Here is a 144,179-nt window from a genome sequence, read left to right on the forward strand (position 1 = left end):
ATGAAGATCATCTTTGACTGAAGATTAATTAATTTGCTTTATTGTTTGTAATATTGTGCAAAATTGAGGAAATATCCTTTTCTTATGAAAATATTTAAATATCAGGCATAGACAGGGTTCCCACGGTACTTGAAAAACCTTGAAAGTTCTTGAATTTTGTTGAAAAAAATCAGGGCCCTGAAAAGTCCTTGAATTCTGCCATAGGGTACTTGAAAAGTACTTGGTTCTATTGGAATTAAAATAATACTAATCTTTGTCACAAAAATGCAGTAAAAAATAATAAATAAATTCAAACGAAAATTATAGAAATTCTGGTAGTTGCAATTTTTAATGCTTGAAGTGAAAAGAGGTAAAGAAGATACAAAATTTGTCTCCAGATTATTGTTCATCTCTGATGTTTAGAAAGCTGAAATTTCCAGCAAATTTTAGTTTTTGTAGTCATAGTTACTAAATGATAACTAGTGTTTCATCGATTTAAAGATGTGTTCAATGTGTTAACTTCATTATTATATTATGACAGGTTAATATTGTTATCCTTTTTGTTTTTTTAATTTTTATAAGAAGGATCATTAATTTGTTATCATATAAAATCAGATTTTTACATTTAGTTTTTACTGCTAATAAATAAAATTTAGTTCTGGATTTCATGAATTATGAATAAACATCGTGATTCACATTAAACTGATTCTTGATTTATGGATCGGAATTCATATAAAATGTTCTACGAATTGGAATTCAAATGAAAGTGATTAATGAATTATATATCGAATGTTGCTTTAAGATGATTTGCAAATTACTCATTGTGATTCGTATTAAGGTATTTTATAAATCACGCATTATGATTTCAATTAAAGTTATTTCTGAATCATGTAAAGTGATACGTATTTAAGTAATTTCAAAATTGTGGATCACAATTCTCATTCAACTAGTTTACATGGTCTTAGAAGGATTTAAGAATTACAAATCGCGATTCGCATAAGAGATTTAAGAATTAACACTTGCAATTCTCATCAAAATGATTTATGAATCACACATAGTTGTTCTAAATTAAGCAACTTTCGAGTCACAAATTACAATTTCCCTCGTAATGATCACTATTCACATGAAAATTATTAGCTAAACATGCAACAGAATTCACATTAAAGTGATTTATCTCACATCGTGATTTACATCTTGTCAGTTCCTGTGTTTTGCAATACTTGCTATTCATATTGTTCCAATTTAAGAGGCATACACCGCAATTTGATTTCAATTTGTAAATCGCAAATTGTGATACATGATTTGCGCAATCTTCAAGACTTACTTCTCCTTTCTTATAACTTTGATTTACACATAGTATATCTAGATTTGTATAAATGTGATTTTTAAAAATTATGCATGCTCTTAAACTGTTACAAATCATGCTTCACGTTTTATAGATCTATTTTAAAGAAAATAAAGCTTCACAAGTCTTAGTTATTTGTAAAATATTGTTCTACAATAGATTTTATTGTGTTAAAAATACATTACTGATACTCAGAAGTAACAAAATCGATAATGTGTTATTACAATTGAAACAGATGTACTAAATGGATATATTTTGATATTTTATCTAATTTAATTATATTCATTTGCTGTAACCTAAATATGGATTTAGCATATTAAAAAAAAGTATTTATATTTTGATAAACTCTGTATTACATACTTGCTTTATCAATTATTTACTATGCATTATCAAATTTTTCATGAAAAGTTTCACTGTTGCTAATTTTTAAATGCTCGCTAGTATCATTCGCTAATGTCAATTGGAATTTTTTAAAGTGATTTGAAACAGCTGTATAACTATCAACCATTTGCATTAGTAGCTGATGAATTAAATTATTATTAATATTATTAATTTGTCAAATAGGCATTGTGCTTTGAGAATATACAATTTCTGCTTCGACGTAATTATAAAATCTGGTTGACATGTTCTTTAGTATATTAACTGTAATACTGAATGGGTCCTTGAATAATTTGATTTTAGGTCCTTGAAAGTCATTGAAAAGTCCTTGAATTTTTTTTTAGAAAATTGAGTGGGAACCCTGATAGATTTTTGTACACTGTGTGTAGCGTTTTAAAAAAGTGCTTATAGGTGCTTATTTTCGTTTTTTAAAAGCCCTTAAAAGTGCTTTTTCGATTGAGTGTTTTTAAAAAGAGCTTTATTTTCCCTTTTTCAAAATGAGATTTTTCCTTTATTTTGTTGATTTTTGCTTCGAATTGTGCAAAAAGACACAGTTCACATTGTTCTATTCAACGTTTTCATAAAGTGCTTAGAAATATATTGAGTGCTTATTTTTTGTTGAATAACTTTGCTATGTACCATGTTATAGAAATTATTCAGGTACTAAAGCGATCAAATTAAATAACTACCATTGTTCTAATATTAATGTTCATAGTTAACTCTGTAAATTATAAATTATTTATTTTAAAAATTATTTTTCAACTAGTCATGTCTTCAACATCCCAAAAGCACAGGAATTTTGTTTCTGAACCTATGGGTGAAAAAGCTGTAAATGAACTTGCTGGAATTGGTGATGTCATTGGTAAAAGATTAGAAGCAAAAGGTTTTGATAGAGTAAGAAATTTTTGACTGTTGGATTTTAAATTTCTTTAAATGTAAAATCTTATGTATAAATATCTTTTTACTTCCAATTTCTTTGACATAGAATTATTCATTGCTCTTTAAAGATATTGTAGTATTAGTAAGTATTATTTAATTAGAAATTTAAAAAATGTGACTATTCTATAATTATTCATTAAAAAATTAAAACTAAAATGTTTGTATCTATTGTCTTTAACAAATTTAGAATCACATGATCTTTTTAAAAGATAAGATGCCTAACATTCTTTTTAATGTGTATTTAATTCATAATACTGACTAGACCATTTATTTAAAATAATGCTTTGCTAAGGATAAATTAAAGCAAATATCATTGAGAAATGAAAAGTATCTATGTTATTTGAAAAGTATCTATGTTATTTGTAAGTTAAGGAATTTAAAAATAAACAAATAGCATTAGGCAGTTTTAGCATAACTTTTGACTAACATCTTATATAAAATGATTTAAGAAATATTATATTAGTGATTAAAGAGGTTGTATTCAATGTGTGAATTGTGAAATCTGAGGGAACTTATGAGATCAATGGCAAAAATAATATTTACTTTTAATTTTTATTCTTCAGTGACAGCATTCTGGGCTATCACTGAACAATTCATCATGTCTGTTTCAAATTGATCAGCGTGCGTAGCATTTATAAAAAAGTGCTTATTTTCGATTTTCATTTTTTAAAGCGTTTAAAGGTGTTTTTAAGAAGTGCTCAATTTTCCCTTTTTGAAAATGAGATTTTCTTTACCAGATCTATTTTCACCACATATTATGCAAAAGTATGCTTTTCACATTGTTCTATTCAACGTTTTCACAATTCATTCAACCACAATACATTTCGGTTTACCATCTCTCCATATAGTTTGAAAACGCCAATAATTTATCATGTTTGATGAAATACTTGCGAGTCCTCATGTGCAGCTACTGAGTTTGGTTCGGTGAGAATATTTTCAATTTAAGGCTTCATTTTTTCTCCCTCTGAAATTGAAATGAAGAATCTCTATCTTTTTATAGTGGCTAATGTAGTGAAGAAAATGAGTTCTTTGTCAGAAACTAGTTATTTTATCATGATCATGTAAAGTATTTTGCATTTTGTTAATGTATATAGTGCTTAAAAATATTTCTTGAATGCTTGAAAAGTGCTTATTTTTTCTTGAAAGATTTGGCTATGNTCTTTGGGACAAAGTCTGTATTATTGTGATTATCATTTTTTTTAAACAAGTTTCATATTAAGATTATATCTGCACATTGATGTTAATTTCTGACAATTTTGGCTCATTTAAAGAACAAATAGGACATAGAAGGAACTGTAGTCAACGAAAAAAAGTGACATTGATATTGACACACTGCTTATTCTGCATTTAAGAAAATTAATTCTTTTCGATGATAACAGTTAATATTCAGTTTAATATTGAAATATATGAAATCAAAGCATTCTTGGTTTTGCGAAGCAAACCAAGCAAGAATTGCGAAGCAATTCTCCGGGGGTTGGCGAGCGTCAGCGAGCAGGGGGCGGAGCCCTCTAGTATTTAAAATAATGCTTTGCTGAGGATAAATTAAAGCAAATATCATTGAGAAATGAAAAGTATCTATGTTATTTGTAAGTTAAGGAATTTAAAAATAAACAAATAGCATTAGGCAGTTTTAGCATAACTTTTCACTAACATCTTATATAAAATGATTACTTTCCATTAAGAAATATTAGTGATTAAAGAGGTTGTATTCAATGTGTGAATTGTGAAATCTGAGGGAACTTATGAGGTCAATGGCAAAAATAATATTTACTTTTAATTTTTATTCTTCAGAGACAGCATTCTGGGCTGTCACTGAACAATTCATCATGTCTGTTTCAAATTGATCAGGGTGCGTAGCATTTATAAAAAGTGCTTATTTTTGATTTTCGTTTTTTAAAAGCCTTTAAAGGTGTTTTTTCATTGGGTGTTTTTAAGAAGTGCTCAATTTTCCCTTTTTGAAAATGAGATTTTTTTCTTTACCAGATCTATTTTCACCACGTATTATGCAAAAGTATGCTTTTCGCATTGTTCTATTCAACGTTTTCACAATTCATTCAACCGCAATCCATTTCGGTTTACCATCTGCCCATAGCGTTTGTAAACTCCAATAATTTGACATGTTTGATGAAATACTTGCAAGTCCTCATGTGCAGCTACTGAGTTGGGTTCGGTGAGAATATTGCTATCTCGTGTGCATCTCTGCTGCATTTTGCAAGATATTTTCAATTTAAGGCTTCATTTTTTCTCCCTCTGAAATCGAAATGAAGAATCTCTATCTTTTTATAGTGGCTAATGTAATGAAGAAAATGAGTTCTTTGTCAGAAACTAGTTATTTTATCATGATCATGTAAAGTCTTCGAAAATTATTTTGCATTTTGTTAATATATCTCTTAAAATATTTAATAAGTTCTTAAATATTTTTAAAGTACTTAAAAGGTGCTTATTTTTTGTTGAAACATTTGGCGATGCACCCTGTTGATTAGCACACATCTTTTTCTATTCCTTGTATTAATATTTACCTTTTGATAAGACGTAAGACAATTCCAAAAACAAATTAAAAAAAGAGTAAAAGTATTTATTCAGTACATTTTTATTATCAAAAAAACAAAACAAACATGAAAAAGCTTGAACTTCATTGATTTAAAAACATTCATCTGAAGAAAAAAAGCAGTACAAAATAATGTTGTAAAATATTTTTGATTTTAATTACTTCCAACTTCTTAAAATGAGCAATAAAAATAAATATTTTTGAGAATTAACTTAACACTTGGGTGAATTAAATCAATTAAAATTAAAAAAGTTTTAAATTTTAGAAAATCTGTTAATTCCATGTTAAATATTTTAGATTTGTACTTCATAGAATGCTTTAAAAAAAAATTAGAAAAAAGAAAGTAGAGAGAAAGGTAGGTTATGAATGCTTTAAACCTTTGTCTTTCTACCTATTAATATGCGCATCTATAAGTATTTCATCAATTGTTAGACAAAAAAAAATTTCAAAACAAAAAAAGTGCTATATTTGAACAAAGCTTTTATTTTGTTGATTAAACCCTGGCATGGAGTGGAGGAATGAAGTAACTTGATAGACTTTCTCCTTCAGCTATTAATACAATATATATATATATATATTCAGGAACTAAACTAGTCAGTTTAAGTACATAAAATTATTGAATTCCACTATTTAACTAGGTGTTCTTTAGAATAATGATTACTTGATCTTTTAAGTATGAAATGCAGCACTTGAGAATTCTTTGAGCCCATTCTAGCTGCTTTTAGTCAGTTTTGAACCACTTATAGCTGCTTTGCAATGATGTGTGTGTGCGCTTCATTTTGTTACTTTTAGACCAGGGATGGGCAAACTATGGCCCATCGGAAGGCTTTATCCGGGATGCGGATGGAATTTTAACTTGTCAATCTGTGGCGAATATAAACTAGATACATTATACATCCATTATTTTGTCTACTTTGTTTGAAGCTATTTTTGTTCTTTCTTTTTTAACCAAGTGCTGATGATGTTTTTACTTACTTTCTCTATTGTTGGAATTTATGGAAATAGTTGGCATAGGCAGCTTCAATTGGTAAAATGTTGAAAGCAGAAGTTCTTTATCCAACAAGCATTTGTGTTTCTCGAGGATCAGACATATGGTATATTGTGCTGTATTTGTCTACATAACTTGATCTGTATATTGTGCTTATTATTACACTTATTTGGTTATTTTATTTTCAGTATTGTTTCATAAATGGTACTACATAAACTTGAATGGTATTCCATTTTATTCCTTTTAAGCTGCTATTTTATGCAATATGCCAGTTATTTCTGAGAATATTGATCAGGCGCGCTGGAGCGTCAGTGGCACTCACGAAGACAGGTTGAGTCTGTGTGCCACTGACGCTCCATCGCTTCAGGGGGAAAAACGCTCTCTAAATAGGAAAATAATATGTTTCTTCGTTTTTCTGGTTTTCCTTGTAAAATATAAGGAACATTTAAACCATTAAAACCCTGTTTTGTAATCCGGCTTCTGAGGATGGAAATATCATTTTTAGTGGCAGCGAATGTGTTAACTGACCTGTCTATTTATTTTATGAAATATCTAGTTAGTCTATGAAATATCTGAATTATACACTTTAACATTAACATATATTGAAATTTGATTTCATTTTGACTGCATAATTATTAATCTGCTGGAACTATTTTTTTATTTTCTCTTCCTATTTAAAAATTACCTATGTGTCCTGGGAAATGAATCTTTTTTTTCTTTTTTTTTTTTTGATTATTAGCTTGAAGCTGAATCTTTGATATTTCATGTTAAAATGTTAATTCTCTTTTTCTTTAATTTTATTATTTTAAATTGATTTTATTTTTTTTGCTATGATCTTTGTTTTACCTACTTAACAGTTAGGTAGTTTGTTTTTTTAATGTAAGGAAAAAATTAATGATGGCATAAAACATTGTATATATTTTAAAAAAAAATAGCTTTGTAGTTTTTTAATGATATGTTTGTTGATATTTTATTATATTTTTATTAAAAAGTTATTTATTTCATAAAAAACTTGGACAGGTGGTTGTCANTAGAAAATTTAATGTTTAATCAGAATTCTTTGAGTTTTTCTTTATATTCTTAAAAGCTATGTGAGGTGATTAAATGCAATTTAATCTTAATTAATTACAGATTATTTGTATTAAAGATTTCTTTATTTAGTTTTTTTTTTAAATTTTTTAAAGGATGACTGATTTGAAGAAAAGCTATTCCATTTTTTTAATCTATTATTATTAATCTATGATGTTTTATTTGATGATAAATAATAATTTTTAAGGTCCTTAATTTCTACAAAAAAAGTCCTTAATTTTTTTGATAAAAATCCTTAAAAGTGCTTAATTTTTGCTTTGATAAAAGAGTGGGAACCCTGTTGAAGCAGAATCTTTGATATTTCATGTTAAAATGTTAGTTCTCTTTTTCTTTAATTGTATTATTTTAAATTGATTTTATTTTCTTTACTATGATCTTTGTTTTACCTACCTAAAAACAGTTAGTTTGTTTTTTTAATGTAAGGAAAAAATTAATGACGGCATGAAACATTGTATATATTTTTTAAAAAAAATAGCCTTGTAGTTTTTTAATGATATGTTTGTTGATATTCTATTATATTTTTATTAAAAAGTTATTCATTTCATAAAAAACTTGGACAGGTGGTTGTCATGTCTGATTAGGTAATTTAGATTTTTCTAAAAAGTTCCCTTAGTTATTGTCTGTTAATAAATATGTTTTTTTTATTATTTTTCCTATTTATTATATTGTATAATACTGCCTTTATGCATATTTTTGAACATAGTATTGAAACTCATTATTTTTACTTTTTGAAGGCATATATTGTCCTTGGCCAGTTTTTAGTACTGAAGAAACATAAAGAGTTGTTTATTGATTGGATGAAAGACATATCTGGAGCAAATGTTAGGCAGGCATCTGAATGCTATCAATGCCTTTCAGACTGGTGTGATGAATTTTTGTAAAGCAATCATTTCTTTAATTGCTATCTGTTTTGTAAATAGTACTGTACTATTCTGACCTTTTAATAAAATAATTTTTAGGTCTCTATTCGGCTTAAGAATTTTTAAATGCATTTTAGGCTATGTTAATACGCATATTATTCTTGTTTACATGTATTTCTGAGTTAAAAAATATTTCACCTTGTCCTAATCAGTATTTCATCATTTATGTTTATATTCTTATGTACTAAATGTCTCAATTTGGTTATTTTAATGTGAAAAATGAAGTTATGTGAAAGTAAATATTCTATGGAAATAAAAGTGCCACAGATATTTATTTTTTATGGAAATAATGAAATAAATTTTAAAATGATATTAACAAATTGTATAGTATTTTCTATAGTTCTGTTTGATGTGCGTAATAAAATGGTAATTTTATACTTATGTTGTTAAAGCTTGTATATGTATTGAAGATCTGCTATTATAGAGTATATAACATTTAAATAATGGTGAAATATCGGCTGCTTATTTTTCTTAATTTATTTTATCTGCCTCTTTTTATCAACTGTTTAACAACATTTTTTAAATATTAGGTTGTGAAAAATTAGTTTTAAACTGAATGTAAATGTATTGATTACATTTATTCTGACCTTATAATAATAAAGTTTTTTGCCTTTATACAAAGTTTTGTTTCTTAATAGATAATGAAAGATGCAGTTCATAGCCAGGAAACACAATTAAACATGTCAAATATGACTGTGTTGTTTTATACATGTATCTCAAAGATTAAGCATAAGTTTTTAGATTTAAAATTTATTATAAAAAGTTGAAAAATTGTTATAGTCCGATACTTTATAATGATAATTTGTATTTAATTATTTGTAGGACATTGCTAAGAATTTAAAGTGTTTATTCTAATGATTAATACTAAATAAATATTAAAAAAAAGTTTAAAAAATATTTTTTTTATGTATTGATGCTATTTATTATTCAGTCAGTTTTAGTTGAAAAAGTGTTTTTTTTTTTTTAATTAAACTTCTTTACTTATGTCAAAATGTTTCTGAGGGGAAAAAAAGCTGATTTTAAAAATCTCTCTAAATTTTAAAAATGTTACTGTACGTAAAGTTTACTGTCTTTAATTTATCTTCTATGTTCAGAAAGAAGAAGAAAATTATAATTGAGAAAAAACAATTTAGATAATTTCTTTTTCCAGTATTCACATGTCTGATTTTAAGTTGGTTTTATTTTGAAATTGTGAAAAAATAAATCTATTTTCTATTGTCACAATTATTTTAAATAAATATTTACGACTAAATGTAATTATTATGAAAATAACTCCCTTGCATTTTAATAATACATGGCTAAAGAAAATTTATTCCTGTTGGTGCTATAGTAAATTTTTTGGAGATATTTTTTACCAGAACTACTTTAGGTTTATGAAAATTGCATCATCAGAATTTGAATGAAGATTTTCTACCAGCTCTAAAGACTGAAAAATGTATTTAACCATGTTAGAAATTTTTAAGATTTATTCTAAGTTTTTTTACTTATGTAACCAAGTCCTAAAAAATTTCCTTGTTTTTAAATTATTTAGAAATATTAAGATATAAAAAAACTTATAAACAAATGTATAAATATAAAGCTATTTGTTTAAAGTACATGATGTTAGTTTTTGCCTTAACTTGACATAGCCGATTGGCTACCGATTTTTGTGTTATCAAATTCTACATTTAATTGATCTTTTGAAATATAAAGGCCGAAGTTCATTTATGTTTTATAAAATTTAACCCTGAAAAATAAGTTCATATTTTCAAGTTATCAGTAAGAGCCTAATAAAATTGACAAAAAGTCATGTTTGTAAAATTTTTTATACATTATTTACAACACAGATGATACATTTGTACCCTGTTTTTTTCGATTTAACTCCTTTTTTTTTAAAATTTAAATCAAATTTTTAGATTTCTTTATTAGATTTTTCTATTACAGCTGTGACAAAGTATCTTAATAATACTTAATATTATTTAAAAACAATGTAAAGCATTTAGTGTTTCTAATACTTAAGTGGTTAAAATTAGTTTATAATTCTTACGAGCTAGATAATTTCTCAGTAAATAAAGTTAGCATTTTATTCTAACTCAATACCCCATGGATTTGTAAGGACTTGAACCAGATTTGTCAAATGTCTTAAATATAAATTAATTTAGATCAGGAAACTGGTCATTTATTTTTAAATTAATTTTTTTTATTTATAAATTAATTTTTTTTATTTATAAACAAATTTTTGTTATTTATGTGCACTAATTTCGTATTTAATAAGTTTTAAAAATATATGTGTATTTAAACTAATTTTTTAAAAATATTGATATTCATTATAACATAATTATTAAAATATTATGCATGCAGCTAATGAAAAGTTGTGACATTTAAATGTTTTCTTATAACTTTAATACACATTTAGTTTCTTTTTTTTTATCGATCTAACAAACAATATTTACATGCATTACCCACTCATTATTTCTCTGGGTAAAACCAATATCAATGAAATTAGGCTTATAAAGAAATCACAACTTTAATAGTATATTTATAAATTATGCCATATAAACGATATTTTTGATTTAAATCAATGATTTTTTGAAAAGTCAAGTTGCTTAAATTTTGTCAACCTTGTTAAAAATGCTTTCCTCCTTTGGCCTAATGTAAATAAATTAACTGAAAATTTATTAAATGGCAGAAAGAATTTTTAAATATTCTTAAATTTAAGCTCTAAGCATTTCTTTTCGCTACAAAGCATTATAATTATTTCAAGTAGAAGACTGGTTTTTAATTGTTTGTATTTAGCTTATGTTTTCTTTTAATGTCTTCACTGTTTCTAGAAACTCATTTTTTAAAGCGATAGTTTCCATAAAGAGAATACATTTCTCAAAATGTGCATATTTAAGGTCTCTGCTCATGATGTATTAAATAAAATTACTTAAATTATACTGTGTTGTCGGGAAAGCCTAATTGGTAGGGCGCTGGACTCACGTTCGTGAGAACAGGACTTCGAATCCAGCCGGCTGAAGACCCCCCTTTTAGTAAATGATGACTTATGCACGTTGAATCTGTCGGGTCACTAAGTCTACCATGTTCTCATAACAAATCAATATCCCAGGGTACTAAATTGAAGATAGTTCGTTCTCTGATTCATATCAAAATTACGATCTGTGGATGAATGATTTCTCCTGTCCTATAAACGGGTGTGGCAGAAATCGAATTCTCAACCATAGATGGCGCCACTGGGAAACAAGAACAATCTCACCAACTCTGCCTTAATGGCCGAAGACAACAACAACATATTAAACGGTACTTGAATATTATTTCTGATAATTCCTGGATCATTCGTTGATTGCGTCTGAGTTTAGTAACTTAAAGCTGTTTCGTTAATTTAAAAGTTAGCATAACTGTTGTAAAGATTTTTTCCTGTTCTCTCAGAAAACTAATTTTTCTTTAAAACCTTTCGAAAGATCTATGTTGCATTTTTAGGAAGCAAAATTATGATTGGAAAATATAATTTTCAAACTGTTAACAATCTCATTCCTAAATCAACAATTGTTAAGAGCGTCCGTTTACATATCTTTCAAAAGTTTAATTTTTCCAAAAAATACACCAAACATATTGAGATTTATTAACTCTTTGAGGGGCAGGAATTTGTAAAAGAAATAAAGCACCAGAATTGTCACAATTATTTTATTTTATTGTAGAATAATTTGTTTAAATTAATTTTTACGTTATTTTGTTTACTTAATGGCTCACTTTGAAAACCAAAGCCCTTCAAAGAGTTAAATATGCTAAGAATATACGAAGTTTCAACTGACCATTACGAATGATTAGTTTTGAGATATTTGTGTATTGATGAAGTTGTTTTTCGGCATTCGAATGCTCTGTATTCTGTTAAATCACGATTTGTAACATTCCCAATATTTGTGTCCTCTTTATTCTGTGGACATTTTTTTCCTATCTACAAGAACATAAATATTAAAAAGGAAAAAAAAAAAAAATGCGCTGTGAAGTAACTTAAATTAGAAATGAACGATGATTACTGCTTTGTTTTAAGTTATATATTTTATACTGATATGCTGGAAATTTTTTTATATTAGCATATTTTACCTAAATTGCATTTTTTAATATAGATATTAAAAAAAAACAAACTTGGAGGTACAATAGCTGTGAAAAAAATATTTAAGTTTACTTTTCAAGCCATTTTATTGAAATTAATAACGTATTTAAATTCTACACTTCAAAATTTAAAAGCAAAAAGAATTTCGTTGGCCAACAAGATTTAATGTTATATTCTATGCTTTAACAATAAGTATCTATTTGTTCTTTCTAATGTGACTTGCCATATCATATACCAGCAAGTCTGCTCGGTAAAACCAAGCAAATTTAACTCAGAGGGAGCGTTTCTTGTTTTTCAGTGGTGCCATCTATGTCCAAGAATTCGACTTCACTCACATACACATCACAGTCTGTTTATAAGACGGAATTTGTTGCCCGACAGAATTAGCACGCACCAGTGACAATTTACTACACGGGAAGTTTTTGACCGGAGGGGATCGAACTCACAACCTCTTTGACATGGGTTGAGCCCAGTGGCGTGCCAGCCGGGGGGGCAGAAGGGGCAGTCGCCCCCTCTGAAATTTTAGTGAGGGGGCAAACAATATATTTCGCCCCTCCTGAAATTTAAACATTCGAGAAAATAAAATCAAGTAAAATTCCGNACTGACTTTTGTTTTTTTTAACTCGAGAAATTTTCCGGAATTTTGACTTGGGCTCACAATCACCCCTGTGATAAAACAATAGAAACATACAAAAATATTGATTATTACTCAATATTATACAGAAATATAAGCAATACTCCTTAAGTGAGCGGGGCTACCCGACTCTCCCCTACTATTTCTCATAATTAATTTTCAGTAAATAATTAGTATGCAAAATTAAACATCTTGTCTCACATTAAATATTGGTAACTGTAACTGTATTAATTCTAATAAAATGTTCCTTAATGCTTTTTATATTTAATATTTTTCAATATATATATTCTATCTGTTCATGCAGAAAATTTTTTTTTCTTTCTCTCTAAATTTTATAAATGTTACTGTGCATAAAGTTGACAGTCTTTAATTTATCTTCTATGTTCAAAAAGAAGAAGAAAATTATAATTGAGAAAAAGCAATTTAGATAATTTCTTTTTCCAGTATTCACGTGTCTGATTTTAAGTTAGTTTTATTTAGAAATGCTGAAAAAATAAATTCATTTTTCTATTGTCACAATTATTTTAAATAAAGATTTATAACTCCCTTGCATTTTAATAATACATGGCTAAAGAAAATTTATGCCTGTTGTTGGCTATGGTCAATTTTTTTGGAAGTATTTTTTACCTGAACTACTTTAGGCTTATGAAAATTGCATCAGAATTTGAATGATCATTTTCTGCCAGCTCTAAAGACTGAAAAATGTATTTAACCATGTTAGAAATTTTTAAGATTTATTCTAAGTTTTTTTATTATGTAACCAAGTCCTAAAAAAAAATTCCTTGTTTTTAAATTATTTAGAAATATTAAGATATAAACAGATGTATAAATATAAAGCTATTTGAAGTACATGATGTTAGTTTTTGCCTTAAGTTTGACATAGCGGCTACTGATTTTTGTGTTATCAAATTCTACATTTAATTGATCTCTTGAAATAAAAAGGTCGAAGTTCATTTATGTTTTATAAAATTTAATCCTGAAAAATAAGTTCATATTTACAAGTTATCGGTAAGAGTCTAATAAAATTGACAGAAAGTCATGTTTGTATAATTTTTTATACACTATTTACAACACAGGAGAGCACGGATGATACATTTGTACCGTGTTATTTTTTTCGATTTAACTCCTTTTTTTATTTAAATCAAATTTTTAGATTTCTTTATATGTACCTATTAAAGCTGTGACAAAATATCTTAATAATGCTTAATATTATTTGAAAACAATGTAAAGGCTTATAAAGAAATCACAACTTTAATAGTATATTAATAAATTATGCCATATAAACGATATTTTTGATTTAAATCAATGAATTTTTGAAAAGTCAAGTTACTTAAATTTTGTTAACGTTGTTAAAAATACTTTCCTCCTTTGGCTTAATGTAAATAAATTAACTGAAAATTTATTAAAGGAAAGATAGAATTTTTAAATATTCATAAATTTAAGTTATAAGCAATTTTTTTCGCTACAAATCATTATAATTATTTCAAGTAGAAGACTGATTTTTAATTGTTTGTACTATTTAGCTTATGTTTTCTTTTAATGTCTTTAAACTTCTTCACAGTTTCTAGAAACTCATTTTTTAAAGCAATGGTTTTCATAAAGAGAATATATTTTTAAAAGCAGTTAATTCGTCAGCATTTCTGAAAATGTGCATGTTTAAGTTTTCAGGTCTCTGCTACTGCTCATGATGTGTTAAATCAGGGATAGGTAAAAATCGAAAAAGAAAAGTTTGGCGGGCTAAATAAAAATTTCTAAAATAAAGAGACAATATACAAGTTTTAATTTAAATATTTAATGAGATGAATAAAATTACGATTTCATTTTTAAAAGTTACTTATATTGAGGTTGGAAGTTAGTTGTACTTATTTTAGGGTACAAAGTAGACAAGAAAATGGATGTATATTTATATTCGCTATCCGGGGGCCGTAGTTTGCCCATCCCTGTGTTAAATCAAATTATTTAAATTATACTGTGAGGCCGGGAAAGCCTGGTTTGTAGGGCGCTGAACTTACGTTCGTGAGAACAGGACTTCGAATCCAGCCGGCTGAAGACTCCCCTTGTAGTAAATGATGACTTTTGCACGTTAAATCTGTCGGGTCACTAAGCCTGCCATGTTCTCACGAGAAATCAACACCGCTGGGGGTACTGAATTGGAGATTGATCGTTCTCTGGTTCAAATCAAAATTACTATCTGTGGATGAGGAAATTTTCCCGCCCTATAAACGGGCGTGGCAGAAGTCGGAATTCTTAACCATAGATGGCGCCACTGGGAAACAAGAACTATCTCTGCCTTAATGGCCGAAGACAAAATAACATTATATTAAACAGTACTTGAATATTATTTCTGATAATTGCTTGATCATTTGTTGATTGCGTCTGAGTTTAGTAACTTAAAGCTGTTTTGTTAATTTAAAAGTTAGTATAACTGCTGAAAAGATTTTTTCCTGCTCTCTCAGAAAACTAATTTTTCTTTAAAACCTTTCGAAATATATATAATATGTTGCATTTTTAGGAAGCAAAATTATAATTGGAAAATATAATTTTCAAACTGCTAACAATCTCTCATTCCTAAATCAACAATTCCTAAGAGCGTCCGTTTGCATATCTTTCAAAAGTTTAATTTTTCCAAAAAATACACCAAACATATTGAGACTTATTAACTCTTTGAGGGGCAGGAATTTAAAAAAAAAAAAAAAATAAATAAAGCATCAGAATTGTCAAAATTGTTATATTTTAGCTCTTATAGAATAATTTTTTTAAATGAATTTTTACGTTATTTTGTTTACTTTGTGGCTCACTTTGAAAACCAAAGCCCTTCAAAGAGTTAAATATGCTAAGACTATACGAAGTTTCAACTGACTATTACGAATGATTAGTTTTGAAATATTTGTTTATTGATGATAAATTGGCTTTTCGGCAGTCGAATGCGCTGTATTCTGTTGAATGACGATTTGTAACATTCCCAATATTTATTTCCTCTATGTCCTCTTTATCTCGTGGATATTTTTTTTGTCCTATCCACAAGAACATAAATATTAAAAAAGAAAAAAAAATGTTCTATAAAGGAACTTAGATCAGAAATGAACGATGATTACTGCTTTGTTTTACGTTAGATATTTTATCCTGAGATGCTGGAATTTTTTTCATGTTAGCATATTTTACCTGAATTGAATTTTTTCAATTAGATATTTAAAAAAAAAAAAAAAAAACTAAAAACTTGGAGGTACAATTCAATAGAGCTGTGAAAAAAAGATTTAAGTTTACTTTTCAAGCCATTTTGTTGAAATTAATAACGTATTTAAATTCTACACTTCAAAATTTAAAAGAAAAAAGAATTTCGTTGGCAAACAAGATTTAATGTTATATTCTATGCTTTAACAATAAGTATCTATTTGTTCTTTCTAATGTGACTTGCCATATCATATACCAGCAAGTCTGCTCGGTAAAACCAAGCGAATTTAACTCAGAGGGAGAGTTTCTTGTTTTTCACTGGCGCCATCTATGTCCAAGAATTCGACTTCACTCACACGCACATCACAGTCTGTTTATAAGACGGACCATACATCCTTTCATTCATTCACAGATCGTAATTTTACCTGAACTGGTATTGATTTGTTATGGGAATATGGAGGTCTTTGTTGCCCGACAGATTTAGCACGCACTAGTGACAATTTACTACACGGGGAGTTTTTGGCCGGAGGGGATCGAACTCACAACCTCTTGGACATGGGCTCAGCCCCCTACCAACTAGACTTTCCTGGCCCTATAAGTATCAATTTCAGTAACTCAATTTGTGTGCGGCGTCTTTTAAAAGGACCGCTTCTTTTTTTTCTTCCAGGTAATAAATTGTTAGGATTTATTTTGCAGATAAAAAATGGTTTTGCATACCACTATATTTAAATATTATAAAAATTTGTATTAAGATCTGAAGACCCGTGGAACAGCGCTTTCTTATAGATATAAGTGGTAGGGCAGTTTTGAGACAAGCAAAATGAAAATTGTCCTTTGATATCTAATTTTTTTTTTTAAATTGTTAAAGTCTGTTGTAACGATAATTCGAAATAGCAATTGAAGTTGTCATATTTTTAATGTTAAAATACAAATAAAAAATTTAATTGATTTAAAATACATATTTATAGTAGACTGTTTTTATAACAGATGAATTTTACTCAATGAAAGGCCGAAATGTCTACCACAAACCGTAACACGTTTTTGAAAGAAGAAAATCAAATGAAAGCCTGATGTCATTGATAACGGTGAATGTTTATTTTAATAACACATTGTCAAGAAGGGAAATGAGCTGGCATGATAGATGTGTGGTCCACAAAACACGCTTTTCTTTCGAAGTGTTCGGAAGGAGTTCTAAAAATAGCGAACGAAATAGTAGAATGATGTAAACATGCAACTTAGCCAGCTTTCGCCCACATATTATAAAAATAACAGGTTAAAATTTTAATAAGGAAACGATGTTCGTTTTTCACTTTTCTGTATTGATATCAGAAATAAATACAAAGATCTTTTTTTTCCATTTAAAATCCTTTTTATATAATAATATTTACCTAAGCAGCAAAATGGATTTCCCGAAATAAATTTTTGTCGCAATAGCGGAAGGATGATATTTTAAACTCGTTATAAACAAACAATTTTTGTATCGTTAATATATTAGCATTTTAAATGTGACTCGGAAGTTTGTTGTAATAGCGGACTTTTCGTTCTATTGAGCTTTAACTGGATTCGAATTTGTGGGCCATTTTAAGATGTATTTCATCAAGCAAATTCTGCACTCACGCTTTCTAACTTCAGCTTATTTTATGAAAAAATTTATGTGTAGAGTTATTTTTTAAAAAATATTATTGTCCTTTATTATTCTAAAATGCTTTCAATAATATGTTTATTATTATTATTTATTTATTTTTAAACCGACAATCAAGTTTTATATTATTATCCTTCCCCTGCACAAATTTTTAATAACATCCGTTTTTATCGGCCACTGATCACTGAAAATATTTCATAAAGCAAAAATTAAATGTTATTTATGCCCATCGGAAGTGCTTTTTGTTAGATCTTGTATCTTTCACATTTAGATTTATGGGCATAATTTCTATACCAGAAGAGGTCGCATAATTTGTGTTGTCCAAAAGTGAATGCTTATATACGCGGAACTCCTGCATATAGAATGATTTAAAACCCTACAATTCTTATCATTTCCTATTAAAAAGATTATAAAGGAATGTCTCAGTTGTTTTATATGCTTTTTTAGTGTGTCGATGGTCTATAGTTGCGCGATTGTTATTTTTCTTAACATATAAAATTCTTGTCTTGCGTTTAAAAAAATTACGCCGTATGTAGATTACTTCAACACAAACTAAAGTGTGTATTTGAAACAACTTTTAGAATTTTTCGTTCGCTACAGAACTAAAAGCTGTGTTGCATAACTACTGGATTTATTGTGCAGAAATTAATGAACATTCGAAAATGCAAAGATGAAATGTAAGGTAAACTATTTCTTTTCAATAATCATCTCGTTGAATAATTTCTAATACAGTTTGATAAATATTTCAATTGTTAATGCTTTGAAGGAAAAGTTTTTCAATGGGTGAAGGAAAAGTTCCTTTACTGCCTCACATTTATATGGGTGATTCTTTTCAAACATGATAATTCGGACCAAAAAATTTCTTCAAATTTAAAGTCTTCAAAATAATCTAAAATTTTTTTCGTATACTTCTTTAGTTACATTTATTAATATCTTACTGACAGCAGTGTAGTTTATTGACATTTGCTCGAGAAAAAAGAAATAAAATAGAAATTCACCAAATCTTGAATGCCAGGAAAATGACATATTATCTTAGAAGTTTAAAAAACAGTCATTTTAAGTTATTAGTAAGTAACTCAACTTAAGCCTTTATGTTAGATGGACCATAAATTGCATAAATTAATTTTTTTTTATCCACTGTAGGAAGAATCAATTTTTTGTTGCTGATATGCACAGAATAAAATTGTGTATAATAATCAATCATTAAATAAATAAATAACTTTGATTACATCCAACCATATTACAATCATACATAAACTTGGTATTGGGTTAATATTTGCGTTTTCTCCTTACAGTATTATCAGTTAAAAAAAATTTCTGGTAACACTTCAATGTCCTGGAATTCATAAGCCAGGAAAATGACAGCCAGGATAATGATAAATTTGTCATTTTATAGCATATAACTTTACTTTAATTTCATATTTTGGTCTAAGACGTTTACATTCTTCAGAAAACAACATGATTTCTTAAAATAACTTAATAAATCCATGTAGTTTATGTTATTAATGATTTCAAGAAGCCAGGAAAATGACAACACAAAAACCTACTCATCTTGAAAAATTTTTTGAAATAGATTTTGAACCAGAAAATTGGTTCTTTATTCATGCAACAAGACATGTTCATATAGGAGAGTATCTAATCAATCTATTAACATAAGATATTGATTGCTGGTTCTATCTATTTTGGTTATAAACCACTAAAAAAAAAAAGACTTGGACAAACAAATTATTGACAGAATTTTTTTTAAAACGAAGTTTTTGTAAATAATACCCTCTGCGTATATTCAAGAAATGCTTACACCGGTTGAGATAAGAAATTAGATATTGAAAAATTTATGGGAAGTTTTGAAGCTAGTTAATATTGGAAACATTGTTTGTGACATGCTAGGGAAATGATATTTTGAAGTTCAATTAAATTTTTTAACTATACAAAACAGTCAATGCTTAGTGCAAAGTCATTTTAAAATGCTAACAGCAATGCAATTTATTATTTTTTTTTAAAAAAAAGTTATTTTAGTGTTATAGTATTAGATCTTGGAGCAAGGGACAGTGAATTATCATTTTTCGTGAGAATCACCCATATACCAAATCTACCTTAAATTGTGGCTGATTTATGCTTCAGTTAAAAGCATCTGCTTATTGGGAAGAGTGAAGCTCAGTAGATGACCCCATTTTATGAAATTAATTATTATTTTTTTAACTTTCTATTTACCATATAGTAGACAGCAATATGTATTTAATACACATTTGATATAGTCTCTGAAGATTTGACGCATTTTTATCGAAAATTTGCTGCTTTCAGAAACATTAAAATTTCTGTCCTAAAATTTATAGATTCATGTTTTATTTGTTTGTTTTTAGGAGAATGCAGGATAAACACTAGATATATCAAATAGCTCAGAAAAATTAAATTTTAATCTTTCGACTTAGTTTGAGAATTTCAATAATTCGGGAATTATAGACCGATGTCGTTTAAATTTTTTATTTTGCCATTTTATAATTACGTAGTTTTATAAACTACATAAAATGTCAAAATTTCTCAATTTGTGCAACTTACAGTTCAAAAAGTTTTCCACCGCTATTAAATTAAATAATAGAACGTAATAAATGATTATTAAAAATTTATTTTTTATATAGAACAATGTTTGGATAAACAAATTTTACTATTATATTTAAAACGTTTTTTGATACCCATAGAGAATTTGCACTGATTTGCTTTGATATGCATATTCCTTGAGAAATTCAAAATTTAAACTTTTTTTCTCTTGTACAAAAACTAATTTTAATGCGTATTTTACAAAAACTAAAACTGATGCCTATGACAGTATTCTGTAATAGAGGGCAACTTCTTTAATTAATTTTTTTAATAAAACTAATAACTCAGGGAATAGAAAATGGAGAAAAAAAACTTATAAATTTATTTATTTTCAATTATATTTAATACAAATATTACGAGGACATAAATTTTAAAATTTATGAAACCATTGATTACGATATTTAACGCATATGACAAAAAATACTGAAAACTTCGTGACAACATTTTTTAAGGCTTTAATCATGATATATAAGATCTTATAAGTGCGTTTAACATGTAAATATCTATGAGAATTCTTTATTATATGGTTAAGTAATGCTAAAAATTTTAACATCTTGGGGTGTATGTAGCGTAGGTTTTAAAAACTAAATACCAGAAATATATTATTTCTTTTTTCAAAAAAATATTTTTAATGGGAATTTCCCTACTTTTAGGACCAATTTAAGCAGTTTTTTTAGCAATATCTAAGTATAAAGTAATAAATATTAAGATTCTGCTAATGCGTACAGTGCCCGAAAATCTGATAACTTTAATAACGTTTGATCTAATAATTGGATTTCCGCGTACTAAGATATAATTTTAATAGTTTGAATTTTAAATATTCGCTAATTAATTTGTGCAGATAATATTTCAAATTACAAAATCAGATTCAAAAACGTACTTTCTTTGAAAAATAAACATACCCTTTTTTTTGATGAATACGAATTTTCGATACATAGTTTAAAATGATGTAAAAATTTGTATACCTTGCAATTAAAAATCTTTTACATTTTTAAAATAAATAAGAAAAAATGCTTGATAACCTTATTACATATAGTTTAATATAAATTATTTTGCATTTATTTATGCTTTTTGGACATGTACTGTTATACACTACTAGTAATGATTTAGTTTTGAGTAATTAGATTTACATTTTAATATAGTTCCGAATTTTCATTAAATGAAAGAAGTATTTCATTGTATTTTTGTCCTAAATATTAAGATTTAAATTTTTGTCAAAAATTACTTGGTTTATATTCAACAATGCTTTTTTTTAAAAATCAAAAGTATAATCTTTATAATTTTCTTTTCTAGTTGCTCACAAATGTATGAAGAAAATCTATGTTCGATGCAACCCAGAACAATATGTGGACTAAGAAATATTTGGAAATTCATTTTATCCTTTTGCGCCGTTCTTATAATGTTTCAAGTTTTTAAAAATTGTAAAAGTAATTTTGGAGTAAGTGATTTTTGTGAAAAATACAACAAAAATGTATTCAGAGAACCCTATTTCCCTCTTGTTAAAGAATTCAGTGTAAAAAAGTCTAAAAAGTTTGTCAATGAAAATGCTAGAAAAGTTGGTTTTGAATTGAAATTCTATCCTAACATTACTTTGAAGAATTCGGAGAGAAAAGTAATTTTCTTGGCGACAACTTATTTCAACGAGTGGAATCCGTGGCATTATTATTTTCTTCATTTTGGCAATAAAACATTCCAACGATACAAGTGCCCCGTTTATAATTGCTACGTTACTAAAAACAAGTCAGACCTTGAATCTGCAGCAGCTGTACTTTTCCACGTTCGTGATTTGGAAATTTTCAGCATATCGAATCTTCGTAAACCAAACCAAATTTGGATTTTATATTCGATGGAGCCGCCATGGCTGGAAATTAAGGATTTGAGAAGATTCGAAGGAGTTTTCAACTGGACAATGAGCTATCGTAGAGGTTCTGACTTTTTATTATCTTATGGATTTATTGGTAAAAGGCTAAGTCCAGTTTCGAAGAGAATGGTACCGATGGCGTCCAAGCAAAATAAAGCTGTTTGGTTCGCTAGCAACTGCCGAACTGATAGCAACAGGGAAGAATATATCAGGAGACTTCAAATGGTATATCCAGTAGATGTTATTGGAGGATGCGGCTCGGACGCTTGTCGTCCTGCTGAAACAAAAAGATGTTACGCCGCAATAGCGTCTCAATATAAATTTTATTTGTCATTTGAAAATGCAATTTGTCGTGATTATGTAACTGAAAAAGTATTCAATCCTCTCGAATATTATATTGTTCCAGTTACTTTTGGTGGGGCAGATTATTCTAAAATAATTCCAAAGCATTCCTATGTAAATGCTATGCAATTCGAAAGTCCTGAAGACTTAGGTGTTCATCTATGGAATATTTCTAAAAATGACACTGAATATTTGTCGTATTTTGCGTGGAAGAAACATTATAGATCTTATCTCCAACCCTGGATGTGTGATTTATGTGCAAGGTTACACGAGAAACCGCTACCACAAGTGAAATATAATTTGGACGATTGGTGGCATGAAGGGTATTCTTGTTTGCGATGGTCGAATAATGGCTTTGTGCCAATCAAGCATCACGCCTTCCCCGTTTATCATACAAAAAACTTCGCATAAATATAATCTCAAATCGAAAATTAGAGAATAATAAAAGTTCAGTTGTATATTGAATTGAGTTCTTAAAAACAATTGCATAGCCGAATGGATGAAGATTCTAAGTTACATTTTTGTGAATTTAAGTGACTTACCTTTAAAGTTTAAACACAAAGAATCGGAAACAACGGTAACATTTTACCTTATTTCGTCTACGCAAGTTTCCATTAGGCGAAATTCCCAGGATTCATATAAATTGTTCGGGCCCTACCGTTTACATTCCTGGAGTTAAATTTGTTGCCAAAGGGCAAGTTTTCTGAAGATACTCTTCGACTATTTGTTGTTAAGTGCACCTGAAACCTTCTTCCATTCCAAAAGCACTCGGCATGGACAATTTGAAATTAATTTCAAGGAATAAATATGCATCACGATGGCCATGTTTTCAGGACATATTTAGTTTCCAAAAGTAATAGTTAAAACAAAATCAAGGGCTCAGAATACATTTTATAACAATAAAATTTTATAAACCTTTACATTAAAACAATTTTATACAGTTTATAAATAATTATACTCATTGATGTTTTATTGCATAAGTGTATAAATTTCTTATAATTGTACATTTTGATGTTTTATAATGTAAGTTTCTTATAACTATTATATTAGTGTTTATTTATACAAAAAAATTAGTTTTTATGTATAAAAACATGAAGTTGAAACTTTTAGAAATCATTTAAGACTGCTTAAATCTCACCCACCATTTATGTAAAAACACTGTTATATTTTGTACAATTTTATAAATGGTAGTAATCTTTCGCCAAATTAAAACAACTCATAGTAAAAAAAATCGAATGCTACTTCAATTTAACCTCGGCTATCTTCCTCTAAATCAGATATAAACTCTTTTTTAATTTCTTCCAGAACTTCTGGAGATCGCAATACGTGCAATGCTGTAAGAGCCATGGCTTTTCCCATTTGTAGCGTTGGTTCTTGAGCTGTTTCAGCTCCCGCAAACTTTGTATATTCTTTGGTATGATTAACAGCCGTTGCTGGAATTCTGTACAATGGATGTATAGATGGGATTTTATGTGACACATTTCCCATATCAGTAGAACCAACTGGTAGATTGATTGCCTTTTTGTCATCGTTGATATATCCTGCAATGAAGTCAACAAATTGTGTCAGTTTCTAGAAAATAACTAAAGATACAGAGAGGCAAAACATTAGCGGTCAATTTTCATTTGAATCATATCTTACCGGCACAAACAATTCTAATTATGTTTCATAATTGTTTAATTAAAACATTTGCTAAGTTACAAAATAAATAAATGAAATGAAAATAATACATATCAATGTCCTAGAAACTTAGTTAACTAATAATTTTCTGAGATGTAACGTATTTTTGTATTTCTATAATCTATAAACTTAAAGAATCACTTTATCTGTTTAAACCTGAGCATGTATTTGGAGAGTTTTTGAACTCGCTCTCGGAGTAGTTTCTGTAGAATGAACTCATATCCGGCACCTGGGCATAGTGATCTGCCTGGGACACCAACCGTGCAGTTTTTTTTAAATCAAATACTTTCAAAATACAAAACCATGGCAACAAGTCCATTGAAATATATCAAGTACCAATTGCAGAGAGATGTTTTCGTTATATAAATTCTAACACACAAGGTATAAAACATAAGAACTACAGTGTACACTTTAAAATAATTGGTGACTTTTTGGTTCTGAAGTAAAATGACCAGATCCCAACGCAAAGATTGTTTTATAATGGGTATTTCTATCACCATAGTTATAATATTATATTTAGTTAGTTTCTGATACATAATTTTGGAATCATAAAAGTAATAAACATTACCAACACATTTCAAACACTCGTGATACAAATATTTAGTGATGCCACCTATTAGAGTGAAACAAAACTAGCTTATATATTTTTGATACAGAAAAGATATAAAAGGTAAATTGATGCAAAAGATATTGATCTGTATTTACTTTACTAATATTGAATATTTATTATTTACTAATATTGTACTAATATTATTTACTAATATTGTCTTTCTATCAAACTGTTAAGCGGTGGAATTCTAAAATCGAGACATTAAACCTTATCATTGTTTATTCCGATACTGCAAAGATATTAGATACAGTCCAACTTCCGGTGCTTTCGGTAGTTCACTGTAGGTTACAAGGAAAATTCTTTAAGTTCTGCAAATTTAACCCCATAGCCTAAACAAGCTGCAAGTAATATTTGTTTTTAGCAAAATTTAACTGTGAAAAATCAATTATACTTACATTTAAAAAAAAATCAAACTTTTATTTTGGAAGATTAATAAATGAATTGTTAACTCATTATTTTCTTAAACAGGCAATATACATATAATATATTCTACAAGTATTATTTAGTTATGTTTAAAATCTAAGTAACCATAACTTATACCAGAGACATCTTTAATTTTTTACACTTACCTAATCGGTTTAAATAGGAATCAAATAAATTGATCAAAACTTTATTTGTAATCAAATTGTTGTAACAATCTTCCTCCACGAAGCTGAATTCCATTTCGCAGCCAGTTGCACAGGCAGCACTTTTTATACAGTTCTCCACCTTGGTTACCAATGATTTTAACTCACCCATTGTTGAAGCCCGGATAAAAAATTCCATGCTGCTTTCGTCTGGTATGACGTTAGCTGCTGATCCACCCTTTGTAATTATGACTAAATAAAAACAAATACACCTTTATGAAGAGAAAACCAAAAAGAAAAGAATATACCTGTAATAATTTTAAGGAAATACATATTTAAGTAGGGAAGAAAATAGTGCTTTTCTAAATTCTGATTGAGCATTATTTAAGAGGGAAATGATGAATTTAAAGCTATAATCAAAAACTAGTTTATCTTTTTATTAAGATTGAAACGCGTTGAAATTTTCTTCGCATTTCTCATCATTTACATGAAGCCTGACATCAAGCTCGTGACTACGATTCTCTGAGCCATAGTCTAGTCTAGGTTCTTCTAGTCAGGTTGTAATTTAGGCTTGTGATGATTGGCTATGCCTCACGTGGATATTTTTCGCCAATTTGTAAGGTGGAGATAAAATATGAAATAATTGAAAAATGAACAAAAAATGAGAAAAAGGCATTGATTTTGATAATTTCCATCTAAGTGGATAAATGCGACCAAATTGGCGTTTTTAAAAAATTAATAACTTATAAAATATTTAAGCATCTTGTCCGTACTAAGGCCCAGAAAATTCTTCACTGCAGGATGACATATCTAGTTGAAAATTATAGTTTTGCTTCAAATGTAACGCGCTTAAACTGCGGCTTTTTCATTTTCCTTATCGAAAGAGCTTCGTAAAACCATGTTAACTTCAAGAATAGTGTAAATTTGACGACCCTTTTCTTTCCAGGTTTATGACGTATGAAGACTGTTTTCAGACACTTGCCCCCAGTCCTTGTGCAAATGGGATGCTAAGAGCCAACAATCAGTTGCTCAGATGAACTGCTCTTTTAGTTTTTATTGATTTTTAATAATATTTGACAAAGTTTGGAAACATTTTTCTTCTTTAGCGACCCCACCCCTTAATAAGATTTTTTTGTATCAAACGGAGGAGATGGTATACCTGTAATTTTTTTATAGGAATTCTAAAATACATTTTATTTAATTTAGTCATTATGGAACACACTGTATTTCCACGCAAAATATGCTTTTTCTTTCATTGATCGTTAAAAGTCTTTTGACAAAACCATTTGCCACTTATATCAATAAAAAGTAATTTAGATTTTACATAAGCAAAACAGAGATGACAAGAGTTACCGTTGATTCTGCAAGTTGGTTTTATTTGCTGTCTCATCAAGGCAAGATTTTGGTAACAGGATACAGCAGCGTCTAAAGCGTTAACACCTAGCCACGGTACAGCACCAGCGTGTGCCTCTTTACCTTTGAAATGAACAGATCCCTTTGAATGAAATAACATATTCAGTGTCACAGGCTAAACTAATAGACTGAATAGAACATAAGTCGGAAGGAAATATGTATGTGACATAAAAGCATATTTGTTTCACAAATATATTAAAATTATTGTTCATCACAGTTTGGGCAATGTATCTTGAAAATAAGAATGTGATTCTTACTTTAACACTGCTTAAAAAGATAGGACTTAATCGGGTAAGGAACCCAGGATGAACCATCAAAGCGACATCGATACCGTCGAAAGCTCCGAATTCCAACAATTTAATTTTTCCACCTCCACCTTCTTCAGCTGGTGTTCCCAAGACCACCACCTGTAAAACGCAGTTATTTGTTACAACTATAAGTATTATTTTTTAAAATTAAATTTTAAGATGAAAAGAATCATTACCGGTTTTAAATCTGCAATAAAGGTTAATCCAAACAACATTTTTTCCCCTCATTTAATTATCCATTTTTAAAGAAAATACTCTATTTTATTACGAAGTTATAGCACTTTAATTTAAATGTAATAGAATTTATCATAAGATCCAGAAAAATGATGAAATACTCAAATACGTTCAGCAAAATATGTCCAGAAAAATGTACCATAAGACGGACAGAAATACTTATTACGAATAATAAAATTAAAATCAACGACAAGAGATTTGGAATTTTTTGTTTCTACATAAATGCACAATATGAAAAGTTTTCAAAACATTAACATAAGCTCATGCAATACCATATTTATTTAATATTTTTTTATTGGAATTGAGCGAAAAAAATACAACTTTCACAAAGAAGCATTATTTATTCACATTACATAATGATATAATTTTAGAGAAGTAATACTCATTCATACTACATTTTGTTTAATCATACAAAAATAAAGAAAAATATGACAAAAACACTGAATTACAAACAGATTGTCAGAGTGACAACTATACAAATCTGCAGTACAACTAACTATTTCTTTGTAATTTTACAGGAAAAAAAACTTAAAGAAGAACATCGTTATGAATTTAGAGTAAATCCTTAAGCATTGTACTGTCGTTAATGGTTATATTTTTAGAAGTACTACTAATTAAATGATTAGCCTAAGTAGAAAATTTGGAAATTGATATAAAATGTATATTTTGTCTCAAATGCGGGAAATACTAACAAAATTTTTTGAAAAAGTTTGCATAGTACTTAATTTTTAAAATTTAAGTGCTTGATTACATAAAACAAGAGACATTAGACATTACCTGATTAAGAACTTCATTCACTTCAATATGCAAATATGAAATAACAGTTACCTGTTTCAAGCGCTTCAGAAATAGGCGTCCATTTGCAAAACTAGCCAAACATGAATGTAAAGAAACAAAAATGATTTGAAATAGGTTCCTTTTTTTGAAAGCTCTCGAAACATGCCAACTGTTTCTTCAGATTTGTACATTTTTGAAGCGAATGAAGCTTTCAATGGGTAATATCTTACAGCTTCATTTTCTTGGAATTATTTATTTAAGAAACATTAGACTTATCAAAAATGTTATCTTCAAAACCTTCAGTCGAATTTCTTTATTAAAAGTATTTCGGAAATAGCTTAAAAATTCAGCAAATTTGCTTCCAAGCAAGAACTATTTTAAAAATTAATGTTTTGCTATTATAATAAAGAGAAACTTTTATTTACTCTTTACTCAATGCATAAAATTTGACTATTTTAAACGTAATAAATACCAAACATAATCATTTAACCTTTTTTTTCAAAATCACCGAGTTTTTTTTAAAAATATTTAATGTCTTTAAAATCAATTAAAATTGACCTGTATTCATGGAATAACCCCGCGATTTTTGGAAGATTTTTCGAATCTTTGAGAGTTGAGGATTTAAAAATTGGAAATTAAATTTGTGAATGATATTTGTTACGGCTTTTTGGACGAAACTCCAATTTAAGATTAAGTGAATTGTAGCTCAAATTATCGAATTATCAGATTAGTGAATTATAAAATCAAAATTTATCATATTTTATCAATTTCTGTTATACATGTGACGTCGTCATTAAGTTTAACCTTTTTAATCAAAATTCACTTAATGTCGCGGCCATAGCCAATAGTAATAAACAGGTCAACAAAAAACATTTAAATGAGTGTAATATCAACAAAAGACTGCATTTTAAGCCAAGAATATAATAAACGGCTAAAGATATTTACAGTATTTGTTCTGTTTTTAGTTTTATACCACCGGTTACACCCGGGAGGGGCCTCTAAAATTAGTCATAACGCATGCGCGTTTGCTCAGGCTGGAGTTCGCGGAGTCATGAGTAAGTTATATGTGATTGTTCAATTTCATTTAATGCAAAGCGCTAACGTATTTCCAGAAGAAAGTCACGGGCTCTGCTGAATTGGTAAAATGTTTAAATAGCATATTTCTCTTAATTCTGTGTGTTCTGAGAAAGATTTCTTTTAAATTCTGTCTAGGAAAAATTTAATTATTTTAATTTTTAAGGAAATGGTAAGAAGCGGATTTTAACCATGGAGAATCGTTCATTCTATTCAATTACGAAGTCAATGACCTTTCTAATGGGCCGTCCATAGATTATGTCGCGCTTCTAAGGCAGGGAGGGGGCATAATAAAACTGAGAGAGTTTGTGACAAGGGGAAGAGAGGGGATAACAAGCAATATGACAAAACACATGTTTTTTCTTTTTTAATCCGAAGATTTAAAATCGACGGATTAATTATTTTTATGTGTTTTTCACCTAAATGAGTACACATGCACATTGTCTGAATTATTATAAATCCAGTGAGGACTAGTATTAGGGCTCCCAATTTTTTGGAGGTCTCCTAGATACGATAAGTAATTTTTTGTGTGTGTTTTTCCTAAATTGTTCATTAAAATTCCGAGTTAACAAGAATTAAAATAAATACATACTCAAATTTTTTCATATATCTTATTTTATTTGCGTTTATAATTAATTTAAAAGCTTTTTGGTGAATAAAGAGAATGTAAATTTAGTTTGGAGTTACGGCCGGTGGGGCCCTTGACAGTTGTGCCTACAGCCCCCCTATTTTTTCTACATCAGGACTTGCACATGCACTCATTATAAGAGTTATGCTCACAAATGTCATTAAACTACATAATTGTACGTTGTTTTCTAAATTGAAATAAAATCTATAAAATGTGTTTTGTTTCTGAACACTGTAGCTTTACGTAATATAACTTGACATGTGATTTAGGCTAAGAGATGTCAAAATACTAAAAAAAGGGGTGTCATCATTTATGAAAATCCCCTAAGCCTAATATGCTTATGAAAAGCGACAGACTCAGAATGAAAAATGACGGGAAATTATTTGTCGGTAGTTTCAGAACGAAAGTGTTAACTTAATCGCTTCTTTTTACTGTCAAATTATCCAATGATATTAAAATGATTTTAAATCATTACAAATCTTTTTTTGTTTCAAGGTGTAGCTAATATTTTCCCATAACATTTCTTTTTAATACTGGAAGTTTATTTCACTCAACAGAAAATGTATTTTATTTTATAACCATCGTTGAACAGCCAACCCAATTTTTAGATTTACGACAACTCAGGTTCAACTCCATAGCCTTGTAATTTTGAACCCAATCCAGAAGACAAGCGAACTCCTGGATCTAGTATTGGGAGAAATTTGCCTTCGTAGAGGACTTTTTTGATGGAACTAACCCGCATTTGCGTTACATGGAGAAGAAAAACCCCGAAAACCTCCCACGGTTAGCCTGACGGTAAGGGGACTCTAACCCATGACCCGTCTACCACTCAGGATATTTTACTTCAGCACTGTGGTCGGTGCGAGCCGGATGCGGAATTCGTTACGATCAGCCATTGCTGGGATTCGAACCCAGTTCACCTCATTGGATTGCGAACGCTCTATCCCCTGAGCCATCACGGCTCAACAAAAAATACTTTATTTTATTTTATAACCTTCGTTGAACTGCTGACCCAATTTTGGATTTACGACTACTAATGTTCAACTCTGTAGCCTTGTAATTTTGAACCAATCCAGAAGACAAGGAAACTCCTGGATCAGTTCCCCCAGAGGTATGATTTGTTAGGGGAACATGGATGACTTTGTGACTCGACAGATTTAACGTGCATCAGTCACCATTTACTACACGGCGAGACTTCGGCCGGCGATGGCTTCAACATAGGAAGTTTAGACCAGAATTTTAAATTTTTTATCTAGCAATTGGTTTTTGAGATTGAGGCTGGCGGCGAAACTACTCTATCGTCTGATTATGTCATAATTTTTTACAGCAGATATCGCTCAAATATCAAAATCGGAAATAGGTGATTTGCTTATAATACTTCCCCGATAATTTTAAAAACCCTATCTAAAAGTAAAAATTTAGCAGGAAATAACAAACTTCTCTACATGCATTTAATTAGGGTTAAGGCTAATTCAACTGATCACTGTTTTGGATTTCAAGCTTTAAAGACCACATTAGAGTATTTTTGAACTTAGTATAAGAGACTGAAAGTCTAAAACGTCACAAAAAGTATTATTTGTAAAAAGTTGGTGTGAGGGCCTTTTAGTTTATGAAAGTTTATGGTTTAGTTTATGGGATATTTTTTTTAAATTACGCATGTTTTGTTATGATCGCCTTTAATACACATTTTTAGATACTTTGTAAAAAACAAGTATAAAATTAATACTGTTCACTTAGTTACACTCAAACTAGAATTTTTAAGTAAGGAAAAAATTTTTTTTTTAAAATCAAACTACAACAATTTATATTAAAAATAATTCACAGCAAAGGAGATCGGATTTGAAAAATCAAAACATTGCTTCTTTTTTAAGAACACGCTCATTTATTGTTAGGAACCGCCTCGTAAATCCATTATCATATAACGAGTAATTACGGAGCTGATCGACCTCGATAACTATTCGTCAGAATTTGTAATTTTCTCTCATAAATAATGACTTGCTAGAATACTTTTGTCTTGTTTTTAACAAAAGTTCAAAAGCTAAATATTAAGGGCAGTCATTACAAGATACGCTGGACTTACCTTTCCAATTATTGTCTTGTCCTTTTCCATGGCAGCTTTGGTGGCAATGGCAGCTGCTAAGCCTGCTTCGGCAATAAGATTATGTCCACATGCATGACCTATTTCTGGTAAGGCGTCATATTCCAACAAAAAGGCTACAGTTACTCCAGTGTCTGAAAGAGTTAGAATGGGAACATGATTAGATATGTTTTCGTATATGCATGAATATTAGATATTTTTTTTTAAATTTTAAAATCGTCGTTGAATAGACACCCAATTTTGAGTTTACGACTGCCAATATTTAATTCTGTAGCCTTGTAATTTTAAACCCAACCATGAAGACAAGAAAATTCCTGGATCATTTAGAATTGATAAGTAATTAAAAGATATTCTATGGTACCCTCAATTGAATTCCGTTTTTTAAACCAGCTGTTCCCAAACAGAGATACACTGAATTTTAGGGCTTCGTGAAAGGATTACAAGGGTTCCGAGTGTTAGGATTTTTTTGAACTTGTAATAATAATATTTATATCCACTGAATAATCTATTATTTATTATGCATTTTTCATTGAGCTTTTTCTTTCAAAATGAAATAACTAAATTCGAGAATAATAAATTATGTTTCTGTCATAAATATTTTCAATGTTTACTTATTGAAATCTGTAATTCAGTTTATTTGATTCATTTTCAGCATATGCAAACACCAAGAAAAATTCTCAATATTGAATATTTCATTTTCTTCTTTTTAAATATTTTTCAAATAATAATAATTGCTTTATTTTATAACTGTAGTGGAAGAGCCAACCCAATTTTCAGTTGAAGACTATAGTTCGTTCACCAGGAGTTGGCACTTGGCTTCACCTCCTCAGAGGAAGAGTTCATTTTAGCGCGGGAGTAAGAGGAGAAACGTCTCCGCTCTTGAAACTGAGACAACACTTAACGCGTGCCAAACGCTAACAGTGAATTGTTTTTCAGTCACTTACTTCGCTTTATCATCTGCTAATATACCTTTCGTTACTCTGGCTAATTAAATATATTGCAGCAAAATGTCTCAAAGGACAAACTATTCACTCAAAAGAGAGAAATATCGTCAAATTTATGAAATATTTAATGTTAAAAAAATTTGCATAAAGATAGCGAAATAAATATCTTTGTCATACGGTCGCCAATTAGCAATCTTTTTCAGGATTGATCACATCCATCTACCAAAAATAGCGAAATAGTATCGTCGGATACTACGTGATGAAGGCGGAGCCAAGTGCTAACTCCAGGTGAACGAACTTTACCAATGTTCAATTCCATAGCCTTGTAATTTTGAACCCAATCCAGAAGACAAGGAAACCCCTAGAACAAGTATTGGGAGAAATTAGACTTCGAGGAGGAGTATTTGATAAAATTAACCCGATTTGCGTTTCATGGAGCGGAAAACCACGGACACTTCCCATGACTTGCCTATTCTAATCCATGATACGAGTACATCTACCAGTGAAGANTGAAAAATGATTCTCCCTGCCTTACTGCAATATGAGTCATTAATTCTCGGTCAAGTAGACCAAACATCTTATCCGAAATAATTAACTCGCATAATGTTTTAAAATCGCTAACCTTGCGTAATTGGCAATAGTATTCGAATGCTGCACTCAATCGTGAAGCAAACTGAAGATAACTTTCATGAGGCATTTTTTGCATTTTATTAAAATTGTTAATACATTCTCGAGCTGTTGGTTGAAATTCCTTCAACACGATTTCTTTAAGTTTATCGTAATCTGCTAATTCTTGTTCACTTATATTAATCATTAAATTTTTCGCTTTTTCACCTAACAAATTTAGCAGTATTTCGGATTTTAATTCTTCGGGCACATTTTTCGTTTTAAACGCTTTCTCGAGAGATTGGAAAAACAAATTAAATGCTTCAGGTTTAGAGAGAACGGATATGGTAAGGGTTTTTATACTTTTTATTAAATCTTCGAGACGGTGCGGCTGCTCTAGCTCGCTAATAGTTTCCGATTTCGAAAAATTGTGCGATTCTTTTACCGCGCATTAGATAATTCAATTTCTTTCTCTAACTGAGCGAGTTTAATTTTTTCTAACTCTAGTTTCGTTTGGTTATCCTTCTCTAACTGAGCTAATTTAGTTTTTTCTAACTCATAATTATTTTTCTTTTCCTCAAGAATATTATCAATCAAACTCTGAACGAATTCACTATCGTTTTTATAAATCTCACTATTTTCAATTAGCTTCTTCATATCAATAACTCTTGCCCCTTCTTCAACTTTTAAACTTAACTCGCCTGCGAGCGACTTTTAATTTGTCTTTCTTTAGTTTATTAAGGGACATTTTTTAAACACACTAAAATAACTCAATGTAAATAGACAAACTGAATAACTCAAAGTAAATTTTGCACAGTGAATGGAACAAGGGAAATTGCTCTTACCTCAGAATTTCGGCTTCTTTTTTATTGTCACTCACTAAATATTTCACTCAAAGATAATATAAATTCCATTGTTAAATAACACGAGCATCGTACACACAGTTTCGTTTCGCTATTCACTGTAAATGATTTCCACAAATCACTAATTCGCCTCCGGTGAGACTGGACCACATGTTTGTGATCACTCTAATCGATAGCTCAAAATGTATTTTTCGTAAATAACAACACTGGTTTGCACTGGACTGTAGAACACTTTATTTTTAAAGACTCACGGACTACGTCCGCCATTCATGAAGTTCTCAAGGTATAAAAAAGTCTCTCTCAAAGGGGTGGCGCGGCAGTCGCACATGCGCGAACAAAGACTTAAAAATCAATTAAAATTACCCTGTATTCACATAATTACCCCACGATTTTCGGAAATAAGGTATCTTTGAGGGATGGGGGAAACGAAGATTTTTCGAATCTTTGGGAGTTGAGGATTTAAAAATTGGAAATTAAATGCTTGACTGATATTTGTTACGGCTTATTGGACGAAACTGCAATTCTAGATTAAGTGAATTATCTCTCGAATTATTAGATTAGTGAATTATAAAATCAAAATTTATCATATTTTATCAATTTCTGTTAAGTATACATGCGACGTCGTCATTAAGTTTAACCTTTTTTATTAAAACTCGCTTAATGTCGCTGCCATGACCAATAATAATGAACACGTCAAAAAAAAGAACATTTATATGAGAGTAATATCAACAAAAGACTGCATTTTAAGCCGAAAATATAACAATCGGCTTAAGATTTACAATATTTGTTTTGTTTTTAGTTCTCTACCACCGGTTGCACCTGGCAGCGGCATCTAAAATTTGTTTTAACGCATGCGCATTTGCTCAGGCTGGAGTTTCGAGGAGCTACGAGTTATACGTGATTGTTCTATTTAATGCAAAGCGTTCACGTGTTTCCAGAAGCAAGTCACAGGCTCTGTTGAATTGGTAAAATGTTTAAATAACATATTTCTCTTAATTCTGTGTGTTCTGAGAAAGATTTCTTTTAAATTCTGTCTAGGAAAAATTTAATTATTTTAATTTTTAAGGAAATGGTAAGAAGCGGATTTTAACCATGGAGAATCGTTCATTCTATTCAATTACGAAGTCAATGACCTTTCTAATGGGCCGTCCATAGATTATGTCGTGCTTCTAAGGCAGGGCGGGGGGCATGATAAATTTGAGAGAGTTTGTGACAAGGGGAAGGGAGAGGATAACAAGCAGTGTGATAAAACACGTGTTTTGTTTTTTTTTTTTTTTCAAATCGGTCGGAAGATTTAAAATCAGCGGAAAAATTATTTTTATATTGTTTTTACATAAATAAGTACACATGCACATTGCCTGAATTATCATAAATACCGAGAGTCCTAGGACTAGGGCCCCTGCATTTTTGGGGTCTCATAAATACGATAAATAATTTTGTGTATGTCTTTTTCATTAAAAATTGCCGGTTAAAATTTCGAGTTAACAATAATTGAAATAAATATATGCTCAAATATTTTCATAAATCTTATTTTATTTATGTTTATAAATAATTTAAAAGCCTTTTGTAAATAAACAGAATGTAAATTTAGTTTAGGGTTTATGACCAGTGGAGCCTTTTGACAATTGTTCCGACAGCCCCCTTTTTTTCTACATCAGGCCTTGCACTTGCAATCATTGTTAGGGTTAAGCTCACAAATGTCATTAAACTACATAATTATAAATTTTTTTTAATTGAAATAAAATCTATAACATGTATTTTGTTTCTGAACACTGCGGTTTTATGTAATATAGCTCGACATGTGACAGAGGGAAAGAGGTGTCAAAATACTAAAAAAAAGGGATGTCATCATTTATGAACATCCCCTCCCCTAAGCCGATGAAAAGCGACTGAATTAGAATTAAAAAATGATGGCTAACTATTTGGCGGTTGTTTCTGAACCTAAGTGGCAAGGTAATCGCTTCTTTTTATTGTCAAACTATCCAATGATATTAAAATGGCTTTAAATAATTAAAAGTTTTTTTTGCTTCAAGGTGTAGCCGATATTTTTCCCATAATATTTCTTTTTAATATTGAACGTTTATTTCACTTAACAGAAAATGTATTTTATTTTGTAACCGTCGTTGAACAGCCGACCCAATTTTTGGGTTTACGACTACTAATATTCAACTCCATAGCCTTGTAATTTTGAATCCAATCCAGAAGACAAGGAAACTCCTGTATCAAGTATTGGGAGAAATTTGCCTTCGTAGAGGACTTTTTGATGAAACTAACTCGCATTTGCGTTACATGGAGAAGAAAACTACGAAATCCTCCCACGGTTAACCTGACGGCAAGGGGACTCTAACATACGACCCGTCTGCCACTCAGGATATTTTAAGTCAGCACTGTGGTCGGTGCAGAATTCGTTTCTACCAGCCATTGCTGGGGATTCGAACCCGGTTCACCTCATTGGAAGGCGAATGCTCTATCCCCTGAGCCATCACGGCTCGGCAGAAAATATTTTATAACTTTCGTTGAACTGCTGGCCCAATTTTGGATTTACGACTACTAATGTTCAACTCAGCAGCCTTGTAATTTTGAGCCAATTCAGAAGACAAGGAAACTTCTCGATCAGTTCCCCCAGAAGTATAATTTGTTATGAAAACATGGAGGACTTTGTGATTCGACAGATTTAACGTGCATTAGTCACCATTTAATACACTGGGAGTCTTCGGGTGGCGATGGCTTCAACATAGAAAGTTGAAACCAGAATTTTAAAATTCTAATCTAGCAATTGGTTTTTGAGATTGAGGCTGGCCGTGAAACTACCCTATCGTCTGATTATGTCATACTTTTTTACAGCAGATATCGCTCAATTATGAAAATCAGAAATAGGTGATTTGATTATAATACTTTCCCGATAATTTAAAAAAAACCTACCTAATAGTGAATGTTTAGCAGGAAATAAAAAAACAATCTTCTCTCTATGCATTTAATTAGGGTTAAGACTATAAAAACTTCAACTAATCACTGTTTTGGATTTCGAGCTTTAAAGACCGCATTAGAATATTTTTGAACTTAGTGTAAGAGGCTAAAAGTCTAAAACGTCACAAAAAGTATCATTGTAAAAAGTTGGTGTGAGGGCCTTTTAGTTTATCAGAGTTTATGGTTTAGTTTATGAGATATTTTTTAAAATTATACATGTTTTGTCATGATCGCCTTCAATATACATTTTTAGATACTTTGTAAAAAAAAAGTATAAAATTAATACTGTTCACTTAGTCACACTCATACTAGAATTTTTAAGTAAGGAAATTTTCTTTTTATCAAATTATAATGATTTATATTAAAAATCTTTCACAGCAAAGGAGATCGGATTTGAAAAAATCAAAACCTTGCTTCTTTTTTAAGAACGCGTTCGTCTATTGTTAGGAACCGCCTCCTAAATCCATTATCTTATAACGAGTAATTACAGAGCTAATTGACCTCGATAATTATTCGTCCGAATTTGTTATTTCTCCCCATAAATAATAATTTGCGAGAATAATTTTGTCAGTTTTTAACAAAAGCTCAGAAGCTTAATATTAAGGGCAGTCATTGCAGGACACCCTGGATTTACCTTCCCAATGATTGTCTTGTCCTTTTCCATGGCAGCTTTGGAAGCAATGGCAGCTGCTAAGCCTGCTTCGGCGATAAGATTATGTCCACATGCATGACCTATTTCTGGTAAGGCGTCATATTCCAATAAAAAGGCTACAGTTACTCCAGTGCCTGAAAGAGTTAGAATATGAACATGATTAGATATGCTTTCGTATATACATGTATACTAGATATTTGTTTCTATTTTATAATCGTTGTTGTACAGCCGACCTAATTTTGAGTTTACGACTGCCAATATTTAATTCTGTTGCCTTGTAATTTTAAACCCAACCCAGAAGACAAGAAATTTCTTGGATCATTTAGAACTGATAAGTAATTGCTTGAATTCCGTTTTATAAACCAGCGGTTCCCTAAAAGTGATCTGAGGAAGTTTAGGGCTCCGTGAAAGCATTACGAGGGTTCCGAGGGTTAGGATTTATTTAAACTTGTAATAATAATATTTATATCCACTGAATAATCTATTATTTATTATGTATTTTTCCTAGAGTTTTTCTTTGAAAATGAAATAATTAAATTCGAGAATAATGAATTATGTTTCTGTGATAAATATTTTAAATCTGTAATTCAGCTTATTTTATTCATTTTTAGCATATGCATACACCAAGAAAAATTCTCAATATTAAATATTTCATTTTCCTTTTTTTTAAAAATATTTCTCAAATAATAAGTGTTTGTTTTATTTTATATCAGTAGTGGAACAGCCAACCCAATTTTGAGTTGAACACTATAGTTCGTTCACCAGGAGTTGGCACTTGGCTTCACCTCCTCAGAGGAAGAGTTCTCAATCAAACACCATTGTGCCAATCCAAAAATGTTAATATTGATCTCGATTGGCTGTTCAATGTCTATTCAGTCCTTAAAAGAATTTACACAGAATGTGCCTGAACTGCATTTAAATATGTCTGCGAAATTGTGTACCGAGCAGTTCAGGATTAACAGTTAGAGATGTCCAAGATGAAAACACAATAAAGTTTATTTTCCAAAAAAAATTAGACAGCAACCATTTTGCCAATGGGTAACCTATGATCGCCTTGCTGCAAAGAGTAAGAGGAGAAGCGTCTCCGCGCTTGAAATTGAGACAACACTTAACGCGTGCCAAACGCTAACAGTGAATTCTTTTCCAGTCACTTACTTCGCTTTATCATCTGCTATTATACCTTTCGTTACTCTGGATAATTAAATATATTGCAGCAAAACGTCTCAAAGGACAAACTATTCACTCAAAAGAGAGAAATTTCGTCAAATTTATGAAATATTTAATGTTAAAAAAATTCGCATAAAGATAGCGAAATAAATATCTTTGTCATACGGTCGCCAATTAGCAACCTTTTTCAGGATTGATCACATCCATCTACCAAAAGTAGCGAAATAGTATCGTCGGATACTGCGTGATGAAGGCGGAGCCAAGTGCCAACTCCAGGTGAACGAACTTTACCAATGTTCCACTCCGTAGCCTTGCAATTTTGAACCCAATCCAGAAGACATGGAAACCCCTAGAACAAGTATTGGGAGAAATTAGACTTCGAGGAGGAGTTTTTATAAAATTAACCCGATTTGCGTATCATGGAGAGGAAAACCACGGAAACCTTCCACGACTTGCCTGACGGCAAGGAGATTCTAATCCATGATCCATCTACCAGTGAAGATATTTTTAATAATAGAATTTAATATTAGAATATTTCATTATGAATGCTTGAATTTAATTATAAGTGGAGAAAAAAAGCTTAGTATTTCGCAATATCACTTTTAGCCATGAGTACGACATATCACACATCACCGATCTTGCATGGAATAAACAAGTTTTCTGCATTCTTTTTTTGTTCACATAAGCATATAATAAGCATATAATGCTTTCCGCATAAGTGGAATAATGCTTTTCACTAGTGCAGCTTTGCTTGTTGTAGCAACTTTTTGTCGTTTTTTATTTACAATTCCCTATAAAAATGCTAAAAACTTGTTTATTCTATGGAATTTTGCTCATAAGCAGTAGTTATCAAAATTAAAGGCCTGAATAGCTTGGTTGTAAGGGCGTCGGGCAAATGTCCAAGGGGTCGCGAATTCGATCCCCGCCTACCGTTGACTCCCTGTTTAAAAAATAGTGACTGGTCCACTCTAAATATTTCGGGGTCACAAAGTCCTCCAAGCTCCTATAACAAGTCAATCGGTTCTGGAACGGAGATTGATCGTGCTCTAGTTCAGGCCAAAATTACGATCTGCGGATAGATGGATGGTGTGTGAATGAGTCCTCCCTGTAAAACGGGGTGTGACATATGTGTGTGGCAGAAGTCGAATTCTTGGCCGTAGATGGCGCCACTTGAAAATAAAAAGAAGCGCACCCCTCTACTTTAAAATAGGCTTTCCATATTTACAAGTAGTATAAAACAAAAACAATATCAAAGTTAAAGGCAATGCTACAAAATACTAAGTAACGTTTTCAGGATTTATAATTTAATTTTAGTGTTTATAATGAAATATAATATTATAATACCTAATATTTTAAACCACATAAAATTTTAATCTAATATTAAGATTTTGTTTCAAAAATAAACTGTGTAGTTAATTAATGCCTTTTTTTTTTTCAATGTTTAAAAATACTGTGAAATGTGTTGATTTGACTAGCTAAATTAATAATTTAAATTTAATAAATTAAAAAAAGGACTTTCTAATGACAAAATTTTAAATTATTCGAATATTTTGAATCAGGGGTATAGTAATCTTTCTTCGGTTCACACACAGCTACTTATGAACTTAATATTTTAAGTCGCGGCATTGGCGTGCAATGTTGCAGGGATCCCAGGGAAATCTCTTTGACTATATACCACTTATAAAAGGTCTGTTTTCAACGAAGGCAACATTGGAAAATAAAATGGACATGAAATGCCTCACCAGCTGTAATGAGAGAAGTATAAAAAATATTTTACGGTTGCATATGAGAAAACTAGAATTAATTTTCTTATGAAAATTCAATTGCTTACAAAAGGTTAATGGAAAGTAGGATGCCTTACCAGAGTTTGTGGAGAACTCTGCCCTAAAGGCGGTCTGCATATAATAATGTTTTTGAACTTTAAATCCATGGCGTTTCAAAGCACAAGTTAAAAGAGCGTGTGCATGTACTTCTTTATACGCTAGCTCTGGTAATTTCCAAATATCCTGACTAACTGAGTTCAGATATCCTTTTTCTTCGTCAATTTTTGAGCACACTACTTCGTAATCCGCATCTGTCATTTCTAATACCCTAAAACACAGGCAAAAATGACAAGCAAAATTCTGGAGAAAAAAAAAAGTGTCAAGTTTATGAAAATTCAGGTAAACTGTTCATCTAACTTGATAGTGTTGAATACATATTAATCCTCAAATAGTGAGAATTTTATCTTTATTATTCTTTTTCAAAGCCTGTAAAGGTGATTACAATAAAATTTGACCTTGCCAAATCATGCTATCTAATTGCAAAACTTTTTATCATCGGAACAGTCTTTGTTCTGGTAGATAAGTTGAACAATGAAATGTCAGTAAAACGTTTTGTATATATAAGTATATTTATAAATATAAACAATAAAAAAATCTGTATATATAGGGGATGAAAGGTAAGCGCCTTTGTTTATTCTGTTTAGGTTTTTATATAATGAAAACTAATGCTATAGGAAATGGTAAATAAAGGTCGATTAACTATGTTAGAACATAATTTTAAAGAAAAAAAACTTATAAGTTTTAGTAAAGATTCGGTCGTATTTCTAAAAACTAAAATTGTTATAATTAAAATAAAAAAATAAAGATAATAACAATAATTTACCATTGCGTTATAATTTGCCATTTTTTTCAGTCCAATGAACCTTTATGGACGTTAGTACCTTTCACAAAATTGATTTTAAAAAAAAAACTTGAAATCAATATTAATTACGAAGGTGTTGTTTATTGGTGTTATTTGGAAAAGCGTTCTGTTCTAATGTTCATTTGTATTTTTTTTTCGAATTTTGCAACCAAATTGTGTAGAATAATTGTGTAAAGTAATGTCTCTACATCTTTTTTTTACTCCATAAGAAATTGAATACGATTTCGAATTTTATAGATTTTATTTATAGAATTTTATTCCTTTTTTCTCAAAAAAGTTTTTTTCTGCATTAAAATCGTGAGAAAATGTGCTTCAGAAAGTTAGTTCGAGGAAAGTTTAAATCTTAAATGCTCTTCTTGAAAAGTTTTGGCAAACATAAGATCTAATTCGAACTTATTTGCTATACAGTTGATAGAGAGTCTTCGGTTTTTTTCCAGCTATCCTTAAAATATCTTAATTTGTATGTTTTTTTATTAATTGCTGTATATATAAATTAGTATATTCACCATACGAGGGCAAGGGAATATGCTCTATCGTCGGGTTAGGTAAAAAATAAATTACTGACTTTATTTTTGCTGAAAATTGTCAAGAACAGGTTAAGGCATTAGCTATTTATTTTGCTAATTTACCCTTTTACGTAGCATTATGAGAAGAGTCACTGATTATTAGTCACTGAGAAGTTTGGACCCTACAGTCAGCCATTCTTTAAATTACTGTGTATCAAACTTTACATTTATTTTTCCCTAAATATATATAACTCCGAAAAGTTACATGAGGTAAAGAAAGAATAGAATGAAACAAAATTTTTTTAAAAATAATTTTCTTTTTCTTTCACGCATTGCTTTAGAAATTTGAAAAAATGCTAATTTTAGTTTACTTTTCTTCGGTTTTTTGAAACAACCGAATATTTTTCTTTCTAAACCAAATATTTTTCTTCACTGTAAAACAATGTCTATGCTGTAAAAAATTCCGAATCAAATTACTTTAAAAAGTACCGGCACTCAGAGTCCCGGTACTTTTAACCTTAAAATCCATTATTACCGCAAAATTTTGCAGATTCAAGATACCGCAAAATTTTCAATTTTGAAGCGGTTCCCAATTATTTACGGCTATGGAGCCCTAAACAATCTACCTTCATTTTGTGGAACCCCGATTTTATAAACAAAATATAAATAAAAAAATAGTAAACAAAATAAAAAGAAAAATAAACATATTAAACAGAGAAACACTATTAATCATTTAAAAAAATTTTCATGAGAAATTTTAATTTTAATGATTCTAATTTTTATGAAAATAAATTTTATTAATTATAATTTAATTAATTTTTAATGAGAAGAATTATATTCATTAAAAAAAATCTTAAAATTCGATGTTATGCCAGACAGTAGAATTCATAGGTCTGGCGCGGTATCTAGTCAAATTGTGAATTAGGTTTCTAACAATTAATTAAATAAACTGAATTATGGTTTCAGTCGAAATGAAAATTAAAAAAAATTATTATAAGCATTGGGATCAGGGAAACATAATTCTTTATTGTTGAATTAGGTTATTTTCTTTGAATTGGAAAGCTTGAGTGTAATTTTTATTATTAATTTTAAAAATAATACTATCTTTTTTATTGTCATTTTGATTGAATAATTTCATAAAAAGAACCAAACTATTTAATGAATAACGATTGGTTATAAATATAATTACAGGTATCAAAAATCATTAATGTTTTAAAAAATAGTCCTTAATTCTTGGAATCATTGTGACCCTTCCGTGGAACCCAAGGGTTCCGCGGAACACCCTTTGGGAACCTCTGTTTTATTAGCTTCAGAACATAGGGATGATATAAGATTAGGGGATGATACGTTAAAGTTGTTCACGTTCTGATCGCTGACATGCCCTGTTGCTTAACATAGGTACGTTCGTGAATGTGAAGGAATAGGAAATGTTAGCAAAATGTGGTTTAAAATTTATTTTCACAATTTTCCTTAATTTTATTTTAGATGTTAATTTTAATCACAATTTAATTCATTAAAATACAGTATTAAAATAAATATTTTTTTAACATTTTATAAAGTTGTCAAAGAATTAAATTTTGCACAAAAATATGTAAGAGAAATTTAAATTTTTTAAAATAGTGCAAAATGAAGTAATTTGCGACTTCAAAAATTTTAACAAGACTTTTTTCTTCTACCAATTTAAGCAATACAGTCACCTGAAAATGAATAAATAAACAAAATAAGAATGCTTTTCGTCTTTCTCAAAAGTGGATGGTCGAAACAAAAATCGATAAATCTATAACGGATTCATTGGTTAATGTTTCGCTGTTCCGATTCACCACAATTAGTAATAAATAAAAAAATAAAAAAACATGAATGACACGTTTTAGTATTTAGTAACATGAACAAGAACTGTGTCTTGTTAAGATAATAAAACAAAAATATATTAGATAATTTATCTTGTCTTGATAAGTAGAATAATAAATAATAATACTTAATAAGTCGTATTATCTAGTTTTTGATAAGTAGATAATGTATTTTCTCTGCATGGAACAATTAACGAAGTAAGACACAGAATCTAGATGAAGTAAGATAAATATTTTTTCTGACTATTGCATTTATCACATTACTTCATAATTCTACAGAAATCTCCATCTATTTTAAAACATTAGTAATTTAAATTTATTGTGATATGCGCCGTAATAAACAATTGATGAAATAAAACAAATCATTAGTTAAAAGCAAACTAATTAGTATTTTATTATTATTTAAATTGATGCTTTTAAAAGAATGATATAACAAAAATTATATAGTATTATGTCATTAGAGTATTCCTTATAGAAAAGTATAAGTGGGTGGAATGTAATCATCTACACTTCAACGATACCGTTTCGAATCAACACTTCAACGAAATAGAATTTATCAGGTAAGAAGCAAATATTTGGATCATTCTATTTGCCTAAAAATTTATAATATTAACAAAACACTGCTTGTTAAATTTTATTAAAAATAAAAATTGAAAAAAGAAAACGGGAAAGGTTTTGTGTAAGTATGCAGGACTTGTAAAAGAGAGTGAGACAGGGACCGATCAAAACTAATTCAGGCCCAAGGCCCACAAAATTTTCCGGGCCCCTAAAAAAATATTTTTAAATTAAATTTCTGAATAGTAGTCCTAACAATAAAAAGAATCTATTGAACTGCATGATTCAAGAGAAAATTTCTAAAAAAGTTTGAAAGCAGACAATTGAAGATAATTTTTCTAAGATAAAGTTTACACATCTAAATATTAAAGCAAAATATGTTGTATGAAAATAAAAATAGTTTGGTGACCACAAATAATTAAAATCAGTGATTTTTGCTAAAAGTCACTGATTAGCTGAATTATTTTAAAGATTGTAGCCTTCCCTCTACAGCTTTACATATTTGTTAAGAACAAGCTTTTAGTTCTTGTTGACACTATCATTTATAAGAGACTTTGCGAATATGCATTCTCGTTGCATTTGCTTAAGCCGTTGGAATAAAAATTGCACCAATTAAAATTCAGCTGTACTTTCGAATTTGATTAGTGCAATCTTTACACGAGTTTGGTTTATCACAATATTAAGAAAATTTGAAATAAAAAATGCCTCTCTTAAGAAAAACTGTTTCTTTCAGTAATGTTTTTTTAAAAAAAGTAATATTGTGGACTTTTGACAAATTTTTGAGGCCCCCTAGAAAGTGTGGGCCCTAGGCACGTGCCTATTGGGCCTAGGGGGCGATAATCAGGCCCAGGAGTGAGATGTTAAAGTTGCGCAAGTACTTGTACAGTGCACAAAAAAAAGATAGCACTTTATTAACCTATTATCTAATGATATGATGGGATTCTTACGTTTTAAAATGTAATCTTTGAAAACATCATGAGGAGGGGGGTTGCCAGAGCCTACGAAGAGGTTGGACTTCTGCCTGTTGGTCCGCGGGAGGTATTTTATTTCCCTCCTACCACCCAAAGGTATTAGCCACCCAAAGGTATTAGCTGAGGCAGATGCAAATGCTTATGCAAAGTCAAGACTATTCACCCCTTTAAAAATCAAAGCCCACGATCAAATAACTAATCTTGACATCGATAGGAAGACAGCCACTACTCTCATCAGACTAAGAACAAAACATCATAAAAACATGAAAATTTCTACAGATAAGACTAGAAAATATCAAAACTGTGGCAACTGTCTTAATGTGGAACTGACACCATATCATGTTTTTAACTGCCCTGCAGTCGCTGCAGGCCTTCACCTCTTGAACTACCCCACAGAAGAGGATTTGTATTCTTTTAATGCCATAGAAATAACAAAAACTATTCAAGCACACCATGAAATATGATTCTATAGAGGATACGACACCAACCAACCAAAATGTAATCTTAATGATTCGAAGAAATAACCTTAAATATGCTAGAATACAAATTTGTACAGTTAAGTCACAAAATTATACATAGAAATATACTTTCTCCAAACAAACATACCTTTTCTTTTCCTTGATGGATTTGGATTGAGGATCTCAAAATATGGGCGTTTCCTCAATCTGGAAAATATGGTCCAAATAACATATGCAGGAGAGTGGTCTAACTTTTGGACGCCGTAATAGAAATGTCAAATTTTGACTTTTTCACCATTTTTCTGGAACTGTCAAAGGTAATCAATTGATTATTTCAGATAATTCTTAAACTCATTTATCCAAAAAAAATTTTAATCGAAGATTATTTATTTAAAAATTTTATAATTATTTTTTTTATTTTGATGAAGCTTAAAAAGTTTTTTGAATTATAAGCTATACAAATTTTTCTATCATTTTTGTGTAATATTAAATGCTAAAATCCAATATTTTAAAATCTCTAGAAACTGCAGCTAAGTAGCATAACCAGTCAGAAATTACTAAGCGCATTAGTCTATTAATATAGAGTTTTAATTATATAGAATAATTAAAGTTCGCAGAAATTCTAAAAAATAGCAAGTGCCAGAATAGCATCTGTCAATCTCATAAAGCTAAGCCTTCCTTTTTATTCTTTTTTGAAAAATATCATGCCGTAGAATCAAATGCTTGTAAAAAAACCAATGACTGGCCAATGGGTAAGGCACTGAACATTTGCGAAGAACTAGGGTTTGATCCCCAGAGTTGGCTTGAAGTCCACCTTGCTTCAGATCGAGTTCAATTTGCCTGAGAAGTAAAGATTGCTTGTGAGCAATGCTGATCACATTGCCACGTCACAAAAAACAATTGCCACATTGCGGACCCTTTACATCCACGAATCTTTTATTAAACAATAGGTTTTTGTGGGAATGCTTTTACTTTTATTCTAGTCAATAAATAATAAACAATTTCATAATTGGTATAAAAACAAACAAGGAAATTAATTCGCAGCTGGAGTCATAAATTCTCACTGTACTATGAATCGAATAACCAATAATTTAGTATTTGCCTCCTGTGGCAGAATTTTGTCGGGCTTTCTGCTACAAACTTGCCTGGCACTAATATATTGCTTTAAAGTACTTTTAATTATAACAATTACTAATTTAAAGTAATAGAAACACTGTGTCTACAGGAGAAAGTATAGTATAAAAACGTATAAAAATTTTTAGTTGTAAAAGAAATATTTTTTTAAAATTCTAATACTATATACGATATTCTCGCATGTTGTAGCCTGAAAAATGCACTAATTATTTCCTCTCTCGAATTTTGTAAATCATTACACAAATTAAAATTCGCAAATAAGCTAAATTATAGTAAATTATGATTCGTTGATAAATTAAAAACCTTAAAATCCGTGCAGTAACTTCCAAAATAAAGATCACGAATCACGCGAATAGGACTTTTTAAAAAAGAGATGCTCAAATAAGTGTATGTAAAATATGGGGTTCTTTAAAGAAAAAAAAAATGAAAGAAAGAACATCATTTCTAGAGAGCAAACTATCTTTCAAACTCTTGCAATTTCTAAATTTTTTTATTTTAGAGTATTATTTTGAAATTCTAGCTAAAGCCAGTCATTACAAATTTTTTTTTAAAAATCTCAAACGAGAGTAGAAAAATCATGATTATTTCTTTCCTTTCTGATGCGCAAGAAAGACATCTTTGAAAAAAAATTCTGCAGAAAAGAACAAAATATTTTTTGAGAAATTATACAAAAAGGAAAACCAAAATTTTCAAACGAAAAATCTTTCTGCGAAAACTCCGTAACGCTCTGCGATAATGTCTCCGTGTCGCTGCGATTCCGGTATTAGGCAAGTATTTGGCATATCTTGTCTAATACCGGATAGGAATGAAATAGATATTCAGAGAATCGTGCTTTTAAAAGAAAATTTAGTTTCAGGTGGTAAAAAATTTGAAAAAAAAAATAATCGAAAATTTCTTGCAAATAAAAAAATTGCTGAACTTATTTAAAATTAATTTATTTGTTAAATTTGAAAGAGTGAAAAATATTAAAGTAGATCCAAATATAGGAAACGAGATATATGACCAAAACTACCTGACAATCATGAAGTTAATCGGTTTTCTGGTTCTATGATAACATCAGAAAAGTCATTATTCCTTACCGAAGCGCTTTTGTAACAAGTTAGATAAAATTAGCAATAAATTGTATTTTTTAATATGTGATAAAATTTGTTAATTTCAATAAAATTACATAAGAGTATGTAGTAAAGTATATAGTAAATAGTATATAGTAATAGTAAATTTGGTAATTTTAGTAAAATTTGGTAATTTTATAATGATACCTTAGAAGAGCGTGGCATAAAAACCATTTATTCGGTTAAATTTACTTTTCAGTTTTATATTTTTTTCTAAATGTGTGGTAACAAGAACTATAATTTTGAAAACCATAATTTCCGGTAAACCGTTACCATATGAACGAAAAAATTACCAAATGCTTGGTTTAAACACAGTATATTTTTGTTTTATTCAACAGAATTTTTTTTTTAAACCAAAAATGTCATTTCCATTCAGTGTGGTAATTTTACTATGATTCTTTCCCTGCGCTTTATGCTTAATTTTTTAGTCAATAAATAAAATAAATTCATCATGTGTAAACAAATGAAAGAAACATTATTATCATAAAATTACGATTGAAGGTTCGCAATTTGAATTAATCTTTACGTTTTTTTCTCGTATCAGCGCAGGGATTTCGTAAGCCTCCCACCAATTTAATGGGCACGTAATTTCTATCGACGAAAAGTTCTTAATAATATTAATTAATGTTATTAAAATTTGCGGAACAGGGAAAATCTTTAGGAGGTCATAGCGACCTCCAATTCCGCTCGCGTGGCGTAAAATGAAATCATCATGCGATCTTACCTATTTGGCGACATGGCGCAATGACATCACATAGAAAGAAAACTCAATGAGTTACGATATTTCGAAAACAGTAACCTTGAGCAAAAATTTTTGACGTTAAAATGAGAAATTGTTTTACAGAAAACGTACAATACTGTATCGTTTATAATATGGATATTAAACTTTTGCTTAAAAATAATTTTGCTTCTTAAAAAGTTCTTAAAAATTGCAACAGTGTCACGTTTAATGGATTATATTAAAATTAATGTAAAATGCAAGTTGTTATCATTAAATAAGTAACATTTATTTACAAATATAAAAATTTAGAACTAATAATTAAGGTTGAAAAATAACTAAAGTTGTAATAAAAACAACTAATGTACAATTATATTATACAGATAGCTAATATTGTAATACAAGATATATAAATGTACAATGCATAGTTCCGTATAAAATACTTAAATTTAATCCTTTTTTTTCTTTCATTTAAGCATCTTTTAGAGTCAAAATTAAGCATTAAAAAAAACATACATACAAAGTGAATTTTTTTTTCTTCTTAATGACAACTTTTGCGTAAAGTAGACTTGTCTTTAGTTATTGCTAGCATTTGAAAAACATGCCTGTCCAATTAATTCTTTTTTTTAAAGGCCTCACCTCTCACAACTAAATTAAACCGTATATGGGAACGATGAGATAATTTTAAATATGATTTTTATCAAGTTTATATATATTTTGGCAAGTTCACTGATGTTGAGTATTTATTTTACACGGTGGTATATTTAGAAACTTTTAAAATTAAATTGGGAGTAATATAGCTTGATGCAATGGTTACATACAGTTGAAGAAGGAAGCTTGCCGTTGAACCTAGAAATGTCATTTCCTTTGATGGAGATGATGACACTTTGTCACAAGTGTAACAAGCAAAATTGACCATACATCTCCTTGTGCCTGCATACAAAAATTCGAATAAAACTAATGTTTTTAAATAATATATCAAATAAGTTATAATATTGCCAAAAAATAATTTTAAAAATACTTAAAAAAATCTATTGTTTTGTTATATTGCAAAAGAGGGGAATTAAGTATCTGCAGGTTTGTCGCGGCACGAATTTCCGCGATGATTTCCGCGAAATTGTCATCTTTTTTCCTAAAATCCGCGAATTTCTCAATATGTCTTGACTTGCGCGAAAATTGCTTAAAATTTGATTTTTTTTTTCATTTTTTATTTATTATTTTTATTAAACAGAATTTTTTATTTTCCTGAACCTTAAATTGAACATGTAAAATTGATTAGATATTTAGGGGAGTGAATCAATAGCAAAATAGTTCAGAGATAAGAGATCTTGACAATCTCGTCAGCTAAGGTGGTCTTTCTACACTTAGCGATGGTAATTACCTTCCTGAAGTCAGTAAGAGTACAAAAGAAATTGGAATCACAAAAGAAGGAAAATGTTATAAATCAAATGTTTAACAGAAAAATTGTTATACATGCGATTGCTCTGGGCAATGAAATTTCTACTGCCTTTCTACATATCCAATTGATTTTTCCTAGGCGACTTCTTGTGATTTCTTAAATATGGATCAGTTTCTTAGATGAAGGAGGGGGGGACTATTAGTTAGTAGGGACTAGTAAAACTAGTAGTTTGAATGTAGAATGTTTGAGTTTTCACAGCAATTACTTCTTACAAAGCAACGGTCAAGGAATTGCGCGTTGGTGAAGGAAAATTGATCGAGTTTTGGAAATCAAAGACCAAACGCTCCAAAATTGGCAAAAGCGACAATTCGAAGTTTGTCGGTGCCTAAAAACAGCGTTGACGCAGAAAGATCGTTTTCTAAGTATAAAAATGTATTAAGTGATAAAAGACGAAGGATAAGTGAGATCTGACAATGTACAATACTTTGTACCAAAATTCTGTTCATTTAAGTAAGAATATTAATATTGCTAGAAGTTCAAAGAAATACCACGTTGTGTATTTTTAAGCTTTTTTTATTATTTGCGCAATTTCTGTCTTTTGCATAATTTATATAATAAATTTTTTTATGTTTAGAATTTGTGCAATTTTCAAATTTTCCCCGCGACAAACTTGCAGCCCTAAGTATGATTCAGTTGAAAATAAAAAAATACCAGTCCCTTATAAAGATTAATAGTTTTTTTTTTAAATAGCTGCTTTTGAATACTTAGTAAACATTTAAGATAACAAGTTATGGATAAATATGAGAATTTAAAAGATCTGCCTAAGTCATTTTATACTTTATTAAAAGAGCTAAAATTTAACGATAGTTTTGCATTGTATAGTTATTATATTATCAGTTTTTATACTATGAGTAAGCTCATTCAACATTCTAATTTTTGTAGGAACTTTAATAATATAAACTGGACAAAATTTAAAACGTTAATTGATATCTATCAGTTTCAGAGGAGATAACGATTTATGTACCTTTCTATTTTAATAATGATTATAAGCAAGTTAGAATGTCCATCTAAAACTACACAAAAATTAAGAAAAATGATTTATTTAAAGACTTTAATAAAAAGATTTTATTAATATAGAAATATGTTGAAAGTTGATTCAAGCATTTAAATTTTATTTTGGGATACATGTTTCAAATAAAAATATTTTCTTTCATTTTAAGTGTTTATCAATAAAATTACGCAATATGGACACAATATTAAAAGAAATTATACTAAAGAATATTAGAAATAAAGCACACCATTAAATTCATAAAGTGAAATTTTTTCTTATAGCTTGCTTTTTGTAAGGATTAAACTGAATTTTCCAAGTCCGTTCCAAATTTTATATAAATAATATATTTGATTTTGAATTGGATTAATGGAGGAGTTAGCTAAAGCTGTAAAATTATCTTCCAATAAAAACTTGTTTTCATGGAAGCGAATTGGTGACATACCATCAGAAAAGTACAGAAAAAACGTTTCATGCGCCTGCAAAAATTTTTATGTAAGCGTATATGTTGGTACACAGAAATTAAAGCAGTTTATAAGCATTAAAAAAATATTACCTCATCATTAATTCTTAGCGTTTTTAAAGACTCTGCCGTTGATGTATGATGTCAATGGATAATTGATATTTTAATTTACCCTGACAATGGGACTTTTAAAAATTTATCTGTACATCCAGCTGTTTTCGTGATTTTCTTGATAATAATACTCATTTTTGTTTTGTAGTTAGCATTTCTTTTTGATTTAATGCTTTATGTCGTTGTGAAGGATGAGAAATCCTGAATTTAGAAAACATGTATCTGAAGTACAGAGTTAAAGATGAAGTGAAGTACAGAGTCGTGGTTATCTCCTTTAATAAATATTTAAGAAGCCTTGTTAAAAATGAATTGAAAATAATATGCATATTATGGGAGTTGCAAATTAAAATTTGTATCATAAAAAGCTATCGAAATCTAATCAATCAATATTGAGGAACTCACGACTCAAAACTTAAAAACTTATTTGGTTTTTGAAGAAGAAGTAAAACTTTCGAAAGACAATTATTATATATTATTGTAGTCACTTTCAAATTTCATTAGACAATGGTTTTCAACTAATTTTGAATGTTTTTCGATCCTACTTCCTTATTAACGATTCGACAATTTTGATAACGCATTTTTTAGCTGATTAAATATGATTTTTTAACCCATTAATTATAATTTACTTCATTTTCGATAAGTAGTACATAAATGTATTTAGGGCGATTGTTGTGTAAAACCTTGTAATAAACAAACGAACAATGGCATGCATAACAAACTCCTAAACTTTAAAACTGCTATTTAAATAAACCATAATAAAATGAAGTTAGTGAATAAAAAAATAATGGCTAAAAAGAAATTTTTTTTTCTTATTTCCAGTGCCCATTTGCGTTAACATTTCGTCAATTCAGGCATTTGTAATGCAGATTTGTAGGCCACTTTTCCAGGAGCACCATATTAGGTAGGTCAGCGTTGCTACCACAGTGAGGACAGATAGTACAGATAGTGAAAGAACATCCATGCCTTGCCTGGGATTCGAACCCAGAACCTTTCTGATGCAAGGCCAGTTCCCTAGTTCCCTGCCCCTTACACAGTCCGTTCGGCTGGTTGAAAAAAATTAATGATTTAATTTGCTTTGTGAAAATAAGTGTATACACGCGTAAAGAAAATTTACAGACAACAATATTTAATGTTACATAGGTAATTATTTACAATCTTTGTTCTAATGATACTCTTGTAAGAAATAACTATAAAGAAGAAAAAAAATCTTGATCTTTAACGCTAAACAGGCCCGTTTCTCTATAAAAAAAAGAATATTACGGATATAATAAGGAAAAAGCTGGAAATCAAGTTAAAGATTTAGATTGAAGTCTAACATGAATTTAGACCAGTGGTTATCAACTGGCGGCCCGCGAACTGAAATATATTAATTGTCGTTTTTTTAGGATAATTTTCGTTAAAAATCTATATGGGTTTAAAATACTTTTCTTTCGTTTTAAAAAACCTAATTTCTTCCTTTTTGAGAAATTTAACATACCAACGGTGCGAAAAAAAATTATTTCCCGGGTTTTGCATCCAGGAAAATATTTATTCAAATACAAAATCAATCGTGTATGTTGCTCTTTTTTATATCGTTTTTTTTTGTATTTTGTGAATATAATTTAGCATGTGTGTATCAGAAATTTTCTCGAAGAAATTCTCTCATTACTTTTTTGATACCACTCATTTTGGACGAAATTATTTGCATTTGTAAATCTTAAAACGCACAAAAGAGTTATTGAATATTATGTTTTAATTTAACTCCTTGAATTGAATATCGCATGAGCGGAAACGAAACAAACTCAATTTCAGATGCTCGAGAATTCTTTGTTGTTGCTATAATTCCTAAAAAGTCTAAAAAATGTTAATTTATTAATCAGAATAAAATTTAAAAGAAAAAAAAAATCTTGTCACTAAGTTTATGATTAAGAGAAGATTCGAACTGATACGTAACAAGCATTATTTGTAACGCTTGTTATTTTGCTTTTTAAAATTAAAAACACTTCTATAAAAATCTGACAGTAATATTTAATGTTTCTTCAAACATAAGAGTCCTATATAAAATTTTGATGAAGTTGCGGGCCGCCATTTGACTGGTGTTTTTAATTGCGGCCCCCGGCCACATGCAAGTTGGAAACCCCTGATTTAGACTATATTTCGTGTTTATTGAGGGGAGCAATAAAAAAGGGGTAGAAAGTTTATAACTTGAATAAATAGTTGTCTGACCACATCTAAAAAGATTTTTTCCCCTACACTTTTAATGAAGAACAGTGAGCTTTTTTTATTGGCCTTTTTTTAAATTTAGATTACGCTTCAAATTTTGTAAGAATACATTGGTAAAACAATGTATTCTTACAAAATTTCTAAATTGAATTAGATAAATATTTAGAAAACACTACAATATGTAACATAATAATTGCATGAATTTTTTCTTATCTACTTAATTCTATTTAATAACCGTAGACATTTAAAAACAATTTAAATTTGATTTCATTGCATCGATTGCAATCTGCTCAAAATAAAACAGTAAGCAAAAATTCAATAACTAATTCTGACAGATAAAATGAAAAAAAAATATTTAAGTTTTGGAAGTTCGAGATGTTAATTTATGCTTGTACAATTTTCTGATAATGAAACAAATGAGTTGAAAATTTCAGGCATATTAATAAAGTATTTTTTCTGATAAATTTGTAGACAGAACATTTCATTTGTGAAACATAAAAATCAATTATGATAAAATAAACGTAGTAGATAGTTGTTACCTTTGAGAGTTTGGCTTTTGATTGTATACAATCCATTAAGTTAGAGAAACTTCTGAAAATTATTTTTGAAATTTTCAGAATAGCCTTCTATATTTTGATTCACACTCAACACCAACTGTTCAAGTGTAGTTTTTCTTCATATTATATTCAGCTAGGAAAAATGGAATATAATTTACAGTGCGTGATTTGTTTCGGCGTTTATCTTTCTATAATAAGCAATACTACGTATGCACAAAATGTTTTTTATCGCCTATCTTCAAGGAATCGTCAAAGGGATCCAATCGCATGATTAATTCAAATTACTCGGTTTAATTATTTGGAGATACTTCCGTGTTGAAGTTGAGGAAAGTGATCTGCAACGCCATCTACAATCACCAAGGCACCAAATTGTTATTAAAAGGTAAAAATTAGAAGGAAAAAAAAAACCTTGAAGAGGTTTGCCTGGGGTGGCTACGAGTTATACCCTTCAAGTTGGTCCCCTTCTGCGATATATANTTATTTCGATAACCCAATTTGAATGTCTCGTATCCTAAGGTTATGCCAAAATTATTAAAAATATTTTTTCACTTAAAACAGTACAGCTCATGATAAGATTTCAGCCAGCAATACCAAATAAAAATTTGTTCATAATTACTATTTCTTTTCCATTTATATGTATGACAAAATTCAAATGTTCTGCTCTCGTGTGCTTCTTACACGGAGAAACAAATTCTTGTAAGATTACCTCAATGTATGGTAATGACAATTTTGGTAATATTTAAAATTTATTTATTATAAAATTTATAAAATTTTAAGAATTATAAAATTTACCAAATTTTACGTTTCGGTCAAAAATGCATTGCATTTTTTGTGTTTCCATAGAGGGAAAAATACGGTAAATTTTACTATATTTTGACATTTTTTACCATGCTTTTTTCTCAATTTACTATTTTCTTTTGATCTCTTATAATGGCTATCTAAACTTCTTGACATCATCAATCATCAAATATTAACATTAGTGCTATTTTTGTGATATTATTTTTATAACTATTGTTTTTATATCTATTATTCTATTACATACTCCATTATTTTGGTTAATAAAACCAAAATATGTGGTATTTAAACCATGCGTTTGGTAAGTTTTTTGTTCGTATGGTAACGGATTACCAGAAATTATAGATTCAAAATTATAATTCTTACTACCACGCATTTCGTAAGAAAATACAAAACTGAAAAGTGAATTTAACCGAATAAATGATTTTTATGCCATGCTCCCTGGTATCATGATGAAATCACTAAATTTTATCATAGATTATAAAACCATTTTGTATTGATAATTTTACCGAAATCATTACCAAAATGCGTCTGTAAAAACTACCGAGATTCTTGGCGTTTCTATAGAGTGTAGGTGTATGTGCACGATAAATCGTACTATATGCTAGTAGTTTTAACCATACTTGTTTCTTAGCGTATTATTATTTTCTTTTGATCTTTTATAATAGCTAAACATCTCGACTTTATCAACAGTCAAATATTAACATTAGTTAAATATTTTTGTGCTTTATCATCAGTTAGATAAATTCTTACTTAATTAGATTTTCAACAAGAAAAAACTAATTTTACGAAACGGGTAAATATAACTAATAATTTATAAATAGTATAAACAAAAATTATCTATCTGAACTAACTGAAATAAGTTTTCTTAAGTTATTATTTTAAAAATTTGTTTTCTGATTTCACGTGTTATTTTATATTTCAGCATAATTATGACCGAAGAAGATATTAAAACCATCTCATCAGTAATCGATGAAGAAAAAGAATTTTTCAATTCCGTTAGTCAAAATATCTGGAATTCACCGGAACTGAGTTTTCAGGAGACATTTGCTCACAATATTCTAACAGACGCTCTTATAAAATATGGATTTTCTGTTCAGAGAAACTACCTACTACAAACTGCTTTTCGAGCAGAGTTCACTACAGGTAATTAAAACATCTCCAGCCTCCAGAGACATTTATGCTTTAGCCTAACTAAAGGTCTCATTTAAAATTATTCACTTGTAACTCGAGAAGAGCTGAAATGATTATACTTAACCATGTGATTTAAATCTGGTTTGATTGGATACCTGTAAGCAACGTCACGTGTGTTAAAGCTGATTGGCTTCTGAATCGACAAATGCAATGATTTAACTACAATGACGTCACTTTCAGGTATCTAATTGTAGGCCAGCTCCATTTTTATTTATTCTTTGGTAGACTCTTAAAAGGGGGTCAGGCCTCTCCTCTCATAGAAATTCCATTCTGAAGGAGGAGTGGAGGTTATAACAATAGATATGATTCATCAACGTAATTTTATGAATAGATTTTTGAAGTGCAGACTCCTGAATTTTAACTAATGTCCATCGCCAAACATTTGGCGAATGAAACAGGTTTCAAAGTATAAATCTCTGTATCAACCCTTAAAGATTATACCATAACGTGTTGTCAATATAGTTCTCTTTAGCAACGCTCAGACAATATCGCAATAAAATGGAGGAGAAAACTTTCCATAGATCGAAGTTTGGCAAAATATTCTAGAACCTAATGAATATCTCTATTACTTCCGTTCAAACTTAAAAAACAATAAGACAGCTTGGATTTGTATCCGTAAAGAAAACGCTAGTAGAGCAAGAATTTACACCATGTATGAACCACCATCAAAGTAATGACATTGCAAGTTCGTCAATAACTCTTTGTTAAATATAAAAATTATTTTTAAATTTAAATGCATTTCAAGTTTATTTTTTCCAAATAACGTTTTAATGAAAAAAATATTACAATTAAATATTGCTAAATTAAACTTTCAGCTTTTTGCACTGATATTCCCGAATTTTGTGCACGTTCAGAAAGCCACTTTTTTTTACCTAAGTAAACAAGGATTTTAATAGGGAAATGTAGATTTTCAATTCAACATCTTTTTATTTTAATTAATAATGAAAATTTGATAGCTCAATTAACAATTTTGCAAAATCTAATTCTTATGGTGATGATTCATGTACTTATTTATTATTTTGAGCCAATCCAGCAACAAATTATGAAGGTTTCACTGTTATCGTTTATTTCAATTTGATTTTAAAAATGATTGGTTACTAACACAGCAATCATATAATTGAATTTTTAAATGGTGAATTCTGGGATCATTTAGCAAATTAAAAATCTTTCTTTTTCTTTTCTATTTTTTCTTTAAGATTATTGAAACCCTACTTTAATATTACTTGACTAAGAAAGTCTTGAACTAGATTAAATATCTTAATCAAATATAATTACTATTATGAAAGAATATTAACTATCTGATGCTGTTTATTCTTTTTATGCAACGTTACTATAAAAATGTTCTATTATATTGATATTAAACTATTAGGAATTGTTCAGTGTTCTATTAATTAAATTGTGCTAAAAACTTTTAAGACTTTATGTTCTAACTAAAATAATTTTGAAATGAAAAATAATATTTTTTTATTCCTGGAGACATTTTCGTTTCTTTGATTGCACTAAGTAATGCAAATTATATTTTTCAGCTGATCGTTTGCCCTTTTTAAAAGTAGTTTAGTGTAAGTATACTGTTTCAGAAAAAAATGTCCTTTTTTTTCTTTCACCGATTACGAGGCCGCCTGATATTGTCCCACTTGGAATAAACTCAGTTATTTTCTAAACTGAGATGTAAAAACATAATTTTTCTGAATAATCATACGTCTTCTCTTTCTACGATTAGGATTTTTGATCCTGAAGTTATGGGTAGCCACAATCAGTCAGAAATAGTAAAATAATAGTTCGGACAGGAGAATATTCAATAGTTTAAACATAATGTTATTCTTTTATCCTTGTTTATTTCACAAAAAATCTGCACACTGATTAATAATATTCGTTAACCAAAGGAAATTGAAAATGAATAAAGATTATTATTAATATATATTTATTATGTTTAACTATTTTTATTATCTATGAGTAATAATTTTTAGAATCAAGTAATACGATCTCTTAAAATATATTATTTAAAACTTGAATAAATTTGATTAAATAATTCCTGAGAAACAAAAATTAAAAAATAGAATTTTATGAGGAGAGTCAGTGAACAAGGGGTGGAACCCATTAGTTTAAGATTTTTTTAAAATTTTTTTATTGAATGAAAAATTATATACATCGAAAAAATTAAAAAATATTTTCTTCTTTTTTCACAAAAAATGTTCTTTTTAATACACTTTAACTAAATACAATTTTTTTTCCATGATTTCTTTCTCTAATGCCCACCTGGGGCTTTCGTCAATACAGGCATTAGGAGGGCAGATTTGTAGGCCACTCTTCCAGGGGCACCATATTAGGTGGGTCAACGTTGCTCCCACAGTAAGGACAGATAGTACAGAGAATGAAGGAACATCCATGCCTTACCCGGGATTCGAACCCAAACCTTTCTGATACAAAGTCAGTTCCCTTACCCCTACACAATCTGTTCGGCTTTTTTTTTAATATACATTCATTTTATTTTGTAAACATATACAACATTACTACAATCAAAAATTTAAATTCATTTTTTGAGACTCACGTTGCTGAACTTAATCAACCATTCCATATGTGTTTAGGTCATAACTTGTCTTAAGTTATACTCACTAGATTCAATTAAATTTGAAACGAAGCTGTTTATTACTGTCATACTTACATAGAATGTATTGTTAAAACACCTGCTGACAACATTGTAAAAATTTACTATTCTAATTTTTTTTTCATTAATTACAAATTTTTTGGGGGATTACAAATTTTTTTCATTAATTCAATTTTTAAGGGATAGATTCGCCGCCTCAGCCTTAAGAAAACAGTTTCTGCTTTCAAAATCAATCTTGATATTTAATACACGATGGCCCAAGAACCAATTAAGCTCTCCCACTTTTCAAATAACAGTTAATTTCAGAAATGAGAAATGTATACAAAATACAGGATGTGCAGTAATCACCCCCCCCTCAAATGTGTTTCAGTCCTTGTCAAATGAAAAAAGTATACACATATGAATTCACGTATTCAAACAAAAAAGAAACCTAAACAACATTGAAGTCTGTCAAATTACTAGTGAGGAGGGTAAGAAGGAAAACATTCAAACAAGTTGGAAAGCCTGTTTAAACTTGTTCCTCACAATCGCTTTTCAACACCATTCTCTTTCCGGCAATCTAACTGATTTTGATGTCTCCAGTTTTACCTTCCGCCGTAAGATCCGTAAAGATATACTTTGACATTGTATTTGCTTTTTTATCGTTTAAATGTTAATTTGCGTCATTTTAACTTTATTTTTTGACAAGGATTCTAAAAATAGGCAGTAAGAGCAGTCAATACCGGACACCCCGTATAATTCTTCAAAATCTATCATAACATTTATTTTTAAGAACTGTCTAGTTTCATCAGTTTTATTCTATTCTTTTTAAAAGGAGAAGGACCAAGGATCGCTGTTTTGTTGGAGTATGACGCCTTACCTGAAATAGGCCATGCGTGTGGCCATAACTTAATCGCGGAAGCTGGACTAGCTGCAGCAGTAGGAATCAAAGCAGCTATGGAAGCTGATTCAAGTATAAAAGGAACGGTAAAAGATTTTTTTCCATTTTTGCATGCTATATATGCAGGGTGCTCTGTAATGACCGCACTTAACATATATTTTTAGAATGATTGCCAAAAAGGAAGTAAAATGTATGCACATTGTAGGTCACTAATTAATATTTAAGTGAGAGAAAAAACTAAATACAACACAGAAACTCTTGCTTTTTTTTATCAAGATAACATTTTTATCAAACAACATAAAAATTATTCCTTTTTTTATCAAGATAATTTTAGACTAAGCATTTCATAAATTCAAAAAAAAAAAAAAAAAAAANAAAAAAAAAAAAAAAAAAAAAAAAAAAAAAAAAAAAAAAAAAAAAAAAAGAAAAAAGAAAGAAAGAAAAAAAAATCTAAAGGAAAATAATTAAAAATTAAAAATAAGCAAAGGTCAAAAATTGAACAAAAATCGAAAATAATCAAAAAGTCAACAATAAAATTAAAATAACCTCATTAAAATATAATTATAAAAGTTCACGAAAAATCGTTTAATAAATGCTTAGAATACGAAAGATGTTTTTATTCCTTTTCTATTCACGCTATATGCTGCTAGAGGCAACGTTTCAAAACTGAAAAAAAAAAAAAANAGAAAAAAAAAAAAATGAAAAAAAATTGTGATCGCCAAAAGGCGATCACAGGTTACCCATTGGCAAAATAGTTGTCTAATTTTTGTTCAGCCTCGGTAAGTGAAGGTCTTGGCATCGTTTTTTTTTCTTGCTTCAACTCTAATCTTTGGGACCGTGTCAATCAGTTTGGGACTCTCTTTATTTGTGATATTCACCTGGATTAGTACTGAAAACGATCCAGTTTGAACTGTAGGTTAGAATTTCTGATTCTTAATTAAAGCAATGAAAACAAAAATATAGTTCAAATGATGTAATTCTCTTTTATTCACAACTTAAGAAGTATTTATGGGATCTCTCTGGTTCCATATCTCAGAAATAAACTTACCTACTTAATGTATAACAAAATTAAAAGTTAAAAAAAAAAAAGAATTCTAAAAAAAATTATCAAACAGCAGCTGTCACCATTGCAACGCATGCAATGACGACGCATGCGCACTGTTGAACACAATTGAAAAGTGTGATGATGTCCAAATAAGGTGCGCTCGTCATCAAACACAAAACAACACCCATTTTGCCGATGGACAATAAACAGTAAGAAAATAATCAATAAGTAAAAATCACAATACGCGAATTTTACTGATTTATATTATATTATTAATAATTACCGAAATAGAGTATAGACAAACGTTACAATCAGATTTTGTAAATCGGAAAATTATCAAATCGAACACAAAAATCGAGAATGAAAAAAAGTTATAAACAGAAACATTCCATTTGTCTACTTTTAGTCCTGTATCTGCACTAGCCCTCTCTCCTCAATTAAGAAAACTTTTCTACACCTATTTAAACAAATCGTATTATTCAGATACTATGTTACTGACTATGTTTTTTCATTTTTTATTACATCCATATTTTCATGCATAAATTTTTCCCCAATCGTTTCTTTTTATTTTAGATTGTTGCTTTAGGAAGTCCAGCTGAAGAGTCAGGGGGAGGTAAGGTGAAATTAATCGAATATGGAGCATTTGAGGGAATAGACGCAGCCATGATGGTTCATCCAGACAATATAAACTGGTTTCAACCAATCCTTACTTGCCTTCTCAGTGCAAGTATTTTGAGATTTCTTTATAATAATGTTATTATGTGGTGTACAAATTTTTAGTCTTATGGAGTTAAAAATAGTTTTTGTCCAAACAATTTTTGAAGCTTATTCAAAAATCATAAACAGAAATAGAAGGAAAAAAAATTTTACTTAACCATTTGGCCGGTTCAGGAGATAACTTTGCCAATGTAAAATCACGGATTACAAGTAAATTCAGTTATTTTATTTAATTATATATTTATCTGCTTTATTATTTAAAAAATCATCTCATCAATTCAAATATTTTTTAAAATTGTCATCTAAAAAAAAAAAGACTAAAAAAGGAGAAAAAAAAACTGTTGTATTTACTTGCTGCCCGGTGATTTTGTATTGACGTCTTATCGGCCAATTGGTAAGGTACTAATTTTTTTTTCTATTACTGTTATTGATTTGTATAAGTTTCAAAACATCATTTTTTACAAGAAAAGGAAAGAAAGTCAACTCATGAAACGTAATAAGAGTCCAAAAGTAATGATACTGGGAGTTAGTTATACTGAGATTCCTTGATATTGTTAAAAATTTGACATTCTATAATTCACAAAACAGAAAGTTTATTTGCCTACTAAAGTTGTCAACTAAAGTATATGAAATAAACGATATGAAAACTTAGCTGTTATACTTTAGTGGACAAAATTAAGAGATGGAAGACATTTTCCCAAATATCTCAAAAAATACTGAATATAAATAAATGAAATTTGGTATGGATATAGCTTATTCCATGATAATAAAGTATGCAAAACAAAAAGGAAAGTGCCATTCACTGGCAAGACCTATTGCCACTAAATCCAATATAGTCTGAACTTCAGGATGAAAGATGACAATAAAAGTGAGGCTTGCACAGTGTGTGTTGCCTCTAGTATGGTGTATGGTCACCCCTGACAGACAGATAGCATGCACAACGAGTATGCATGCTGTTAATAAGGGAGTTAAGGAGGACTTGTGGAAGACCCTCCCTCCCATACTTCCAGAGCAATTTTTAACTCCAGAATGGCTCAGGGGGGAGGTTGGCGCATCGCAATAGCTCTCCCAAGAGCATCCCAATCATGTTCAATAGGATTCAGGTCAGGGGATTTGGCTGGCAATCCATTCGTTGAATATCCTCGCTTTCCAAATACTCATCAACCATGAGAGGCCTATGCGGTCGCGCATTGTCGTCCATAAAAATGAACTCAGGGCCAACAGCGCCCCTGAAAAGACGCACATAGGGCTCTAGGACCTCCTGCTTGTACCTCTGGGCATTCACGGAACCATTGTCAAACACATGGACATCTTCTCCATGAAAATTTTGTAATATTCATTTGAATGATAAATTATGATAAATGATAAATTATTATTATAAATGATTCATTTAGATCAGTGATTCTCAACCTTTTTTTTGTCGCGGCACACATTTAACGATTTCAAAATTTGGCGGCACACAACGAAAAAGATAAGTCTAAAAGTTATGTACTTACTTACAATACACTGTGTAAAATAGTTTATGATAATAATTTAAAATGTAAAATGAAATAATATAATATGTACTACAAAAGCAGCGTTTATTAAGGGATTAATTACAAATGAATAATACTTTTAATAAGAAATTTGAGCTTGATATTTTTTGATTATTTCATTTATATTTGGTCGCAAAAATGCTACTCTCATATCGGCTTCTACATTTAACAGTCTCGACCTTTTTTTCGTTTTTATGTTGGTTAATACTGAAAATCCGAATTCACACAAATAAGATGTAGAAAATTGTAACAATATTTTCAAGTTTTTTTGGTTATCATTGGATAATAGCATCTAATGTTAATCCAAAATGAATGAATTGATTCTTCTGAATATTTTAAAATTAAATCTCTAGAGATTGCTAGAGAGCGAAATTAGTTCTTCCTCTTCATTCTAAGTTAATTCAAATACCGAAGTATTCGTCATCACAAATGGATTACATACCCCATCAAATTTTTCTATATCTAAATTTGGGAAATAATGAATAATACTCTCCTCTAATGTTGTCAAATGGTCAATAACAATTTTATGTATAGTTTTATTAAAATCTTTTGGGACTGACTGAAACTTTTCCACATATCCTTCCTGAGCTTTATTCTTCCATAAAGTTATTTGTTTTTGGAATCATACCAGTTTATTTGTTGAGTTTAATATATTTTCTTTTGGCTCTTGCATACTTGAATTTATGTTATTAAAAATAACAAAACATGTCTGATAAGTAAGCTAGTTTACTATATTTTTTCTTCCAACAAATGAACAAAATCATAATTTTTATTTTTTTCAAAAAACATTTTCATTTCTTCTTTAAATTCCAATACACGAGATAAAACTTTTCCTCTGGACAACCACCTTACTAAAATAAGCAGTAACAAGAATTCGTACTTAGCTTCCATAGCTTGGCATAAATTACTAAATAAGCGACTTTTTAATGGTCTTTATTTTATATGATTAACCACTTTATATAATTAACTAAAAATCTTCGTTACAATATTCATATATTTAAGTACTTTTCTTTAATTTAAACTTTACTCGTAATAAAAAGAAACATTATAATTTTTACTATATACATTTCCATAATTTGACGGCACACTTTAAGAATTTGACGGCACACAAAAGTGCCGCGGCACAGTGGTTGAGAATCACTGGCATAATAGATCGTAGTCGGACTTGAACCAAGAATTTCGTCACTAACATTCATTGGTCATTTTAACATGTTTAAAATATGAACATGTTTACTTTCATATGAGTGTGTTGGTGCCAAAGGCTCTAACAGAATTTTCGTTGCATCAAAAAAGCTGATTGGAATAATTATTTTTTTAAAGAAAAAACTCGCTTAAAAAAAAAGACAATTACTGGGCATTGAAAACCGTATTTTGCCTTAGGGTAATTTTAATTCCTATCAGGCCTTCATCACAATTTTTGTAACAAAGGCTTTAACCTTTTAATGCCTAACTTTTTTTTGTTTTGTTTGTTGTGCTAATTATCTCGTGTTGCAAGAAGTAACATCAAAGTATAAAACAAATTTCATTCAGTCATAAACATTAACTCTGATTCAACAATAAGAAATTCTCTATAAATGCAATGCCTTAAGATCATGATACTCTTTTGTATAATACGAAGAATTATGTTTGCCCAAGATTTTAAATAACACAGAATTAATTATATGGAATTAATATCCTTATATTTCATTCGAATTAACCTGCAATGAAACCTATTTCGTATAGTCGAAGTATACGGATTAGAAAATTATCCATTTTTTATCAATTAACAATAAGAAATCTAACTGGCTGTCTAACACTATCAACTAAACTTTAATTTTATTATGACTATCAAATGATTTTTTTCATCTAAAACGCATATGTAATGATTTTTTTTTTTCAAATATAATCTAAATTAAATCAATTCAACAGTGTTTTGATCAATAATGTCAGTGTTTGAATTTCCTCAATGGAAATAAAACCTTATTACTTTTGCTCACAAGAAAAGGTCTGTTACTTATTAAACTTTTACCTTTACCATCAAATTTTGTTTAGTCCTGTTTGGTTAAAAAAGGTTTGTTAATAGTCCGAAACAAATTACATTGATAGCATATGTATCGCTAACATAGAGGAGGGCAATTTACGAGTTTTTTATAATTATATACAATTAGAAAATCGGTAAAAGCTTGTTTTTGATTGAGTAATATTTTTGGAAATTTTTTTGAAAATGGTTTGTTTAGTACGAAACAAGCTACTCTGTAAGCATGTATGACCCTGACATAGAAGTGGACAAATTGCTAATTTTTTATAATTATTTGCAGTGAGGAAATCGATTGAAACTTGTTTTATATTAAAAAGTGGGCGTCAATATAAAGGAAAATATAAAGATATGCTAAGAAATATTAATGGAAATTTTTTGAAAAAGGTTTGTTTAGTACGAAGCAAGCTCCTCTGAGAGCATATCATAAAAAAGGACAGTTTGTGAATTTTTTTATAATTATTCGAGATCAGAAAATCACTTAAAACTTGTTCTAGATTTAAAAGTAAGTGTCAAATTTGAAGAAAATTTAAATATTTGCCAAGAAATATCAATTGACAACTCTTAAAAAAGGTTTGTTTAATCCGAAGCAAGCTACTCTGAGAGAAAATGTAAATCGCTAACATAGAAGCGGACAGTTTGCGAATTTTTTATAATTATTTCAGATCAGAAAATTGCTTAAAACTTGTTCTAGATTTAAAAGTGAGTGTCAAATTTGAAGAAAATTTAAAGATTTNGAAAAAAAAATGAAAAAAAATTCTGATCTCCGAAAGGCGATCACAGGTTACCCATTGGCAAAATGGTTGTAGTCTAATTTTTTGTTCAGCCTCGGTAAGTTAAGGCCTGGGCATCTTTTTTCTTTCTTTCTTGTTTCAACTCTATCCTTTGGGACCGTGTCAAACAGTTTGGGACCCTCTTTATTTGTGATCTTCACCTGAATTAGTATTGAAAGCGATCCAGTTTGAACTGAAGATTAGAATTTCTGATTCTTAATTAAGACAATAAAGACCAAAATATCGTTCAAATGATGAAATTCTCTTTCATAAACTACTCAAGAAGTATTTATGGGATCTCTCTGGTCCCATATCTCAAAAATAAACTCACCAACTTAATGCATAACAATATTAAAAGTGAAAAAAAAAAAGAATTATAAAAAAATTATCAAGCGACAGCGGTCACCATAGCAACGCATGCGCACTGCTTACTATTACTCTTGAACACAGACGAAAAGTGTGATGAAGTCCAAATAAGGTGAGCAGGCCCACGCCATCAAGCCCAAAACAACACCCTTTTTGCCAATGGGTAATAAACAATAAGAAAATAATCGTTAAGTAAAAATCACATGACGCGAATTTTATCGATTTATATTTACTATATTATTAATACGAGTAATTATCGAAATAGAATATGGACAAACATTACAATCAGATTTTGTAAATCGAAAAATTTCCAAATCAAACACAAAAATCGAGAATGAAAAAAAGTTATTAACGATAGAAACATTCCAATTGTCTACTTTAGTCCCGTATCCGCACTAGCGCTCTCTCCTCTATTAAGAAAATTTTTCTGCAACTCGTATTATTCAGGTATACCCTGACTATGTTTTTCCATTTTTTATTACATCCATATTTTTATGAGTTAATTTTTTTCTCCAATTGTTTTTTGTTTCAGATTGTTGCTTTAGGAACTCCAGCTGAAGAGTCAGGGGGAGGTAAGGTGAAATTAATCGAATCTGGGGCATTTGAGGGAATAGACGCCGCTATGATGGTTCATCCAGACAATATAAACTGGTTTCAACCAATCCTTATTTGCCTTCTCAGTGCAAGTATTTTGAGATTTCTTTATAATAATGTTATAATGCGGTGTAAAAAATTTTAGTCTTATAGAGTTAGAAAAATCTTCTGTCCAAAAATTTTTTGAAGCTTATTAAAAATCAAAAACAGAAATAGAAAAAAAAAATTACTTAACGATTTGGCCGGTCCAGGAGATAACTTTGCCAATACAAAATCAGTTATTTTATTTAATTATATACTTAATAGCTTTATTTTTTTTAAAAATCATGTCATCAATTGAAAGATTTTTTTAAAATTGTCATCTTAAAAAAAAAAAAAGAAAACTGTTGTATTTACTTGCTGCTTGGTGATTTTGTATTGACGTCTTATCGGCCAATTGGTAAGGTACTAATTTTTTTTCTATTACTGTTATTGATTTGTATAAGTTTCGAAAAATCATTTTTTACAAGAAAAGGAAAAAAAAAAAGTAAACTCATGAAACGTAATAAAAGACCAAAAGTAATGAGACTGGGAGTTGGTTATACTGAGATTCCTTGAAATTGTTGAAAATTTGTCATTCACAAAACAGAAAGAAAATCAATTTGCCTACTAAATTAAACTGCTAAAGTTGTCTACTAAAGTATCTGAAATAAATTATATGAAAACTTTGCTGTTATACTTTCAATGAGAAATTAATGATCGTTCTATAACTTTTTGAGATTAGCTTTCAAACTTTTCATAACAAACAAATTATTTCTGTTTAAAAAAAATCATCCCAAACATTTTATTTGTTTCCGTAACAGCATAAAAAACTAACATTTTAAAATTGGAAACAATTCTACATGGTTGTAGGCATTTATTTCATTATCGATTTATAATTTTTGTTTTTAATTTTTATTGCTGATTAAAAGAAATAATATAAAAACACTCTTAAGATTACATATTGTTCGATATAGTTTGAATAGTTTGAAAATTGGGATAAATTTAGAAGCCTAATTTAACATGTTTTTTTTTTATAGATAATAGCAATATTTTTTTACACTCTTTAGGAAACAACTTTAAATGCTTTAAACAAAATAATAATTTAAACGCGTAATAATAGAAATTTATGTATTATTAATTTTTGGACTGATTATGAAACTAAATGCTTACAATTATGCATTTTATCAGATGTGAGTTGTTCTCGCTTGAAATTAATTTTTAAATTAGGCAGGGATTATATAAATTTCTATCAGGATCAAGGGGAAAGAACTGCTTAGAGGAATTGTTTTCCCTCAGAACAACAATCTTCACTTCGTAATAACTCTCGGGAAGAATAGATTTTCCATGTTATTGATTTGTCAAAACTTAAGACTTTCTTAAACTGAAACCAATGGTAATCTGATCGTTCTTTTTGTGAATCATAGACTTAAACTGTTCTTTCCCTTTGATCTTCATACATGAAAATTTTGTAATATTCATTGAAATGAGATAATATAGTCTCTATGATTTATTTCTGTCTTTCAATATGTTGCATCATTTCAGTTGACTGTTGATTATAAGGGAAGAGAATCTCATGCAAGTGCTTTTCCATGGGAAGGTGTAAATGCCCTGGATGCTGCTGTGACACTATATCAAAACATAGGCTTACTTAGGCAACAAATGAAACCCTCTTCTCAAATACGCGGTAATTTAGTCAATAATTATTTTGACATAACTATTTTAAATCACATGAAAATATAAAAACATGGTGGCTCAGGGAATAGAGCATTCGTCTCCCGATGAGGTGACGCAGGTTAGTATCCCAGCGGTGGCTGGCTGATACAAGTTCTTCACCCGGCGAACACCGACCACAGTGCTCACGTAAAATATCGCTAGTGGTAGATGGATAATTGGTTAGAATCCCTTATCATGTGAGGTTTTCGTGGTTTTTACTTCCTGTTACACAAATGCGGGTTAGTTCCAGCAAAAAGTTGTCCTTCAAAAAGACTAGTTTGACCCAATGTTTGATCCAGCAATTCCCTTGTCTTCCGTGTTGGATTCAAAATTACAAAGCTCTAGAGTTGAACATAGATAGTCACAAACTTAGCTGTTCGATACCGGTCGTAAAATAAAATAAAAAGAAAATATAAATGCCGAAATTTAGAAGAAAACTCATTGTTTTTATGATTACATTTACTTAGTTTCGTAGTTGAGACTTATTCTGTTAAGTAACAGTGTTCATTAAGTGTTTATATATCTAAGTTACTAAAATATGTATTTTTGCAAAAATTCGGATGTTTTATAATGTGAATTATAAATGAACTCCAAGATTGAAGTACGCTAAGATTAGTATGAATTCTTCTATATAAATGATTCTAATTAAAATGTGAGGAAGATGCTTCTTTCTCTGAAAAATACATTTATTTGATTAAAGGGTCTAGATCTAGATTAATCCAATACGAATCTACTACAGAGAAAAAAAAAATGCATACACGCATCTTTTTCAACTAAATAAATATAACAATAAGAAGTTATTTTATGATAGTTTTTATTCATGATTTATATTTGTTCGAAAGTTATTACAATTTTTTCATTTTTTTCAATTTTTTCTCTTAAATAATAATTATTTATCTTTTTGTTGTACAAAAATGTATCCCTCTCGCCTTTCTCATTTTATAAGCTGACGTTTGGCGTGATGTCAAAAGTAAAAAATAAATAAATAAAAAATGTGCGAGAGAGATTAAATGTTACCAGACAAAAATCTGAACATCTAAATTGAAATTTTTAAAAATTATGAAGATTGAAGTGAGATCTGTTTCCAAAGCTAACTGATATATGATATAAGATTATCGTTACATATGGTTAACAAATAAAATCTCATTAATTCTTCTTCTCATTAATTCTTCTCATTAATTCTTCTTCTCATTAATTCTTCTTCTCATTAATTCTTCTTCTCATTAATTTTTCTTCTCATTAATTATACTTCGCATTAATTATTTCTTCTCATTTTATCACATGTTCCGTATTACGATTTTTTTAAAAAAACAATTGATTATTTTTATTATCCAGCTATCCTTTAATTTCGTTAGGATTAACGTATTAATAAATTGCGCTTGCATAAAATTAAAATAATTATATATTTTATAAGCAAAATTATCTTTTTTATTGACTTTTAAGAAGAAAAAAATTTGTTAAAAGATCAAGGGGGAAGAATGATTAATGTCCATGAAAGCTGATTCTGAGAATTTGCGTACGAATAGGAAACACGCTTTTTTTCACAACACGGCCCATCTTCACTGAGTTATGACTTACAAAGGAGAACCGATTTTTCACGTCACCTATTTTTTTATGTAACCAAACTTAATGCTACTATAGTGTACAATAGTATAACATTTACTTGTAAAATCTTCTGCAAATACTGCAACTATCATTATTTATTTTAATTTCATGAAGTATAAACTATCTCCATTAAGTAAAATAATATCTATACAAATGTTTTTGGGCAGTTTTTATTTTAAATATAATAACAAGTACTTTTTTAAAAATTTTAATAGCAATTATCACGAAAGGTGGGACAGTCCCAAACATAATACCAGCGGAATCTAGACTTGCAATATATATTCGAGCACCCGTTAAGAAAGAATTGCTTGAAATCAAATCCAAACTTGAAAAATGCATCGAAGGAGCAGCTATGTCAACAGGATGTGCATATACAATAAATTATGACAAAGAAGACAGCTGCGATGATCTTGTAACAAATAAAACAATGTGTGAACTTTTTACCAAATTTGCAGAACGATTTGGTAAGTATTCTTTTTTTTGTTGAAAATCTTACGTAATAGAGCCGTAATTGCTCTGGGGATAGAACGTTTGCCTCTCAATGAGGTGAACCGAGTTCGAATCTCAGCGATAGCTAGTCGGTACGAATTTCGCACCCGGCTCTCACCGAACACAGTGATGACATAAAATATTCCGGTGGTAGATGGATCAAGGGTTAAAGTCCCCTCTCGTTCAGGCTAACAGTGGGAGGTTTTGATTTTCCTCTCCGTGTAACGCAAATGCGAGTTAGCTCCATCAAAAAGTCCTCCACGATGGCAAATTTTTTCTTACTCTTGATTTAAAAGTTCCCTTGTCTTCTGGATTGGGTTTAAAATTCCAAGGCCAAGGAGTTGTAATTTAGTATAACCTGCCATTTCATTGTTTATGTTACTGCTGAAGCTTAAAAGTCGTTAAATTGTAATTTACCTACCTAATGTGTAGATTAACTAGGATGATCTGGTAAAGTGCAGAACCTAGCGTTTTCTGAATTTTACATGGGTAATGTGCACATTAAACAGCTTCTTCAACAATTTTTTTCTCTTTCTATTAACTAATTTGTTGATTGTTTGACGTAATAACTTGATTCAATTCACTAGCAAGCAAAAATAAATAAATAAAAACATTTTAATTTCCTTGAAAGTTTGATTGTTTATAAATTTTTTTTTAATTTGATGATTGATTTTATTACTTAATTTGTTGATTGTATTAACTTGAGTCGATTTTTTTAAAATACGAAAAAAAAGAACAAAAACATTATTTTAATTTCTTCAATTGTAATAATATTTACAAGATTTGATTCTCAGTATTACAGTTGTTATTTTATTGATGAATGGTTTTATCATTTAATTTGTTGATTGTATTCCCTTGATTTGAATTTTTAGATATCGAATTTCAGATATGGAGTTTTAGAGAAATAATGTGTTAATTTCTTTATGTTTTTTAATTTATTGATGACTGAATCTTTCAACTTATTTGTTGATTGCTTGATTGTATTAACTAGATTCTTAACATAAAAAAAATAAAAATAAATCAGTATCATTATGTTAATTTAATCACTTAATTCACTTTAAAGAGTAACATGTAGATTATCTAGGTAATTTTCAAATTATCTAGGTGGTTTGAGAAATAAAACAATATTCGACACTATAATCGATCACCATAGATAATCAGCAAATTGCCTAGATAATCTGTAGCAGGGGAGGCGAACCTTTATACACCAACGTGCCATTTTTTCCAAAATATTGTTTAATGAGGTCATAGACGTGCCGTCAAATAATTTTGCCTTCTTGATTATTGGGAAAATAATAAGACTAAATACTATCAACTCAAAGCTCTTTAATTACATTGAAAAAAAAAATATTTTGCAATGTCTCAGTTATACGCGCAATTCAACTTAAAGTAACATTAGTGGGACTTCTGTTGTTGCAGATTAGATGACAAATAACTTATATTAGGTTGTAAGATGTTAGTTTAAGCAGGATTGCTTATTTTTTTGTCAGTTATTTATTGTTAGCTTATTTTTTATGGTTATTAATTGCTTTTTTAGCATTAATTGTTAATTTTTACATTAATAATTGTTTATTTTGCGTGTTTTTTGTGAATTTTAATTTAATTGTTACATAGTGTAATAGCATTTGAGTAAGAACAATTCATAGTGTAATAACAAATGTGATCGGTGGCGTGCCCAAAATATTGTGTAAATATTGTGTCGAGTGCCATAAATGGCACGCGTGCCATTGGTTCGCCATCCCTGATCTGTAGAATAATTTCCGCATTTAGATTTTAACATTTATATTAATATTCGCAGGATTAGCTGATAATGGTATGCCCGAAATTGTTCCTGTCGGATCCACGGACATGGGAAACGTATCATACGTTGTTCCGTCAATTCATCCCCACATAGGCATTAACACAAATTCAATCTGCCACACTAAAGAATTCACAACAGCGACAGGATCACCTGATGCTCAGTTGCCAACTCTGAGTGCTGCCAAAGCAATGGCCATGACTGTTTTGTCTCTGATGAGAGACCGGCAAAAACTTGATCAGGCAAAAGCAGAGTTTAAAGATCACATGACTGATCTTTCATAAACGTGATGGACATTCTGTTCATTGTTAAATTGTGGAGTTAATGTTATTTAATGTGCTACAATAAAATTGTGCTAATGTAAAATATAGTAATTGTTGTGTTCTTTTTATTCTTGGTTCTTTTTGTTTTTGGATAGATGTGCCAGTGAATATTTTTAGTTTCAGCGAATATGCAATATTCAGAAAATATGCAATATAATTTAATAGCTGTATTTAATATAGTTTAATTGCTTCAAGATGTCACTAATTAAGTTAACAGGTCATGCGTCATGCCAGAATGTCAATCACGTAAATTTCTTTTAAGAATTTCTAAAAGGAAGTTTTTTCCTTATGTCTAAATTAGAATATACGTTTCCACCTATAACTGATACAAAATTGTATTTCTTATTTTTTACCTTTGGTAAAGAAAAGTTTAGAAATTAAAAATATTAATTTCATTTCCAATACTTAATATTAATTTTCAAATCCATAATATGTGTACCCTTTTGACTTCATGTTTGTTAAGGATTCTTAAACTATATATAATGGCCGATGACTATAGAACATCATGTGTACTCATGATACTTTTATTTTACTATTCGTAAATTAATTTACAGCTCAGTTTGCTAGAATTATATGATGTATTTTATGTAATTATACTGGAATTTATATTTTTGAAAATATATATGTCCAATACCAAACTATCTTAACATTTTGTGCTAAATTTGTATACAAGGGGAATGATGCCAAGATGGGAATGAAAAATCTCTTGAAAAATTGCAACAAATTTAAAATACTGTATGTGAAATCATGAGTATAGCTATAAATTTTTCTTATGGCTGTTGTAACTTTTTCATAGCATTACTCAATCATATTTAAGTATAGTTAAAGAAGATAAAAAAAATGAAAATAATTAGTTATGATAGAAAAGCAAGTTCAGCATAGATTAAATGTTTATTGTTTCCCTTAATCAATAGTATTAAGCATTTATAAAAAAAACACACATTGTTTAAAGATAATTATCCTTTATCTTGAAGATAAACGCTTGCTCGAATTCAAGACTCATTTATTCGCGAAGATCTTTCCTAGCAACAATGAGCGAGAACGATTCCAAAATTGTAAGATCTGTTATTGACAGAGAAAAGTTGTTTTTAAATTCTATTAGTCAAAACATTTGGAAAAATCCAGAGTTGAAATTTGAGGAAGTATATGCTCATAACCTTCTAACGGATGCTCTTTTTAAATACGGTTTTGAAGTCCATAAGAACTATTTATTACAAACAGCTTTTCGAGCAGAATTTTCTTCAGGTGAGATACTTTTTGTTATTAAAAATAATTCTCTAAAATAGTTTATCATTTGTATGATACAAAAATGTATATTGCTTACTTATTTGAGTTAATTAGTTAACATTTAATTATATTTGTAAGATATTGTGCCATTCATTGTGGAGTTAATAAGGCAAAATAAACAGAGCCAGCATAAGATGTTGTCGCGCCCCGGGAGCACCTTTCGAAATCAGACATCATTTAGAGCAGGGGTTTCCAACTTACATCAGGCCGGGCATAGCAATTGAAAACACCAGTCAAAGGGCGGACCACAACTTTATCAAAATTTTATGTAGGACTCTTTTATGTTTGAAGGAACATTAAATATTACTGTCAGATTTTTATCAAGTTGCGCAAAACAAAAGTATTGAATTAAAAATTTAAATAAGAAATCGATTTTCAAAAATATTTAATTGCATATTAAAAAATTCTGGCCACAAAATTTACAAATGTAATTAATTTCGTCCAAAATGAGTGGTTACAAAAAGTTAAATCGGAGAAATTCTTCCAGAAAATTTCTGATACGCACATGCTAAATTATATTCAAAAATACAAAAAAAAGGAGCAACATACACGATTATTTTCGTATTTGAATAAATATTTTCTTGGATGCAAAACCTGAGAAATACATTTTTTTGCACTGTTGGTATGTTAGATTTCGCAAAAACAAAGAAAATAAGTTTATTTTTAAAAAAAAAATTTTTTTTAAGCGAAATAAAAGTATTTTAAATCCATATAGAGTTCTTCCGAATATAGCCCGCAAAAAAGACAACTAATATATTTTAGTTCGCGGGCAGCCAGTTGGTAACCACTGATTTAGAGCCCTTTTTCGGCAAAAGCCCAAAGTGGCAGTTGAACAAATTTAAAGCCACTGAAAGAAAAGCGCTATAATGACTGACGACGAGATGGATTGGATAGTTCTTGGCCAACAAAGAACACGGGATAGTTATATGTTATAAGAGCGGTTTAAATTTTCCGTTTGTAAATAAAATGAATGGCTATTTTTTAATTGTCTGATTTGACGTCACAGTTAAAAAATTGAATTAAAATAGTGGAAGGGAGAAAGGTCATTAATTAAATTTCTTATTGATAATCAATTTCTGTTTCAAATTTACAGCGTTTATTAACATTAATTGATAAAGAATCTAAGATAAAATTACTCTGACCTTAATTTATCAAAAATGCACTGGTAAAAATAATAGCGGGTTTATAAATGTTTAATATACATTTCAAAACAAAAAATTAAAATGTATTAAAACTACGTTTTTCTAGTAGGTTAAATCGGAAATAATTTTGTTTTTCTGAAGCCTAAAGCGAAAAACGTAGAGCTCAGCAATTTCGATAAACATCAGGGCCAAGGAGAGTTTTTTGGCTGTGACAGAAATTTTTTCACTTTAATGATTCTCTCTATGTTGTTTAAGACTTGATGTCCATTTTAAGTCTAATAAAAAAATCAAGACATTTTTCCAATTTAAAACATTTTAAAAAAGTAGTTTTTAAAAATTTTATTTAAGTTTCATGTCTGTAACTTTCTTTCAGTTCCTTTTTAAATTTCGATAAATAAAGTTGTGATAATGTCGCCATTAATTTGCCGAATATAGATGCGATATAGTTTGTAGTTGAAATATAAATTGACGAAACAAAAATTTTCTTGGCGATAAAATTTACTTGCATTTTCCAAGAAACAATTAAGAGTCTTATTGATATTCAGCTCAGAATCACAGTTATAATGTGAGATTAAAACAGAGTTCCAATTCAGTTTTGATCAAGTCGGAAAATGGTTCAAATATAAAGAACACGAGTCAATAAAAATGTAGTAAAAATACTTATCTTATTGTCATTTTCATTAATTAATAATTAAATATTGCTTTTTTATTAGCATTATGTTGCATAGTTCATATTTTTCTTAATCAATACATTTTATGATTGAAAATTATTACAATGTAACTTTTAATAACAAAATATTAAGGAGACGGCCCAAGCATTGCTGTTATTTTGGAATACGATGCCTTACCTGGTATTGGTCATGCATGTGGACATAATTTGATTGCTGAAGCGGGTCTGGCAGCCGCCATCAGTATTAAAGAAGCAATGGAAAATGATTCTAAAATTAAGGGAAAGGTACTGATATCATCATTCAGTGTACTAAACAGCAGAGTTGGATACAATGTAGAATATTACAGGAATAAATTATTCTGCAATCATGCATTATGATCAATTTTAATTAAGATAACATGTAATTTTAATTACTTGCAATAGTATATAATAACTACCATGAATAAAATATCCTAAAACGTGTGATCAAAAAATGATAATCGATGGTTACAATTAATTGTAGTCATAATAAGAAGTAAATAATTTCTTGTAATCATATTTTACCCAACTCTGCTTTTTTTAGTTATATTTCGAGTAAATTGTCTTCTCATTTATTTATTTATGTGAACATGTAGTGCAAAATTTAAAATGTCACTAAAATTCCCTGTCTCTAAAGTTCCATGCATTTCCCTGTCAAATAAATCAATACATTAATAAAGTTTAAGAAAATCCTCAAAATACAATAAAAAATAGTTTACCATACCAGTTATAAGTTAGAGATTGCCAGAAGATTGATATGAATGAAATAGGCATGAATTAAAGGATATAGAGCTATTATTGGAAGCAGAGAAAAAGAAAAACTATATTTTAATTTATTGAAACAGTTTAAAACTCTGCTTAGCAAAAAGTATATCATGTAGTAAAATACCTGCTCCAATTTTGTGAACACATCGATTTATAGTTTCAAAAAAATACATGGAAAATGACTGGTATGACCTCATTAAAAAAGAATCAATAAACAAACTCCATCCCTAAAAACCATTATGCTTGAAACCTTTGAGGTATGTTTTGGAGGTACATTTCTTGAAGGAAAATAGAGATAAATAAAATATACAGCTTAAATACTTGTCATCGACTGTTATTACTATTAAATCGGAATAGGATAAAAAAAATTGGTCGTATTAAAGTACCATTATATATATTTATACCATATGAAACATATATTTGTAAATTTAGAAAAAAACCCACCCTGAATAGCTTTTTGTAACAATAGGATTTTCACATACTGGAACTCTATCTCAATAGTTAGAAGGGGGACCTTAAATTTGCTAATTAATTAGTACTGATGATATTATAAGTTACGAAATTAGACGCAAGAATGTTTCCCTAAATAAACATGAATTTTTTTCCCGGCGAATTTTGATTCCCGATTCCCAAAATATAGGAAATAGGCGCAATCTAGGAAATATGGTCCAAATTGTTTTTCCTGGACAGCGGTGCAAAGTTTTGACCCCTTTATGTTAATTTTACTTTTTGCGTATTTTTTAAATTACTCTTGAAATTTTTAAGCAAAGTGAAAAAGTTTCGAACCACAATTGTAAAATTTGTTTATTCAAACAGAATTTCATGCAAAACAAATTTTAGTAATTATTTATTATTTTATTTAATAATAGTAGAAAAAGTTTGAATTGTAAGGTAGAAATAATTTTAAGGAATATAAATTTATGTTGCGAATTACAAAATTTGAGCGAAATATGTCGAATAGTTCCCGAGAAATCAAACTTTAAAAATACGTATCTGAAAGATTTACTGGAATATGTACATTAGAATTTTAAATAAGTTGTATATTTAAAATTCAATTTTTATTGAATTATACGATCGATTTTGTTCAAATTTTGTACATTACCTCCTATAAGTAATTATTAATTACCTCCTATAAAACTATTTTCTTAAAAATGACGTAAAAATTTTTATACCTTACAATTTAAATTTTTTTTAGCTATTATTAAATAAAATAATAAAAAATAGTAAATAAGTATTAAATATTTTTTGAATGGATATATTGAAAGGCAAAATTTTTTGGATTCCCTTAAAAAGTTCCCAAGATTTGGCGTAATACGCAGAAAGTAATAAATTAACATTAAAAGGATCCAAATTTTTGACCACTTTCCTAACCAGATGATTAACACCATATATCCCAGATTGTGGCTTTCCCCTATATTTTGGGAGTCAGAAATCCAAATCCATCTAAAAAAGGCAAGTTTATTCAGGGAAAATACGATTTTGTAACTTAAAATATTGACCGCAATAATTAATTAGCACATTTAAGGTCATCTCCTTGAATCATTTTGATTCCTAGAACGTAAAGACCCGATCATTAGCTCGAACGTTATTCAGGGTGGTCTGTTTTTTATTTTGCTCACTGAACATCATCGTCATTGATGCTATTTATTTTGTGGAGCTAAGATGAAATTGTATAATAATTAACCATGGTGGATTTTTCTAACAAAAGTTTGAGATTAGAATTAAAACAAATTTTCAATTATACAACTTTTATTTGCTTTTCTGCCAGTCGAAGGAAATCACTAAGTTGAAATTGTAGTTAGCCATGGTTTTTTTCTAACTATTTGACGTTCTTTAATTAGTTAAACTTCTTCTAACTAGATTGAGATCGTTTTTAAGAACCAATAACATACGTTTTCTGATCATCAAATTGAATAATTTAAATTTGTTTTTCTGCCAGTCGGAAGAAATCAAATGTGCAGACAGTACCACTTCTTTGATAGATTCCTTTTCAATTAAAACCAAGATGGAAAAAAAATTCATTTAATACTGAATCAGCTACTCTGAATTTAATTTTTAAAATTTTCATACAGATACCTCATATGCGCCAAGCGTATCATTCTAAATATTGTATTTTTGCCTTTACATTTATGAACTAAAGTGAACTATGTTTTGTAAAATACAATGATGTTTTGTAATTGCTTTGCAAAATACAATCATGTTTTGAAATGTTTTGTAAAATACAATGATAAGACTTATTCGAAATGTAAACATATTTCTTCATAGGTAGTAGTTTTGGGAACTCCAGCTGAAGAATCAGGTGGTGGTAAAGTTAAATTGATAAAACTGGGAGCGTTCGAGGACGTAGATGCTGCCATGATGGTTCATCCTCTTAAAGCAGATTGGTTCAATCCAATAAATTTGAGCAGATTAGCAGCAAGTATTTTTTATTGTGACTTTATCACTTTATACACACCCTTCCACACATCCACTTTGTATTTTATTATGAGTAAAGATTCATCTAAAGAATGTGAGTCTGAATCACCATAGAAGAAACTTTAAATATAATTATTAGAAAAGCGAATCAACTAAACATCCAAATTTAACTATTTCTTTTGTTTTCAATTTTATTACTTCGTTAGATTATTATTTTTGCTTAGCTTTAACATTTTTATTCGCATCAAAATGTTACGAATCTTAATCTAGATTTTTATTGCTTAGAAATTTAAGCGACCAAATAGATAATCAAATTTAAACGAGAAATGCCTAAAAAAGTTATTTTAGTAATAGATCATTTAGAAATAGTTTAATTGTAGTTTTTTTTCGTATTTAAGTAATTTTAGGATTGGAGGACTATCTTTGTTGCTTAGAACAAATATAAAATTGCGGGAAAACTTGCTTTCTAACTTGCTTTGTTTTTACTTGCTTTATTTTTGCTTTACCTGCTTTATTTTTTTATTAATTCCAGCATCTAGCTTCTTAATAAAGAAATAATTATTATTCGTGATTGCATATACCTTACTTTATATCTCAAAGCCTAAGTCATTTAAGAAGAAGAATTTAATTGGTTGTAATTGAATGAAATGTATAAATAACATAATCTGGTTATCTTGAAAAGTATTCCGGTATACTTCTGTCCATCCAAAAATTTAACTACCGCAATTTGAAAGAGGTTATAAGTTAACTAATTCCAAGCTAAAAGGAATTATTTATTTTGTTCTTTTATTAATGCCCCAACCTCTGCTAAGCCTAACATGTCTATGAAAAATTAAATAATGGCAAACTTGTTTAGCCTGTTAACCAAAATAATTTTCCTAAATTTCAATTATGAAATTTAGGATCTCAGATCTCAGTTGATTTCAATCCTAAAGAAAAAATTTTTTCGTTTAAAGGTGTAGTCGGCATCTTCATATGATATTTTATTTATTATTCTACAATGTTTAGTTCCCCGCATAGAAAATAAAATCAATTTGACCGACTTTAACATGGGAAGTTGAGCACAACATACACTCTATAACAAAAAAATCGACGCAACAAGAAGCAATCATCCGATTGCTCCTTGGTGCCAGATTACAGTGGTGCATGGCTCGATCAGGCTGGAATGATGCCGACTGGGGACGTATAGTCTTTAGCGACGAATCCCGCTTCCAACTGTGTCCTGACGATCATCGAAGACGTGTTTGGAGACGCATAGGGCAGAGGGGGATCCTGCCTTCACTATTGCACGCCAAACCGGCCCTCAACATGGCATTATGGTCTGGGGCGCCATTTCCTTTGACAGTCGAACCCCTTTGGTCGTCATTAGAGGTACGCTTACTGCACAGTGGTACGTCAACGACATCCTAAGATCGGTTTTGCTACCGTTCCTTTTGCAGCGCCCTGGGCTGGTTTTTCAGCAGCACAATGCCAGACCACATACGGCACGTGTTGCTATGAACTGTCTGAAAGCTTGTCAAACTCTTCCTTGACCCGCCAGATCACCAGATCTCTCTCCCATCGAGCATGTCTGGGATATGATGGGAAGGCGATTGCATCTGGCACGGAATGTTGATGACCTCGTTCGACAATTGGATCAAATTTGGTAGGAAATACCGCAAAAGACCATCCGGGAGCTTTATCGGTCTATGCCACGCCGTGTGGCAGCTTGTATCCAGGCTAGAGGCGGGTCAACACCTTATTGAACTTGTTACTGTAACTCTACAATAAATTATTCAATTGTTCTGAAATTTTGATCCTTAACTATTCTGTACATTGTCTTCCTATCCACCAATTTTCGTTTCAATCGGACAACTCCTTCTTGGTGCGTCGAGTTTTTTGTTATAGAGTGTTAATATACTTCCTTTAGCTTACTTGTCTCTACCCCTCGACGGTTAATTTCGGTCGATAGGCTTCTTTAAGGCTCTTTTTCGAAGGCTCCGTTGTCATGTGAAAGGACGTTTATTTTACGAATAATATGCTTATTTTATAACTGCTGTGAGTTTTCACGCGACTGTTAGATCATGCTTGGTCTATCTAAAGTCAGCTCTGTCTAAGCTTATTTTGAAAATGGAGCAATACAGAGAAAAACCACAGTTAAAGCAATACAAATTGTCTGACGCAATGAGAAGAAATAAAAAAGAACCAATTTTCTTCGTTGATGATATTTATTAATAGATTAAACTTCTATCGCACTTTATTAAATTTTTTAATTTAAATTTTAATATAAATTTCGAGATTTATATTGGTTAATGTAATCTTTCGCCACTTTCTTAATGTTATTTACTTGAAAATAAAGAAACATAAATCCCGTGACGGGAAAAAAATTTCATCAATCGAATTAATCTGAACTGACTTATAAATTTCAAACCTAAGAATTTAAAATATTTGTTATTGACGAAGTAACATCCAATCGCCAAGGATTTATGGTAAACTAAATCTTGTTACAATCAAAAAATGAAGAGTGTAGAAAAATTTATTTCATTATCAAAAAAATTTGTTTTTATAAAAAAACATAAAATGCATTTCTCCCAAAAGGTTACTATTTAATCTAGGTCTTAAAAAATAAAAAGTTAAATTTGTACCAAGATAAAAAACTTTTCTTTAGTTGAAAAGTGTAGTTATGATGAAAATTAAAATCAAATTATGCACAAAATCCCTGTTTTGTGCAATATTTATGCTTTTCCTATCATTCTGAGGTGCAGTGCAGTTATTATATTTGAATATTAGCAAAATTGTCTAATTCACTGTTTGTAAAATTTGTTTTATATACTTGCTATATTCGTCCCCTTTGAACCTTTTAGTTGTTCTTATTCTTATTAAAATTTGTTATTCTTATTAAAATCTAGTTCTGGAAATAAATTAATAAATATAGTATAAATCGTTTTGCATTCTCAGAGGTATTTTTTTTTTAAATTTAAACGACTTAAAACTCCTCATGCACCACAAAGTATGGCATGAGGCTTACAGTTGTAAGTATAAAACAAAAAGAAGAAAAATTTACATTAAAAACAAAATTCCGCAAGACTTTCAATACTTTTGACCAGTTCTGATAAAACAGGTGGCCAACAAATAGAAAGACGTCTCAAGTCAGTCTTTAAATTCATTCGGGCACTCGCATACAGACTACAATGAAGAAGAATATGTTCAGCATCTTCATCAGTATCGCAAAGCACAAATTCCACTGGTCTCAGAGGTATTGAATTCATAACAAATGAGTGTAGAAAAAAAATATCTTTATGAAATGCCGGTAAGCATGTTATCGTAATATACAGAAACTGTAAAATGTATAATGAAAATGAAATAGTAAACGCGATTTTTCTTCGTAAAATTCAACCTACCTATTGTATTTCGTTAAAAAAACGAATTAAAAAAACAAACAAATAAGCAAACAAATAAGCAAGAGTTTATTGAATTGAAAATCTTATTCAAAAACACAAAAATCGGAGAAGAATAAAAACTTTCTGCTGATCGCTTTTGAGATTATCTAAATAAAAATAACCAGTTATATATAATTCGTCAATATAATTTGGTCGCTATTTGAAACAGCCATTATGGTCACAAAAAATGCGTGCCTGTTAGGCTTGTGATACGACATCGAAATTTTTACCTTAATTGCTTTGTAATAATTACTCGTTATTCACTGAGTTCTATTATTTTACTTTCCTTTGAAAACGGTTAATTGCATTAAAAATTTAATGATATAATTGCATGCGAAACTTTTTTTTTATCAACAACTAACTTAATAAATGACTTGCATGAGTTACATCAATCAATTTTTCAATACAAAATTATCTGAAATTGCTCGCATGGTATTTAACTAATTGCACAATCATTAAAGTAAAAATTGGAATGGAAGGAATATTTTATTAAAAATGAGAAGTAACTTCTAATTGCTTTTAGTATTTTTGTTAAAATCATTTCTGAAGCTGGTACTTACTTATCCGAAGTTTGTTGCCCAGTTTCGACATCACCACGCCAAGACATCGACAAAGCGTCAGCAATACACCAGCTATTTATTTATTTACCTCAGCAAATTTTAATTCTTATTATGCACGAATAAAAGGAAATATATAAAAAGAACTATCATTTTATAATCATTTTCATATATAAACTAAACTAAACCCCGTCCCTACCCCGTCAGGGGATCTTCGGAGATTTTCATATATATATAAAACTGCATGCTAGCTGCCTTGTGATTAGACAATAAAAAAAGTGTAATTTTTTAAACTTTCGTTAACGCAGCTAATTTGTCAGTTTAAAAATTTAAAGTATTTTTTCGAACGAATTTTGCGATTTTTTTTTGGATAATAAACTATGTATTATGACTTGTTTTAATTTGAGCAGTTTAGTATAAGACGACACACACTGACACACACCCATGAATTTTCATATAAATGAATTTAATGAGAATTAAGAAATATATGCATGATGCGACCTTAATAATAGTGTTTTAAATTTGTTTAACCTCCGACCATTAAAAAAAGGAATAATCGAAACATTTATGTTGTACATTAAACTAAGCCAAAAACTACAACTAATTGATTTCAAATCGTTAATGAAATTCTAGTTTTATTTCAAAATTAAACAATTAATTGCTTCAAATCAAAAATGAATGAATTACGAATTTAAATCAATAATGAATAAATTGTGATTTCTTATCAATAATAAATTAAACATTACTTAAGATGCAAAAAGGTACATTTATTATGCTAAATTAATAATAAACTAATTATAGTTTTAGATTAATAATAAACAAGCTATGATTTCAGATCAATAATAAATAATTTATTGTTTTAAACCAATAATGAATAAATTATTAAATTTCCAAACAATTTAAATAAATTATTATAATTTCAAAACAATAATGAATTAATTGTGACTCATAACAGAAAGCAATAATTATTTTTTTCAAATCAATAAAGAATTAACCCTTTGAGATTATTTTGTTAATACTAATTGGAATGTAGTCCCTGCGTACGACACAAGGGGGTTGTTTGTGATTTTAAATCAATAACACTGGGGAACAAATTTTTTGTTGCATTTATACAAACACTTCATCTTGCCTAATTCGGTTGTGAGGATTTCAAATATGACACTAGTTATTCTTCTAAAGCTATAGACTTCTTTAAATGAAATATTTATTCTACTTTTCGTCGAGATATACAAGTTTAAAAATGTTATCTATAACAAGAATCGAGTAAATGTTACAATAAACATCTAGGGGAGTTAGGGCATATATCCTCAGGATTAAAACTGCATAGGAACCCATGCCCAGAAATGTCATTGTATGCGGCTAAAGACGCCTCTCTATTAAGACTAGTGCAGAAGCACACGAAGCACCTCTAGCGGCGTATGGCAACATTTCTGTGCGAGAGTTCCGACTCAATTTTAATCCTGATGATGTGCCTTAAGTCTTCCATAAGTTAGTCCTAATATTCATGTGATTCCTTGTTATATATAATGTTTTTGAACTTGTACATTGCAGCAAAAAAGTGACTAAAAATTTTATTAAAAAACTGTGACTCTGAGACATTGACTGCAAGTTTGAAATTAGCGACGTTAGAATATTTAATATCTGTTGAAAAGTCTCACGCCACAGAAAAAAATGTTTTTCTGTATAATGAATGAATAAATTATCACTAATCAGCAATGAATAAATTATCATTCCGCATCATTAATCGTATCATCTTGGTTATTTTCAGGTAAGTGTAGACTTCCGGGGAAAAGAGTCTCACGCATCGGCTTTCCCTTGGGAAGGTATCAATGCACTCGACGCAGCAGTTAATCTGTATCAAAATTTGGGTTTACTAAGACAACAAATGAAACCGACTTGCAGATTACACGGTAAGTCTGTAAACTTATTATTTCCATTCAATAAAATCTTACATCTGAATCTCCCGTTTGACAAAAATGGGTTAAAATACGGATAATTAGAAAAACTTGTTCAATCTATAATTAATAATCAGTAATCGGCAGAAAATAAAATAAATTAAGACATAGAGGGAAAAAAAGGTCTAAGTCTATTATTCACAAAAATGACGATCTCATTAAGAGTACTGAGATTTGACAAATCAATAATGTGGAAAACTGGTTCTCCCCGAGAGTTATTGCAGTTTGAAGATCGGCCATTCTAGAGAAAAACGGTTCCGGTTCACCAGTAGACAAGGTGAACAAGGAAAATCATAGTGAAGAAGACGTCTGGAGTTAAATTGAAGAAGATAGAGATTAGAGAGGGATTTCGAGAACGAAACAGTTCTTGTCCAACCGGATTTTCAAATGTAATTTTTTTCTCAATATCAAATATTGTAAATTTGTTTTAAAAGTTTTGGGTGATGTAAATTAATGCTTGTGATATTCATTTACATTTTCATTGTTACGATTTCAATCACTAGCTCAATTCCTAGCTAGATTTTCACAATCCCTAGCTCAATTTCGATCACTAGCTAGATTTTCACTAGCTCCTGAACAATTTCAAGCCTGTAAATGTATTTCTTTTTCTTTTTTCTCTTTTTTTCTTCACAGAATCAGCTTTCATGGACACAAATCGTTTTTCGCCCTTGGTCTTAAATTCTTAATCGTAAGTTTGTGTACATACGTGGGATTTTTTTTATAAAAATATAGTTTACATTCTTGCAAATTGTTAGATTCATGCACTAAACTTTACAATTTTTTTTATAAAAGTTCTAATAAAATAACAACTTTAAAGTTACCCAAGTCAAGATCGTTACAATGAAACTTATCAAGATAACTTGTCTAAGTATCAGTCGAAGTTTTTTTGCAAGAATATCAACACCAGTAATTGGAGTTTGATCATTCTATTGTCAATAAATTTATTTAGAAGTTTTGAAAATCAATAGGTACTTTTCGTTTACTTTTATGCCTGCAGATTGCTAACGAGATATAACAAATGTACAAAATATATAGGTACAATATCTTACAACTATTGTATTGATGTATTTTGCTTTGACCATATCAATACAATATTAGAAAGCACTCTTTTTTGCTGATATTATCGTGCGAGCTGATGACGAGATTCATAAGAGCGCCATAAAATACATCCCACGATCCTCTGTTGGGTTCAAAAGTAAAAGATGAACATTCGTAGACGTTAACTCATAATTGGGTCAGCTGTTTAACAACGGATAAAAAAAAACTTGTCAGGTAGATATTTTTGCAAGATGCCGGTAAGTGTAAAGACATTTAAATTCGCTTCTCAGTTTGTATGTTACATTTTGTGTTTCATTCTGTATTTTTTATTTTTTATTTTTTGCTTAATATGTTTTATTTCCGTTTCAATATTTTTTTGGTACACTTCACATTGTATTGATATATTTTGCTTATGATATATTAATACAATATTAGAAAGCACTTTCTTCAAGGCTATAATCGTGTGAGCTGACGTCGAGATTATAGCTTTTCTTTATTTTGTTTCCCGGTATTTTAAATTTTTTTAGACAAGTTTATATATTTTTTTCTTTCCCTTGTTTTTTTAATTATGAGTTCTATGTACTTAAGACTTATGCTTTAATAAATAAGATTTATTATTGTTATTTTTTCTTACTTTTCTTTGATAATATCTCTCTTCTTTTTTGTCTCTTATTGAGAGAAAATCTTAGATAAAAAATTATCTATAAATGCTCTGATTATCAGAACTGCCCGCTGCCTTACAGGCAGATTTCTGCTCCCGGGCTACAATTGGTTTAATTTACTAATTTGCTTATTTAGAATCATGGCTACCTCTTTTTTGTTTTACATCAGAATTGTTTTTTTTTTCTCAATTTCAGCTATAATTACAAAAGGAGGAACTGCGCCAAACATCATTCCTGCTGAATCAAGAGTTGAAATTTATTGCCGTGCCCAAAGTATCAAGGATTTACAGGTGTTGAGAGAAAAAGTGGAAAAATGCATTGTGGGAGCTGCAATATCTGCTGGATGTTCTTACAAAGCAAATTTTGATGAAGATAATATGTATTATGACTTAGTAACAAACAATACTATGTGTAGATTGTTTGAAAAAAATTTAGGTAAGAAATATTTTTGCACAAAAAGTATAACTATAATTAAATGGGTTTTCTCAATGTTATTACTATAATTTCCTACATCTTATAAGGCATATGCAAATTATAAAACCCCTTTGAAAATTCCCCAAATCAAATTAAGACACACGTCTATATTCAAATGATTCGCATGATAACTTTCCAGTTACAAAACTTGTTAAACGAAATTCAAATTAACTAACTTTTGTAACAGAAATTATTTTTCATTTCTATAAAATACCTAGAAGAAAACATAGCAGAAGTTATTGTCTGGTTGTAATAGATTCTGTGTGTAACTGAAGTTAATTTTGCTTCCTGTATGTAGAATAAAGCGAATGTAGAATAAGACGAAGTATATGATAATGTCTGTTTATGACAGAGTGGGACTTTATCAGAAGTTGTTATTACTTTCTGAAAAAAAAATGTAGAAGAGAACTGAAGGTAGTGTTTGTTTGTAACTTGTTGACAAGAAACGTTAGTTTTACTTTTCGCTAAATGTAGAACAAAACTGAAATTACTCATTTCCTGATGAAAAATATGGAGCAGAAAAATTAGTGTCAGTTTGTAACTAAGTCTATCTGTATCAGAAGTTAATTTCCCTTCCTGCAAAATCATTCTAGTTCAAATAGAACAAATAGCAAGTTATTGTCTGCTTATAAAAAAAAACTCGGATTTTAACAGAAGTTATTTTCGTCTCCTGAAAAAAAAAATTAGAAGAGAGCGAAATAGAATTTATTGTCTGTTTTAAACGGATTATATTTGTAGAAAACATTATTTTTCCCTTTGTAAAAATGTAAAACAGAATGGAACAGAAGTTATTTCCATTCTCTGAAAAAATAGAAAAAAATATGAAACTGAAATTATATTGTCTGTTTGCAGAAGACACTACCTGTAATGGGTGTTATTTTATTTCTCTCCAAAAGAAATCTGGAAAACGTGTAGCTTTTGCAGTTGGAGATATATGTAAATAATTTTATGTAGATAAGTTACAACTAATATGTAAATAAGTTACAACTAATATGTAAATAAGTTACAACTAATATGTAAATATAGTTTTAGCTTGTTTTGTGCAGTAGAAGCTCATTTTTAATGCTAATTACGTAACTACCCATTTTTGGAACAAAAATCAGAGCTTCTATTGTAAAATAATGATAAAAAAGAAAATCTTTTAGTTTTAACACTTTAAAATAATAAAATCAATGACAAATAAATTAAACGAAAAGTAGAACGAAACATCTTTTAAACAAAGCAAAGGAATTTTTCATTAAATTCGATTTTGTAGATGGTAGTTAAAAAAAAAAAATCCTTGTTTGATCGTACTACTTCACGTCCCCTGTCCACGTAAACTATGTTTCCCACAGTTTATTATTTGAGGCTAAAGAAGTGTATTATTCACACAAAAAATTGGAAACTTAATACTTTGAATCTTGATTTTTGTCGGCCATGCTTACTCAAATGTCAATTTTTGGACACCGAAAGTTGTGAACCAATTTTAGCTCAAATTTTTCATTAAACAAAGCTACCTTGAATCCTTTAATGTTAGAGTTCTTTTTTTTTAGTAAAATAATGCTTTCTTTATATTTCTTAAAAAGCCAACGATTCCAATAAGACTCAATAAAATTGTCTAAACTGTAAAACTGAAGTAATTAAAACACATAATGCTTGATTTTATTCAGGTTTTAAGTAAAACAATCGCACCAAAATCGATTAATAGCTTCCTGAGATATCTGTGTTATATTTTCTTTTTTCTCCATAAACCAAAAGAAAATTCAATACAGCTTTCCTATCTTCATGCCCATCCATCAACATATCATACTCATAATCCTTAAAATCACAAAACTTCAACGTATGAAAGTATACAGTGTTAGCATTCATAACCATCACTAACTAATTCATAACTTCAAAATTATTCCTCATGATAAGTATGAAAATAAGTAACAATGCTCTAAATTATAATTCTCTACATTGTAAACTTTACATAGCACAGTAAATGTAAGCAAGAAAATGCATTTAACAGACTAATATATAATATTACGTTCATCCGCATGTATTTTCTAGTTTCATACTGACAATATGCTCAGATTTTGATTCTTTTTTTTTAAGTTCAGTGACTAACTTCAACAATATCAGTGTGACTTTAAAATTCTTTTTTTTAAAATTTTATTTAAAAGAAAATTGAAGAAGTTGCATGGTTTTCGGAAGCTTTGGTTGTCACCTATATTAAAATTATTCATATTAAACATTTGTATTTGATAAAAAAATATGGAGTGTTTTCCTTAAACTACACAGTCACATTAATGTAACCACCACCTACTACCTATTTTCGACCTCATCGCAGGTGGCAGCACATTACAATGGAGTGTATATAAAGAATGTCCTAAGGCACCGGAAAGTATTTCAATTGTTGGCGTAATGCAGAAACATATCAATTAATCCGACGTCCAAAAGGGCATGATTATTAGCTTTCGGGCCAAGGGTGGGAGCATTTCGGAAACTGCTAATTTTGTGAACTGTTCACGTGCCACCGTGGTAAAAGTATAACGTGCATGACAAAATGGCACTATCCAAAATATGCGGCGTGGTACATGTGGTGCACCACGGGCTATAGATGACAGAGGCAAACGAAGGCGACGGAGATGCGTTCGGGCGAATAGACGCGCAACTGTTGAGCAACTGACCGCCCAGATGAACCAACGGGCTACCACGAGTAAACCTAACTGAATCCGTTCCTGCACGTCTCGTAGCGGTCCGCTCTGCCAAAGGTGGTTATGCTGGTATTTAACAGGTGGTCACATTAATGTGACTGGACTGTGTATTAGTATTACACTAATTACATCATGCACAATAGTTTTTAAAAATCTTTCTAAATTGAATTTAGGGAAATTTTTTTTGATTTTATGTATAGTTTTATTTTTTATTGAAAGATATTATGTGATGTTTATATTATCAGCACTAAATGCTTTTTAAAAAAACAATTTATAAGCATTTAAAAAAATTATATTTGCAACACAATACGTTAAATGTTTAAAACTTTCTTATTGTGTTTCTAATAGTTTGTTATTAATATTTATCTATGAACATTTTAGAAACAATACACACATGGCTCATTAGGCCATAAAACAAGAAACCTAGTTTATCTTTACTTAAAATTTATAATAGTTTTATTATATATATATATTACGAACACCAATTTTTTTAAAAATCTATAAGCATTTAAAAAATATATATAATTGCAACACAGTATGTTAAATGCATTTGAAACTTTTTTTTATAGTGTTTCTAACAGTTTTTTGCTAGTATTGATCAATGAACATTTTAAAAATAATACACGCATAGCTCATCAGATCTTAAAACGGAATACCTAGTCCATCTTTATGCAACAAACGGAAAAGTACAACTTTAAACATAGTTACATACAAAATTTATCTATCTAATGTTGCTTTCAATTTTTGCTGTCCTAGCATGATTCAAAAAGGTCGTGAATCATATGGACATTTCAACATTTTAAAGATAATCGACTAATAATCTATCCAACCATCAAATAAAACATTTACCTAATACAGCAAAGATGTGTGAAGTTTACACGGAAATTTCCATCAAGAATTTCATTTTATCAGGAAAATTCTTCTTTACAGGATCAAAATCACCCACTGATCCAGCAAAACTTGGAATTCTTCCAGTTGGATCCACAGACATGGGAAACGTTTCTCACGTAGTTCCATCAATCCATCCTTTTTACAACATCTATACTGAAGCATCGAATCACACTGAAGAGTTTACTAATGCAGCAGGAGCTCCACGTGCTCAACCTTCGACTTTAAACGCTGCTAAAGCCATGGCCATGACAGCATTATCTTTGATGAGGAATCCAGAGAAAATGGCCCAAGCAAAAGAGGAATTCAAAATTGCTATGTTAATAAAGAACAGTTCCTAAATACATAATTGATAAAGACAGAACAGTACCATTTTCCTAAATATATGTTTTCTGCTTGAAAGAAAACACATTTCTTTAAAAAAAGATTTTTGCTTTAGTTTGGTATTGAAATTTTTTAAAAGAATATAATAAAATGTGGTTTAGATTGCCGGTTGTCCAATTATGTTCAATGGTGTTTGATATTTAGATTCGGAAAGACTTTAAAGAGATGAGCATTTGATATTAAGCACGAAAGAATGATGGCACAAATGACTACATAATTGAGCAAGCCGATATATAAGACGTAATAGTCGATAAAACGTCGATACAAGTTCTAAAAGCTTTATGGACAATCGTCTTAGGAAAATTGTTTTTTTTATAAAAAAAACATTGAGATTTTTCGGTTAAAATTATTATTTAACCATGCAATATTATTATTTTGCTCATGTTTTTGAATTTCACAGATATCAGAAGATGAAGGTAAACAGTGGCAACATTTGAGTTTTTTGGAGTGGAAAAAAAGTTCCTTGAGCATTAGGCACGAAACGGAGTCGTCTATCCTTAGAAAGCCTGTCCTTAGACGGCAAATCAAAACGCCAAGAGAAGGAACGTTATGACGCAGTATAATAAGTGTTAGGGGTTTGCAGATAGGAAAGAAGATAAGAAGTTTGCATATAGGAAATAATAGGCGATAGGAAATAATAGGCAAAACATAAACTTAATTTATTATTTTCACCTTATGAACTTAAAAGATAATTTACTCAAACTGGTTTAAGTATCACTTCGAATCTTTGTCCACTCAGATCTTCACATGTCAATTGGTAACGGAATTTTTTTTAATATAATAACAGTAAGCTTTTGCATACAGAAACATATACAGAAAATTACTCAGTGGACTAACTAAGCCTTATTGCATGTCTTGTGTAACTGTTGCGTGACTGCTGCAGTTAGATTATAGTGTTGCAGTCCGAGACTATTACTCGTGCCAATTGATGTACTACATTCGTGTCTAAAAATGCGTACATACTTTTATAGTAAAATGCTTGTATTTAGAGCTTGTTGATCAGTTGAGAATTGAATTTTTAATTATTTGATATAATTAGTTATTTTTATTATAAATAATTAAAATATTTATGATTAAGTCTATGACACAGGACAATTATATCTGCTGTACACTATAAAATATTTGGAAAAAATTTGGGTATAAAGTACAGGCACTTTGGGTGTATCTTTCATAAAATTTATTTTCAGCATAAAATATTATGCCATCAATTTTACAGCAATATTTATTTAATTAGAATTAATATTTATTTATTTACGGTAATTATTACTCTAAAAATTATGGTATATCAGATTTTTTAGTTCCGTAACATGTTCCTGTAAAAATGGATTTTATGATAAAAATTACCGGCTCCACTGAGTGCCGATTTTTTCTTACCGTAGCTCAGTCCGAAATTTCTTACATGTAGGCGTGATGATACTTGTTATAAACAATTGGAAATATACAATTACTTTAAATAAAGACACAATCATCAGTTCCATGATAAAAAAAATCTTTGTCCATATTGCAGCAGCCAATTTTGATGAAACTTGATACTATGATGACTGGAGATGTCAAATTAATCTCCATGAAGTTTCAAGCAAATAAACTGACTGCAATAATAAAGTGCCTGAGCAGCTTTCATTAAAAAAGATCTATTTTAAACATTGAGCTTAACATTAATTGTGAACATTAACACAGTGAAAACTTTTTTGAACTGCGAAAAAAGTGCTTCTGTTATTACGACAGGAATCAAATGTTCTTTTAGAAAGCTTGTTTATTTTTTTAAACTCCGCTCATCATGGGTAACTGAATAATTTTTTTATTTATCTAAAAATATTTCATTTAGAAAAAATATAAAATTTTCTTAGAGTAAAAAGGCTTTTTCATGAAGTATTTACATGCACTCTTGTACCTAAACTCTTATTACAAAACTTTTCCAGAAAATGATTGAGCTTATTATTTTCTGACAGTATGCGGAAAGACCATAGCGGAAAGACCATACAGTATAGTCTTTCCACTAGATCGTTATAATAATTTTTAGTTACAACTTAGTTTGGCAGTTTTCAAGGTTTCTGAGTACTTTATCAAAATTGACAATTTTTTAAAGTAATTATTTTCTGTCAACCCAGAAAACGCAATTGATTTAATAAGTTTTGAAGAATTGAAGGCCGTGTTAGGTCTTTTATACAAAATTAAAAAATATTATTAGTTTGACATTATACATTTTTCTTTCAATTTAAGTTTAACTCACTTAATGCTTCTAATAACTTTTAATGCTTTTACTAGTATCATAAATTATGAAACAACGATGCATTCTAATCAGAATCAGTGTCACCCTAATACGCTGTAAGAATTAAGAAAATTTCCTTTAGTAAAATGACCTATATTTTTTAAGTCGATTTTTTTGTGAAATGACCTATATTTCAATGGAAAATTTCTTTCAGTATAAATGACTTTTATTTTTCAGAAGAAAATTTTTTTTTGTAAAATAGTTTCTATTTATTCATAAATTTTCTTTTAGCCAAATGACCTGTATTTCAGAAGAAAATTTATTTTAGCAAAATGACCTATTTCCTTTTCAGTAAAATCAAATAATTTAAGCCTACACTATTTAAAGGAAAGAAAAATCTAGTCAGTAATAAACTAACCGAACACTATATAAAATAATTTTTTTAAAAGTTATTAATTTGGGGTTAAGTTAGCTGAAAAACTTCACAGCTAGTTACAAATTTTTAATTCCCAATAAAGCGTTTCAAGTTTGCGTAGATCTATACCACGTATGCATTAGCTTTATTTATTTTTTCAATGTATTTATCAACAGAATAAAAGTAAAGTGAGAAATTATTTTAAACTAGTTTCATCCGAAATAATTTAACTAACGACTGAACTTATATTCATTACACTGAGAAAAAAAGATAATGTTCAAAACTATCGGAATAAGGTAAAATTTACCCTGTTCCTGGCTCTATGGAAATAACAAAAAACTAGATAAATATTACCAAAGCGCTTTGGTAAAGATTTTGGAAACATTTACAAAAAGTATGGTTTTATTGATACGTTATAAACTTGATAAATATTGTAAAGCATCATAATTTTATCATGACAATTTAGAACATGGCACTCCAAACTCCTTGAACTCCAAACAAAGCTATGATTTTAAACTCTTTTTACTATTTGGCAGCAAAAAATTATCTTTAAAAAATTATTAAACTTTTTTCAATAATCCCCAGTTTGACGAACTTTATCCACCCAAATGAAAATCAATCGAAAATTCGCCATTTTTACGAATCTAGACAAAGCAGCGTTGGACTAGCTTTACAAATAATATAAATCTAGATCACAAACACTTTTCATATCCACAAAACTGTTGTTTTTCATCAAATTGCTATTTTACGTCATTTTCATGATTAGTTGAAGGGACAAAATATAAGCAAAACTTAACCTAACAGCCACGAATATAACTAAGTTACAGCAGTTATATAAATATCATATCATTCGATTAAAAAACTTTTCTCATCAGAGTGCTCGAGAAACGGCCTTAAGTAAATTCAAGTTGAGCTAAATTAAATTTTTGTGTGCATCATTGAAAAAAACTTTAACAAAAAGAAAACAATTAACAAAACACGTTGATTTTAATTGCTGTAACCAATAAATTCTCTAATAAATTAACTGTGCAAATTAAGTAACTCATCTATTTCTTCTCAACATTATCTGGAGTGATGTATTCTCTTTTCTTTGGTCTTTCAATGCATGCGTTCTCGTGAATCATTATCCTGTCCGGATTGAATCTTCTGCTACAATAAGAGCACGGAACCAGATTCATCATGTGACTCTGATAAGCCGCTTCATTCTCCGAATTTAACTCAGGTAACTGTTTACTGTAACCTTCAGATCCATGCAGATTTTCATCCAGTTCTGATTCTATAAGAGAAACAATTTCAAAAGATAATATTACATTCATCAATTCGAGAGTTGTATAAATGAAGGGCTTGGGGTAGTATAATGAAAAGCTTTCATACTGTCCCAGAGAGCACCTTTGGAGAAAATCACCATGATTTATGTGACACTAATAATAGTAGTAGTAGTAGACACTAAGATTTTCCTGTGCAATGTGCTGCTAGCTAGTGGAAATTTCGAAAAGTCATCTGGAAACAATAGTAACGAACAGAACAGTTTGACAGAAAAAATATTTCGCTTGAAAAAGTGTGGCAAATTTCTATATTGCCATGAATGTAAACTATTATTATAGTTAATTCTTTGAATGGGAAAATTAATTTTGAAAACAGGAAAAAGAATAAGTATCTCTATTTTTAAGAATTGGCCTAATACCTCCTTAATGCATTCCATTTCAATTTTGCGGGAAATCTTTGTTTTGTTTATTTTTGGTAAATTTTATCTCTCAACAAATCATATATTGTTACTTTTAAATTATAACTTTTTAAACTATGTTTGGATATCGGAACTCAATTAAAATTGGATCTTAGGAAAAATTGGAAAATTTTTCTCAGTAAAACCGAGAATATTTGAGTAAAACCATGCGAATAATTTCTAGGAAAAAATTAAAATTGAAAGCCTATCGAGAAAAATACATTAGTTCGCCATAATACCAAGATAGAAATTACTTTAGTGTGTGAAAAGTTAGGTAATTAGAATAGTTGAAAAATACATTTAGTTTGACGAAACACAAAGTACAAATTTTGAATACGTAAAATTTTGCGATCTGTGCTAATAATCGTTGATAAGTTTGTTAGTTTTTTCATTATACCAGGCAAAGTACAAATGTACAATCTTACTTAAAATGTCAAAAATTTTAAAAATTATCTTTTGCACACCTGATAAAGTTTTGGGTTTTATAGGTTCAGGCATTCTTTTATCTGGAGGCAACTGACCATTTTGAATCCTCCATTTTTCAAGACATTTTGGTTCATGTATTGGCAATGACTTGCTACCGAATTGTCTTCCACAAATGTAACAGATTCTAAAACGCGGGCCGTCACCAACCTTTCTAACTTTTTTCTTGGATTTTTCTTTGTCGGGAGGAGGGATTTTACCCTGATCTGTACCTCTTAGATGAATCGGCAAATGAGCATCAGCATGATGTTTTCGAATATGCTTTCGCAATTCCGCAGGTTGAAACTTTTTGTTGCAAAATTCGCAAGATACTGGATAATGCCTATATTTCTTAGTAGACTTAGGCATTTCGATTTTAGCACTTAATGGTTTCTTGGCATTTGCATTCCAAGCTTGTTTTGGATTTTCACCTATTTTTTTAGAGGGTCTTGACCTCTGTGGCACTCTTGAGGTCCTCATTTGATTGTCATTTGTTATTGAAGATGGAGATGGATAAGGCGTTTCAACCATTTCCTTCTTGTCTTTATCAAGCTGTTCTAGTGATGTTAGTTTGGGTGGTCTTTCTGGCGTTGATTGGGATTTTTCATCTGTGTCTGACTTAGATATTTCCTCAGTTTCTTCGTCAGAAGCATTTAATTGAGCTTCAGACATGCTGCTTAAAGCTTGATGTAAGTAAACGTTACTTGGAGCTTCTTTTTCTAACCACGTTTGTTCCTTTCCTTGTGATTTCTCCAAACATATTTTTTCATGCTGATCTACTTTGTCACTTCGGTACCGCGTGCCACAAATACGGCAAAATAAATAAGGAGAATCTGAAGAACGCATGTTGTCTTTTAAAGTGCCGATCAAAAAAGTACCCTGAATCTGATTAAAATTGAAAAATAAATCTTGCTCAAAATTTAAAAGTTTTGTCTACTAGCTATGAAATTATCTACTTTGTTAATTCGAAAAAAATTTAAAAGCATTGTTTAGTATTTTGTGAAATAACAAAAATAACTTATTTTGCACTTGTGCTAACCTAATATATTTAATACACGTATATTTTGAACGAAATTATAGTCACTAAATATTTCTTCGTTTATAATAAAAATACAAGCATTTAAAGAATCTAGGCAAAATAAAGTAATACGCCCCTGTGAAACAATTTCCATTTAATTCTTCAAGAGCAATGAAATTAAAGCACCTTTTAATTCCAAGCATTTCTTTAGGAAATGCTAAAGAGTAAGGAATGCACGCTGGTATTTTCTCCAAGACTAGGACAGTAGAAAGTATCTATTTTCGATTCGAGAATTTGGAAACTGTTTTTTTAAACATTTTTTAAAGCAATTATGTAAAAAAACTGCGGAATTACCCTTTACTTTAAAAAAAAAAGAAAACACCAGTAAAATTGGCCAACGCAAAACCGGGCAATAGCATAGCATCTTATGAAATAAAAGAGTAGAAAGTGCCGGTCTTGTGTAAACCGAACAAGAACTCTTCACCTTAAAAAAGAGCAGTTAATACCGGGTAATGGTTCATACATTACTGACTTATTGTCACATTGACTAATTGGGCTGTTATAATTAATAATATGAGTAATAATTAGTACATCTCTGGTAAATGTGGTAAACAAATACATTTTGCATACACTTTCATCATATTCTACTCATTGGTAATTTTTAAATTTAAGGGCTATTGCCTAGTATACAGTTGCTTGGTATTCCCTACAGCGAGGAATTTTTTTAAATGTTGGGGGTCATTGCCTGGTGATAAATTCCTGTAAATATTAATATGGGGATAAACTCTGTTTATAACGATCAAGAAACCACAATTTAATCTTGTTATTGTCCTCAAACACAGAACTCTAGTAAGGATCTGAGTTCTCTAGCTAGTTGGAAAATGGTCAGAGTTTCGATTGACGATAAATTCTATTTGACATAAAAATTACGATAAATTCTGATTTTAGTGATCCAGAAATGACTGAAACTCGCATTTTCTTCAAGCATGGATCTTCAGTGGAAAATTGAGTTATCCAACTAGATACTCAATAAAAAATAATAGTGCATACACAAAAGCCACTTGCAGGCTAATAAAAATATCAAATTGAAAAGAAGTATTCTTATTCAATTTTATAAAGTCATTGCAACTTGTTTTTGTTTGTTAAAATGTAAGTATTTGTTGAAAATTAGATTAATACTACAAATATTTTTAGAATTTTTACCAAATCCTTACCGTTTACTGTAGATTGTTTTCCATCTTCTGTATACTTAGGATATGGAGTAGTCTCTAATAATTCTTTATCACTTAGTTTAGGTTCAGATATATATTGTTGGCTCTCATCTCCTTCTAGTTATAGTTATAAATGAATTGTATTCCAATTCCACACATATATGAAATAATAAATATTAATATTTAAAGAAAAATTATTTAAAAACAGTTATAAGTGAATTGTTTTTCAATACTTGTTACACAATAATAAGTAGTAATGTTAAAACAAAAACTACACTTAGGACATTTATAAAAACTAAATTAAGAAAATGCTTTCATTTTATAAATCATTGTAAGATGCTTTTGACTGTTAAAATGCAAGTATTTGTTTGAAGGAACTTTATTTAAAATATTTTAGAAACATTTGGCAAATACTTACCATCTACTGTAGATTGCTTTTGATCTTTAGTATAAGGAGTAGTCTCTAATAATTCTTTATCACTTAATTTAGGCTCAGATATATTCTGTTGTTCCTGATCGTAATCAATTTCACGAACAGCACTACTTTGATCATCCTTCTTAATTGATTGATTACGTTTCACTTCTTTGTCAATGATTTTAACTGGTTTTAATTGTTTAGACTTATTACTTCTTATCTCTGCAAGCAAAGCTTGACGTTGAGCTTTCTCTGGAGTCATTGGTATATCAATTTTTTTAGCACTTGAAACAGGGACAGCTGATTCTTCGCCAAAGGTTTTAGATTGCTTATTATTATAGCTAACAGTTTTAATCGGCGTATATCCGTCTTTTATTTGAGCATCCGATGTGCTACCAGATTCTGGCGTACTTGAATTAGATTGTTTAACTTTTATGAATGATTCTGGTTCATCCTTTGTCATCTCGATGCTTCCCTCTTTCGTTTGTATCTTGTTACTGCTTTCAGAGCTGCTTACATTTTCCCTTTTATTCATGTACAGTTCATGCTTACTCTGAATTTTTTCAAAACATTCGTTTTCATGTTCATTTAAATCAATGGTGTTAAAACGTATGCTGCATACTGCACATGGCTTTTTAGGACCCTGAGACATTTTTATGCTTATATTTGTCTGAAGTTATTTTTCTAAAATAATGCTGATCACAAAATTTTAACAATATGAGTGAACACAACATAACATTTTGAGAGGATAGAGCGTAACATAACGTACATTGATCTCCGTTTAGACTTGATAACTGAAAATTTAAAACAGTAATGGAATTCTAATAAACTTTTATTTTGTTTTGGAAGTTATTTATGTATGTTTAAAAATATTTACTACTATAAACTAAAAAAAATGGTAATAAAATTCAAAAACGTTTTTGCTGATGTTAACCGTAATAGAATTAATAAATTAATTTTCCTAAATTATATTTCTAAATTAATTAAAGTATTAGTGAAGCATATTCTTAATGCTTTTGAGTTGAAAAATGACAAAAAAAAATATTCCAAAATAATAGTTTCGTACCTAAAACCATTTCATAATAAAATGAGTTATAAATTTCGTGCATGTGTAGTAAAACGACTAGAAGATAAGGTAAGTATACATTCCGAAATTTGATATGATAACTTAGAAGCTCTTGAGTTTCAAGTTATTCACAATGTAGTATTTTTATTTTATATTATTATATTCATTCAGTTAAGTATTTCACTTAAAAATGAAAAAAAAATTATGCTATTTTTTTTTAATTTTCTTTTTGCAGGGGAAATATGGAAATTTCACGCTAAGATATATTAGGAAAATTGATATTAAAAAGAATAACGGGCACTTTAATCTTAAGAAAATTTCAAGGTAGCGAATACTGAATAATAGCTCTTCACATTAAAAAATAAACATTTTCTGGAATATTGAACAAGTATGTATGGGGTATGTGACCAATGCGCATTTTTTCCTTAAAAATAATAAAAATGTGGATATCATTAAAAATCATCTATTTTTATCTATAACACTGGGGAACAAATTTTTTGTGGCATTTTTACAAGTCTTGATCGTATCTAATTCTGATGTAGGAATTTCAAATCTGAAACTAATTTTGCTCAGAAAGCAGCAGATTTTTTTCGAAATGGTATTTTTAGATTAGTTTACTTTTTGCCTGAATGTACAAGTTTATAAGGAACTCATAGATTTATTGACACTTGTCTGCTTCGTTGAAAATACACTTAAGACCAAAACCATATGGCCTTAACGTATTGCAATATAATCTATGTGTGAATCCAGAGTGTATTGGGTGCAAAATTTTATTTTGCACCAATACGCTATGACAATTGAAAAATGGATTGCATATAAAAACCCGATTTTGTATTTCTTATTATTTTTTTTAATTTAAGAATTTTTTCCATGGTTTTTTTGGCGATTTTTGCACGATATTTCAGTATTTCAATATAAATAAATCCTATAACATTAACATTACAAAAAAATGTTTTTCTTATTGTTATCAATGCATTAGGATTTCAAATACTTTTCCCGTTAAATTTCTATAAATGAAACTTACATTCCACGGTAGCATTTTGGAAAATGCCGTTCTTAAAATAAATTTAAATTTAACTATTTTTGATTATGATTCATTTTGCACTCAATAGTTAATTCTTTGAAAGTAAAATAAATTATCTATCAGTTACATTGGTGCATATTTTGTTTATAATGATTTGATTGAGCTAGCATTCAAAAATACTGGAGTAAATGATCAGCAATTTTTAGTTAATTATTTTATAAAGAATTTATCAAAAATAATTTTTTTTAGCATTTAACATCTTAAGTAATGAAAAATACGAAACATTAAAGCTCGCGATGGATTGAACTCCTTACAGCGTAAAAGTTTTGTCCATGGCGCATTTTAAATGAAAGTGCCCGGCATCTGTTAATAAACCCCGATAATTAAAGAAAATAATAACTTTATTTATTCCGGATTGAAATAAAATCTGAGAAAACTTTTCATACTACAGAACTTGGCTCGATTTTGGAAATTGTTGCCACTATGAAACTGACATGTTATTGCTTTCGTAATAACCGCAAATCAAAATTATTTTATGTTTATTTTTTCAAATATAAAGAGATTTGATTAAGAAATTAAGAAGTCTTAATGCACTCAATCAAAACTTTTGGAGTGAGTATCAAAAAATATGTATTTTTCTAAATCACATGTGTCCCGCAGTAGTCTGATAGACGCAGTGAAAAGACGTAGTTTCCAGTAGAACACCCAAGTCAAGCCTCACTGGCTGCTGTCAGTAAGCTTGTGGGTGACCACTCTGATCAGCCTGTGTAGGTACCGTGGATGTGCTGTGTCGGTCCTCGTTAAATTGTGCCACCGTAAAGTGCTCTCTTCGCGCGCAGGTCATTGGGCTACCAAAGCAGAGGATCTTTTCTGCAGTGGATGAAAATTACGATAGCATGTCTTCGGATAATCCTCGGGGATATTTCCCAGACCGTCGCCAATAGCTTATTGTGCAGCCCTAGTGCTACGTATGTAATGTACCTACCAACCTAAATCACCAAATGTGTACTGTATACTAATTTTGCATTGAAAACTTTTCAAAAAATACCGTGATATCAATGAAACTTACCATCTTTTAATACAACAGCCACTTCTGGAAGATCGTTAGACATACTTACTCCAACACCAACATCCGCAGACGTAAAATTACAGGTTTGGCTTCCTTTTGAAAAACATTCAGCTGATTTCTCAACTGCTTGTAGCATCAGTAAAAATTTATATTCGTTAAAATCCTTACTAGAATCTAATACTAAAGTCACATGACAATCTGAGCAAGGATGGTTGTAATTCCTTTGTATCTGTGGTGAAGATCTGGGTGCAAATGAGCAATTTCGATCATTTTCGTTTACAGTGGAATTATTGGTGAGAATTTCTTTAAATTTTCCATAATTTAATTTCAAAGAATTTATATTCCTATTTGGACTCACACTACAATTCTGATTGGAATCTATAGGATGAATAAATCCATGAAATGATTTTGATGTACCGCACGTGCAACAACAACATGTCTCTTCTACATTACCAACAGTTTCGTTATTTGCAATATACTCCGGATGTTTCAAAGGAGGATGGATTCTAACTAATATCGACCGCTTTTCGGACATTATTGTGCCACATCTTATACATTTAGCTTGAAAATCTTCTTGTTTGGACTTCTGAATCATATTGTTAAAGACTTTCAGCTTAGTTGTGGAAGATATAGTTACAGAAATATCAATTTTTTCTTTCTCAAAGGTGATAAATTCATGAGGTATACAAAACATTTTTGAAAATTTAAACTAAAATACTTGTAATGAATGTTATTATCAATTAAATAATTAGACAAGGTACTTAACTGAGTTTAATTACAATAGTTCAGCATCTAGGAAAGTTTTCGCCTTCTTTTTTATTTAATATTTAATCCTTTTCTAAAGATAAAATATATCTACTCTGAGCTAAGCTTCTTTCAGTTTTTTGTTTATCTAATGTTTTGTGTAATTGATAATTCAAACAGGCAGTTAAAAGTGTAGATAAAAAAAAGTTTTCATCAATACGCTTTAAATTTTTATTAAACTTTTACACACTAGAAATTTTTAATTATTGGAGATTTCTATGCTGACGTCATTTTACTTACCTGTCCACTGCCAGGGTTAGAGCCCCTGAATATATGATAGTATAGGAGCCTTAGCCAGGGTAGATCAATCAATAGCAACCAATAGGAATACATTTCTATTGGGATAGGAATACCTATCGCCCAATAAGAATACTGCAAACAGTTTGCTGCCATTCACAACCAAATAATTAAGACGATTGATATTCTTTTCAATGATATAGTTTAGCCTCTACCTTGGACATTTTTATTTGCAGTGTCATCAAAACTCAACAACTGTAAATTATATTTCACAGTATTATTATTCCGAACATTTAAAAATAAGAAAGCTAGCATAAGCAATATTGGAACAGCAAACTATCACAAACATTATATTTGATTAAAATTATACAATTTCAGCATATAAAAATCTTCAAACAAAAAGAATTTAGTTTTTATATTTGTGCTTCTAAAGTTTTTGATAAGTTTATTTTCGATTTACATATTGACGAACGATAATGTTTACCTTTTTACAAGTAAGTTCTTTTTAGTTTTTACAGAGACTTCCCCGTTGAAATAATTTACAATCCAATGTTTACTTTTAGAACAGCATTACTTTAGGTGAACAATTTATTTCATAGGAGTTTTGTTCAAATTTCGTTTGATTTTATCTCGTAACTGTTAAAATCCTTTTGAATAGTATCCGCTAACATAACCTAATTATGTTTAAAAAATCAAAACTACTACGAGTTTGATTTTTACTTTATACCTAGAATTCAAGCAATAAAAAATGGCTGAAAGGATTGAAATTTTGAATGAAAGGATTAAAATTTTGATTGGTGGTTATTTTATTTCTAAAAATGCTACCCAAAGAGTCTTTTGACCGGCAAAGATAAAATTGTATTTTGCTTACTATTTCTCAAATTTTACTATTTACGTGATTAGTATTAATTATTATGACTAAAGCTTAAAAAATTAAATTTTCAAACTGGTATCTGTATTTAATAGATTTATTTAATATTTCATAGGTTATGGATTTAACAGAATTTAAGTAGCTTTAAACAATGTCATATTTTAGAACTGCAGGAACCGAAAAAGAACAACATTTAAGTTAAAAACTCTATTTTAACGGTTCTATTGGCTTGATGCATTAATGTGTTCCATGCTATTTTATTTCATTAGTTTTTATATATTTTTAATTGAAGTTTAAGATAATTCTTAAGGTCTGTATAAAATTACTAATGGAAATTAAATACACTTTCATCATCGTACTGTAGTTTAAGATACAGATATTACTATGATTAAATGAAATGTTAAACCTATTTTTCTTAAAGTGTATGTTTAGGAAGCTCCTATAGTTAAATTCATCTAAAGAACTGTTTTATATTAGGATTACTTAACATTGTTGTTCGCAAACTTGAATAATTAGGAATTGTTTATATTTTTTTTACGCCAAACACAGTATATTTCCGAAAAATGAATTAACTTAAACTTAAACTTCGCTAGGTAGAAAAAAAATTATCTTGCATGATTATGCTCCTACCTTGAGATTTTTTTTCTCCACAGTTTTGTTTTGAGATAGTTAGATAGCAAATCAAATTCTTTTGCATCAGCTGTCAATTTTTTCAAATTGTATTAAAATTCAACGCTTTTTTCATCTTCATAACAAATGTAGTGAAATTAACCGAGGTGTATTTATTTCGTTTATCAAATAACTTATAACGGGGAATAAAAATTTCGCAAAGAAACATTAAGAAAACATTGATTTTTTTTATTTCAGATATTATTCGCCAACAATAGTATATTATTTACATTAGCAATAAAATAATAAATTGTAGCCTCAAGCCAAGGCCGTAGCTAGCCAGGATATTTTTTCGGGGGGGAGGGATATGGTGAGAAGCAAGGGCAGTTTCAGATATACAAAGTAGGTGAAAAACGTTGTAACAAATATTGTTTATTCTGTTGTTTGCAAAACTTAAACTAGTAATTAAAAAATATTACATAATACTTATTTTTCAATTAATATTACATAATAATTATAATCAATTTGTAAACAAAGTTTACAAAGACATGCGACGGGGATTTGAAGAAAATTTTTCGATTACTTTTTTAGGTCAAACCAGAATATCCCGAAATATGCTTAATAAAGTTAGTTAATAAAAGGTTTGATTCGACAGTTTTTGTTTTTCTTTTTACCGAGAGGCTCAAAGAAAGACTAAAAAGTCTAAATCCCAGAATTTCGGGGGGGGGATTTGTCCCGACGGTCCCCCCCCCTGGCTACGGGCCTGCCTCAAGCTTCCTTTGATTGAATTAAACTACCAGCAGTCCAATGGAGCATTCGTAAAAAAGAGAAAATCTCCACACCGGCCTGCACGCTGCAAGTTGTAACAGATTTGGCGTTACCCAGGTTGCACCACAAAGAGGCCTACTGCATTACACCCCATTCTCTGTTTATATTTCTATTGTTGATATTCTATTTAACGTTTCTTTGTTCTAATTGTTTTTGTATTTCGAATGTTTTTATTTTTTTAAATATTTTTTTGTTTTTTCGTTTTGTTATTCCTTATGGGTTAGTGCGGAGTGCTTTTACCCCCCAGCAAATGATATACACTTCAAGTGCTGCTGCTGGAAATAAAATAAGTAAATTAATTAATAAATAAGATCAAATTAACAGTTATGTTCATGATTAGCTTTGAAATCTTAACCCTTCACTGGGCCTCTTTACATATTTGCAAAGCTTATTTTGAATTGAATTTGCTCTGATGTTCTCCTTAATTAAGCGTCGAAAACTGTTTTGCACATCTGCAAATGTGCTTGTCTTAGTAAGGCAAACAAAATTTACCACAAGTCTGTGCTAGTTTCAATGTTGAGGAACATGCTGTTTCCGCACGTGTAGCTTCCTTAGTTTTAAGCCTAATGGCATATCAGTAAGATGTATTCGGTATATTTCGGTATTGCTGCGATTAGAAGCTTCAGTCACTTCATTTCTTACATTTCAGTTCTTATATGATTTTGTGTTCGTTATTGAAAAGATTCTGTTATTTATATTTACGCTGAACATGTAACATTGTATACGTAGTTAAGCGGATACGCTAAGAGCCAGAAATCCACGTCTCCCAAACAATAGTAACTGATTTTTTTTTCTCCGTATTTTTCTTGTATTACCTGATCAATTCTGTGAAAATAAGTTATTTTTCGGTTAGAAGGGAATAATGAAATTAAACTATTTTTTTTTTCATTTTATTTAATTTTTATGTTTTTATGCGTTTGAAAAAATAAAATGAAAAATAAAAATAAAAATTGACGGAGGTTTGAGCGTCTTTTTGCGAAAATAATTATTATTCTTTATTTTCAAACAAATTCAAGTGTAGGGTTAAGCATATATTTTGAATGAAATAATTTTATTGAATTTGATGACAAAACATAGCTTTGCGAAAATAATATGCATAGGTTGGTTAGTCATAGAAAACATCATACATAATTTTGATAGTTAATCACTAGTAAAACATTTATTGACTAAAACTGTTTAAAATTAAGTGTCTCTTTGATATAGCGATAACATTGATTATAACATTGCAGGATTACTTAACAAAATAATAATACTGATATTAATCATAAAACAAGCATCCATTCAAGTCCTGAAATTTTTATTCTGACAAATAAACAAATATGAAAATATAATAAAAGAAAATATTTTTACAACAGGTATTAATCGATATTTCCCATTAAGGGTATGCAAGTTTCATATGAAATTATGTAGTTATATATGAAATTATGTAGTTATATATAACAAAAATCGAAATTTTAGCAGAATCGGTCAAATAGTTAAGAAATAAAAATTTAAAAAATTCATATTTTTTAACATTTAATTTCTCAGAAACTATTAAACCATTCTGCTCAAATTTACAGTTTTACTAGTATAAAATAGTCAATAAGTTACATGTATTGAATAAACTCCCTGCTTGCTCCGCTCTCGCATGTTTTATTGGAGCCATATTTTAGAGAACTAATTCTATTTAACTATTGTTGTAAGAAAAATGATAATATAACCTGTTTTAGTTTAAATAACATATTTTTTAGTTTATTTAGTTTATAATTTAGTTTATATATTTACATAATTTAGTTTATATAGTTAATATAACCTGTTTTAGTTGTCGCTGAAATCAATCTTAATAAAAGAATAAAGTAATTTTTTTACGAAGATTTTTTAAGAAGTTAATAAAAACATATAAGTTATTACAAAAACGATAAATATTCTAAAAATTATCTCCCTAGTTAAGTAATAGTTCTTTTACAAACATGATATAATCAATAATTTTAAAAATTTAAAATTTGTCAGCGCTAAAATATATTTGCAACTGATCTAGAGAAAAAAAAAGTGTAAATGAAGGGATTTTTCTTTGATTCCTTGTGACATTTCAAACTCTAAATGTCATTTATCCAACTGAAATCTAGTCTGAATCTATAAAAATGTCCAATTTTATATAAATGATATCTAATTTTATCTGATTTAATAAGAATTTAATAAAAAAAAAAATTTGAAAAACAATTAAAAGTTATTATGTGACAGTTATTTTATTTTGTAACTTCAGACTGAAAACCTGGAGTTAAACCTTAAACTTATAACAAGTTTAAAATGAAACTTTGTAAAAAGTTTATGTTCAAAATGCTTTATTCCATTACTAGAAGTATTTATTGTAAAATTTCTAAATTACTTTTTTTGCCGTGATGTGCACATCACCTTCAGGAAAAATTTATTTAATTCCTTTATATTCTTTCAAGATAAAAGTCGGTAGATACTTCATTTTTATGGTGGTCTCCCCGTAGTAAAATAATAAAATGCATTAAAAAAATAATGCACCATTTTAAAAATATATTTCATTTACACATATTGCATAAAGGGTGTTCTTATTCTTTCAAAGAAGTTTTCTGGTCTTATTTGGTAAGGTTTACCATGAATCCATGATGTGTAGGTTTTTATACTAAATGTATCAATCCAAACTGGTATGAATTAATCCAAACATTGTATGAATTAATTGAACATCGAATATTCCTCATTTTCCCATCATTTTTAGTAATGATATTCGCAAAATTTTTAGGAAGATCCGTTTCCTTAAAGCTAAGACGTGTCGCATCCATATTAAACTTGGTGAATGATACTATACCGAAAATAAAACAGAAAACATCAGAGCACAGGTGTTTGGCGATTATCGAGAGCACTCCTACGTCGCCAATTGGAATTTTCGCCAACTCTGTCTTATCCCGTATAGGATGTGCTTTTACGAATCCGGACAACAAAAACAATCAAAATAATGAATTCGAAATTACTATTAAAATTTCTAAGGAAATATTATGAATTAACTTTTCGCACTTTGATCAGTAATATTTTTTCTCGAAAAATATCGAAAGAGCTTGCATAGTAACTAACATTAAATAAGAATTTATAAATGAATTTGAAACGGCAACTGAGCAAAAGGATTAGGTATATGCTTTATCTCAATTTTCCCGAATAATTCCTAATTTTGATGCAACAGTCTGTTTATCGCTAAGAACTAAAACTGAGTGTGATACAATCGTGGGGATTGGGGAGTAAAACGAGTAGGAAATGAAATTCCATTACTGAAAATAAAATAAAGTTAATTTCGTTTAAATAAATTTTGTCATTGGTAAACTATATATAATTTAGGAATCACACAAGATGCAATTTTAACCATGATTATCATGAAAAGAATAAAATGTTATTTTAAGAAAGGTTAACCTCTTAAATAGTTTAGGTTGTGTAAATTGTACGAAAAAATCACCATGTGTACAATGAATGCAATGAGTAAATGATAAATACGAATGAAAATGAAAGTATTATATGAATGTCAAATGCATATTCCTTACTTGATTAATATGTTTCAACCAAAAAAGTATCGATTTTCTTAAAACGCAATTATATTTTCACAATTCTTAGTACAGGAAAATATTTGATTAGCGAGCCTTTTTGGAAATGTTTCAAAATTTGAAATAAAACAAAATGTTTCCAGGCAATATATTTTAGCTAATTTTCCTGTTAATTTTACAACAATAATTATTAGCATACAAAATATATCTTTACAAAAATATATCTACAAAAATTTGGGGTCAATGGACTCATTCATATACCTTGTCTTTGAACCCTTAGATAAAAGCTATTTTCACTTAGCAAAGCAATTGAGTCTACATCATTTGGATAGTATAAGACATTTTCAATTGTGACGAACATTTAAATTTGCTTATCTCATCTTGGTACTCGAAAATAATTACCAACGAAATGGAATTGATTGTTTAATCAACAAAACTCTCCAATTATTATCAGTATTTTTTCTTCAGCTGCTTTGACTGCATGCCAATAATTCATCCTTTTTTTTACAGAAAAACTCTTGTGTGTCATGAAGCATTTTAGAACATCGAGCTGATGATGGAACAAAAGAAAGGCGCTGCAGAAAATCCAACACCTGAAACCGTCACCAGAAAGCAAAAACCAGAGCCGAAACCTAAAACTGTCGAAGAAGACAAAGATGTTGGGGCCAAATCGGAGCGTGACGATGACACTAATCCCGCAGCTAAGTCCTCAAACCAACAACGAGACAAGTTAGATTCTTGCATCGGATTCCGGTCACACGATACAGATTCAGATGACGACACCTCTGTCGTAGATAGTCCATGTAAAGATCATAGCAGTTCAATTTTATTCAACCTCAAAAAAAGTAAGAAAATACATAGGAAACTTTCTTGGCCATCAGATGGTAAATTAGAAGATAACTTTTCTAAAAAACTCTCTTTTAACTTTCCACAATTCCGTCTGTCGAGAGTAGATAATCTTCTTGCGTCAACATCGTCACAGAAGACCTTGGAAATGTTGACTGTTGTGGCTGCTTACTCTATATACCATCATTTTGGCACAAGTCCACAAGAGATTGATCAAAGTGAACTGATTTCCTATTTACATGAACTTTCACCAATAGGATCTAGTCTCATCAAAAAATGCCTTGACAAAGCTAAAGCATTACCAGCTCCTAATTTTGCGCTGTATGTTAAAATAAAAGAGGCATGTGGTTTAAAGCATAACATGTCTTCCAAATATGGGCACCCTTTTTGTAAGGTCTGGCTTGTATCGGCATCACGCAACTACGAATATACTGAAATGATGGATAACGACGATCACCCAGTGTGGAATAAGGAGTTTTATTTTTCATTAAAAGACCCCAATAAGGAAACACTTATGATAGAAGTATGGGATAATGATGAAGAGGGAATAATAGAATCTGATACTACCGTGAAGACTAAATTCTGCTGGCCGTGCATAGCATGCAAAAATTCATGCTTTGGTGGCGATACAAAACTGTCGGTATTTATCGGGCTATTTCAAATTGAGCTTAAGAACCTGTCCATGGAAGGTACTGATGAATGGGTTGTAATAAAATCGCGAACAAGAAAAGTTGAGAAAGGCAGATTACGTGTGCAGATTAAAATTGGAGTGTCTGGAATCAAAACCAATGTGGATATTTTCAAAAGACATATGCTACTAATAAAGGAGTGTTTGTATGACGGGTTAAAAAATCATACGGAAGATGAAAACCCCATTTATTGCTTGGAGGATATTATTCCGCCTCCAGGTATGATTCTTATCTTTTTACACAGTGTAATCAGCGGTCTCAGTGAATGTGAGGACGCTGTTTGTAAGTTCATAGTTTTTAATCGCACCCGTTCTCAAAATTTTGCAATTCCTCTCAGAGTAATATTTCGGCTTATAAATGAAACCGGTGATTGTATTGACCAAAAATGCTTTGAAGGGTCATTAGAAAATACTTTAGAAGACATGTATAGAAAAGAAGCAGAAAGTTTGCACGATAAATGTTTTACTATGCTCAATGCATTGCATACTTTTGACTTAGCAAACAATAAAAGACATTTGGATGATTTCGAATTTTCATTAAGGTGCATTCATACCTGTCAGGAAATGTTGTTGATATCTTCAGCTCCTCTCAAATCGTTGAAATCAGAAGCTCAAGATTGGACAGAATTGAAAAGAGAAGAAATAAAAGAGGCCTTCCCAGATGATGAAGCTAAGTATACCATGGAGCTCTTGGATTACTTAATTTATTTCCATAAAGCAGCTGATAAAGTAATCAAAAGAGTGTATCCTGATGAAACATATACAAAATTTACGTTTGATAGTCTCAATCTACTCAGCGATCCATTGAAAACCCTTGTGAATACTTTTATAGAACGTACTGAAGAATCCAAAGAAGATAGACTTACTAATATTGAAAAAGGACTTAGCATATTTTCAAAACTAAAGCAATTCGTGAAATATATAGTGCGTGTAACGCAGAAAGAGGAAGAAGATTTGCAAATTTGTCAATTTCAGAAATGGTTTGGAGAGAACTTCTTCACGATGTGCTTTCAAGAGAGGCTGGAATTAACTAAAAGTATGACGGTAGACGCAGTAAACGCTGACGATCGAACGAAATTAGATACTAGCGTAGATGGTCGCAAACTTCAGAATGAATCGGTGGATATTTTGCTCGAAATCATGAGGAAAAATTTGACAAATTTATGGAAAATTATATCTTATCCACGATCCTCAAAATGTGATTTGCTCTTTGCTGATGCTATGTATATCACTTGCCTAAAATATTATTCTGCTAAACGCAAAGCAATCGAGCAACAATGTGAGCAAAGAACTTTTGGTGAAAAAGATTTTATAGACCTTTGCATCTTGGCAAATAATCTGTGGGCTCTAGCGTCTGGTGTGGAAGATATTATAACTGATACTGTTGAGGATTTACCTCCCGACGCCGAGGATTCAAAGAAAAGATTAGAGAAATTTTGCAGATTAGTTTCCCAAGAGATAAGTGAAATAATAATAAGAGACATAAGAGTGTGTGTTAGGGAAATAACTGGAAGTGAAACGTGTGAAGCTCAAGATTCTGCTATTAAAGACTACGAAGAATATTTAAAGAAAAGAATGCAAACTATAAATTCGAACTCGCTACCAGGTGTTTCTAGATGTGTGCAGTTGGAATTGTGGAACAACGTTTTAGTTCTAATGGGACAATATGTTATGAAACCAGTGAAAAGCGACACAAAACTAACGAAATTTGATGAAGAGGAAGAATTTAAAAAAGATCTGAATCACAAAGGGTACTTCAAAATTTTGTCATTATCGAGAAGTTTGATATTTTCGGATCAGGAGGAGACTCAAGGTAACATTGCAGATAATAAGCTTTATAAAGAACTGTTGGAAAATATTGAAATAAATCTTAAAGAATAGTACTGCTGCAAACTTTCTTGAGCTTTATCAATATTTTTTGTGTAACTTTGCTTTATTTGATTTAAATCAAATATTATAAACAACATTGTTGGTAACTTAGCTTTAGCTTCGTTGCTAACGTACAATGCATTTTAAACTGAAAGCGAAGTGTAGATTTTGCAAACTTTTATGTGTCCGCTATCATAGATTATGAAAATGTGTTTTACAACTTTTTGTATGTTTTTTTTTATCATACAGTCCTAGAACAATAATGTGGTACATTTTCCACCGATTCTTTTCTTTTAGTTGTATACCAGACAAATTCTTTATCGGGTGCTAGCCACCATGCGTGAAAAAAAGGTCACAAAAAAGAGATTTACAATAAGAGATACACAGATTTACAATAATATACGAGATACACATATTATATTATAAGAGATTTACAACAGTTCTATTAATTATGTAACTTAATATAGCATGAAAAGGTAATGACACAAAACCGTTCTGTTTTCGGTGACTATTCATTGGTCACAAAATCACAAGGTATAATCTCTCATGAAAACCCAGATTTCTTTGGTATCCATAAATATACTAAAAATTATAAAGACATTATTTACATGTAACACATTTCTTTATCCCTAATTTCTAGATATTTTTCTGTATTATTTATTCCTACTATTATTACGCTTTTGATTTTAATAATTATTCAAAATTAAAGGCTAAAAAAATTGATAAATGCTCAAAACTAAATAACTGAAAATGGTTTTTATTTATTATAATTTAATACTATGACCATATTATCGTAATTCTGATATTTCGTTACACAATATAATGGTTCAACTGGAATAGAATATGATTCAGTTTAACACCTTATTAAGAATTCCACAAATTTGGGTCGAATTAACGTTTAAAGTATCGATACTGTTAAGTTAATATCTTCTTTTTATCAGATTGTTGGCTGTTTTAGACATATTTGACTTCCGACGCTTTATAATTTTAAACCAGATTCATAAGACAAAAAAATTCTCTACTTGTATATGAAAACACAATTATTTTCATGGTGAACTTAGATTAAATCTAAGCCATGTTTGGACTCTTAATTCATTATTCACTCTTGAATATTTTTGGTTCACAATGTGTTCAATACATGCAGGGAGCTCAGCATGGATCACCTAGCCTAGAAAAATTAATATTTTTATAAAGATATTTATCTAAATAAGTAAAGATTACGATGGTTTTTAAAAAAAAAATAGTTTTGAATCCGTGACCATGATACTTTTATCCGTGTTAGTTATGACAACAGACATTAAAACATAACGAATTCTCAAGTTACAGTATAATTATCTTACACATTGAGATGTAAGCTAATTACATTTATGATTAGAATTATAAAGTATTGAAAATATTCCATCAGAAAGAGATCGCAAAGACTTCCTTTAAATTTCTTTCAATTAACTCATTGAAATGAACGACTATAATTCTGCACTTCTTTTATGTAAATACTAATGAAACAACAACTGAGAACAGTTGGTACAACGTCCTGTGAGTAGTAAATAATTGAAGAAATAAAAGATAGAATAAAAGTTTTAACATCCTAAGTTTTTCTAGTGGAAATAATTTTAAAAAGTTAAAGATTAATTTTATTTTTGTCACACCTAAACAACAGACGGAGGCCTCCTCACCTTTTGAAAAAAGAAAGTATTTTTGTGGTGACTGAATTTTACTGAGAAAGTAATGCGCCAATGTTTTTCGCCCTACTTGTGACAAAAATAATGATATTTCTCTTTCTTTATTCCACTTAAAAAGATTGGTTTTTAAAAAAATAAATTTTAACATTTATTTTAATTATTGTAATTTTGCAACTGTTAGATTATCTGGGTCTGAAAGATTATGAAATTCCAATTGGCGATATTTGCTTGTAGTGGTCAAGGAAATAATTGAAACTTATATTGCCACCAAGCTCAGAGCTCCAATTGAATACTTACAATGGGCATCAAATACTTGTATCTCGAGAAGAAGTAAAGTGATTATGTCTAACTATGTGATTTAAATCACATCTATATATATATATATATATATATATATTTCTCTTACACGGCGACAAAAAAGCCTCATTACAACTCCCTGAATGGCAACGCTGGAAAATCGACCAATGATTGCCGCTAAAAATTTCACATGCCAAATCTACCTGAGGTGGCTCAACATATAGCGCTTTTAAAAACGGAAACTGAAATAACCAGAGAGAGCATTCTCATCAAATGTCATCTCTTCCGAAATTCACCCTATCAGCTGCGGCAATCTCATACTATTAAGGTAGGCAGAAGTGAGTAGTCTTTGTCGATAGATCCCTATTTTAGTATATTGTCGAAAGCGCTTTTTTTCACGAATTTATGTATTACGAATTTATTTGACGATTTTTGATTTATATCACGAATTTATTTGTTTTATTATTGTTATTAGTTATTCATGGAAAAATGAGTCTCAGACGTGCTGTTACGCTTTAAGATTTTATACTATAGCATATTTCTAATAGGTTTAACGAATTACATGTCATCTATTTGAATTCAAATTTATTTTAATTACTTAGTATTTACTAAAAAGATGTAATTTATTTTATAAAAAAGTTGTTATATGGATTTGAATGAGTGCTTTGTATTCTTAGAATTTTGTGCATTTGCAATGTACCTAAGTTAGTAACGAGCGAAGCGAGCTTGGTTTGCGAAGCAAGCCATATAAGATTGCGTAGCAATTTTCGGGGGTTGGCGAGCGTTAGCGAGAAGGGGGCGCAGCCTACTAGTTTAATTGAATACTTGTAAGCAACACCACGTGAATGTCGAACCTGATTGACCTTCGAATCGGCAAATGTTACGATTTACTTACGATAGCGTCACATGCAGGTATCAGATAGGTTAAACAGATTGATTACGCGATTTCATTCAGCATGCAAAACAGCAAGATCGCGGAAAATTCGAATAAATAAATCTGCTAATTTTTGCTCTCAGATGTGCCTTCCGGCCTGTGTAGGGGGCATGGAACTATCCTTGCACCAGAAAGTTTCTGGGTTCGAATCCCGGGCAAGGCATGGATGCTCTTTCCTTCTCTGTACTATCTGTCCTCACTGGGAGCGACGTTGGCCCACCTAATATGATGCCCCTGAAAGAGAGGCCAATAAAATCGCCCTGTAAATGCCTGAATTGACGGATGTTAACACAGGTGGGCATTGGAAAAAGAAATGTTCTCAGATTTTTGGATTAAGGATGCTATAATTATGCCAATTTTCTGTGACAAAATTCTTTCATAAATTAAAAAGTAAAAAGTTAAGTTTTTCTTCTGAAATGAATTGTAGAAGTATGATGTGAGTATTTGCGTGCTCTTGTTTGCAAATCACAAAACAGTTGAATAAAAATCAATGAAATTGATTTTTGATGTGAACCAAATAAATTTGCATTTTTCTTTAAATTTAAATTTGCATTTTATAAATTTTTTTAAGTTATGAATGATAAGACAAATCAATGGAAACTAAATGAGCGAAAATAATTATTTCCTTAAACTTGTAAATTTTAACTGCAGCTTTGAAGAGATTCGCAAAGCTTTGGTAATCGTTTCTTATGATTAAAACTCAACCATAAAAAATAATATGATTCTTGACGAAGATTGTGAAAATTACATCTTGACAACCTCAATGGATAGTTATAATTTTTGATTCAAATACATTTCCTTGTAATATAAAATTGAATTATAAGGATATCAATGTAGCATATTACTGCAAGTCAAATTATATGTCATTGGAAAAAAAACTTCGTTTTTGAAAGATCTGAAATTCTTTTCGTGATGTTTGGAGAGTGTTTCTTTTTTATTGTACTCGAAAAGCAAGTTTTTCTATTTTAAGCAAAAAGAGATATAGAATAAAATCCTTTTTTTAATATCAAATGTAATCTAGATCACCAAGGTTATGTTCTGAAGATTTTAAAAAAAATCAATAAATTGTATCTCTGATTATATAAGGAAAGCTCACGCAATACTTTTTTTTAGAGTTTCGCACATGGACATCCTATTGCACATTATTAGTTCATAAATTAAACATATTTCTAGGAAAATTGAAGTTAGAAAAAATAGTTTATGGAAAAATAAGTATCGTGTTTGCTCACAAGAAAAAGGTAGAAATATGAATATTTATTCATTCAACAAAAAATATTTTTAAGCAAATGCAATGATAATTTTGTTTTTAATATTAAATGCCTTAAAAAAAGTTCAATTTCTTGCCAAAAAAATCGTATTCATTTACAAAGGCTCAGAGAAAATTTAGAGTACTTAAAAATGAGAATAAGTTTAAAGTACGAGTTTAAAGTGTCTGCGAGGATAAAAACATTTTAAATTTGCTAAGACATTTTGTATTTTCGCATTAATTTACCCAGTATCCTAAAAAAATAACCAAATCAAACCGGAAGTTTTGCAGTTCTCCTATGACGTCATAGCTCAGTAAATTAAGGATTCTCTAATTTAATGGCTCTAGTGTAAATTAATGCATTCGTATGATCAAGAGCAAGTTATAAACACCTCTTATTGTACTGTCATCTGCTAATAATAGAGATAACCTCCGTCAGGAATAAGGTGAATACAAAATGCTTTACTTATATGAGCTTTACTTATATGCATTACTTATATGAGTTTCAATTTAAATTTTTTGATAAATGTTTTTGTAAGTAAAAATTGTTTACTTAAAAACTAACAATTAACTTTTGTAACTATCTTAAATAATGGAAAAGAAAAGAAAAAAAAACATTTTTTAGCAAAATCAAAACATTTTTATTTAACACATTATTAATACAAAATAATTAAGAAAAATACAACTTTGAAAAAATTAAAATTTAGTACTAGCTAAAATTAGCATTGACAAACCATCATTTTTCAAACTACGTGAATAAATAACTCAACTATTCTGGTAACATAACTCATATAAAAGAAAAGCGAAAAAGCATTTTTATATTCATTAGGATATTGTATACGTCATAGCAATGCAAAAGCATAGAAAAATCAATCAGTGCATTAATTTTTAAAATTATTCAACAAGTATGGAAATATTTTTTAAGTTAGATAACGATGATCACCATGAAAATATATTTGTACTGTGCTCAAAACTAAAATTAGAACTTAATAGCCTTTAATCAAATGATTGAGTTTTCACTTTCACATACTGAGATGCAATGTTATCAAATTGAGGATTTAACTTTAAATAGATTAGCTTGTGCTGACGACAAGTTACAACATCAGACTCAGAAACGTACTTTCTCTGAATAAACAAACCTTTTTTAGACGGATTTAAATTTTTGGTTCTCAAAATATGAGGGGTATCAGCAGTCTCAAAAACAATTGTCCCAATAGTTTAAACTGAAGAGCGGTCGAAAGTTTCAGCCCCTTAATATATTTCCCTTTTCTCACTCTGAACTGCCGTATGTTTGAATTTTCTTTTCCTAAGAACTATTTGACGAATTTTATTTGAATATTGGATATTCCATTGGATACAAGACTCCCCGTGTTGTAAGTGGCGACTGGTGCAAGTTAAATATGTCGGGTCACAAAGTTCTCCATGTTCTCATAAATTATACCTCTTGGGTACTGAATTGGACATTGATCGTTCTCTGGTTGAAGTAAAAATTGCGATCTGTGGATGAATGAATTGGTCCGCCCTTTAAACGGGTGTGACGTATGGGTATGGCTGAACTCAGATTCTTGGCCAGAGATGGATTATTAAAATAAAATAATAAAAAACATTAAACAATTGTATAAGTATTATCTTTTGATAAAAGAGTGCCATAATTGTGAGCAAGAATTATTTAATTATCTGAAATATTTCAAATGACATGAGCAAATGCGCAGAAAGCGAAATAAACATTGAGGAGTCCAACTTTTGACCGCTGTCTTAACTATTTGGGACCATATTTTTCTGATTATTGCCAAAGCCCCATACCTCGTAAAACAAAAATTTAAATCCTTTGAAAAAAAAAGCAAGTTTTTCTTTGTTGAAGAAAGTACGGTTGTATTTGATTTCCTAACTTAAAATATCGTCTGCACAAAGTAATTAGTTTACAAGTTTGCTCCACGAACCACTTAAGTAGAACAAAATCTAGACATTAAATATATAAATATTTAAAAGTCTTATAATATATAAATATTTAAAAGTCTTTCCATTTTTTTTATTTCGCTCTCAGTAAAATTCGTTTATTTATGATATCAATTTTTGTGTAGATGTTTACCTTTGTGTTTAATATGAAGCCCTTATAATAAATAAGGAAAATAAACAAACATGCGACTCATAGTTGAAAAGTGAATAAAGTTACTTAATAGCTCAAAAATATTTTAAGCTCATAAATATCTTGATAATATGAAGTTATATTCGACCAAAAATATGAAAACGTTTAATCATTAAGTGCGTTGTAATTTTATTAATTACTAAATATTTGTTAAGGTAATCTTTGATGTTTAATACAAATGCACCTATTATTGCCAATAAAAAATTAAAATGTAAAGCTCTATACGCCTTTAATCCTTTATAGGTGCACTTATTTTATAAGCCCTGTTGATATAATTATAAACATTTAGTTAATTTTCTATTGCTTAAAAATATTTCTTGATACTTAAAACTTTCAGTTTCTAGCTTGTGAAGATTTCAGACACGTTCACTTAAAAAAACTTCTTCAGATTTTTTTTTATTGCTGTGATTTTCTTTCCTTGATACTTGATGAGAAAAAGTCATGGAATAGCTTTTAGGTTCTCAACAAACACGTTGTCTAATCTATATCTTAACCTTTTAAATCTTAATCTTTTTTGACATATTTCAATTTTGAAATCTTATATTTTAAAATCTTAAGATGTTTTCCATTTTGTCACTCATTGCCTTTTTAATGCGGAATTAATTAGAATTTAAAAAGATTATCATTATCAATTGTATTTACAATTTGATATTTGATCAAAATACATTACAATTGTGCGTAAAGTATAAAGTAAAACTGAATAATTTGCATCATATACAATCGCGCAAATTAAACAAAATTCAAATTTAAACTTTATAAAATTTTAAATGAAAGCACAGATGCTAAATACTAACAACAAATTATCAATTAAAGTACAGTCAAATATGTATTGAGCATAATTTTAAAAAGGAAATGACAAACCAGTTATGAAGTATGTTCTCTAGTTACCTCTCTTAACACATATATTTTTAAAATCTTTATCAAAATGAATAAATCTTGGTCATTATGGATTTTTTTAAGAAGGAAGGAATTTTTTTTAATGAAAATCAGATGAATCAGTACGAAGGCAATCAATATTATGGCAATCAATATTATGACTATTATAAGTAATCAAAAGCTCATGTATTTATGATAAGAAAATGAAAATATCAGAAATCACCTTGAAGTTCAAACTAAAACCATTAATGCCAGTTTATTTGTCTGATTTTAGTCAAATTTCACTAATTACAAATATTTTTTTTAAAAAATAAATCCAACAGATATAGATAAAACTTCTTGTATGTGAAAAAAAAAGATTAAAATCTGACGATTGATTGTGAAGGTCTTACTAAAACCCTCAAAGACAGTTTTTTTTTTAATCTGGCCATTACCGAATTCTTTGTACTGATCTAAATCGTTAATAAAATTGACAATCTTGGCGGGAGAAAACAACAATTGTCACTAGCTGATTCAAAATGTTAAATATACTATTATCTGACACTATGTAAATTTCATCACATATGATGATTTTCTTCTTGATTTTTTAGAAAATATTCAATCCTAGTGGGGATCATCAGTATCAATCAGTTTTCAATAAGCATTACAAAAATACGAGACATGGTAAGAGGGGTACTTAGAAAACATCTTGCACATTCTATAGTGTAATGTCACTATTCACAAATGTCTAATTTGCTGAATTAAAAGCATATAACTCAGTTGAAAACTTTGAGCAGTCATAATAATTTTTATGAGAATAAGTTTGTTCTTCGCATTATTCCAATTTTTAATAAGTTTGATTTGCTTAAAATTAAAAACAAGATGTTGCAGGCGTAACACAATATGTTACGTTTGTAACAGCCAGTTTTCAATTATTAAAAAAAATTTACACTTCTAAAAAATTTAAAAAAATGGAGTAAATGTAAGTGACACCAAGACTTTTAACGAAAATTCTTTGAACTGCTTGAATCTTTTAACCGAGTTAAACCAACACCTCCTAGAAAAGAGTAGGCCTCTGCACGGGTTACCATAAATATCCTTTAGTAGTCCAAACGTAATGACTTATTTCGTATTTTCAACCACTGCGCAGCTTAGTACCCCAAACGTAATGACATCTTTCTTATTTTTCATCAACTGCGCAGTTAACTTCGTCACATCGGACTACTAATTTGATCCGTGCTGAGGCCTTCCTTATTCTAGGAGGTGTTGGTTAAACGCTTTCAAAGTTTGCCAATATGGCAACCATAAACAGTAGAAATGCCTTATATAATTTCCACTTATCATATATTTTCATTAAATCTTCATGCATGACTTTATTTGGCGAAACATTTTTATGCTGATTTTACACACGGCACTTGTTACATATATGAAACTTTGATTAACTGAATATACTTTGCATCCAGAAATCATCTGTTCTAAAAGGTATAATAAGCAGACTGTTAGTATGATAGTTACTTTGATGAACACACCAAGTTTCAGTCTCGTGAGCTTACTTAAAAAAAGTAACCAAACACTACGTATAACAACCTTAAAGCATGTATCACAATTCATGTCTAATCATTGGTGAAATATAATACAAAATCTGAACAATCAGTCAGTACTAAATCGAAACAGGTGGTATCTGTTCTACTTTTCTTTCTCTTTTATCTCGTCGAGCGGCTAGTTTTTCTTCCAAACACTGTATCATCCGTTCTCTTTGTATAGTTTGAACTTTGAGAAATTCACCCACATTTTGGCTGTGCTGTTTTCTCAGCTCACCTATTTTTTCTGCAATGAATGAATTTAAAACTATATAAGTTCAGACAAATTTGCGCATTTGCTTAAACAGACAAATTTCAGACAAAACAAGTTTAGACGCAAAGTTTTGACAAACAAGATACAAAATGCTTAAGACCGGGGCTTTATACCCGATGACCGTTTGAAGACAACCAAACTACGGAACGAGGAATACCAGTTTGTCTGGGACTTAAGGAATTACGAAATTTTGGAACCTTAACCTCTACTCACAGTTTACTTTATTATAAATACACAACGCAATGATAGAGTAAGACATTAAAGCTGGAACATTACCTTGAAATGAATGGATATTTATAAAAGCTCCATTACCAATGGACATTTATCAAAACTCCGCTTATCTTTTCTATCATTACACTAACTAATTAAAAATCAAGGGTGACCCTTTATCTTTTTTTCAAAAAAATTATTGAATTTCTTGACATTTATATATAATTTTTACAGTATTGATCCATTTTAACATACATTATTAGATTCCTTTTCAAAATAAAAGTAAAAATAAATAAAATCAGAGGTCACAAATTTTTATTTTGTGAAGAAGGAATGAAAAAAAATTCTATTAATATTGAGAAAGTTTAATCATTGGTAAGGAAAGCGTGACGAAAAATATCAAATTTTGGAATTAAAACAGGATTAAGACAAGGAGTCTATCGATAACACTCTTTAATTTTTGTTTAGGACACATTATTAGAAAGATTTATTCTAGTCGAGGGAAAACAATTATAAACCGATCATTACAAATTTTTGCATTTGCAGATGAACTGGACTTAATCTCTAGAACAGAAAAATGTCTAATAAAAACGTATATAGATTTAAAAAAGTGAGCAAAAACAGTCTGACTTTTGGTTTACAGGGAAAAAACTAAATGCGTTGTTGTGGACAGAGAAAACGAAACAATCGTGAGTGCCGTAAATACTGAACTTGGTTTTGAAAGGAGGACAGAATTCAAATATCTTGGCTCAATTATCACTGGAAAAAAAAGGAAGAATTAAATCCAGAGATAAAAGCTAGACTGGCTGCTGGAAACAGATATTACTTTTCAATGCTTAAGTTGTTGAAATCTTCTCTGCTCTCACGAAAATTTAAACTACAATTATATAAAACAATAATTAGACCCATTGACATATATGCAGCAGAAACTTGGACAACCATTCAGAATGAAGAAAAAATCTTTATTACTGTTGAAAGAAAGGTTATCAGGAAAATATATGGACCAATAAAAGGTAGGGATTTTCGGAGAATTAGTAGTAATTTAGAGTAAACTATATAAAGAAAATCTATAAAGGAAAACTAGTGGGAAGGAAAACGATCGGACAGCTTAGGAAAAGATGGCTTGATAAGGTAGAAAGAGATCTGGAAAAAAAAATCAAAAATTGGAGGAAAAGACCAAGGACCGGAAAAAGTGGAGCTGTGTGGAAAAGGAGGCCAAGGTCCTTCATAGACTGTAGAGCCGAGAAGTAAGTAAGTAAGTATCATAATATATAGGGCAACTTCACTTTAGGAAGAACATTAAATTATATTTTTTTTCTGGTTTTTTAATACATACGAGTAATACAGCGGTACAAAGCTATTTCAGTCAAAGATAAATATTTACAATATATTTCACTAAAATATCCCTTTCTTGCATTATTGCGAAACTAAATTTTTGCTCGACATCAATTGTATGATTAAATAGTCAACCTGCCTCAAAACAGTAAAAACTGTTCAATATTGATCAAATAATATCGGTAACTTGAACCATAAATATTGTAAAAAAAAATTCTGCAATCTAATAGTAAAACATTACATAGAGTCACATTTTTGTTCAAGTTTAATCATGGCATCGTGCAGGCAAGTTCAAAAAGTATTTACACAATTGGGTACTTGCAACTTATCAAATGATTGAGTCCAATCACATAGTTGTTCATGGCATATTAACATTACAGCTTTAAACCTTGCGTTTATAATTACGCTGAATCAATTTATGGATCAGTCTTAGTTGGATACCTTCAAGCGGTGTCACGCGTGTGTATCTAAACTGATTGTCTGATCCATCGCTTGCAATTGTACAATTACATATAACGTTCAACTTAACACTTAATAAAGGTTGTAGCGAATTTGAAATGAGTAATAGTTAATTCCTTTTAAATTTTGATGCAAGATCAAATTTCTGTATCTAAAATCAGAATTTCATAATACTTATAGCTATGTAGAAGATTATGAAAGTAGATTTTATATCTAAAAACGATTGATAAATTTTGTTAGGTTATATTTTAAAAATAATGCACTACATTCTCACCAAATTTTAAACAGAATTCGGCTTAGTTCGACTTAAAATTTTTAACACCAATAAGATATACGGCAAATTATAAAAATTGTTCATTCCTTACCGTATTTCCATTAGAATTTTTATATTTCTTATATACCTTGTATTTTAATATTTCTTGTATATTAAATTTCGTTCTAATTCACTCACCTTGCAACTCCTCTACAGAATAATTGGAAGACACTGATTTGACTGAAGCTCTTGATAAAGAAGGAGAAAATTCCATATTAGTTGAAGATTTTTCCTTCACTGCAAATAATAGAGAAATATATTTTTATTTTTTAGTTTTAAATAAACTTCCTGTGTATAAAGGATATAGAATAAAGATCCATTTTACAAGGATATTTCCTCCAGATTTATTAGCATTGGTATTTAGTAGAAATATGTTGATGTTTCTAATGCCAAACTCATGACCAGCAAGCCTGCTTGGTGAAACCAAGCGAGTTTAAAGCAGAGGGCGTGTCTCTTGTTTTACTGTGACGACGTCTACAGAAAAGAATACGATTTCAGCCAGACACACGTCACTGCCCGTTTATAGGGTGAACCCATTCTTACATTCAGTTCTTCATCCACAGATTGTAATTTTGTCCTGAACCAGAGAACGGTACCCCAGAGCTGTTATGGGAACACGGATGACTTTTTGACCCGACAGATTTAACATGCACCAGTCACCTTTTATAATACGGGGAGTTTTCGGTTGGCGGAGATTGAACTCACGATCTCTTGGACATGGGCCCAACGTCCTACCAGCCAGGTCATCGCAGCCTTATTCAGTAGAAATAAAATGTCATGACTCAAAATAATACCTTGAACCAATTCGGTGGACCTTAAAACTGAAATGTGATGGCAGCTATTGAAATATTTATTTTAGAAATAAATTAAAATAGCAAGAGAAAATATTTCATCCTTCTCTAAATAATGAATGAATTGGTAATGTTCTTAGATGTTAGATTGTGCGATTTCAAAAAATATTCTAAAAAGGCAAAGAAACTATTGGTACTTATCACAAATAAAATAGCTAAGTTGCATTCTAGTAAGGCAAAAAACTTGTTGAATAACATGTTTTTTTCACTCCATATATGTTTTGTGAAAAACAAACTGCTCCGAATGTTGCCGAAATTTTTTCGATCGATTAAATTTCAAAGATCAGCTATTGGTCAAAAATGACATCACTGCTTGTGAGAAACGGGATGATATGTATTGGCTGGCGTTGACGCGATTTTGGAAAATTGCCAAACGTTTTTTTTGCCTTTAAGTATGTTTTTTGATTTTCTTTATTTTAATTTAATAAATTTATTGTTTAAATAAAAGAAATGGCAGTTCAATCGGGAATAATAATGCAATTTACTGAACTTTTACTCCAGGACCGCTTATTAAACATGGACAGTGGGTGGAAGTAGTAATTCTAGCTCCCAATTCAAAAAATTCTTTGAAAATTTCAAACAGATCATTCGGGTGAGAAATTTGAAAAAATTGAATTCTCTAATTGGTTTAAAATCAGTTATTAATGAAAAAAAATCTGTTTTTTTATCGCTTTTTTTTTCTTACATAGTAAAAATAACATCAGTGTGGTTTTCTAACTTATAGTTATCATTAAAAAAAGGAGTTTATTGCTCGTTCCTTAATACCTAATTGTTTTTATTTGCTATGTCAGATAAATTCCCAGATCAACCTGAACGTGATGGCATAGGCGGATTACATCAGCAAATTAGTATTTCTGAAGCTTTTAGAAGGCACGTGTTTATTTTGTTTATAGATATGCTTTAAAAAGATGTTTCTTAAAACTAAATAATTTAAAGTCAAAATAATTTAATTAAATTGAAAATACTAACTCGTTCAGGAGAGTCATAAAATATCACCATACTATTATTGTCACTAATAATGCATGATTAATTTCGATAGCATGTGGTAATTTTTTTTATTTTATAGTCGGTATTGAATAGCCGAATTCCGGGTTTACGACTATCACTTTTCATCTCCACAGCCTAGTAATTTTGAATCCAACCCAGAAGGCAAGGAAACTTCTGAATCAAGCATCGGGACAAACTAGCCTTCGTGGGGGACTTTTCGGTGGAACTAATCCACATTTGCATTACATGGTTAAGAAGACAAGGAAAACCTCCCATGGTTAGTCCGACAGCTATATGTTCTATTTGAAATAAGCAAATAAGCTATCTAATATAAAACAAAATAAAGGACGAATTGTTGCTAAGTAATTTAGAAGAAGCTTAAAAAATCACATAACATATATTGACCAATGAATCTTAATTAGTTTTCGTAATAGGCCCTATTCGAAGTAAAAAAATTAGCTATGTACTAAAAAGCAAAATCAATAAAGAAATGGTTTTAATTCTTTTAAGAGAAGTGTAAAAATTCGCTAAGCTGTTTATGACGCCTTTGATCTGAATTAGTTTTGATAATAGGTTCTGAATGAACCAAAAAAAAAACTGTATTCTTAAAAGCAAAATTAACGGGAAAATATTATAATTCGTTCTAGAGAAAAGTTTATTTTAGAATGCCCATGACACTCGTCATGCAGATATCAGTAGGGCAGATTTGTTGGCCACTCAGGGGCAGCATAATGCGGGCCAACGTTGCTGCCACAGTAAGGACATATAGTACAGAGAATGAAAGAACATGAATGCCTTGTTCTGGATTCGAACCCAGAAAATCTTAAGAAAAAAAAATGGCTATACTAATTTGACACCAATGCTAACTTTATTTTTGTAATAGCTACTAATTAAATTAAATAAAAGAAAAACTATGTACTATAAAGTAAAATTAACGGAGATATACTACTAATTTGTCTTGTTGCAACATAAAAATTCTCCATACATACTATTACTGACGCCAATGATATATGCTTCAAAAATTTTGGTAATATGCACTACTGGTATAATGGTAATTAGGACAGTTTAATAGGTACCAAATATATTTATATAGGTAAAATGTATAACACTGACAGATTTGAGACCTGTTAAAACTGCATCATTACTTTGCAGTTCTAATATCAATACAATTGAAATAGGCTTCTACGGCCCTTCAAAAGGGGTAAATTTGCCTGATTCCGTTAAATATTTACTATCCTGAGTTGACCCCGAACAATAACACCATTCCAAAAGATGCTGAATACAGTTTATCTTTATTTTGATGGGATCCACTTCTAAAAACATTTTTGGCTTAATCTAATAAGGTAAAGCTACCGGCAAGGACAAAAAACAAATATAAATAAATAAATATTAGAATCATGTATTTTAGTTTTATTGGTTGCGTTTGTATATTTGTTTTCAGTTTAGTGAATGCTACAGTAGTGCTAGATTTAAAGATTTTTTTATTGAACAGGTATTCAGCTAGAATAAAATAAAATCGTCTGTACATTCACAATTTTCAATCTTGATCTTTAATTTGATACTTACCAGACTTTTTCAAAAAATTTTGTTTGCCAGTTTTTAGCACTTATTTCAATTGTTGCAAATATAGGGAGCTGTTATGTCGTTGTAATATGTTTTTATGTTAGATTATTAACAAACAATTGCTTGTTTTGTTCTGACTCAATTCCAGACAGAAACTCTGAAAAATGTGAACTCTTAAACTGGATACATGTAAACTACTGTAGATGTATTTCGTCCTATATGATTTTACTTAGGTTAAAGCAGAACAAAAAATATCATTCTTGACAGTAGCACACAAAAATAAACAATACGATTGTAGTTTTGGCGAAAATATTTTTTAAAAAAAAACACGCTTATCAATAAAATTAAAACTATCATTTGTACTGTGTTTTTTTTTCTCATTTAGAAACTGTATAATGAAAAAGGATTTGGTTTTCGGATATCCTAAATAGTAAGATATTCTGCTTTTCTTCGTAGGAACGATACCATAGACAAAGAAAAAAACTCATGTGCTCATAAAAGCAAATGTAATATATTTATATTTGGCTATTAGCATGATGGACTATTAGGCACACTCTCGTATTTTGTCTGATATAAAAAATTTTCCGCAGATTGTAAACATGAGGGAAATCTCATGTACGATTGGACGCTACACGCGAGAATGTGCGAAAAACAAAATTATTTTTTAATCAATATCTGGAATTCTCCCATTAATGGACATTTCTATATCGGTCCAATATTGGCAAAATAATTGCCCTTTAAAACCTTGTTCAGCCAAGATTGGTGAATATTGGCCCAATGAGTTCCGAAGTTATTTTGCTGCTAGGGTTTATATGAAGGGTACTTTCTAAGCTTTTTTATGATGTTATTTTAAAATCTAAGAATCTTTAAAGAGTTTAGTCTTTGCATTCACTAATTATTAGTAATTATTTGTTGCTTAACTAAGAAGCAAAACATTCATGGAGCCACTCGTACCAAAAAGACCAGAGGAAATTTGGTATCGTCTCTATAAAGCAATGGTTTCCAATTTTTTCGCCTTTGGAAATGTAAGTGATCGATAATCTTTTGACGCAACCTTGAGACTTATTCAATAAATGAAAATATTTAATGATTGAAATTTCATTAATTAGTTTGAAAATACCTTATAAATGAATAAAAAAATGAAATTTTTCATCTTCACGTAATATCAGACTTTTAAATTTACAGGTCTAGAGCGGCATATAGTCATCTAATTTGATTTTAGTTTGCTTATGAACTGAATAGACATGAGCTAAAACTTGGTTTTCATTTAAATAAAGCCAAGAAAAAACTGACATAAGCGTTAAGAATGGTTATTAGACAGACATATTTCTTCATTGCTGAATTTGGTTATTTTTGTTCCATACAAAGCATTAATGCACTTTTTTTCATAAATATGTCCTTTTCATTATTCATTCAATATATTGTTATCACAATTTTTTTCATTTTGCATTTCTTTCTTCACAAAAATTTTAATTAAATAATTTCATAAAAATAACGAAAATATTCAATAAATAATGGGTCGGATATAAATTTACTTTCATGTTTCGAAAATAATAACTGGTAAAAAAAGTCCCAAACTCTCGAATCCTCAGTGACCCTTCTTCGGAACCTTAGGGTTCCACAGAACACTATCTGACAACCGCTGCAATAAAGAGTTCCTCTAAACTTTTTTTTTTAATTTAATTTATTTAATTTTTTTTCTAATTTCAACCTACATTTGGTTTGGTAGAATGTTTTCACGGAAAAAAAAATTTGGACAGGAATAAATGAATTTATTCAGAAATATTCTACTTATCTACTAATGCATGTAAAAACAAGCAATTAATAAATTGAAAATATTATAGCTTGATTGTTATCTGATGGAATAATGAAGCACATGATTTTGAAATTTTAAATTTAATTATTTTTTTTACTCTCGATAAAATGTTTAATAAACTGCATAGTGATGAAATTATTATAAATATTCTTCATAACATCAAAAATATGATATTTTAAGATGTTATTTCTTAATCATAAATACACATAATTTGATTTAAAATAACTGAAGATCATTTCTAGAAACGCAATGAAATTAGAAATTCATTGTGTTATCTCCATTCACTTTAAATTATTATACGTGATTATACTTAAGTATTATACGTGAAGTAATATACCATTATACGTGAACGTAGAAATAACACATGTGAGTACATAATTTCCTACAATTCCAGAAATTCCCTTTACTTACCGTAAAGCAAATAATGTGTGTGAACATGAAGAAAACATAAATGAAGAAAAATTTTCATCCAGCTTTTATATCAGCGGTTCTTAAAAGGTGTTCCAAGGAACCCTAGGGTTCCATGGAAAGGTCACAGGGGTTTTGGGAACAATAATTCAGTAATTATTTTTAAATCTGCAATTATATTTTTATCTAACCAATTATCCATAATTAATTTTATAATTCGGTAAATTTTTCAAATTTATTTATTAAAAATGCTTATTAATAAAAGTAGAAAAATTAAAAATAATCCATCAATACATTGAAGGAATTATTAAAAGTATAAGCATTAATGAAAAATAACATTAGTATTTTTAATTTAATTTTTCAATTCAAAATAAAATTACTAAATTTACGAACAGAAAATTTTCTTTTATAACTATTCTCAACGTTCATAGCAGAATTTTTTTTCTTTCGAAAACCAAAATTGAGTTTATTTCATTCATTTTCAGCTTCAAAGATAAATTAAGAACTTGACTGGAAACAATTTCAACTGTCTGTCATAAAATCTAGTTTATTGGTCAAACTTCTTTCTTTACATTAAATATTTTCCAATCTTTCATCGATTAATATATTAACAAGTTACAATAAGTTTTATTTACAATCTCAGAGTTCCTCTAAAAAATCTGAAGGATTTTGAATTCCTTTGTCGAAAAAAAATGGGAAACTTGTTTTTAAATTAAAAATTGTTAGCTTAAAATTTTAAAAGATGAGAAAATTTCAAAATTTTACGAAAATTAAAAAAAAACATTTATGTAATTTCATTATTACACAACCCATTGAACGTTTAGAGGAAAAAATTGTGATTAGCTTGTATAACATAAATTTAACTATTTCAAGGCCGGAAAAAAGAATAAATAACGAAGTTTTATTGGAAAGCAGGCATAAATCCGCTCTGGGTTTACTCAAAATCAAACTTAATAAAAGGAAGGACATCAGATATGTATGTATATATATATATATATATATACNGTTATATATATACAAGAAAGCACGAAGAAAGTAATCGTGTGGGCTGATGAAAAGATTATATCTTTTTTTTCCGGTTTTCTAAATAAAATTTCACCTTTTTTTTTCTTTTTTTTTTAACTGTTGTTTGTTATTTTTTTACTTATTATTTCCCCCTTTTTCATACGTCTTTAATTTTTCTTTGTTTTATTCTTCATTTTGAATTTTCCATACTTAAAAATAATTTTGTTTTGACCATTGACGTTATATCATAAAATGTATGAATCTCTTTTATGGAAAGTAAAACATACTGTAAATTTAATGCTATGAAAATAACATTTTAATTTTAATGACATTTATGTATGCCAGTAAGATGCAAGGTCAAAATTAAATATAGACTCTTTCTCCATTATCAAAGCTATGGAGTCGGATTATATACAATTACACATATACCAATTAAGTGTTTACAATTATAACCATTTCAGATTTTTATCAATTGCTTTGCTTGCCTATTATTATTTGCTTCATAGTACTATTGTAGAATTACTATTATCTTTATTTAATAGTACAAACTTCTGATCTACTTTTTAATTAAAAGTAAGCCTTTTGATTCATAAATTCCCAAATTAAATTTATTAATAAGTATCTTCTTGTTGTTAAAAAAGTTAATAAGAACGTAATTCAAATCTACTTAATGTATCATTCGTAATGGCGCAACATAATCTTTTCGGAAGTATCATTATAATGTTAACTAAACTCCCTAAAAAATACTTTTTATGTGTTTATTATATATATGAAATGTTAATATCTAGTTCTCTTTATAGAATTAATTAAAATTAATTGAAATAAATAGAAAATTAAATTAAACTAAATTTAAATGAAATAGAATGAAATGAATCCTTGATGCAGAACATGTTAATTATGCACTTCTGGAAAAACTGAGTGAAATAAAATAAAAAATTCCCTCAATTTTGATATGAACATTAATTTTTTTTCTTCAATAAATCAAAAATTTCCATCATGTTCAAATTTTCGAAAGTAAATCAAAGCTGATTTGACTCGATACGGTTCCATTTAGTGCTTTTGGTTGTATGCAAAAAACAGCAGGTTTTTAAACTAAACTATTATTTGTTCAACGCAGTTAAAGAACTTATAATGATATAAGATTCAATAAAATTTTTAGGGGCATCATTTCTAGAAAATTCACCAAAACCTGTTTAGCATATTTTCTCATTAAAAATCATCTTGTTTAATGACTGATAGAAAAAAGAATTTCGTTTTAAGGGTTTATATCTAAACATATAAACCCTTAAAACGAAAGTTTCGCTTTATTTGAAATTTGATAGTACCTTTTTTCCACCATGCTCTTCACTTTCAATTCTCTGAGCAAAATATATGTTTAAATTTATGTCTTTAACTTTTGCAGATTAGTTTAAATTTAAATAAAATAATTATTTTCAGTAAACTCTGCAATTTCAATGATATATGAAAAAGTATTTATTTGAATAGATGTTTCCAACTTTTGAAACATGAAATTTAATTTTCAAAAAAATAATTACTTTCTGTGTAAGCTCTTCAATTTCAATAATCTATGCAAAAATATTTCTTAAAATTAATGTCTTCAACTTTTGCACAGTAATTTTAAATATAATAATTATTTTCCATGTAAGACCTTGAATTTCAATAATCTATGCATAAGTATTTGTTTAAACTTATGCCTTTAACTTTTGAAACATTTAGTTTAATTTTAATGAGAATTATAACTTTCCACTGAGCTGTTCAATTTCAATATACTCATTGCAAACATATTTGTTTACATATATGGGTTTAGTTTTTTTACATAAAATATAGTTTTAGATGAAATTAAAATTTAATTTCAATGATACACAAGAAATGAAAATACAAAAGTGGAAGTTAAAATTTTCTAATAAAAATATTAAAAATTACGAATATTAGATAAAAATAAGAATTTTTATTAAATATATTTTAATATTCAACTCTACCTTACTGAATTTTTTTAAATGTCATTTTTTTAAATGTTTCTTTTTGATTACCAATCTGTACCTATCCTATATGTTTTTTTTAAAGTCTAATTTGAACGTAAGCATTTTATATGCAATCTTTTTACTACTCCCTCCACAACAAACGCTATTTGCATGAAAATCGATAAAACACATATTTTCCTTGCTTACATTTACAGAAAAATAAATTTATTTTAATTAAATAAAAATTATTTTAATGATAAGTTCAATTATTTGTAAAATGTTTATTTGAAAAATACAAGATTTTAAAAGCACACACGTATTTTAAATTTTCCGTTGTTCACATCAATAAAGTAATCTTTAATAATAACGAAATTGTTTACGCTTCATAACGAGGTACAAAATTGTTATAAAAGTATACAAATAAAAAACATTCTCAGATAGAGATAGTCAGCACATAATTGTATTTAAATAATTATAAAAGTATTAAAAATAAAGTTAAAATAAAGTGAAAATAAGAAAATTTTACCTGAATTCCCACGTATGGGTAATCCAGTTATTGACCATGAGATTTGGTGTTGTAAAAGCAAATATTGCTAGGCATTGAAGAATGCCCTGAAAAAATTAGGGTTGCTAAGAGACTAAATGACGTTGCGGTCACGTGATTTCTTTTTAACAAAGAGAAACAATGCAATGACAGTTTGACTGAAGAAAAATGAAATAAAATAACACCAAAAAGTTACAGGTGTTTGGGAAATTCGCATGCATCGCTTTCATTAGAGGAAAATACTTGAATATAAAAGTACGCAGTTAATAATTTTTTTAGTCATAGAAACTAATTTGCAAAGCCTGAATATAAATATTAAATCATGTTCTTCATAAAAGAGAATTTAATTAGCATAAAACGTATATTTCCATGTTCTTTTATTACCTTTTTTTTGGGGGGGGGGGATAAATGTTAGAGAATAAATGTTAAATCTTAAAACTATGGGAAACTTTTGAAATATTTTTTTTAATTTAACATTCTACAAATGATATATTAATTCGCAAAAATATATGTTATAGATTTCCAGCAGTGCACTTTTAAAGATTTCATTACATCAATTACATGATCTTTAATAATTAAAGGAAAAATTTATGTGTGTGCCTCTTAAAACTCCAAAGCCTGAAAAGTTATTATGATAAACTTCTGTATCATTATTACAACAAGGTTCTTATAATGCTGGTTAATATAATAACTAATTGCATGAACGAGTTTTTACATTTATTGAGTTGTCTAGTAATTAATACTAGGAGGCTCAGCCACCTGCTCACCAACCCCCGAGAATTGCTACGCAATCCTATGCGGTTCACGCCGTGAACCATGGCTCGCTGCGCTCGCTCGCCAATGAACACAATGTTCTAGCACAAAGACATAGTATATTATCATCAAAGACATAGTATTTTATCATCAAAGACATAGTATTGTACTTATGTAGAAGAATTCTATCAATGTTCTTATTGGCTTTTAAAAAAGTATATTAGCTATTTAGATTGTACATGGTGAAAAAATCAAAACATTAGCTAAATGAGAAACATATTAGCAAAATAAATTATCAAATATTGCAGTTACTCACCTAAATTCAACTAAATGTGTATAATAAATTAGTTAATGCTAGAAATTCTGAAAGTTTTAGAAAAAAATTTTATTATTTAAAAATATAAACTTTAAACCCTAACTTTTCCTTGTGAGATAATAACCCTCAAAAAGTCTTTCATTTTCAAGAACACAAAAATTTGTTTTATCGCCAAATGAAATATTTTTTGGTGATCAGCATTATTGAAATCAATTTCTATATTAATTAACATTTGTGATAAAGTACATAACATTTTAGAACAAAATAAGGATGTTTTACATACAATAAATTAAAATGCATGGCTGTTAGCATTACCCGAGAAATACCACGTGGAGGTCGCCATGCTGCATTTCTAATCGGGGAGTTTTGATTTTGGCAGTTCCCCTTGCCTACTGCCAATAGAAGTTTCAATTAAATTTTTTCCAAAAAACATTTTTTTCTGCAAAGCTCTAAGAAATTAACACTAAGCATTTAGAATTTCTTTGAAAACACAATTATAGATTTGGCATCTTGGAGCAATTACTGAAAGGCTGTCAAATGACTTAACTCTTGACAGGCCAACATAAAGTTGTCCATGACTAAAAACTTGTTTAGTCAATACTAAACTGATTTTCTCAAAAGTCTGACCTTGTGACTTATTTATAGTCATGGAGAAGGCCAGCCTAATTAATTCCTAATTGAGTTTAAATTAAATATTATCATGTTTTTAGGGCATGAATCTGAATTGAACAACCTGATAATGCTCACTCTGGTTATTGTTTCCGTTTTTAAAAGCGCTATATGTTGAGCCACCTCATGTGACATTTGCCATGTGACATTTTTAGCAGCAATCATTGGTCGATTTTCTAACGTTGCCATTCGGGGAGTTGTAATGAGGTTGTAATGAGGTTTTTTTTTGGTGCCGTGTAAGAGAAATATATATAGATAATAACCGTACAGTGCGTAAAATGAAAAATAGAATAACTTAATGACTATTGAGCAGATTATTACGTACTAATGTGCTACATTAATAATTTTAAAGAAGGGCCTTAAAAATGCAATTTAATTAGAGAAGACGATATTCTAACTTAGAAAAACATACTCTGCATGAACTATTTTTAAGTGGCAAAATCTAAAATTTAAGTAGAACTAGCCAGACAGTTTCTGTGTTCCAAAATTTCAAAGAAGTCTTAATTTTAAATTTTTATTTCTCATGAAAAATTCAACCAATTTTGCACAAATTCTATATTTTTCATTTAAAATCTCATAGTTTGAAGTGATTAAAAAAAACATATTTTACCACTCAAAACTGTTTCGCCCGAGTTATTAAAACATATATTAAAAATAATATTTTATACATGATCTACGAATAAACGAGTTTTATATTTATCTGCAAAATTATTTTAATTCAATTAAATACTTTCAGGGACATGACGAAACACGCAATAAATATTAAAGGTGCTGGTTAGAACCAACTTGAAACCAATTCTTTGCATTCACTATTGTAACCACATTTCAGTCTTCATAAAACACTTTGCTTGAGCTAAATATTTACATGTTGGAAAATTTGATTTATAATAAAATATTTATAAATTATTACTGTCCCAAGTCGTCTTGGCGCAGCATCACTTTCGTTTCCGGCTCTGCAGGCCACACTTAGGAACTAAATTCGTTTTGCAAATAACTATTTTGTTACAATTTCTAACTATTCCTCAACAACAATTGATTTAAAAATTGAAAACGATTCTAAGAAGCGATATTTTTAGAATCTTTTCGCCAAAAGAATTTGCTTTTTTAATTTGTAACGATAATTTATAAATATGCTTGCTAAGGCAAAATTGGTTTGTTCAAATGAGTTATGCGTAAAGGTAGCTTAATGCAATATTCCGAAAAAATGTGGAATTAGATGTTTCCGCAGTTCAACACTGGATTACAAAATTTTAAATGGACACAGACAGAATTCTTTTTTAAAGCAAATTTCAGATGCGAAGTGGAAATAATTCATATTCTTTCCTGCGGAAGTGTCCAATTTTCGAAATGAGTGAGCATAGGAATTTCCCTAAGGAAATCTTCTGCATTAGTACATAAATTTTAAAAAATGTATATAAAAATGTAGGAAGTAATCTATATTTTTTCATGGTGGTGCTTCATTATTTGCTCGATTTATTGCTGTGATTCTTTTTTAGTTGATATGGAAACTATTTTGATCCTAAATTAAGGGTGAATGATCCACAAACATTGCGCAATGTGAATTCTTTTTTTTCTTCTTCAAATGTTTAAACTTTCGCTCTTTTATTCTAATATATAGTATTTATTTTTCTTTATAAATTTGAGAATGAAAAGATTTAGAAAAAGAAAAATGTGTTATTTCACCATTAAAAAAATAGAAAATTAAGTATTTATTGAAATGTATTCTTTAACCTTTCCTTATGTTATTATGCAAGGTTTTTTTAAGACATTTCTTTCTTTGTTTTTAATTTTTTAAAAATTAATCGAGGCTTGTAAAAAAATTTATATTTTATAAAATATGGACACTTTTAATACTACAAAACAAAACGTTCCCTTCTTGTGTCGGAAATACTTTTTAAAGAATGTTTTTGGAATATAAACAAAGAAGAGTATCATTTCGGTGGTGGTACGTAAAGGAAATGTTTTTGAGATTTTGAAAATATTTTTTACTTATTTTTCCAAAAAAAGTTTATTAAAAATGCTGATAATGATAATCAGCATTTACAAAAAGTAAAGGAATATTCCTACGAATTAAGTGTTAAACAAAAATAAGTTTATATGTTTTTTAATCTTATTTTTTGTAATTTTATTTTGAATTTTTGAATATTTTAATTCGAAGCGTAATATAAGTACTGCTGTGACAATTTTACAATATTTTTTTTGGTATGTGTGTTGAATAAGAATAGTTTGTGTTGAATAAAATCTTAAATTAGACTTCATATTTTGGTGAATGACATAAACACAAAAGATGGTAAAAAACTAAATCAATCAGTGAATTTTTAAGCTAATAAAGATATTCATAAGAATAATATTCTTTAAAGTCAAGTTTTTTTAGGAGGGTAAAACTTTAAAGTTATAAGAGATAAGCTTTAGAAAAGTGACGTAAATTAATAATGAATGCATTATTTTTTATTTTATTTTGTATTCCAGTCTTTTCGTTTCAACGTCTTATGCTATACAATTTAGATCGATATAAAAAAAAATTTCTCAATATATTTTCATTAGCACTCAATCTTCTTCAAACTTCCCAATGTATCCTCATTTGTAGTGTCAGCTTGCTTTGACAAATAATTCCTTGATAGCAGGTCAATTAAGAAAAGTTGCAAACTTCGATGAGTAAGAGTAAGAATTCGATGCAATTTTAAAACTAAGCATTAGCCGCCCGAAATTAGAAACTATTAGATTCCATTCAGAATTCCAACTTATGCCTTATACTTAATGATTTCTTTCATTATAATCATTGTATTTTTTCATTATTATCATTATATTCTGTCATTATTATCGTCCACCTATTTAAGCTATTATATTTAGAATTCCAACTTATGCCTTATACTTAATGACTTCTTTCATTATTATCATTATATTCTATCATTATTATCGTCGCCATTGTAAACTATTATATTCAGAATTCCAGCTTATGCCTTATACTTAATGATTTCCTTCATTATTATCATTGTATTCTTTCATTATTATCATTGTATTCTTTCATTATTATCATTATATTCTATTATTATTATCGTCGCCATTGTAAACTATTATATTCAGAATTCCAACTTATGCCTTATACTTAATGATTCCTTTCATTATTATCATTGCACTAATCTTTAATAATTTTAAAAGGGCAAAATCATTACTTTTTTTTCTTTTCAATGAAATTATGAAATTTTAAATTTTTATCACTCATCAGCATTTTCAATAATCATTTAAAGCAGATTATCATTTATTTTCTAAAAATTATAATTCTATAAAACTTATTATTAAAAATATGACCAGGGAGATTAAAAGTTTTTGGAGCTTTGTTTAACATTTTTTTTGCATTAGAATTATTTCTAACTCCGTGTAACTTAATAGTAAAAAAAATATTCCTGGGAAATTCTTCTTTTCTGGACTATCTATTAAGGTCTGGTTTCTTAGGACAAGCGCCTTATCTGGGCGTCAGCGGAAAGTTGACGTAGAGCTGACGCCAAAAAAATACTTTTTTGTTAGCTCAGCGTGAGCAGTCGGTCCAACGCAGACATTATCTCTGATTGCGCATACGTTAATAACGTAAACAAATATTTATTTTGAATTTGTATTGATTTTGTTATTGTCAACCAGTGTTTCTGAGAACAAGTAATGACTTTGTCCAAGAAAAAACACATTATAGCTGAGCTAAATGAAGAGTGCTATGTTTAATGAAGAAGCTATGTTTAATGTCAAAATCAAAATCTTGGCTGATTTCAATGTGCTGTTAAATGTTGTCCGCCATTGCTTCTGTGGTTAACGTCACGTTGTAATCCAACTGCAGTTGAGTTCGACGGTAATTGTAGTTCAAAATGAGCGTTCGATGACGTATACTATCAAACTCACAAATGGACGGTTAGCGCTGATTTCCAGCTGACAGCGTCCTGTCCTAAGAAACCAGGCCTTTAGAGAAAACCTAAAATAACACATAAAATGTTAGATAGTATAAAAAGACATTCTTCTAACACAGAATAGGTAAATTATGAGAGTTTAGAATGTAAAAATTTATAAAAATTTTTAAAAAAAACTTTATTATGGTCAAAAAATATTGATTTTATTTCTGTTTTAAAAGATTAACAAATTATACTTTTGTCCTAAATCAGAAAACAAGATAAAACTGTCCTCCGGTAAAAAATTCAAGTGATACTGGAACTTTGAATCCTTTTATCTCTCACTTAATAATTATACATTAATACACTATTTTTTTTTTCTAAAAAATAGTTAAAGTCAAAATACATAATTTTTACTTTTAAAATGTTAAAATTTTTTAAAGTGTATGACAAATAATGCTGACAGGAAGGAATATTTTGTTTTATCAGATTACTTTGAAAACTGCTATGCTTATATATGTTTTAGTCATATGAAAAAAATAGGATTATTAATTTTTTTCTAATATTTAAGCTATTTTTTGTATATTTATGAATTAACACAGTGGCACAAAAAGTAAAATATAATTTGAAAAGATTTATCAAACAACAGAATGAAAAGATTTATCAAACAACATTAATTATAATTTCTTCTTCTTTTTTTTTGTAAATTACAACCAAAGAATATTATGATTAATTTTATTTTATCTTTTTGGTTTAAAGATGCTATATGACTTTTATACTTTTGTCAACGCTTTTAAACACGCAGGAAGAAGCACAACAAAGCTTACATGAAGATATCGTCTGTTCTGTCTATTTGTATTTCCTTTTATTTGATTTTTATTTTACTTGGCAACCGGGCACTGCAAACTGATATAGTTAACTGTCAGGCTCAAATTTCCTGAGAATGAGGTTTTGTTGTCTTTTAACCATGCGTGACACCGAAAAGTTAAAAAGGTCAGGTTACGTAATTTGGCAAAAAAAAAGTTTACAGTTATATTTTATAAGAGGTGAAATTACCGAAAAATCCAAAATATAAAAAAATAATTGTTTTGATTGTATTGAATATTTAAATAATTCCAAAGACACTGAGAAAATTCATTAGGAAAGTTATTTTTTCACTTCTGATATTATGGTAGTTGCATGTGGTTTCTTTCCTTGAAGATTTTTTTTACTCTTAAATTAACTTTGAAGTAAGCTTTTTCAGAATCGGAATGCTCTATTTTATAAAACTGTGTTTTAGACAAATGTTTTAAAAATAATTAAAATTTTACCTAATATAACCTTTGTGATCGATATATCATTTAAAGTATCATAGAATCGTATAAATCGTAGATCAATATGACCTATAGCAGACAGTAAATATAGCTGAAGAACTATGGTCTAATAACGAAAAAGTTTTCATTGCGTTGCCTTCACCTTTGAGGCTATAGACTTACCCAACAAATTTTATATTAATTTAGTGGAGATTAAGAACCTTTTACAATTAAAACCTGCTGCTTTTGGGACTCAAAACTTTTTATTAGACTTGAAACTGTGTTATGTGATGCAAAATCTACGTTATGTCTTCCATTGAATATTTGTTTTACCTGTATTTGAATATTTCAAAGATCATGGTGACTTGGATTTCTGAAAATAATGTATGTATATTTCAGTATTTCTTCTGAAAACTTAAATCTGAATCTTAATTTATGATATAAGTAAAATAAATTTATAAATTTTTCATAGCTTTGTTTCCTTTATCAATTTTTATTTCTTTATAAAGCAATCACTCCTTATCAAAATTTAATAAGGGTTACGGTTATTAATTAGCGTGCATTAATACATTTTCAATATTTTATTGGGCCTTATTTCTTGAAAGTTAATCTGAAAAAAATATGAAGTGTTTGCTTTAGGAATTCATAAGGAAAGGAAGCCTAAAGCGTTACAAACAAAATTTTCAAATACAATAGCTCAGAATTATTTGAAAAGTAGAATGCAAAATATTTTTCTATAAATAAGGAAACTAAATCCAGTGTAGTTGAAAGATTAAATCATACACTGAAAAGTAAAATGTTGAAATACTTTACAGAACTTTATTCTAAAAATTACATTGATGCTATAATTAAATTAATTCGTAGCTATAATCATTCGTATCATCGATCAATTAAAATGGAAGCAGCTTCCGTAAATAAATAAAATAGAAAACAGGTATTACATAATTTTTTAAGACGCCTAAAATAACTTATGTCAAAATCGATGATTTTGTGTGTATTAGTAAGAAAAAACTTCACTTTGAAGGGATATGAGCAAAACTGGAGTGTAGAACTTTTTGTCACCTGTGAAATCCCTGTAAATGCTAAAATTCTAACAAATTTTAAAAAAATGCTTGATTCAAAAAATTCTGCTTTAGCTCACTACCATGAAAGAAAATAAAATCTCATCATGGTTCGAGGCTCGGTGAAGAGGTTTAGCGTGTGATAGTATGAACTTTTGAATTGTTCATAGGTTTGGTTGGCGAAATAACCCGGTTTCAAATATATTAAAATAACAAAGCTTTGAGGGAAATTTTTTCTAGTGGTAGCCATTTTTTAGCCATTTAATGGTAGCCATTTTAGCCATTTTAGTGGTAGCCTTTTTTTTCTTTTTTTTTAATTTCAATGAGCTGCACAAGTGAGCACACACGAGCAGACCTAGTGCGTTCTCCAGAAGTGGTATCCACTCTTTCAGGACCACCACAATGGGTGAGATACCGTTGGCCATGTTAATTTGGGCGTCTAGTTCTTGCCACACTAGATGGCAGCACCGAGACTCTTATTTGGATGCTAAAGTGCACTAGGAATGTTTCAATGTATGATACCAAATTTATGAAATTTAATTTAGTATTATTTTCCACACCACAACATGTGACCGATTTAAAAGTTCATATAAAAACCCACTTTTATCACATTATTTCGGGGGAAAGCTTTTAAATTGTTCTCAAAATTAACCGATCATTTTTATTTTGTCTACCGCTTTCAAAAAGTTTTGAAAAATGTGTAGAAGTTGGCAACCCTGAAATAATAATCGTGCATCGAAATGTTATTTTTGCTACACCTGGAAAAATATATCCCATATATTTTTTAGCAAAGGAGTCATCACCAAGGAGTTAGCCATATCTGCATTCTAGCATCTATTTCTAGCATTTCTGTCGGAAAGTATCAAAAATGATTGCTATGCTTTGCTTAGATATTAGCATACTCGCCAATTTTTCGAGTTTTCCGATAGATTTTATTTTTATATTTAATGACTGGCAGCAACGTTTTTCCTGATCGATTCCTGAAAAAAAATTGATTTAATATAATTTTAACCATCAATTCATTTAAACATCATATCGAAGACCAGTTAGTTGTCTTATTGTGTTTTAGGAGATAGTGAAAAGTGATCTAAGTATTTCTCTATCAATTATTATAAGTCCCGCAATGAACTGATCGTTAAGACACGGTTCCCAGTAGATCACCGAAGTCAAGCATCACTGGCTACGGTCAGTGTGCGGGTGGGCGACCACTTGGATCAGTCTGCGTAGGGACCGAGGGTGTGCGGTATTGGTCCTCGTTAAACTGTTCTACCGTAAAGTGCTCGACTTCGCGTGCAGATCGTCGGGCTACCGAAGCGGGGGTGCCATCCCCTCTGCCGAGGATCAAAATTGTGTTGGCATGTCTTCGGATCATCCTCAGGGGTGTATCCCAGACCGTCGCCAATAGCCCATCGTGCAGCTCTAGTGCGACGTAAATTAACTATAAAAAAATAATAATAACTATCAGTTATTTTTTCACTACCACTAAGAAAAACCTTTTTAGAAGTGCATGAAAGTAGAAGGGTATGCATTAGATCCAAATGTAAATATTTGTATTATTATATTATGGTGAACTATTTTATCTACCAGTTGGTTTGTCGTCGGCCTTCTGGGCCCAAGTCTGCGGGTTCGATCCCCGGCCCAAACACCGGATTTTCGGGATGCAGAAAATCCTCAGCGGCCATGTCGTATGATTATGCGGCATGCATTTCCGGCAAAATTAAATTCCTAGTGCACTTTAGCATCCAAATAGAGTCTCAGTGCTGCCATCTAGTGTAGCGGAAACCAGACGTCCAAATTAACATGACCAATGGTATCTCACCCATTGCGGTGGTCCTGAAAGAGTGGATATCACCTCTGGAGAACGCACTAGGTCTGCTCATCGGCAAGACCGATTGTGCAGCTCATTGGAAATAAAAAAAAACAATTTTGTTTTAAAAAAATAATTACTAGAAATGAAACATTTAAAGGAACTTGGCTTAAAAAAGAGCCCAGGGGAAACTGGATAAAAAAAGTTTGAAGGATTTCATTTAGATATTTTGAATTATAAACAATATAGTAGTAATTATAATCATGATACAACATTTTTATTCTCCCTTATCATTTATAATTTCTCAACTGTTAAAAGTCATATGAACCGCAAGTAGAATTTCCAAGGATTTTAGAAATTTTTTTTCTAAAAAAAGATGACAGTAATGAAAAAAATATCGATATTTTATTGCAATTCTGATAAATACTACATTTTTCAAAGCAAATGCAGCCGTTGAAAAATTCTTATGTTTAGGCGTTAAACGTTAGGGCGGTACCTAAAAAAAAGTGAAATTCTAACTAGCATTAACGTAAATTTACTATCATTATTATAAAATCTAAGAAACGAAAGAACCCTGTATAAGTTATTGAAACGTGGTCAACTAAATATGATTTTAATTAAACCTTAATTTTGCATATCTTTTTTCTTAGTGTACTTAACAAATATTGATCGACCTCAACTAAGAAAACATATCATAGCTAATGCATACTACTCTTTAATCCTTTTAACATAAAGTAAAAGTTATGAAATTCATGTTCTAATAACTTTTACAATTTTAACACACGTAACAATATTTACACATGTAGTATTCATTTTTATGAAATGGAAAACCAGTTCGGAATATCTGTCCCTTCAGTTTTCTCCTTAAATTTCTTATCCAGTCTTTCAGCTTGCTCTTCAGTCATAGCATTTTTCCAATCTCCAACGATTCCTTTCCGAAAAAAATTTATTTCAGGTAAAACTTTTGGCAAATCTATTTCAGAAATAAATTGCCTAATATACTGCAAACCTTCATAAGTCTCTGGTTCCGTAAGTATCTCACCTTCTTTTGGTTTTAAATCATAAATTTCACCAAATTTCTTTTTCGTGTATTCAAAACTGCTAAAATTCACGATGTCATTCAAAACTGAATTATCTTTTTCGATTGCGCCAATGAACTCATCACCAAGGAATTTAGCCAAATCGACAATTACTTTCTTTATATCTTTCTTCATATCCTCGTAAGTGGTGTAATAAAGATTGGGGTCATTTCTGTGAGGGTACCAAGACAATAAGTGATTAAAGTAGTCACCAAACTCCACTTGACCAGCCATAAAAAGCTCGAAAAAATCATCAAACTCGCCATCCCAG

General features: G+C 29.5%; 8 protein-coding genes and 1 long non-coding RNA gene across 24 annotated transcripts in view; 5 read left to right on the top strand and 4 right to left on the bottom strand.

Moving 5' to 3' along the window:
- LOC107444061 (barrier to autointegration factor) overlaps positions 1 to 8,807 on the top strand; it is a 17,271-nt gene extending 8,464 nt beyond the window's left edge. The window contains exons 2-3 of the mRNA XM_016058128.3: positions 2,469 to 2,596; positions 8,001 to 8,807. Coding sequence (XP_015913614.1) covers positions 2,469 to 2,596; positions 8,001 to 8,147 — 275 coding nt within the window. The 3' untranslated portion in view covers positions 8,148 to 8,807. The remainder of the gene's footprint in view (positions 1 to 2,468; positions 2,597 to 8,000) is intronic.
- A 9,255-nt stretch (positions 8,808 to 18,062) lies between these two features.
- Positions 18,063 to 23,627, top strand: LOC107444047 (alpha-(1,3)-fucosyltransferase C). The gene is made up of 2 exons (XM_016058097.4): positions 18,063 to 18,403; positions 21,615 to 23,627. The coding sequence occupies exons 1-2, from the start codon at positions 18,375 to 18,377 to the stop codon at positions 22,933 to 22,935; spliced, it is 1,350 nt and encodes a 449-aa protein (XP_015913583.3). The 5' UTR covers positions 18,063 to 18,374; the 3' UTR covers positions 22,936 to 23,627.
- LOC107444049 (xaa-Arg dipeptidase) lies at positions 23,396 to 46,420 on the bottom strand. 2 transcript variants are annotated; one of them, XM_043045335.2, is made up of 7 exons: positions 46,282 to 46,420; positions 40,973 to 41,202; positions 31,895 to 32,046; positions 27,051 to 27,200; positions 26,734 to 26,875; positions 25,384 to 25,632; positions 23,396 to 24,065 (listed from the first exon to the last, which is right to left on the bottom strand). In XM_043045335.2, the coding sequence occupies exons 2-7, from the start codon at positions 41,190 to 41,192 to the stop codon at positions 23,773 to 23,775; spliced, it is 1,206 nt and encodes a 401-aa protein (XP_042901269.1). In that variant the 5' UTR covers positions 41,193 to 41,202; positions 46,282 to 46,420; the 3' UTR covers positions 23,396 to 23,772. The 2 variants fall into 2 exon arrangements, with proteins under 2 accessions (XP_042901269.1, XP_042901267.1); XM_043045333.2 differs by lacking the exon at positions 31,895 to 32,046 and adding an exon at positions 37,927 to 38,078.
- LOC107444027 (xaa-Arg dipeptidase) lies at positions 29,152 to 73,395 on the top strand. Of its 11 annotated transcripts, none has more exons than XM_071178824.1 (8): positions 35,269 to 35,290; positions 44,625 to 44,709; positions 56,598 to 56,818; positions 60,286 to 60,437; positions 61,970 to 62,119; positions 68,959 to 69,100; positions 70,950 to 71,198; positions 73,022 to 73,395. In XM_071178824.1, exons 3-8 carry the CDS (start codon positions 56,605 to 56,607, stop codon positions 73,303 to 73,305), a joined length of 1,191 nt encoding a protein of 396 aa, XP_071034925.1. In that variant the 5' UTR covers positions 35,269 to 35,290; positions 44,625 to 44,709; positions 56,598 to 56,604; the 3' UTR covers positions 73,306 to 73,395. The 11 variants fall into 11 exon arrangements, with proteins under 11 accessions (XP_042901262.1, XP_071034928.1, XP_071034925.1 ...); XM_071178822.1 differs by lacking the exon at positions 35,269 to 35,290 and adding an exon at positions 41,528 to 41,551; XM_043045325.2 differs by lacking the exons at positions 35,269 to 35,290; positions 61,970 to 62,119 and adding exons at positions 41,528 to 41,551; positions 67,334 to 67,483.
- A 934-nt stretch (positions 73,396 to 74,329) lies between these two features.
- Positions 74,330 to 91,802, top strand: LOC107444023 (xaa-Arg dipeptidase). The gene is made up of 6 exons (XM_016058068.4): positions 74,330 to 74,589; positions 76,577 to 76,728; positions 79,492 to 79,641; positions 85,386 to 85,527; positions 87,468 to 87,707; positions 91,355 to 91,802. The coding sequence occupies exons 1-6, from the start codon at positions 74,376 to 74,378 to the stop codon at positions 91,651 to 91,653; spliced, it is 1,197 nt and encodes a 398-aa protein (XP_015913554.2). The 5' UTR covers positions 74,330 to 74,375; the 3' UTR covers positions 91,654 to 91,802.
- A 3,384-nt stretch (positions 91,803 to 95,186) lies between these two features.
- On the bottom strand, positions 95,187 to 103,204 carry LOC107444039 (zinc finger protein 474-like). Of its 4 annotated transcripts, none has more exons than XM_071179163.1 (3): positions 102,309 to 103,204; positions 98,738 to 98,851; positions 95,187 to 95,596 (listed from the first exon to the last, which is right to left on the bottom strand). In XM_071179163.1, the coding sequence occupies exons 1-3, from the start codon at positions 103,000 to 103,002 to the stop codon at positions 95,367 to 95,369; spliced, it is 1,038 nt and encodes a 345-aa protein (XP_071035264.1). In that variant the 5' UTR covers positions 103,003 to 103,204; the 3' UTR covers positions 95,187 to 95,366. The 4 variants fall into 4 exon arrangements, with proteins under 4 accessions (XP_071035264.1, XP_071035266.1, XP_071035265.1 ...); XM_071179164.1 differs by lacking the exon at positions 102,309 to 103,204 and adding an exon at positions 99,153 to 100,015 and having other exon boundaries at positions 95,196 to 95,596; XM_071179165.1 differs by lacking the exons at positions 98,738 to 98,851; positions 102,309 to 103,204 and adding an exon at positions 99,153 to 100,015 and having other exon boundaries at positions 95,195 to 95,596.
- A 511-nt stretch (positions 103,205 to 103,715) lies between these two features.
- On the top strand, positions 103,716 to 112,802 carry LOC107444024 (BAI1-associated protein 3-like). The gene is made up of 2 exons (XM_016058070.4): positions 103,716 to 103,843; positions 109,704 to 112,802. Exon 2 carries the CDS (start codon positions 109,747 to 109,749, stop codon positions 112,606 to 112,608), a length of 2,862 nt encoding a protein of 953 aa, XP_015913556.1. The 5' UTR covers positions 103,716 to 103,843; positions 109,704 to 109,746; the 3' UTR covers positions 112,609 to 112,802.
- An 8,309-nt stretch (positions 112,803 to 121,111) lies between these two features.
- LOC107444073 (uncharacterized) lies at positions 121,112 to 133,174 on the bottom strand. Its single transcript, XR_001584074.3, has 3 exons — positions 133,042 to 133,174; positions 124,063 to 124,161; positions 121,112 to 121,580 (listed from the first exon to the last, which is right to left on the bottom strand). It is a non-coding gene; the product is annotated as an uncharacterized lncRNA (long non-coding RNA).
- A 10,354-nt stretch (positions 133,175 to 143,528) lies between these two features.
- Positions 143,529 to 144,179, bottom strand: part of LOC107444022 (sulfotransferase ssu-1-like) — a 71,831-nt gene continuing 71,180 nt past the window's right edge. For both annotated transcript variants that reach the window (XM_071178830.1, XM_071178829.1), the window contains exon 2: positions 143,529 to 144,179. This exon is cut by the window's right edge and continues 445 nt beyond it. In XM_071178830.1, the coding sequence (XP_071034931.1) occupies positions 143,645 to 144,179 (535 nt within the window). In that variant the 3' untranslated portion in view covers positions 143,529 to 143,644.

The sequence above is a fragment of the Parasteatoda tepidariorum genome, chromosome 3 (genome assembly GCF_043381705.1).
Source record: "Parasteatoda tepidariorum isolate YZ-2023 chromosome 3, CAS_Ptep_4.0, whole genome shotgun sequence".
NCBI classification, from domain to species: domain Eukaryota; kingdom Metazoa; phylum Arthropoda; class Arachnida; order Araneae; family Theridiidae; genus Parasteatoda; species Parasteatoda tepidariorum.

What these genes read in the sequence shown, in the direction of transcription:
- LOC107444039 (XM_016058086.3), bottom strand. Translation starts at nt 97,351, where the DNA reads ATGCGTTCTTCAGATTCTCCTTATTTATTTTGCCGTATTTGTGGCACG. An exon ending in AAAACCCAAAACTTTATCAG is followed by an intron (nt 95,597 to 96,507) that starts GTGTGCAAAAGA and finishes TTTCTCTTATAG; the next exon opens with AATCAGAACTGGATGAAAAT.
- LOC107444023 (XM_016058068.4), top strand. Translation starts at nt 74,376, where the DNA reads ATGAGCGAGAACGATTCCAAAATTGTAAGATCTGTTATTGACAGAGAA. An exon ending in TCGAGCAGAATTTTCTTCAG is followed by an intron (nt 74,590 to 76,576) that starts GTGAGATACTTT and finishes CAAAATATTAAG; the next exon opens with GAGACGGCCCAAGCATTGCT. An exon ending in ATTGTTTGAAAAAAATTTAG is followed by an intron (nt 87,708 to 91,354) that starts GTAAGAAATATT and finishes TCTTCTTTACAG; the next exon opens with GATCAAAATCACCCACTGAT.
- LOC107444024 (XM_016058070.4), top strand. Translation starts at nt 109,747, where the DNA reads ATGATGGAACAAAAGAAAGGCGCTGCAGAAAATCCAACACCTGAAACC.
- LOC107444027 (XM_071178822.1), top strand. An exon ending in AACGAAATAGAATTTATCAG is followed by an intron (nt 44,710 to 56,597) that starts GTAAGAAGCAAA and finishes TTTATATTTCAG; the next exon opens with CATAATTATGACCGAAGAAG. An exon ending in CAAATTTGCAGAACGATTTG is followed by an intron (nt 71,199 to 73,021) that starts GTAAGTATTCTT and finishes TAATATTCGCAG; the next exon opens with GATTAGCTGATAATGGTATG.
- LOC107444047 (XM_016058097.4), top strand. Translation starts at nt 18,375, where the DNA reads ATGAACATTCGAAAATGCAAAGATGAAAT. An exon ending in CGAAAATGCAAAGATGAAAT is followed by an intron (nt 18,404 to 21,614) that starts GTAAGGTAAACT and finishes TTTCTTTTCTAG; the next exon opens with TTGCTCACAAATGTATGAAG.
- LOC107444049 (XM_043045335.2), bottom strand. Translation starts at nt 41,192, where the DNA reads ATGACAGATGCGGATTACGAAGTAGTGTGCTCAAAAATTGACGAAGAA. An exon ending in AGAGTTCTCCACAAACTCTG is followed by an intron (nt 32,047 to 40,972) that starts GTAAGGCATCCT and finishes TAACTCTTTCAG; the next exon opens with ACACTGGAGTAACTGTAGCC. An exon ending in TTCCTATTTAAACCGATTAG is followed by an intron (nt 24,066 to 25,383) that starts GTAAGTGTAAAA and finishes ACTTCATTGCAG; the next exon opens with GATATATCAACGATGACAAA.